General features: G+C 44.2%; 1 protein-coding gene and 1 long non-coding RNA gene across 5 annotated transcripts; one reads left to right on the forward strand and one right to left on the reverse strand.

The window, feature by feature from the left end:
- Positions 1-70,854: 70,854 nt before the first annotated feature.
- On the reverse strand, positions 70,855-96,169 carry HSPH1 (heat shock protein family H (Hsp110) member 1). Of its 3 annotated transcripts, none has more exons than XM_068526550.1 (18): positions 95,776-96,169; positions 93,146-93,203; positions 90,905-91,045; positions 90,042-90,164; positions 87,738-87,837; positions 86,459-86,592; positions 85,768-86,012; positions 84,911-85,139; positions 82,879-82,985; positions 82,502-82,635; positions 80,104-80,312; positions 78,333-78,464; positions 75,764-75,901; positions 74,740-74,865; positions 73,268-73,375; positions 73,047-73,166; positions 72,666-72,827; positions 70,855-71,751 (listed from the first exon to the last, which is right to left on the reverse strand). In XM_068526550.1, the coding sequence occupies exons 1-18, from the start codon at positions 95,880-95,882 to the stop codon at positions 71,545-71,547; spliced, it is 2,580 nt and encodes an 859-aa protein (XP_068382651.1). In that variant the 5' UTR covers positions 95,883-96,169; the 3' UTR covers positions 70,855-71,544. The 3 variants fall into 3 exon arrangements, with proteins under 3 accessions (XP_068382651.1, XP_068382650.1, XP_068382649.1); XM_068526549.1 differs by lacking the exon at positions 95,776-96,169 and adding an exon at positions 91,644-91,722; XM_068526548.1 differs by lacking the exon at positions 78,333-78,464 and having other exon boundaries at positions 95,776-95,986.
- A 313-nt stretch (positions 96,170-96,482) lies between these two features.
- On the forward strand, positions 96,483-118,451 carry LOC137751896 (uncharacterized). 2 transcript variants are annotated; one of them, XR_011070982.1, is made up of 3 exons: positions 96,483-96,657; positions 101,181-107,308; positions 118,369-118,451. It is a non-coding gene; the product is annotated as an uncharacterized lncRNA (long non-coding RNA). The 2 variants fall into 2 exon arrangements; XR_011070983.1 differs by having other exon boundaries at positions 96,483-96,623.
- The last annotated feature ends 4,575 nt before the right edge of the window (positions 118,452-123,026 follow it).

A 123,026-nucleotide genomic window follows, 5' to 3' on the forward strand; every position in this document is an offset into this window, starting at 1 on the left:
GTATACGGAGGTATACATGTTATTAAATTTGTTTGGTTTTCTTCTGCTAATCTGCCTTTTATTGTGGTAGGGAGGGTGGGGTCTCAGCTAAGAACCTAGATGGATCTAGGAAAAATTATTTTTCCTCCCCCTCAGACCCAAGATGGCAACTGTGTACCAGGCATAGGGCGGCCAGGGCCCTTCAGAAGACAAAACCATTGCAATGAATATCTGGTGGAGCTGAATATCTCGAGAGGAGATTGACATGGTTGGTAAATACGAATGCTAAGTACTCAGAAGTCTAAGCAAATGAAAGTCCAGAGTCAAAAGATCATACCCCCAACTGAAAAACCAAGAAGACGCAGTGCAAACATGCTATTTAGAGACATGGAATAGATACCAAATAATCATCTAAAAGAAGGAAACGTGGAGGCCTTCGGGGATAGAAATGAACAAAGGGGTCAAGCTTCTTGCAGAACTGTTTGACTCTTCAAGCAACTGCATATAACTTAGATAAAAATAAAAATAAATTTTAAAAAAAAGGAAAAGAAAAACAAGCAAAACTTCCAAAAAAAAATTCCAGATGATCTTCAACTATTTGAAGATGACTATTAAGTTTTCCCTTCTCCCAGGTAAACTGTTCTAGTTTTCTTAGCTGTCCTTCATCCGACCTCATTTCGAGATATCTTGTCATCCCGGCATCTCTTCTGGACAATGTTCCAAGTGCTCAGAACTGAGTACCACAAGGTATCACACAGCCCACCAATGCTTGACCCACTGGCATATTACAATACCTCCCACTTTAAAGCCATGTATTCCTTATACTTTCCTTATAAATTGATGTTCTGAACCTAAATCCAGGGCTTTCATTCTTACTAAACTTCATTTCATTGATTTTTTTGCATCCTTATCATATTTGGTTAAAATAATTTTAAATACTGATAATACCATCCAGTAGGTTAGCTCTGTCTCTCTCTCAGCTTTGGGTCGTCAATAAATTTAACAGTATTTCTGTGTATTTATCCAAGTCTTAGAGGAGATCATTGAACCAGTCACAGTGAGAACAGAGTCCTGAGTCACTAAACTTTCCCCTGGGTGGGATTCACCTGGCATCACGCACTTCACTTTGAGTAGAGGTATTCATTCATTTGCTCGAAGATGTAATACAAGGACACTTTTGGGAGAGGAATGGAAAAGAAAAGGTACTGGTAATAATTCTAGGAATTATTCCTTCTAAAGAGTCACAGCAAGACAATTCACAGTATCCTTCAGTTGCATCTGGGTGAAAGAGAATGAATTTGTCAGAGTTTTGCCCTATAATCGACAGCCACACACACACATACACACACAAAATTGAGTGAAACAATTTCTCTGTGCATTTGCTAGAAGCTAGAGTCCCATGTAGCATAAGCCTTCCACAGCCATGGAGCCAGGAGGCCGTGCCCTTGTGAGGTATGGAAAGTTACCACACTTCACCACCTCTCAGGGGACCCTGGATGGGGGCAGCAGATTTGAGGTTCCAGTTGCAATGACAGCCCCCTCCAGTCTCTGCTTCTTTGGTGATTCATGCTGGTGCTTGGATAAGTGTTAGATTACTTTTTGACAAGCTGAAAGATGAAGTTCAAGGTGAACAATTGGCTGATGACCCAAATGTACTCAAATTCAACAAGCCAGCACTATGCAGAACTGTTACCTGGATCTAATCAAACCAATTTCAGAGTAGATGAAAAACTGATAGAGGAAAGACTATTTAAATCTCCCCTGTAGACGTCTTCAAAAAAGAACAGCTTTTGTCATAAGTGTCCCAGGAAATCTCTCTGTTTTATGCTTGGCGGAGATTAAAAAAACGGAGATAATATGATTCTTGTCTGAATGAAGAAAATATTGGTGGATAATACAGAAACTATTATCAGAATGAACTATAAATTACAATCAAGTCCTTATTTTAAAGACTTTGTCTCCATCAATTAATTCATGCACAAGAGACTGAATCCATGTTTCCAAGCAGTAATTCCAAGGAGTTTAAAGGTTTTTTCCTAAAGTTTTATCTCTTGAGGTATGAATGCATGTTTCAAGTCAGTTACTTTGATTACTGATTACCATCACCATCTCCTTAATCTAAGTCTGTAAACTTGGCCAGTTTTTCTCTTCTTCCCCATTTTCTGTCATGAAAATTCCTTCTCAGAGATTAAATGTATCCCGAGAAAGGTAACATAGATGATGTATGGTATTATGGAAAGGTTAATGGGAGTGGGTCAGAAAAGTTTTTCTTTGAGGGAAGTTTAAACAAGAGAAGATTAATTGACAGAAAAGGCGAGTTGAAGGATTCTCCAAGTACCACAAAGAAATATGCAGGCTGAGGAGAAGTGCTTGTTATTTGCTTTGTTGTTGGAGAACAGACATTTCATAAAGTAACAATAGCAGACTTTTTAAGCTGCTTCTCGAAAACTGCTTTTGAAAGAGAGAAGTTCCAATAACCAGTGAGATCAGATTCATTGGGGTTTTGTTATGGAAGCCAAGTGAATCTAAACCATAACATAAATCTTAAAAAGACAATACCGCAGGCAAAATGGAGATGGTCTGGTAGTCAGGATTGGTTTCTGAAGCGCCTGTAATCTGAAAACAGACACAAAATGAGTAACAGGTCTTGGGAGTTCTGAAGTTTGGGGATTGAAATCTACTCAGTCTATAACTGTCTGACTCTTTGGCTTAGGTGAGTAGAGGATAAGGAGGCTTGGATGGAAAGTTCGAGAAAACTCAGTAGTAAAGAGCTTCTTCAGGCAAAGATGGATGAAAAGGTGTGTCCAAGACATGGGGTACCCCGACAGAAGTTCATTTGGAGAGAAAGTGAGTCCTCACATAGACTCTCCCTCACCCCTCTACAATGCGTGACAGTCCAGTAAGTGTTATAACCAAACCGAGAGGAATGCTCAGTGATTGCCAATTTCGAGGGTCTCTTATTGTTCTGATAGGGCCACTCTTTGCAAAAGATTCTCAAGAAATAACTTTTGAGTGTTTTGAAATTTACAAACTTAATACTTGAAAAGTAGTCAGAAGTAATGAAAAAATATACTGCCACGCTAGCAATTAAAAAGTGCAGAGAATTTTATTATGACATAACTAATAATTTAAAAACATTACCAGGGGAAAAACAAACAGTATTGGGACTGCTTTGGGAAAACCAATGCACTTCTATAATTGCTGGCAGTATGTACAGAAACATCTTGCCTACAGGCTTCAGTGATACATAGATCACCATTCCAGGTTCATCTACTCTAATATTTTCAAAGTCATCTCAGTGAATGCCTCCCAGCTTTAAATAGTTCCATAATTCTGTGATTTGTTAAACTGTGAGAATATCAATTGTTGAATTTGTGTACAGTTATCCATTAAGAATGCTTCAAAGGGGACTTCCCTGGTGGCACAGTGGTTAAGAATCCGTCTGTCAATGCAGGGGACACGGGTTTGAGCCCTGGTCCAGGAAGATCCCACGTGCCACGGAGCAACGAAGCCAGTGCACCACAACTACTGAGCCTGCGCTCTAGAGCCCATGAGCCACAACTACTGAGCCCACGTGCCACAACTACTGAAGCCCACGTGCCTAGAGCCTGTGCTCCGCAGCAAGAGAAGCCACTGCAATGAGAAGTCCGCCCACCACAATGAAGAGTAGCCCCTGCTTGCCTCAACTAAAGAAAGCCCGTGCGCAGCAACGAAAACCCAATGCAGCCAAAAATAAATAAATTAAAAAATAAAAAAAAGAGAGAATACTAATATGCCTATCTCATAAGGTTATGTTAAGGAGTAAATGAGTTAGTATGTATAAAGTGCTTGGACAGTGCTTGACACATAAGAAGTTGATAAATGTTTGCTATTACAGTAACATAAAAAATGACTAACAGGATAAAGGAGTTTATCTTTCTTTCATTAACAAAAATATCAAGATATAGGTGATTGCTGCATTGGTTTAGCTTATCAATGGTGTCATCAAGAGCCTTCAATCTCCATCATGTCACTTCACCATCTTTAGCAGGCTGGCTTTTTGTCTTTCAGCCCATGGCCTCATGGTCTCATAATGGCTGCTGTAGCTCCAAATATCTCACATCTCAACTGTGTTTAAAATCAGAAAGAACAATGCCATCCAGAGGAGAGGGAAAAGTGAGAAAGAAAAATGAGAGAGATAGAGAAAAAGAGACTATCTCACACTATTTTCACATTTTATGAAGGAGCAAAATATTTTCCCAGAGCTGCTCTGCTGATTTCACCTGATCTCACTGGCCAGAACTGAGTAACATGACACCCCTGAAATCAAGGGCTCTCTGCCTTGGTTTTGTTGGCAGGAAAGAAGAGAGAGAGTGCCTGTAGACAACCACAGGACCTCCACAGTTAATCATTCCTCTGTTATACCAGCTGTTTTGTTCCTGCTTGGCTGTGGGAAGGACAGTCTGTCCCCCAGAGCTTTTGTGTGAATTAATCGATAATTACAGAGCTTTTATAACATGGAGATCACTGATGTCACCTGTAAGTCCTTCCCATCTGTCTTCATGCCTGATGCCTATGAGCAAGGTCTACTTCTTTATGAGACAGACCTTGAAGGCCCAATATCTTCTTCTAAAGGCTGTTCAAACCCCGACTGGAGCACACAAGGGTACCCGTTGGAGTCCTCAGCTGGTCAGCTTTGGTTGAGCCCTGCTCTCTACCGGGCCTCGTGTGGCTCCAAAGGAAGCACCCTGGCCTTCGGGTTGTACACATCTGGATGAGAAAATAAGAACAGCACGGATCAAGCATCAATTCCATGCTCAACTCTCCTGGAGTCCAGAAAAGGGAGCGGTCAAATGGTCTGGCACATAGTGAGGTTCCCACAGAGGATATCCTGAGGTCACAGTGAATGGGAAGAATTTATATGAGCCAAGGAGAGGAGGGGCAATTCCTGACCAGAAGGCTAGCCTACAAAAAGGCTGCTGATTGGGGTAAGCAGGATGTGGGAGGGACATTCATTCTTATCCTTTCGAGATTTTTATGTTTTTCTCCTTAGAACTTGGAAGAAGCTGCCCAAAGTTGAGAACATGCCAAGCATTAACATTAATAATGCTGTCAACTTTCCAAATGTAAAGTATATCCACTGGAAAGTGCACGGAGACTCGGTTACTCAGGTTAAAAAAAAAAAAAAAGTTTAAGTAAATGTAAATTGTAATGTGCCAACCAACCTCTTTCCCCAGGGGTATCACACAAGCAGTCAAATACATAACAGTATATATATTCTTTAATGAGTCCTCACTGGTCCTGAGACAACTTTATTAACCTAGCTGAAAACAAAGAAAAATAAATGTCACATGAGATACCCAGAATGGCACAAAGAATGCTAAATATCTGGTTTCTAAAAGTGAGTGAAAATAATCAATTTGAACTTCCTGGCATGTTTGGGGAGTTTCCATCCCAGGTATCCTTTGGGTCTGAAGATAGTAGATTGTTCTCCTTCCTCTGGTAGGAGTGAGAGCCAACTCAAATGACCCAAGTGTCTTAGGACCCATAATGTGACTGTAGACATGAGAGCTGTTTCCCTGAGATTTCTACTGGCCCTGAGAAGTGAAATTAGTGCTTCCCAAGTGCATAAAAAAGCAAGACATTGTCCTTTATGTTAAGACAGCCCAGTATAACCAAGAAAAATGAAGACATATGTCCACACAAAAACTAGTTCATGAATGTTCATAGCAAGCATTATTCATAATAGTCAAAAGTAGAAACAATCCACATATCCATCAACTGGTAAATAGATAAACAAAATGTGATATATCCATACAATGAAATATTATTTGACAATAAAAGGAGTGAAGTAGCGATACAAGCTATAACATCAATGACACTCAAAAGCATTATGCTAAGTGAAAAAAGCCCATCACAAAAGACTCCAAATTATATGATTCCATTTACATGAAATGTCCAGAATACGCAAGTCCATAGGGACAAAAAACAGATTAATGGTTGCCTAAGGATGAGGAAATCGTGCGAGAATGGGGAGTGGCTGTCAGTGGGTATGGGGTTTCTTTTCGAAGTGATGAAAATGTTTTTAAATTGATAATGGTGATGGTGCACAACTGTGAATTTACTAAAAACCATTAAACTGTACACTTTAAATTGAAAGAAAAAAAAGACAGTCCAGAAACCAAATGAAGAATGAACACGCAGGAGGGAGAGCTGGGGACCTCCAGGACTGATGAGAATCTTCCACTGGGGGAGGATAAACCTCTCTTGTCTCTTTTTAAACGCATCAGGTTTAAACTAGGTAGAGAAGATTTTTAATAAAGAAGACTTATGCAAGACTTATGCAAGAAAGGAAAGGTAGGAAATATTATTGGGTGAATGGAAAAGAATCAAACTTATTTGCTAAGTGAAAAGGAAAATTAAAGGGGATAGAAAAATTGGACTAGGAAAATGGCATTTGTCTAAAAGATGAAGACCAACAAATTCTCAAACACAAAGAGAAGAAAATAGAATACCAGTCCCAGGACTTCCCTGGTGGTGCAGTGGTTAAGAATCCACCTGCCAATGCAGGAAACACGGATTCGATCCCTGGTCCAGGAAGATCCCACATGCCGTGGAGCGACTAAGCCCGTGAGCCACGACTACTGAAGGCCCCATGCCTAAAGCCCGTGATCTGCGACAAGAGAAGCCACCGCAATGAGAAGCCTGCGCACTGCAATGAAGAGTAGCGCCTGCTCGCCGCAACTAGAGAAAGCCCGCACGCAGCAACGAGACCCATCGTGGCCAAAAATAATTAATTAATTAATTAATTAAAAAATTTAAAAACAATACCACTCCCACAGTAGAAAGGAAATGTGAATTAAGAAAGCTAGATACAAAAAGAAAACAGTAATCTGACTGAATAAGCACACGTAAAATTGCCATGTAATACCATGTGTTTCTCGAAGGTGGTTGGAACCAGATTCTTTCCTTCAATTTGTTTGAGGTACAATTTACCTACCATAAAATTCACCCATTTTAAGTGTACAATTAATGAGTTTTGATAAGTTTACTGAGTTGTGCAATTATCACCATAATCTAGTTTAAGAACATTTCCATCACCCCAATAAAATCCCTCTTAACCATATACAGTTATTTCCAATTCCTACTTCCAGCCCCAGGAAACCACTAATCCACTTTCTGTATCTGTAGATGTGCCTTTTTTGGCCATTTTCTGTAAATAAAATCATACGATATATGACCCTTTGTGCTTGGCTTCTTCCACTTAGCAAAGTGGAGCTGTGCTTTTGTAGAGTGTGGACCTTATATCCCACTGAATTGCCGGTCCCCAGACCCTGCTTTCTCGGCCAGCCCATCTTCTCTTGCTTTTTTCAGTCCTCTGTGCCTTGGAAAGTGGAAGGAACAATGCTGAGATCCAGAGCCAGTGCTGACCGAGGGGTGACCACACATGGAGGGGTGGAGGGAGGTGAAAACGAAGCCGGCGCAGGCCGTACGGAAACGGCAGGGGCCCCTGTCCTTCTTTCTCGCCCTGCGCCTCAGAGGGTATGTTCAGGGCCTTCCCGAGAGTTCAGCCTTGTGAGCTGCCTCTGGGGAGCCTGTGCCCATGGAGAAAAGGCAGAGGACAGTTCTGGGCTCAGTGGGTTGCTCTGGCCACGGACTCTCGGTGCCTGTGCCACACCCAGCTCCAGACACCCACCCTCCCTCCTCCGGAGCCTCTGGTCTGTGGTTTCTGCACCCCACGAGGGGTAGGGTTATCTTCGTCTCCGCCTCTAAACTAAGCATAATGCCTGGAAGGTCTAAATGAGCAGGGATCGCCCTTTGTAACCAACATGCTGCTCTTTCAACACTGCTGTGTCTTTATCCCATCTTTACATCCTCTTTTTTGGCCTCGCCGCGGGGCATGTGGGATCTTAGGGGATCTTAATTCCCCGACCAGGGATCGAACCCGCGCTCCCTGCAGTGGAAACACTGGAGTCTTAACCACTGGACCGCCAGGGAAGTCCTCCGTCCTCATATTCTTACTAAGGGCTTCTGCAGGGGGAGAAGGAGGCCTGAGAGGGGAACTCCTCAAATTCCACCCAGTCTCGTTCCTTGCCCCCAAGACCGGCCTTGAACCCCACACAGGGTCCTGACAAAAGCTCTGCTTCCCCAATCCCAGCACATCTGCTTCAGAGCCCGGCGCACCATTTCCAAAGCCAGGGGGAAAGAGGCCATTACCCTTCCCAGTACCACACCCAGCATAGCTTCCAACTGAAGTTTGATTTACAGTGAAGTATATGCTGTTTTCTCTGTGAAACCCCTGTGGCTATGCAGGCAGCATTCTGATTTTCTCAGAAATATCCAAACGAGGTAGTAGAAACTTCGGCACGGTCTATCAGACAGGACGCCCAGGAGTTGCTTATTCTGGTATCAGCCTGGAGTTGGTGTAAAGGGAAGCGAGACCCCGCGCTCCGCACCCACCACGCCGCCCCACACAAGTGTGGTTTTGTAAAGACGCACCTGTCCTGTGAACAGGGGCTCCTTTCTCCCTCTTGAAATGTGTGTCGAGAGAACGCCTTGGATATTGTTACAAACTCTTACTTGACCTGCTGTGTGCTTTTTTTTTTTCTTCATTTCTAGCTGAACTACTACGATTCTATCAAAGCCGTCATTGCAAGCTCCAAGCGTAAGCCCCCTGCTCTAGTCACAGGTGCTGCTCACGCTTCTCTTAAGTTTGCCTTGTTCTCTCTTTGTGTGTCAGGTCCTTGGCTGTCTCCCACCTTTAGAATTTCTGCATTGCAACAGGCATCCCACACTTCGGTAATAATTCCCAGCGCAGCTCAAAATGGGACATCCTCCCACTGCTGAGTTCTATAAACTTCACTTTAGGCTGAGGGGGAGGCGGAGGGAGGGAGGGCAGGCCTATCACAGGCTTCGCACAGGCCGAGAGCTCGATCAATATTTGTTGAGTTGAAATAAGAGCAAAGTCCACTTCAAGCGATCTCAGGCTGTACCATCTGAGCAGCCCTAATGTGCCACATGATATTAAATATACAGTGATATCGACATAAAACAGTGGTCTTGGGGCCTTCGTATAAAGTGGGATTTGGGAATTTTTAAGACTTCAAAAGGCATGCTGGATGTAACAACTGTCAGCGATGGCAGCAGGAAGACCCAGAAACTGAAGACGTTTGGATTTTCTGGAAGCTGGACTTGGATCAAGTGAATTCAGAGAAAGGAGAACCCAGGTCCCAGTTCAGCCCGCCCTTTTACAGCCCCAAACGCACAGCAGTCTGGGCGCGGACTTGACCAAGCAGGTCTTGGGTCTTTGAAGCAGGGCATGTGACAAGTCTGTGCTCTTCACACGCGAGTCATTTTGTCTGGACCAGACAGAAGCTGTACGTCCTGGAACTGGATGAACTCCAAGAGGTCGGTGATTCAGATTAGAACCGGGAACCAATCCCTTTACATTGGATCATTCCCTGGTTACCAGCTCATGGTCTGAAGTAGATGCAACCTCTGACTGACGCTGGGGTATTCTAACTAGAACACCTAGTGCCAGGCACTGTACTAAGTTCCTTCCATGTATTCTTTTATTTAATCTCCATAATTGCCTTATGATTAGATCCCACTACTAACCCCATCTCACAGGTGAGTAAACTAAAGCACAGAGTAAGTAACTTGTCCTCAGGTATGGTTCAGGGCTTTTTTTTTTTTTTTTTCCTGTATTGAAAGAAACCCAAACTCAAATTGACATAAGCAAAAAGGACAATTTTTTTGGATGTCTTATATAACACGAGAAGGACAGGAAAGCATCTTGGTGTCCCCCAAGATGGCAACGAACCCAGCCTCGCACGGCCTTGCCACCAACAGAGTCTGGCTGATACTCCTGGGCCCCAGTCCAACCACCCCTGGGAAGGTTCTCACTGGCCAGTTTGGCCCATCTTTGGGACCATCATGATCCACCTGACCGAGGAAGGGCAGGGGCAAAAAAAAAAAACCTGGCAGTGCCCATTCAAACCACATGATTAGTGTACGGGAAGGGGTGCTTTCCAGAAGTGGGAACAGGAAGAGGGGGATTACTGATTACAAAAAGTGAAGAATGGCTACTGCCCTGGGCCACGCAACTTGGAAATGGAAAGCCAAGAGCTTGAACCCAGGTCTGCCTCCAAAGCCTGTGCTTGTAATCCCTAGACCCACAACGAGGGCATCACTTGGGAGTGTGTCAGAAATGCAGAGTCTCGGCCACCTCTGGAACTACTGAATCTGTCTGCCTCTGAAAAGAGCTGAGGGTGACTTGTGTCCATGTCAAGTCCGAGGGGCATTCTTTAATCACGATAATACTATTTTTTTGCTAATTTTTTCCCTATCTTTTCTATATTAGTCTATTTTTTTAATTAAAAAAGTTTTTTTAATTGAAGTATAGTTGATTTACAAAGTTGTGTTAATTTCTGCTGTACAGCAAAGTGATTCGGTTGTATATACATATACATTCTTTTTTATATTCTTTTCTATGATGGTTTAGGACCTTGCTGTTTATCCATTCTATATATAATAGCTTACATCTGCTAAACCCAATCTCCCACTCCATCCCTCCCCCAACCCCCTCCATCTTGGTAACCACAAGTCTGGTCTCTCTGTCTGAGTCTGTTTCTGTTTTGTAGATAGTTTCATTTGTATCATATTTTAGATTTCACGTATGAGTGATATCATATGGTATTTGTCTTTCTCTTTCTGACTTACTTCACTTAGTATGATAATCTCTAGTTGCATCCATGTTGCTGCAAATGGCATTATTTCATTCTTTTTTACAACTGAGTAGTATTCCATTGTGTGTATGTGTGTGTATATATATATATATATATATATATATATATATATATATATATATATATATATATATATATATATATATATATATATATATATATATACCAGACTTTCTTTATCCAATCATTCATCAGTGGACATTTAGGTTGTTTCCATGTCTTGGTTATTTTAATAGTGCTGTTATGAACATAGGGGTGCCTGTATCTTTTCAAATTATAGTTTTGTCCAGATAGGTGCCCAGGAGTGGGATTGCTGGATCATATTTTCCACAGTGGCTGCACCAACTTACATTCCCACCAACATCGTAGGAGGGTGCCCTCTTCTCCACACCCTCTCCAGCATTTGTTATAGACTTATTAATAGTCTATTTTTATCATTGTTTTGTAATAACTTGCCACTTGAAGATCTTCTTCTTAATTCTTCACACTTACTTTATTAAACTTCATCCTTATTTTGTGAAGCTCTTGAGAGCCTGTTGAAAAGCCCCATCCAATAACTCAACATCACCACTATCATATTTAATTTTCAAGTTGATACTGGTGACGATTCCTTACATGTGTTTGGCATGTACTAATTTATAAAGCATTTTCACATTTTTCAGTGGTTCTGAGTCGTGGCTGCCCTTAGAGATCTTCCGGGGAACTTTATAAAATCTGATCACTACCTGGGTCTTGCCCTCAGAGATTCTGACTTAATTGGTCTGGGATAAAGCCTGGGCATTAGGGCTTTTAAAAGCTCTCCCAGGGATTGTAGTATGTGGCCAAGATTAAAAGTACTGTTCAAGGGGTGTGGCCCAGGTATTTGTATTTTTTAGACATTTCCCAGTGACTTTAATTTGCCGCCACGGTCGAGAACCACTCACATATATTTATTATTTGATCTTCATGGTAGCAGGTGAGGTATGCATGTGTGCACTCCCATTTTACAGGTGCGGGAGTGTTAAGTCTAGAGAAGTTTGCCCATCAGGTCACTTAGCTGGAAGAAGTGGAATTGGGACTGGACTCCAGTTTTTCTGACCCAACGCCTGTATTCTACCTGCCATCCCCTAGACTTGGGTTGGTAAAGCACTATCCCACAGGCCCTGGGGCTTGTTTGGGGCCAGCCTCATTTCAAAAGGAGATTCTGACCCTTGAGCAGAAAAAACCTCTGAACCATCATCATTCACCCTAGGGTGGTGAGAAAGTTGTAGCGGTAGAGTCTGCCTTGATCTTCTTTGTGATCTCTGGGTGGGGTCCCTGCACATCTGGGTGGCAGCAGTAGCAGCAGAAGCCTGAGAAAAGAACAAGTGAGGAGGCCAGACACAGACATGCATGTCCACTACCCAGCCCGGCCCAGCAGACAGGAGGTGTGGAAGGCTGGGAAGACAGGGCTTGTGTGTTCATCACCCAGAGGGGAGTTATGACTTGGGTCTCTTCCTACACGAGATCGTCTCCAGGTATTTCATTTGCTGGGATGATCTTTACCTTTTTCTCTTGGCCCTCCTAACTGCCCTCACCTTTTCTCACTCTTCCTCCCAGCTCCATCCCCAGCCCCACTCTTGGATTTTAAGGGCCTGATTTCACCCAACAGCGCATTTGTAATGAATAAGATATTTAACATCATCTTCAGCAACTCAGACATCAGCCACCCACGCCGTGACAGCCATTTCTTTTATGAAGCCTTTCAGCTGAGCTGCGCCCGAGCATTTCTGAGCTTTGGGAAAGCTGAAATCTTAGGGGTTTTTTTTCCTCCTTTCCTTTAGAATCTTGTTCCATTGGCCACTGAACATCATGGAAAATCAGTAATGAGTTGTGTTCAAGGTCTCAGCCACCTGTGAAACACCACCTTGCTTCTTTCTTGACAGGACTCTGACAGAGGCCCCGTCCACCTCTGATTCATAGCTTTGGAACTCACATTTATCTTTCAAGGAAAGCTTCCTTTATCAATTTCTGATTCGCTGACATTTAAATCACCAAAATGTTAGAAAGAGATGTGCTGTGAGTATGAAGTTTCTTGGGAATTTTCATTAGACTATCCTGGAACTAGGGAACTGTGGTTTTCTAGAACGGTAATGGATAGGAATCCTAAGAAACTGAAAGTCAGCATTCAGAGACTGAAGACGCTCAGAATTCAGTGTTCGTTGTGACAGAACAAAAATCAATGAATCCGGAAGGAGGGTGTCTGGGTTCTAGCCCTGGCTCTGCCACTCTCAGAGCGGTGACCTCAGGCCTCAGTTTCCTCTCCAGTTCAACACGGAAGTTGGACACAAGGGTCTGTCCGGCTCAGATTCACAGATCGTCATTCTGCTGTAAGGCCCCTGTCTACCCCCTCCTCCTTCTCACATCACGGAAAGCACGGGCCACTGTGAAGTTTCTCTAGAGACCTAGACGACACTGCTGTGGAAAGAATCACTCCACCCCAACCCCCGGTCATTGTCACTGCATCCATAGTTTCTCTGTGTTGGGCGCTTATGATGTGCCCGGCGTCGTACCAAGATGAGAATGTGGGGGATCCTTTGGAGCAAAACTCCTGGGAGAGTTGCCTCTACTTGCCCTTTCCTACGCCTGCCCTCCCAGCCTGTCTAAAACACGCTCGAACCCGGTTTTGTCCCTGCCATGCCACCAACATCCCTCTTGTAAGGGCCACCAGCGCCCCTCGTGTGGCTGAAGCCGTGACCGAGCCACATCCCACTTGCTCTCCTAACACGTGAAGCCGCAGGTCACTTGGCTTCCTTCCTGAACTTCTCTCACTCGCCTTGAGGACTCCAGCCACTCTTGGTTTCCCTTTCATCCTGCTCGTTGCCGCTTCTCTGAGTCCCTCACTTGCTCCTCTGCATGACGTAATGTCCATGACGTAATGTTGGAGCCCCCAGAGCTCAGTCCTTGGTCCTCTTCTCTTCCTCATCTGCATCACTCGCTTGATGATGTCGTCAATTCCCAAATGCACCTCTCCAGTCTGGCCCCCTCCCTGAACTTCGGTCTGGTATTTCCAGCTGCCTCGGATCTATCTCTAAAGGACTTCTCCAACTTGGGTATCTCACAGACATCAGAATGAAACCCAGACCTGAATCCAGATCTTCTCCCTCACACCGTCTTGCCCGTCTCAGTTGGCTCTAAGTCCATCCTTCCAGTGGCTCTGCCCACAATCTAGCAGTCGCCCTAGACTCCTCTTTCTCGCAACCTATTCTGACCTGTTGGCCCTGCCTTCGTAATACGCCCGGAATCTGGCCTCTTCTCCCCAGCCCCACTGCTACCATCGAGTGAGAACCACTATCTTCCCTTCCCTGGATCACTGCAAGAGCCTTGCTGCTCTCCCTGCTTCCATCCTGCCCCTATAGTCTATTCTCCACGCATCAACCAGAGATATGCTGTAAAACGAAAAGTCAGATCTGTCCAAATCCTCCAGGGCCCTTTGTGTCAGCCCGACCCTTATGTCTCTGACTTGCCCCTACCTCCTTCCTTCCTTCTCTCCGTGCCAGTCACACAATTTCCTTGAATATATTTAGGATTTTTTCACTGCTTCGTCCCTGTTCCTGGAAGGTTCTCCCTGCAAATGTCTGCATCGCTCACTCCCTCAGCTCCTTGAAGTCTTTGTTCAAATGTCATTTCTCAGCGAGGCTTCCTTGTCCACTTTACTATATATTGGAACAGTCCAGCCCCTGCCTTGGCAATCCCTATTTTTCTTACCTTGTTCTGCCCTTGTTTAAATCCATGCATCTAATCACCTTCTAATATAATACCTAATTCATCTATTCTGTTTGTTGTTTGTGATCTGTCTTTCCTCATCAGAAGGCAAGCCCCTCGAGAGCAGGGGTTTTGTCTGTTTTGTTCACTGTTTTGTCCCACACACTTAGAATAGCACATGGCACATAAATAGGTGCTCGATAAACATTTATTGAATGGGTTCCTTTATGAAGTCAGAATTCATAACAAATCCATGTCTCTCCCAAAGCAGTGCTCTGAAGCATTTCACACCAGGAGAGCTGAGATTCTGTAATGACAAGCTCTCCAAGCGTTTCCTCCTGTGCCCTTCTCCTACTGTTTCCCCATCTGCCCCCCCGACACATCCCCACAGCGTCCTACACCTGTGTCATGCTCAGTCGGGTATGTATGTGTTCCCTCACACGCCACCCCACACACTCATACACTCCACCATATGCTACAGCCCCAGCACCCCCAGCCCTGAGTGGTCACTAGAGACCATAACCCTGTCAGGAGAAAAGGTAGATGGCTCACCCCATCCCACAACCCCCTGTAAATTAGTTCTAGTCTCCACTTCTGGTCGGTCCCCTTCCACAGCCCCTTAGGGACCCCCCTTTACATACTCCTGGACTTCAAAACTCAGCTTCAGATCAGCCAGCTATTCCCAAACGGGATCATCTCCAGCAAGAGGGAAAAACCATAACAGAAGAGACCAAGAATGGCACAGAGGCTCTGTGGCATAGGAAGTGCTTTCAAGTGCACTTGTTTACTTGCAGTGATGGAAGGCAGGACTTCCTTGCTTATTTTGGTTATTCATGAACATGAAAGGGGACATGTCTTGGTCAAGGTCATAGACCAGGCTGGGCCTCGAATGGCCTCTCTCCTGCAAACCTGAGCAGGGTCCCATTTTGTGACAGCAGATCTGTGGGCTCCTGCCACACTGAGGAAATGGATGGAGTGGAGGGAATGAAATATAGGGAGAGGTAAGCAGGAGAGGCCCCAAGGTCATCTCAGAACAGGAAGAGTAAAGGTCTGAGCTTTGGGGGGACACCCTCACCTCAGTGCTGACCCCCTGGGGTGCTCTGAGCCCGTGACTGTGGATGCGGCCTCTGGCTCAGCCCTGAAGCTGCAGTGGCTTGTCAGAATTCACCCTCCACCAGGACCCCAGAACCTGAAGACTTAGCTGCTAGTTAGTGTTCTGGGATCTGAACCCGCCTTGAATCTGCTCTAGGTTTCCATGGTGATTGCTTAAACTTTTCATCATCCAGTCTTTCAGACCTTGGGGGAGAGCAATGCGCTCTGGTTTCCATGACAACCACTTAAACATGTATCTCTGTCTGGCTCCGTTGGTAAAGAACTGCCAGAGATCATGCAAATGAACTGGCTGCTCTCCCTTCGCTTAAAAAAATAAAAATAAAGTGACACACCTGCTTAGACGTTTCAGGTCTCTGCTCATAACAAGAGGGGTGAAAGTGTCAAACTGGTGTTTGTGAAGGGTTTGCTGCATTGCTTTGACATTTCAAGTGCCCACCCAGATACACAGGCTCATGTTGCCATCTGAAGTAATTATCTACACTCAGCACTTGCCCTCCTCTCCCCTCTGCCTGGCAGATGAAAGAGCTGCAAGTCCAAGGCTGTTTACCTTCCCGCTGCACGCTAAAGGGGGAAGGAAGGACAGGGCCAGAGCCACTACCCGACCCAGCCCTTGGCCCCTGTGGGGAGGAGCCACGGAGAGCAGGGTCCTACCCTCAACTTGCTGTCCGTAAGCCGGCCAGGGGTGGCTCCGAACTCGGGCTACAGCCCCAAGTAACGTGGAAGCCACGCACCCAAGTCGTTCGGAAATGACTCTGCTTCCCTGTCGGAATTCATGGAAGGGAGAACAGCCACGTGACTCTGCAGAAAAGCTCACAAGGGGGAAAGATGGGGGCTCGTTCCCCCACCCCAGACACCTGCCCAATCCTCCCAACACGCCCTAAACCAGAGGCCCTGAGAGGCAGGCACGGGCCCAGAAGCCACAGACAGGTGTAAAGCATGTTCTGAAGCTGGGTACCACCATGTACAATTCTGGCGGTTTCCAGTGAAAGCTAGAGATTTCCCACTTCTCCGGGGAAATCGGCAGGCCTACCTCAGTCCTACCTCCCGTGGGTCCGCTGGGTGGCAGTAGCTCCACCCTCGGGAGGTGAAGCCTCCACCCGCTTTGACTGAACTTTTCCAAGTACCACATTCTTCTCCCTGAGTCCCGGAAAAGAGTTGAGCTTATAATTTGTGATAACAGGCACAAGACACAGACCAAACCAATTATCCTTCGGCCAATTGCTGAAGTCACAAACGACGGAAGAGGATTCTTATTTGGGGGTAGAGGGACGGAGAGGGGGTGAAGACAAATGTTCTTCACCTTCTTCCTCCAAGGTCCTTTAGGCACCTTCAAGGCTGCGGTCGGAGGGGGAAGGCCAGACGGGTGGACAGGAGATGCGCTGGTAAGGGTGTGATCATCTTCGGGTGAGACTGTTACCAGCTCGGGTCCTTGGACTCTTTAATCAATAGATATTTATAAGAGGCCCAATGAGGAATTCAGGCAAGGCTTAATTGGGACTGCAGGAAGGGAGCGAGAACAAGTAACAGGTGCCCTTGCTCGCTTCCCGAAGCGGGGGAGATGGTTCCTGAAATAGGGGTTGGGTAGGGGGTTGGGTAATCCACCCCAGGGGATCAGTGAGTCAGGCCCACAGTGGTGGCTTAGGTGGTCTGCCCACCCCCTTGGCGGTGCTGTGTGCAGGGGGCATGCGCAGTACCCTGCTCTGCTCTCCCCACCTCAGAAATGGCAGTTGATGGCCTTTTTGTATCTTACTGTTCACAATTGCCCCAGCTGGGCACCCATGTAGTTATTTTTAGTCCCTTATAGTTACTTTGTATTTTTTTTCTGGAGGAGACTTTTATCTAAGTGCAAGCACTCCAGTAAAGGGTCCCAGGTCCCAGCCTGTCTCAAGACCAACGTCTAAAACCTACAGGAAGGCCCTCGATCGTTTCTGTGTGATGCTTCTGTATGATGCTACTATTTAGACTCCACCGTTCAGTACATTCATAAGCCCAAAAGTCATTGGACTAAAAATATCTGTCAAAATAATTGTAGGATGAAATTGGCTGGTTGGCTGATGAAAACCGTAGGCCCTGATTTAGGGGTCAGACGGTGCTCCTTGGCCCTACTGTTTTCTTTACATCAAGTTTCTAACCTCTCCAGGTGTAGGTTTTCTTACCTATAAGGTAGCGGTAAAAGTGCTTGCCCCTCTGAGTTTCTGTGAGGTTCAAACAAGATTGTGTGTGGAGAGGCTCTGGCCCAGCGCCTGGCACGCGGTATAGATCTGGGAAAACCTTGCTTTTCCTACAACATCATTTTCATTCTTCAGACTATCTATAGTTTAACACCTGGGGTTGAAAAAGAAGAAAACACTAGTCATCACTGAAAGTGAGCCCGAGACCTTTAAAAATTAGTAACTTGTCAGAAAATTGACTGATCATGTTAAGAAACTGTGTTTTGTTTTTCTGTGAATATTTTTAGAGTGCACTATGGGAACAACAAACTGCCAAGCAAAAGATGAAAGAGATAAAGGATGTTAGAAAAGATGTCAAAGCAAGAAAAGGCCAAGCGTTCCTCGGTTTGCCCCAAAGGCGAGCAGAATGTGATCAAACGGTTTTTCCGCATCTATAAAGGAGTCAAGGCATTTTCATCTGTAAAGGAAAGAACTTGCTGCTGACAGGTGGAATGGATCGAATAATTAGAGTCTAGGATCCTTATCTGCCTGGGTAAGTCTTCCTCCAACCAAAGGTGCCCTTGACCTAGTAAGTACAGGAGAGCAGGACTGGGGATCACTAATTCCCCTTTAGAATAACTTAAGAACCCCTGTCCAAAATTAATCTCCCAGACACACAGAGCCTGGAAAACTTCTGCTTGTGGCTGTTAGAGAGTCATTCTTTGGGGTTAATAAGGAACTCACTTAGAACGCAAATACTTTGCAAGGACAAAGAGATTGTGTGGAGCCATCATTCACTCATGATCAGACGGATTTTCTTTGATCAGACTGCTATCTCCCCTACAATGAACGATGATCAGTTGTAGAGAGCGATTAGGGATTGTTATGTATAATCAATGTCCTTTCTGTGCACCTCACTCAGATGGCCCTAAGCTTACACTCACTTCTCCACTGGAGTTGTTTAACCCCATCTGAATCAAGGACTCTACCACCCCTGAGGTGTAGCAGAACTGACCTAAGAAAACAGGGATTGTTCTGGAAAGCCTGGAACTGAGGTAGCAGGGTAGCAAACTGTTGCCATCACCCCCTCGATGTGTAATCATCATCCTCCTTAGAATTGGGCCCCTACCTCTCACGTGTGCCCCTCCAGAGCAAGTCTCAGTAACGCTTTCTTGGAAATAACAGTAACTGTCATTTTATTGAGCACCTACTTTGTACCGGGCATTATGCGCCATATCCATTCTCTCTAATCCTCACATCAACTCCATTTACCAAGGAAGAACCTGAAGCTCAGAGGAGTTAAGTAACTTTTTGGAAGTAGTGGCAGACAGGTTTCAAACGCAACCTGGCTTCTAAAAGCCTGTGTCATTTCTGTTGATAAGTGTTGGAGAAGGAAGGAGAGGGGGAAATGGAGAGTTGATAGTGGGGTTTGGGATAAGAACCAGTCATCTAGGGAAAGCCAAGTTTCCTTGCTGAGCCTCTGTACAGGCATCACTTAGGAACTGCAAGGTGACCCTTGTCCCTCTCAGCCTTGGGGCAGTGCTGCGTGGCAGTGAGCACGTGGGATCTGGTCCCGCCTCTGTCCCTTTCTAGCTGAGTGATCCTGAGCAAGGGCTGCAGCTTCCATGCCCTCCTCTATAAAGGCAATAACAAGAATACCCACTCCTGGAGTAATAGTAAAGATAGCAAATGAGAGCTTCTATGTAGAGCACTCAGCACAATGTCGGATGCCTAATAAGAAAGAAAGAAACATGATTTTTCTACTCACTTCTATTACCTTAGACTCCCATGTGTCTGGAGACTGAGAACAATTTGCTTAGTTTCCAGGGACTTGGTTATAAAAAGACATTGTTCTCTCCCCCTCGACCTCAGCCCTGCTTCCCTTCTCCCTACCTCCTCACCCGCCCACTACACACCCAGCCCTGAGCCCCTCGGGGCACTGTGATCTCTCAGAGCTCCTTAAAATAAACTCTTATTAAAAAGACATTCACACCAGATCTGAATACTGCACAAAGCAACAACCTGCGTGGAATCTGTCAACCCCACGCTGCGCTCTTCTGTGTTTATTCCTTTTATAGTGATATTGTCAGCCATGGGAGAAACCAAGCTCAGGGCTTCATCTCACATGGAGTTGTGCTGCTAGAACTGGGTCCTGTCTGCTTCAGACCTTTTATCACACAAGATATGTACTTGTGTCGTTTCAGAGGGAGACATAACCCTCCTCAGGCTGAATAGAGCTGCCAAATCCGGGACAAGTTTAGTCTTGCATTTTTATTTAGAAATCGCAGATAGAACTGCTTGGTGTTCATCTGTTCTTTTTCCATTCTAGAAAACCAACAGGTATGCTGAAAAGCCACACGGCTCCAGTGATCTGCATCCATGTGTCTGCTGAGGATAACAAAATATTTTCCATGCCCACTGACAACACTATTAAGGTCTTTGCCCTCTTATGTTTTGATGCATTATCCAATGTGGTTTCAGACAGAGAAGGTGTTCCCTTCATGTTTTCATTCCCCTCTCTGTAGCCTTTGGGGCCTCTGGATTAGCAGATACTCAAGTGTTATTTACTTTTGTGGATTTGCTTTGGAAAAGGAGAATAGGTAGGCAGTGGAAGGGCAGCCTCTTAGAGAACTTTCTATACCTGGTGTTTTGTTGGGAGGAGTTAACATTATTGCATTGAGGCCCCTGCTTGTGTTCTGTCCAAATACTCCCTTTGTCTTTGGAGAGTGCGGGTTGGGGGATGGTGAAGGGGATCTGGGGACAGAATGGGGACATAGGGAGGCACAGTCCGTTGCCACTAGAGGTTATCACCTTATCTTGTAACACACTAGGGCGAGTGGGCCCTTTCTGAAACGTTGTCTACAAAGCTTAGAATTTAAACCTTTCTGACCCTGGCAGAGGTAGCGACATTACCACCTTCATTTTGTTTGCCTTCACACCTCTTTTTCTAGCGAGGGTCCTGTCTACCTCTAAAACTCAGTCACTCTGTTATCTTTGGAATACACTATTTTTTATACAAAAAAACCTCACTGATTTATTTCATCCATCATCTCATATGCCTTTCCAGTGAATATGACACGTTTTCATGACTCATCCACCTTCTTTTCTGGACTGTCACAGGGCCAGAGGGTGGGGATTTAGAGCAGCATGAGTCAAAGGAATGCTGGAACCTTGGGAAAGAGATCAGATTCACTGCTTTGTACAGATGCATAAACCAGCTCACTGACCCCTCACATAATAAAGTATTGATAGATGTTAAGGGCTGAATCGTGTCCCCTCAAAATTCCTATGTTGAGGTCTTAACCCCCAGTACCTTAGAACGTGACTGTATTTAGAGATAGCGCCTATAAAGAAGTACTGAAGGTTAAATGAGGTCATACTGGTGGGCCCTAATCCAATATGACCGGTGTTCTTACAAGAAGAGGAAGTCAGGATGCTTAGACGGAGAGGCAACCATGCAAGGACTCAGCAAGAAGGTGGTTATCTGCAGGCCAAGGAGAGAGGCCTCCGAAGGAACCAAACTTATCCACACCTTGATTTTGGACTTGCTTCACACTACATCTTGCTTCACACTATATAAAAAGGTTAACTCAAAATGGGTCATAGACCTAAATGTAAAAAGAGCTACATCTATAAAACTCTTAGAAGAAAACATAGGAGTAAATCTTCATGACTTTGGACTAGGCAATGATTTCTTAGATATGATATCAAAAGCACAGGAGACTAAAGGGGAAAAAAAAACGAGTTGGACTTTCTCAAAAATAAAAACTTGTGCTCAAAGGACACTATTAAGAAAGTGATTAGACAACTTACAGAATGGGATAAAATATTTTCAAATCATATTTCTGATGAGGGACTTGCATTTAGCATACAAAACTCAGCAATAAAAGCACAAATAGCTTGATTTTAAAATGGGCAAAGGACTTGGACAGAAGTTTCTTCAAAGAAAATATTCAAATGGCCAATAAACACAGACCAAGATGCTCAGCATCATTTGTCCCTATGAAAATGCAAACTAAAACCACAGTGAGATACCACTTCACACCCAACAGAGTGGCTAAAATCAAAAGAGAGACGATAGCGTGTATTGGCAAGGATGTAGAGAAATTGGAGCCCTCATGCGTCGCTGGTGGGAATTTAAAATGATGCAGCCACTTTGGAAAATATCTGGCAGTTCCTCAAATGTTAACCAGAGTTAACATACGACCTAGCAATTCCACACCTAGGTTTACACCCAAGAGAATTGAAAACATCTGTTCGTACAAACACTTGCATATGAATATTCATAGGAGCATTATTCATGATAGCCAAAAAGTAGAAATAAACCAAATGTCCATGAACTGAGGAATGGATGAATGAAATCGGGTACATCCATACAATGAAATATTATTCAGCAAGAAAAAGAAGTGAAGCACTATCACATGCTACAACACGGAAAAACTTGAGAAGCTTCAAGTGTTAAGTGAAAGCCAGTCACAAAAGGCCATGTATTGTATGATTCCATTTATATAAAGTGTCCAGAATAGGCAAATCCATAGAGACAGAAATGAGTTTAGTACTTGCCAGGGGATGGGGTGAGGTGGGTATAGGGAGTGGCTGCTAATGGGCATGGGGTTTCTTTTTGGAGGAATGAAAACTTCTTGAAATTAGATAGTGGTAAAGGTTGCACAACTCTGCGAATATGCTAAAAGCCACTGAACTGTACGCTTAAAAATAAAAATTCTGTAGTATGTGGGTTAAATAGCAATAAAGCTGTTATTTTTTTTTTTTAAAGGAGAGAGGGGAGAGAGAGGGAGACGGGAGTCAAGGATGGCACCAAGAGTTTAGGCCTGAGCCAAACACCACAGTGAGGAAGATGGTGGGTGAGAGGAGCATAAGGTCAGAGGCCCAGTTGTGGATGTGCTGGAGAGAGTCATCCTGAGTTGAAGGGAGATGTCAGGGCTGGAGATATAAATGCGGGAATAATCAGCATTTAGATGGAATTTTAAACCATGTAGTGGATGAGATCATAAAGGGAGCAAAAGTGGGCAAAGGAGAGAAAAGCCCCCAAGACAGAGCACAGGGACCCTGTGATGCTCTGGGATTTTACTGTCTGTAGGGTCCAACATGGCTTCTGGGTAGTGAACTTAGAGTCTATCTCATGGCAATGAAGAGGATATTTTATACAAAACTAGGTGTTGAGATCACAGTCAGGGATACAACAGGACCCAAACTCAATTCTCAGTTCTCCAAGAACATTTGATTAAAATGGTAAGATTTATGGACTTTAGTTTCTGACTTATTTTGAAAATCAGATTTATGCAAAGACATCCGCCAAGGCCACAAAGTTGGAGATTTCACTTTTTTTTTTTTGAAATTTGCCACCATCAGATAATCATAATTCTGTATGTGAGGACATGTTTTCTATCCTATTTTCTTTTCCTAGTGCCTCTCCATTTTCTCCCAATCTAAACTCATGATTACAAGATTAGCATCTTGCCTGTGATGATTCAGGCATATTGAATCACTTCCCAAAGTGTGTTTAAAATATATTGAAATCCTATCTTGGAAATAGGGTGTGTAATTTATTTCAGAATGTATTATTTCTATCAAATAAAAACTAATCAACTAGGAACCAAACAGCTAAATTTCCAGCATGCCTGATCAAATAGTCTTCGTTCTTTGATTGATTTTTTTAGCCCAAATATTTCATGTCTCTAAATCATGGGGACACACGAAACGTTTCAGGAGTCTGCTGGTTTCTGGCATTCTCTAAAGAAGAGTAAAGTGACAGATTGAGATTTCCATTTTCACTTGTTATTTTCTGTGAATTTAATATTGCACACCACAAAGAGAGCTGTTTTGTGTCAACAGGAATTAGGATGGAAAGAAAGTTATTTCTTGGAAGGAAGATAGCATGGTGTATTAGTTAAGGTAAGGCTTGCCACTGTAACAAATAAACTCCATATTTTCTACAGGTTGAAACAACAGAAGTTTCTTTCTGTCTACTGTAACAATCCTGTGCCAGTGTTCCTGGTGGGGGGCACTTACTCTCCCTGCAAGAACAGGGCTGTCTCCATATGGGGGTCCCACCTTACTTAGGTTCTCAGATTCCTCTTAATCCAGGTGCAATGGGTATGAGAATAGAGAAGACATATCTGCCTCTTAAAAAATCCCAGCCATAAATGATACATCACTTTCTCTCACATTCTATTGCCGAGTTCATGACTCTGGGTGAAAAGGAAGCTGGGAAATGCCTTAGTCCAGTAGCCGCTTCCCAGTAACTTTACACTGTGGGCAGGGAAGCACAGATTTGGAGGAGGTGGGGCAGAATGCCTTGGAGACAGACAGATTTGAGTTTAAATTCTGAAAATACCACAAACTGGACGAACTCGGGTGAAGTACTCAATCCTTCTGAACTAAGTTACTTAATTCTTTGAGACATTGGTTTACTCTTCTGCAATATGGGAGAAAGGGTCGTCTTGTAGATTAGTTGTGTTCATAAAAGATAATTTATGAACTGTGCTCACCGCAGAGTAGTTTTACCTGGTAAGATTCTTTTTTTTTAAAATTTATTTTTGGCTGTGTTGGGTCTTCGTTGCTGTGCATGGTCTTTCTCTAGTTACGGCGAGCCGGGGCTACTCTTCGTTGTGGTGCACAGGCTTCTCATTGTGGTGGCTTCTCTTGTTGTGGAGCACAGGCTCTAGGTGCACGGGCTTCAGCAGTTGTGGCACGTGGGCTCAGTAGTTGTGGTGCACGGGCTTAGCTGCTCCTCGGCATATGGGATCTTCCCGGACCAGGGATCCAACCCGTGTCCCCTGCATTGGCAGGCGTCTTCTTAACCACTGCGCCACCAAGGAAGTCCCTTACCTGGTAAGATTCTTTTGAGTCAAAGGGACAAAAATCTAACTGAAACAGTTTAAGCTGAAAAGGGAGAATTTGAAGGACTCAGTGCACTATTGCTGGTTTAAAGACAGAGGAGGCAACAGGATGAGGGATGTAGGTGTGTAAGAAGCTGAGAGAGAGAGGCCAACAACCAGCAAACAGGAACACATCCCTCCAAACACAAGCAAGAGGGCTCAAGACGGCAGCACAGGAATATCCTGAACTTATATCCTCCCACAGGCACAAACCTACAACTGCAAATGGAATAATTCTCTCAGAAAGAGATCTGAAAACCGGATGGACAGAGCCTCGCGAGAAAAGGTAAAAAGACAGCATTCAGACCCGTGGGAGAGACAGAGATACGGGCTCACCAGGGAAAACCACGCCCCACCTGCACCACTGGGAGGGACCCCAAAGAGGTGGAGCTTTTCCCTGAGGAGTGAGGGATTCGAGCTCCACATCAGGCACCCCAGCCCCCAGATCCTGCATAGGAGAGACAAGCCCCCAAATCAGCCGGCTTTGAAAACCAATGGAGAATAAACCCAGGGAAACTATAGAACTGCAGGCAACAAAAACCCCGCTCTTAAGAGGCTCATGCACGGCCTCACCCAACCTGAAAACCAGCACAGAAACACCAGGTTGAAAAGTGTATGTTTCATAGGCGAAGGGCACCCATTTACTAATCTTCAAGTGTCTACTGAAGAAGCAGGAGTCATTTGGGATGCTTCCTGGGGATAGAGTCACTGGCAGGAGACATTTACGCGACCTCAGGCTTCCTTGCTAACGCCAGTGCTGGTGGGCACCATTTTGGAATTCTCCATGTGACCCGGTAGCGCCAATGGGCACGTCCCACTGACAGCCCCGCCCGCCCTGCATCCTGGCAGCCTCTCACAGCCAGCTGAATGATACCAGCCCGCCAGCACTCCAAGGCAGCCACAGCCCCACGACAACAGGAGGGCACACATAGCCCACGTAGGGGACAGCCCTTAAGCACCCGGCTCTAGTGGCCAGGCAGGATTGCACTTCTGAGCCCCACAGGACAGCTCCTAAATAAGACCATGCCTTCAGGACTGGGAGAGATAGCTAATTCTTAATACGTATATATATACCTAATACACAGAGAATTAGGCAAAATGAGGAGACAAAGAAATATGTTCCAATTGAAAGAATGAGACAAAACCTCAGAAAAGATGTTCAGCATGACTAATGATTAGAGAAAGGCAAATCAAAACCACAATGAGATATCACTTCACACCTGTTGAAATGGCTATTATCCAAAGGACAAGAAATAACACATGCTGGAGAAGATGTGGAGAAAAGGGAACCCTTGCACACTGTTGGTGGGACTGTAAATTGGTGCAGCCACTATGGAGAATGGTATAGAGACCCCTCACAAAAACTAAGAATAGAACTACCATATGACACAGCTATTCCACTTCTGGGTATTTATCCAGAAATCATGAAAAAACTAACTCAAAGAGATATATGCACCCCTATGTTCATTGCAGCATTATTTACAATAGCCAAGACATGGAAACAACATAAGTGTCCATTGATGAATGGATAAAGAAGATGCGACACACACCGACACACACACACACACACACACACAAAATGGAATACTACTCTGCCATAAAAAATAACAAAATCCTGCCATTTTTGATAACATGGATGGATGAAGAGGGCATTATGCTAAGTGAAATAAGTCAGGTGGAGAAAGACGAATACCATATGATTTCACTCATATGTGGAATCTAAAAAAAACGAAACAAAACAAACAAAATAAAACAAAAGCAAACTCATAGACACAGAGAACAGGTTAGTGGTTACCAGAGGGGAAGGAGGTTGGGAGGTGGGTGAAATGCACGAAGGGTCAACTGTGTGGTGATGGATGGCAATTAGGCTTGGGCTGGTGATCACTCTGTAGTGTACACAGATGTCAGATTGTAATACTATATACCTGAAACTTATATAACGAAAAGGGGGGAGAAATTATTGGTTATTGAAACCAGATCCTAGGACAGACGGACTCATGGGCAGCTGAGCTCACAGGTGGCAGTGTGGTTCCCATGCTGTATGCCTGCACTTTGCATGTCTGCTCCTTGGTTCACATTGGTCTCATCAACGCCTACTGCTGAATGGCTTTCTCCTTCCAAACGGCCAGGACCCGTCCAAGCCCACAGCCTGAACTCACGTCCCAACTCTACTCTTACTAGCAGCTCCAGCCAGAAAAACCTAAAGGAAGGACGCAGACTGACCAGGCTCAGATCCTTTGTCCAGTGCTTACAGCCAGAGAAGCCGTTCTCTCAACAGAAGACAGGAGGGTGCTGGAGAGACACTAGCTACATCTGGGGTGCTTAATTTATTGTAGCTGTTTTTATTTGGGGGACATCACTATGAAGAGCCTCTCCCTACCTTTTCCTTTCGCTGACCTTGTCAGGGTCCCTCTATAACACCCCAGCTGAGATCACTCTTCCCAGGCTCCAGAATTCCCTCTGTCCTCCCCTCATCAAAACCCTCTTTCTCTCAGTAATCTTAGCTCGTGAACCGAGAAGAAATTAACATGTAAATGGACTCCCATTGTGGTACACCTGACTGATAAGAAGGATGTGTGTTACCTTTCTACCCAGAAAGAAGAGAATCTTCAAACAAATCAATTCTCCAGACTGGGGCCAGGGGGTGGGGATGCCCCTTGAACAAGCAGCCTTCAGGGTCACTCTTTCCATGGGATTATTTTACCTTGATCACTACTCTCACCCCCATGCTGACCTCCTAGGATACATTGTTCCCCCTTCTATGCCATGATCTAAAATCGCAGATTAAAAGGTAGGCTGGAACTCTCAAAATGAGTGTGTTAACTCCTGGGGAGAACTAAAGGAAAATCAACAGTATAAATACAAGAATTAAGAGTCTGACTTAAGGGGTAAAGTCTTCACATCTCACAATAGCTGATTTGCTTCCTAGAGTCTCAAAGGAAGAAGGAAGAAGCCTCATCCAAGCACACCCCACCCAGTTCAATCTTTAAATTTTCCTGTGTGCTCTGGAGGCAGATGGGCCAGAGGTTGACTCCTAGGTTAGTTACTTACTAGCTCTGTAAACTTGGCTGAGTCACTTAACCTCACTGTAATTCGGTGGATAATGCCTCCCTCCCAAAGTTGATCTAAGAGCCCATGGGTTTGCTAGGGCTGCTGTAACAAAGTATCACAGAATGTGTGGCTTAAAAAACAGAAATGTGTCTCTCCCAGTTCTGGAGGCTGGAAGTCTGAAATCAAGGTATCGGCAGGGTTGGTTCCTTCTGAGTGCTGTGAGGGAAAATCTGTTCCATGCCTCTCACCTAACATCTGGTGATTTGCTACAACCTTTGGCCTTCCTTGGCTTGTAGAAGGATCACCCTAATCTCTGCCTTCATCTACCCATGCTGTTCTCCCTGTGTGTCTGTCTCCAAATTTCCCTTTCTTGTAAGGAAACCGGTTATATTAGATTAGGGGCCACCTATATAAGTCATCTTAACTAATTACATTTGCAGTAACCTTATTTCCAAATAAGGCCACATTCTAAAGTACTGGGGGTTATTCAACATACACATTTTGAGAGGACAAAATTCAACCCATAACAAAGAGTAAAATATACAGCCTTTAACACAACGCCGGGCACATGTTCACTCACTAACCGAGGCTGCCTTTGTGAAGATCATGATCTTCCCAGTTTTACACTTGACCCATCCCCTTCTCCCCGGGGATGCAGCCATCCCTTGCAGCTCTCATCAGATCACAGTATCTTAAGATCCCACAAGAACCATGGCATGGCTTGTGTGCCAATTAAAATAAATGATTAACAATAATATTACTATTCTAACCATATTTATACCATTTTCTAGCACTCTATCTTTTATTAAATTTTCAGATTCCTTAAAACAATTCTATAAGGTAAGTACTATTATTTTTCTTCCCATTTTACAGACGAAGAAACTGAGGGAAAGCGAATGTAGTCATTCGCCCAAGGCCACACAAGCCATTAGGCAGTAGAGCTGGGATTCCAACCCAGGCAGGGGGCTTATGCTCTCAACCAATAGCCGCCCCGAGGTTTGTAGCCCGTGTCCTCCAGTGGCGGGCTTTGAGGACCTGTAGTAAGAAATGGGAGCATAGCTGGGGGACAGCAGTAGCTCGGAGCCCCAGGTCAGACCCATGCTGTGAGCCCCTGCTGTGGAAGCTGGGTCCATGGGAAGAGAAGCCATCTCCTCCTGGGGGAGTGAAGCAGAGTTCTGGGGTGTCTTGGCCGCAGAGTCCCTGGCGCTCGGGAAGCTTTGGCCTGGCAGCGGGGCTCAGGAACTTGGTGCCCACTTCGTGCTTCCTTTACAAACAACAGAGGAGAAGAAACCCCTTTTACAACCTTTCATTTGGATGAGGCGGGAGCGGGGCAGTGTTTAAACCTCCCTCAAGCCCAACCAGACCCCCCAACAAGGGGACGGCTTTGGAAACCCAGCAAAGCAGGCTGTTCAAGAGCTCCCATCTCTTCTCCTCACTTCCTCCTCAGATCTGGGATCTGGAGACCAAGAGCTGCTTGCTTACCGCCTCCTCCAAAGCCAGCGGTACTCGGGGCCAGCCCGGGGCCTGCCTCTATCTCCCCGGCCCCAGAGCCCTGTGTGTGGCCACGGACACCGTCGCCCTCCTGCACCTGAGGCTGAGGTAGGCCCCGAGCGCTCAGCTCTCCAGAAGGTCCTGCAGAGCCCAGGGCAGCTGTAGTCGACCTTCTACTTAATGATCCACAGCTAAGGTCTCTGTGTGAGCCCTGGGCTGTACACCCCACATCCTGTCTCACAGTGTCTATTTGGCGAGCTCTCTTTAACATTCCCACTAATTGTTCTGACACCGCCTCCCTATATTATCCAAAAGTCTGGAGTCTACCCCTCGAGCCCCCTTCCACCCGCCAGCCCTCCCCCGGTAGGAAACTGTCCTAGAAGCCCCGGGGTCTGCTTATTCAGTCCGGAGGCGTCAGCCTACTTGCAGTCCCACGGCTGCAGGGGTGCTCGCCTCCAAGACCCCATCCCCCAAGCAGGGCAGCCGCCCAGGGACACCCAGGGGCGCTGCCAGGCCATCACTACGGCCAGGCCCGGAGGCAGGCTCTTCACTCAAGATGCCAAAGCAGCCAGCTGAAAGACGGGAACGTCAGTCAATCAAACTGCTCTCTGTTCTACATGATATCACTGTGCAGAAAAAACAGCCTGTTGGATTGACTTTCTTTCTTTCTTTTCTTTTTTTTTTTTTTTGGACCCAAGTGTCTGAAATTCCACCTCATGGCAAAAGCAGCCTCATTTCTAGTGCCAGCGCTTAGGTGCCAGATACTGTCTGCCAGTCCCCGCTCTGTCACTCGGGAGCTTGTGGTCTTGACCAAGTGAGCCGACCCTTCTCGGCCTCCTGCTGTTTCCTCATCTGTGAAGTGGGCAGACTGTGGTCCCCTAAGTTCTAATCACCCTCACGCCAAGTCCCCTTCTTCCTTGAAGAGGATTCGCCCACACCAAGAATCTTCTGGCACTAAGGCTGAGGTTTCAGAGCCCCCAGATGTCTATTAGTGGCCCAGGCTTATGGCTGACCGTTGCAGGGCACTACAGAGAGCGAAGACTGGCCACCAACATTCGGTTAGTCAGTGTCTACTACATGCCAGCCTCCTCCGGACATTTTACATCCTTTCTCACACTTCCTCCTCACAAAATTTCTATAAAGGATTCCATCATACAGATGAGGAAATGAGTTCGAAGGGTTTGGGTGGCTTCACTCCAAGGGCTGTCGGTTCCGTGTGCTGACCTCCCAGACATGGCTCAGGGGGCAAAGTCCAAGGGCACAGGTGGGTCCTTTGCACCTGGGTACCCGTAGGAGGCATGCTGCAGGGCCCCCCGGGAACTGGCCTGGCCTTGCCCCTGCTGTGAGGGAGAAGCACTGCCATTCATTCAGAATGGGATGATATGGTTTGTGTTGGTTTGGGGGAAGATGGACATTAATAGGGAAGAAGGTCCACTCGGCAATCTCACGAAATCACACTCCTCCTACCCCAACAAGGAGATGTGGTATCAGTTTTCACGGTTAGTGGCTACTCTTCATTGCACGCCCATTATGTTATGTGAGGTTCTGTGCTCAGGACATTACATCAGCCCTCCCTATCCATGGGTTCTGCATCAACACATTCAACCAACCATGGATGGAAAAAAAATTTTTTTTAATTCCAGAAGTTTCCAAAAAGCTGAAGTTGAATTTGCCACATACCGGCAACTGTATACATAGCATTTAAATTGTATTGGATATTATAAGTAATCTGGAGATGTATATGAAAGGATGTGCATAGGTTATATGCAAATACTATGCCATTTTATATAAGGGACTTGAGCATCTGTGGATTTTGGTATTCTAGGGGGTCCTCAAACCAATCCCCTATAGATATGTAGGTACCGCTGTATATATGTTTTCTCATCTAATCCTCAAAACAGTGCTTTAAAGTAGATACCATTATCCCCATTTAACAGATAAGAAATTTACAGTTTTGAGCAGCTAAGTGACTTGCCCAAGTTCACAGACCCATCATTTGAACTCAAGACTATCCTCTTAACCATTCTTTAATAAAGCAATCGATGCCTCATCCTGGGTATGCGTGTCACATACTCAGTTCCGGTTTTCATTCTCTCTCTCCCCCCCCCGCCTCTCTCTCTCTCTCTCTCTCTCTGTTTTTCACGAGCAAGATCTCCCCTCGAGCCTCACCCGGTGGTTTCCCACAAGGAGCCCGTGGTGTGCTGCCAGTACAACCCCCCTTTCAGTGGGGATGATCGGGGACATCACAGCCCAGACACGTCCTCTTCATGTGCCCGCTCACTTGAGCTGCACTCCCAGTGACACTCGACTGTCTTTGCATCTGTTCTTGTCTAGCTTCTGCTCCAGAGATTAGTGGTTAAATACCAAAAGAAGTAGATCAAAAATTTTTTGTGATGACTCAGTCTCAATTCATCTCAAAGAAGGCGGGTTCCTGCATAGTTTGGGTTCAAACTTGTAAAGAAGCATTTATCCTCCAAATTTATCACAGTCACCTCCGAGTCCAAGGAAGCCAACATCTTCACCTTCTCAACATCCTGCACATTCCTGCCCCTGGCTCTGTGCAACCTTTTCTCATCTCCACCCCAGAATTTCCTGCTTCCTCCTCTTTTCCTACGCACACCTGAGCAATCCTTCAAGGTCCAACTCAAGTCCTATCTCTGCCAGGAAACACTTGCCTTCACTGCCCTGACTCATGCAGGCACCTCCCTCTTCCTGATCACCCACAGTTAGTGCCTCCCATGGCTGCTGGGGTGTGTTCTCTCCTGCCCTGCTCTGTTTCACCTGTGTGAGCCTCGCCTCTAAACAATTTCTGCAGGCACTTGAGAGCAGGGATCAGAACATCTATGTTTCCCTCTTCTTTCCTTCTTGATCTCTCAAAACCGTTCTTATTCTTTAAGGCACAACTCAGATACCAGCTCCTCTAAGAAACCATCCTAGATCCCCTCCCACACCCAGGCAGAATGAATGGCTCCGTTAGCATCTTGGCTCCTAATTCCATGGTAACACAGTCTGTCTCCCTCAATAGCATTATTTTGATATGCACGTCTCCCCCAGTGGTGGGTGGTAGGTAGGTGTTGAACTGAGATATAAACACCCTCACAGCTATTACTGTATTAGGCACATGCTGGTAATAAACTCTCCAATACTTACTGAATTAAATTATTGATTTGAGTGTTCACTCACCTTGCAAATCTGTCGCTGTGTGAAATCTTTGGATCATTGTCATGCCCACCGTCACAATTCATGACATCTAAACCACATTACACTTGATATTTGTGGAGGAGAGAATATAGCCCAAGATCTTGATGAAGCCTGAATTTATGAATACCACTATACCACACTGTGTTCATTCAGTTGTATAAGCAGAGTGCTAGGGACCACCAACTTTGCCTCTGAAAATCCTCGTAAACTGTACGATGAAAATTAATAAATGCTCAATTAAATGTTTACAGCACATCACTTATGAGCTGCAACTTAACACACACATAGTTATATGTAATACCAAAGTTTATAAGAATAACAATTTTTTATCAACTGAGCTTAAAACTATATTCTTTAAATTATTTTAAAATTTACTAGCAAAATTCTATTATATTTAATTGGGGACATGGTTGCATTTTAAATATTTAAATGGATGGGATCTCCAAAAGGCACAACAACATGGGGCAGTGAAATTCCTTTTTTTTTTTTTTTTAATATTTATTTATTTATTTGGCTACGCCGGGTCTTAGTTGCGGCATGCAGGATCTAGTTCCCTGACCAGGGATAGAACCCAGGCCTCCTGCTTTGGGAGCGCGGAGTCTTAACCACTGGACCACCAGGGAAGTCCCTGGGACAGTGAAATTCTTAAAGGAGCCCTGCTATGGCATGAAATTCCCTCCACAAAATGCAAGTGATGTAGGTATACCTGAAAAGTATACATAGCACCTTTAGACTTTTCTTGATTCTGTAAATAGAACCCTAAAGTCATTTTCAGAGAGGTTTCCCTTGCTCACTTCAGTCTTCAATCTTCACTTCCGTTACCAGCAGTAGCAGGTGGCTTTCTTGGGGAAAAAAAAAAAAAAAAAAAAAAAAAAAGCTGTGTTTAATCACACAGCAGCAAGGCAGGTCCTCCCTTGGGTGTTGATCCTGCCCAGCTCATGCTGTCTGCTCATTTGTCCACGCCATCAGGTACTTAAATCAATTCTGGATCTCAACCATATCACAAATCACTGCATGTTGTGGAACTTTGGGATATTTGCAAAGATTGAAACCACTAAAGTAAAGTAAAGATTAAAACCACTAAAGTAACACTAAGGGTTTATTGAAATAGTCAGAAGAACAGATGAGTGCCCCTGAGCTGTACACACCCCTGGGAACCCTGGCCTTACAGAAGGACAGAGGAAAGGAAGCAGAGTGTACCCTACTGATCTCAGCAACTTGCAATCAACAACAGTGCTGTCTGGTTTTTGGCTTGGAGACCCAGAATTTTCTCTAATGTCAATGGGGCAGCCTGTTTTACAAAGTGGCAGGCTAGAAGGACCGTTCAATAGTCCTGAGAAAGAGTGCTATCCTCAAGTGTTTCTCCTCTGACACTGTCACTGCCTCTGGGTGCAGGATCCAGAAAGCCTGCCCCAGAGGAGGTCCTTCCTGGGGGGGCGGGGGCACTTACCCCAACCAGTCATGACAGATGCTACTCATCTCCCTTTAAAGATGATTCTCATTCAAAAGCTGCTCAAAGGTTGGAGCTAAAAGAAAGTAACTACAAGACTGGAACGAGTTGGACTGAGTGATGTCTTAAAGCTGAGAGTTGAAATATCCTCCCCAGAAAATGGGTCATCTATCCATTCAGCTTTGCTTTGATGGTCAATAAACTTTGCTGCTCAAAATTCAATCCACACCTATCTTCTCTGAGTCTAGGTGGCCAGGAGATTTTCATCCAATATTTCTAAATTTTCTAATCTTCTCAGAGAGTGCTGTAGACTGAATTGTGTTCCCCCCAAATTCATGTGTTGAGGTCCTAACGCCCAGTACCTCAGAATGTGTCTGTATTTGGAGATGGAGCCTTTAAAGAGGTCATCAACTTGAAATGAAGCTGTTAGGGTGGGCCCTAATCCAGTCTGACTGGTCTTCTTATAACCAGAGGAAATGTAGACACATAAAGAGAGGCTGGGTTGCACAGGCACAGAGGAAAGAGCTTGTGAGGACACGGTGAGAAGGAGGCCATCCACAAGCCAAGGAGAGACGCCTCAGAAGAGACCAAACCCTGCTGGCAACTTGATCGTGGACTTCCAGTCTCCAGAACTGTGAGAAAATAAATGTCTGTTGTTTGAGCTCCCCAGTCTATGGTATTTTCTTATGGCAGCCCTAGCTAATGAGTACACTCAGGTAACCAACTTGTATTGAAAGTACGGAAACTTTTGGGGTAAACTTTCATCTTTCATATCTATGACACTAGACCTCTAAATGCAAATTCTCTTTAATATGATAGCCAGTGTCTCCAGGCTACTTTTTCCAACTTCCTGATACAGGTGGTGAAAGTATGGGACTTTGAAACAGGAATACTGTTGTCTGATTTTATTGAGGCTCATGGCAATGCTGGAATCCGTTGTCTGACCTTTGGCTCCAGTGGAAGAGGGTATGTGCCTTCTCCAGAATCTTTTTTTTTTTTAATTTTATTTATTTATTTATTTATTTTTGGCTGCATTGTGTCTTCGTTGCTGTGCGCGGGCTTTCTCTAGTTGTGGTGAGCGAGGGCTTCTCATTGTGGTGGCCTCTCTTGTTGCGGAGCATGGGCTCTAGGTGCGCGGGCTTCAGTAGTTGTGGTGCGCAGGCTCAGTAGTTGTGGCACATGGGCTTAGTTGCTCCGCGGCATGTGGGATCTTCCCCGATCAGGCCTCGAACCCGTGTCCCCTGCATTGGCAGCGGATTCTTAACCACTGTGCCACCATGGAAGTCCCTCCAGAATCTTTTACCGTTAGGCAGGGTGACCCCTGACATGCAGTCCTGACGGGGGTCTCTGTTTCCTAGGCTAGTTACTGGGGGCAGAGATGGCTGTCTGAAAATATGGAGCTACAACAACGGACATTGTCTTCACACCTTGAAACATGGTGAGTCACCTCCTACCAAGGGTCCCCATAAAATAATGATGCAAGATTAGGCATTTGTAGTAAATGTAGAAGAAATCAAATGAGATAAAATCTAAGATGCATGTAAAAATCCTACATCCTTTTTCTCTGGCATCTCATTGCCAGTGACTCTAAACTTCTATGTAGGAAGGACATACATTATATACATGTTTGCTCTCCCATCTATAGCCCATGCATTTGTTCCCTCACTGCCTGGTATAGGCCTCATTTCTTAAAAGAGTTTAGCTTTTTAAAACATTTTAAAAATCACATAAGTCAAACATCACAAAGTCTAGATGAACTAAAAGCTACTCTCTTTTGTGTGTCATTGTGATTTTTTTCAAGGCTGCTTATTCCATTTGTTCATGTGCTGTGTTTGCTCTTGGTAAAATTTCCGCAGTTCTGGCCTGTGAAACTAGGGGGAAGATCAGAGGCAAACTTTCTTCAACTCTCAGTACAAATGAAGTCCAAGTAAATAAGATAAAAATTACTCAGAGTAGGGACTTCCCTGGTGGTCCAGTGGTTAAGACTTCGTGCTTCCACTGCAGGGGGCACGGGTTGGATCCCTGGTCTGGTAACTAAGATCCCGCATGCCTCATGGCTCTGCCAAAATAAAAAAAAAGTACGCAGAGTAATGAGTGTGTGATTCCTAGTTCTGCCTTTGACCTCATGCATTCATCTGCTCATTCACTCAGCCAGTAAGTGCCAGGCACGTGCAGGGTCCTGTCAGGAAGAAGGTGAGCCTCTTCCCATAGCTGAGCGAGGGCTGAATCAGCCTTTTAGGGCAGTGAGAGTGGCATCAGCTGTGTTTTGATGGCTTGAAAGACACCTAACTGTGGTCTGAAAACTAAAAAGTAAGTGCTGAAGTTTCCCCAGTCATCAGCTGGGTTAAGTCAGTGTATGTAAACTGACTCAAGAACTAATAAAGAAAAATGCTTACTCTAAGTTGATAATATTATCTTTCTAGATGAAAAGCAAAGTGAAGTCTGTGATTATACCTACTTGGAGGTAAGCCAAAATAAGTGAGCTCTATTCAGCTTGAATAGAAGAGGGTCATCTTGGATATTTAGTGGGACATATATTTTGATACAAACTTTGTCCTGGGCTTCCCTGGTGGCTCAGTGGTTGAGAATCTGCCTGCCAATGCAGGGGACACGGGTTCAAGCCCTGGTCTGGGAAGATCCCACAAGCCGCGGAGCGACCAGGCCCGTGAGCCACAATTACTGAGCCTGCACGTCTGGAGCCTGTGCTCCGCAACAAAAGAGGCCGCAATAGTGAGAGGCCCGCGCACCGTGATGAAGAGTGGCCCCCGCTCGCCACAACTAGAGAAAGCCCTCGCACAGAAACGAAGACCCAACACAGCCATAAATAAATAAATTAATTAAATTAAAAAAAACTTTGTCCTGGAGGAGAACACCAAGATAGTAAAGGGAATTTTCTGGAAGCAAATGTGTCAAAGAATTCCCCAAACTGCGGTTGCTCCCTGATGGTAATTTAGGCAACTAGGCTCTACCAGAATATTGGAAACAATTCTCTGCACATTTTGATAACGGTTTAGAGGTAGAGATAGGAAACAGTGTATCTCTCCACCAAATGCTTTATTAAGGAATAAATCACAAGCTAGGGTAGTTAAATTCAGCAGCCATAAGTCAAAGAATAAAAATCCAATAAATTCTCTCCTGAACATTAAAATGTTAAAAACAATCCTTGATCAATTTCTGTTTGTGCCCTTGCCTTCGCGGTTCAGCCATGCTCTCAGGATCAAATAATCCTCCGGAAGGCAAGCTGCTCGTGGAGCAGACCATGAAGACAAACCAGGGTATCCTGCTTCTGTTCCCTAATCCTTTAAGAACCAGTTAAAAAACTGACCCTAGTTTATCAAATCACATTTTATCTTGCTCTTCATAAAAAACAGAAGCGGTGATTTTCTTGCTCTCTTCATTTATCACACGGACACAGCAAAATGAGGCCACAGTACTGATTCTGTGCAAAAATTAAACAGATGATAAGCTTAAGTATCAAAATATAATAGTCTGTTATTGTTCTAGGTGTATCATAGCTGTTGGATGGGATAGAAGAATAAATGTGTACTTTGTAAGTGAAATGTACAAAATTACGATATTTCAAAACCCTCCTTCAGACTGATGTGCTTCTCCCCACCCCCATGCCCTGTTGATTCTTTTCTCTCTAAAAACAGATTTTGGAGAAATTCTTTATACCTCTATCTGGTATAAGCTAAGCAGTGATACGGACAAGAGAGTTTCCTCCTCCCCTCTCTCCCCCTTTCCCCCCCATCTTTCTTTCCTCCCCTCCCTTTAAAAAACCTTTTTAGTTTTTCTGTTTCAGTTTTTAAAATTCTTTTCTATGGGAAGAAGTGTAATGACTCTGTACCCAGTTCCAGCATGTGGAGGTTTTTCCCACACCAACAAGCAATTCTCCGACACCAGCTGGTACCCTACAACCCCACTCAATTCTGACTCTATCTACCTGGAGAGAGCATCAGAATCCACAGGGTCAGGGTTCAGTCCTACAAGACACAAGACTCCTGCCCAGCCCCCCGCAGACACCATGTGCAAGTCCTGTCCAACTGGCTATAGATCAGAGTTTCCAACAACGCCCTCCTTGGGTTATATTAATTTTCTAGAGCATCTCACAACACTTAGAGAAATATTTCACTTACTGGATTATCAGTTTATTATAAAAGGATATAACTCGGGAATAGCCAGATGGAAGAGATGCAGAGGGCAAGGTATGGGAAAAGGGCGAAGCGCTTGCATGGTCTCATCACTCAGGAAATTGCAAGGGTTTAGGTACTCTGAGCCAGAATGTGGACAAAGACCAAATAGATATTTCTTATAAATCACAATCTCACAAAGTACAGGGTATGAAAGCTATTAGGGGCAGAGAGGGCCTCTTTGGGGATCTGCAGGCTGGCCATGTTCCCTCCTCCCCAGCATGCAGGGGCTTCCAGCTGGGTCTTAAATATTCTCACCCCTAATTGAAGATTAACCAGATTGTCAACTGTCCAGCCCTTTAATTTTTTTTCCTTCTTCTTCCCACCTTGTCTTTATGCCGTAGTCCCTCTCTAAATGGGAAGAGGAGATGAAATGCCATCCATAAGCATCTCTGTGGGAAAAAAAATCTTTTTTTATGGCTTAGAGATGGGAAAAGGGATTAAGAGACAAGGGAAGATGAAAATGCTGACTAAAACTACGTTTTAAATCTACCTGTGGCATTTTATGTCCCCTGCTGGCTCTGCTGGATGGTCCTGGATCTCCAAAGTCTTTAAACATTGTAAGTTCTTTATTCATTTGAAAGTATGCTGTATGTCAGAGCCTAAGCCTAGCATCCTCGGATGATTTGAGACATGACTGCCTGAGAGGTCTTGGCGTTGAATTTGTCCTTTGGTATTACAGGTTCCTGGGCTGATGGCTTTTGTTTTAGCTCATGCATCAGCTATGGGTCTTATTACAGAGGCGAAACTATGCAGACCATCCGAGAAGAGCTTGTCAGTTGGCATATGATTTGCTGAAATGCAATCACCCAAACGTCAGGAGTGGATTGCTCTTTATTCCCACTGGCACTAGGGGAATTTGCTTTGACATTTCAAAGATCTACATCACTGATGGGGTGAAGGGTAGGGCTGTAAAATGTGCCAACGTCTCTCTCTGAAATTGTGAGTGTGTTGGCAGCTCATTTTACTGCTTGGACAACATCTCCTGTTTGGCTTTGGATACAGGACACACCACGTGACTTTCATCACTTCCGGAAGCCATAGCCACATTGGCAGGATGACTTGGTGAGCCCTGGTCCACTGTCCGACTCTCCACCCAAACAGTGACACTTGGTGGGGATGTGCTTCACTCCTGGGGCTCACCCCTGGTCTTCCGGGCCTGCCTAGGGTGGTCACAGCACCTCAAGAGCCTCTGCTGTGGTGGGATTCATGATTGGGGTCCAGGTGGAGCCAGGAGCGCTGAGCTCCAGGCAGCTGCTCCTGCTCCAGGAAGAGTGATGGCCTCTGTTCAGGTTGGGGCAGGAGGCCCAGGAGCAAATCCACACAGCTCTCCTTGACTTCGGCCTGGAGTCCTGGAGTGCAGGAATGGCAGCCCAGGATGTGATGCGTGTGACTTTCCTCAAAGAAGCGTCCACTTCCTGCTTCTGCTTGGCATGCAAACCCGTACGCATTCACTCTGCCATCCTTGGGTGGCCAGGGAACCTAAGAGATGACATTCCTGCTGCCCTGTGGCTTGTTAGGGGCCCATAACCAGGGGACTTCTTAGGATTCTTATTAGCCCCCAACTTTCTACAGCTTCCCAGGGTTGAATGATCTCCCTCAAAACTGTCTGGATGTCACGCCATTAAGACAAGCAGTAAGAAAGGAAGGTCATTGTGCACAACCATTCTCCACCACCCAACCGTACCTTACGCCTCTGTAAATATTCCAAAAGCCACAAGTCACTAGAATACAAACTCAATGAAGACAGACCTTGCCTGTTTTCTCCATTGTATTCCCAGGATGTAGCTCAGGGCCTGGTTTATAGTAGCTGCTCAACTAATATGCTGCCATTCAACCAGCATGTGTCAAATGTGGGCCTAGCCTGTGCTGTTCACTGAACATGCAGTGACGAGCCAAGTGGTCATCACATGATCCCTGCCTTCATGGAGTTTGCAGATGAGTGATCGTTGAGTGAAAGAACAGAGTTTGCAGAAAATGTCCCCAGGAAAGCCATGGCCATTGCAAGGGCAGATGTCATGCAAGAGTCAGTGAAGTGTTAGTTCATTCAAATGTTTTTTCATTCACTTATCAATTCTTTCAACCTCCTATTTATCAAGCACTGACATAGTGCCATCCTTAGTGGGTAGGCACAGAAAATACAAACATGAATAAAATGTGATTCCCGGCCCAGAATCTCACAGACTGGCAAGGAGATAAACTAAGGAAGTAATCATCATACGATGTGACAGATGATATAATAATGTATTCATTAATGTAATAATGTTTTAATAATAATATAAAGTGCTGGAGAAACCCAGAGGTGCGAACTACTAACTTTTGCTCTAACATTGTACAGGATATTAAAAGATTACTAGGATTTTTCTGGGAGGCCAAGGTAGGGAAAGGCCGTCTAGATGAGGGGAAAGGAGGAGAGCGTGAACCAAGTCTGGAAGCCTGAGAAGCATGTTGTTTGGAAAGACTATGAATATTTTGAGGGGCTGGAGCACCAGGTAGGAGGGAAATGAGGTTGGAAGCTAAATCAGAGCCTGAAAGCCGTGCCAAGGCATGTAAACTTCATTCCGCAGGCAGCGGGACCGGGGAAGGAGAAGCCCAGACACAAGCGCTCACAAATTTTAGAAGGAGGCAAGATTTGGAGACAGAAGATTGTGGGGAGGAGAGGGCCACTGATCTGCTCTTTTCCAACTGTCCTACCCACCGCCTTCCCAGCTGCTTTCAAGCATAAGGGTCTTCTTAGGTGATCACGGATATGTCCACAAGGGCCTCTCTGTGGGAAGTCCCTGAGGGCAAGGGAGAAAGAAGATCTTTACAACCCTGGGAGAAGCCAATTCTTTTCACAAGGAAACTGTACCCCGGTGAAAAAGTGGAAAGGATAATGGCCAGGGACTCTTTGAACTCTGCAGCACTGGTCTCAAAACCAAAAACATTTTCATTTCGTTTCTTATCTTTCTTAAGGATCCATATACCTAAATCCTCCTTTCAAGGAGAATAGGCAATTCCAATTCCTAACAGCACTTCTAAGCCACAGTGTGGAGCAGATGGGAGCCCTGGAGGAATTGAGTTGAGGGACTCCGCACCCCGGAATTTAGACCTGGGGCTCTTGGGAGGCCAGACCCCCTTGGCCAGTGCTTGGGTTCCATTGTCACATTCCCATCAAGATTTCAGCCCCAAAGAGGGCTCCTTGTGAATAACCTCCTTGCCAGCATTATGGGGAGGTAAGGAAGCTGCTAGGAGTAACACCTCCCTGGGGAAGGTGACAAAACTGACCCAAGGAGATGCAGCACCTCTCTGGCTGACCTGCAAGCAGACTCCTACCTGGAGGGATGCCCCTGCCCCCCTGGGCTGGGCCAGGCCAGCAGGTTCCGCAAGAGTCCTTAATGGGGGCAGCCACAGGAGGGGCCCCTCTGTCTCCTCTGTCTCAGGCATCCAATGAAGGGAAGTGAGCTGTGGGTGACTGGGGACTGGATTTCTTACTCTGTCCCTCTCTGTCTCTCTCTCTCTCTTTCCCAGAAGCACGGGCAAAAGGAGGACATCCTCTGTGTGGCTCAATGCCCGCCTCTTCTCCTTGCCACCTCCAGCTACGACGGGGAGATTATCATTTGGAATGTCATCTCAGGGCACGTGCACTGCAAGCTGAATACCCCCAGCCCCTCTGATGGTGCAGAAGATAGAGAACGTAGGGGCAGGGCGGCCTCCACAGCCACTCTGCCCAGGCCCGCAGGCTCCGACTCCTGGCATGTTGTCTAAAGGAACCTTAGCTCTGGACTGCTTCCCGGTTATAAGGGATTGGCCTAGTTTCAGGCTTAACTTGTCAGATGGAGATTCCCAGAGCTGGGGGGGAGCTTGAGAGTTCAACTAGCTCAGTCCACATCGCCGGGCACCCGTCCATCAAAGCCCATCTCACATTCACCTGAAACTAACACAACATTGTAAATCAACTATACTCCAATACACTATGGAGAACAATATGGAGGTTCCTTAAAAAACTAAAAATAGAACTACCATATGACCCAGCAATCCCACTACTGGGCATATACCCTGAGAAAACCATAATTCAAAAAGAGTATGTACCACAATGTTCATTGCAACACTATTTACGATAGCCAGGACGTGGAAGCAACCTAAGTGTCCATCGACAGATGAATGGATAAAGAAGATGTGGCACATATATACAATGGAATATTACTCAGCCATAAAAAGAAACAAAACTGAGTTATTTGTAGTGAGGTGGATGGACCTAGAGTCTGTCATACAGAGTGAGGTAAGTCAGAAAGAGAAAAACAAATACCGTATGTTAACACATATATATGGAATCTAAAAAATAAAAAAAAGGTTCTGAAGAACCTAGGGACAGGACAGGAATAAAGACACAGATATAGAGAATGGACTTGAGGATACAGGGAGGGGAAAGGGTAAGCTGGGACGAAGTGAGAGAGTGGCATGGACATATATACACTACCAAATGGAAAATAGATAGCTAGTGGGAAGCAGCTGCATAGCACAGGGAGATCAGCTCGGTGCTTTGTGACCACCTAGAGGGGTGGGATAGGGAGGGCGGGAGGGAGGCTCCAGAGGGAGGGGACATGGGGACATATGTACACATATAGCTGATTCACTCTGTTGTACAGCAGAAACTAACACAACATGGCAAAAGCAATTATACTCCAATAAAGATATAAAAAAAAAAACCATACTCCAATAAAAATTTTAAAAATAAAAACAAAGAAATAAAATGCTGGGCAAAAAAAAAAAAAAAAAGCCCATCTCACAGGCCAGCCCACCACCTCCAGGACCACTTTTCTCACCCACTGCCCCCCAGAAGACTCTCTCCCCTGCTGAGCCCCTTGGGCTTTGTTGGTACAGCTCTTCCAGCACTGATTTTACTCCTCTACCTTCAAGACTATCCTCCTCGTGCTTCTTTCACCCAGCTAGCAAGCTGGCTCCCCCGCCTGGCGCAGACATCATCTCCTGATGGTCACTCATCTGTGTGGCCTCAGGCTTTATGCCACCCTCACCATCAGCCCCCTCTGGTGGCCTCAGGCTCCCAGGTCCTCACATTGCCCATGGCCACCCCACCTCCAGTGAGGCCTGTCCTTATTAGCTTGTATGCTGTATTGCGAAACTTTACCCCACCGTCCCACTGCACTCTTCCCAATTCTTCTGCCCTGGTTCCAGTTCTTCATGGCCCTCTCCCTCCGCTGGTGTGACCATGGGTCCATTCATCCCCTTATTCATTCAAAGAATATTAACGAGCTCCTGCTGTGTGCCAGGCCCAGTGCTAGGTCTTGGGGCTGGTAATCACATCCCTCTCCCTGCAAGTCCTGAGCCATGTGGAAAATACACAGGAGAGGATCCACTTATCTGTCAGTTTCATTGCTGGTGGTGCTGCATTGGAAAACCGGCGGGGACCCACAGCCAGATGGGCTTCCTACCGCTGCTTTCCCCATGTGCAGAGTCAAGCCTCATCCTTCCCAAGCGGCTATCAGCAGACACTCATCTGCCGACAGCCAGAGGATCCACTCCTCATACCCATGGGGCCCCAACAGGGGAGACACAGAGCGCTGGGCATTTTTGCATAAAACCGAGGAGTTCCTGCCTCTCCTGAAGCCCAACAGCCAGCCCTTAGAGAGCCATGAGCCCCAGATGACAATCCCTGCTTTAGGCATTTGATGACTTAGTAGCCAAGGAAAAGCTCCCATGACTCATTGGATCAGAAAATATCTTTGAGCCGCTCCCAAGGGCATAACCCCATGGGAGATGCATAGAGAAGGCTAGAGAGAGACGTGAGGCCTGGTGCTGCCCCCAAGGGGCTCAGGGTCTAAATCCAGAGACAAGATGTTCCTGCCCAACAGGTAAAATAAGGATAAAGCAGTGCAGTCAGCCTCGCTGTGCTTGAAAGACGTTCTGGAGGGCAGTGGTTAGAAGCTGAAACCTCTGGACACCACGAGATTAAAAAGAAATTCTTACCTGTAGATTTATTATCCAGTCTATTCCTATCCCCTTTACTGCATATAAAAAAGACTCTTCTGTGAAGCTCTTTCTGAATGTGCCTAAGAGCTTTAAAAAATCTTTGGGGAAAAAGTGGTGGCATTTCCTTCTAAAGGTTTATTTTCATTGCATTAAAGTGAAAATTAAGTCACTGGCCAAGAATGCAATGTTGACCTTTCAGCCAGCAGTTCTAATTTAAAACCCTGTTTGCCGCAGCATTTATTGCTTAAAGTTATGTGACCGTTGGGTTTTGAAAAACTCCTCTTTACTCCAAAAATGCAAAGCCAGCCCTAGTTCCCAATTATGCACATTTCAACATTGCAAAAGTTGCACAGATTAGGTGGAGAGATGTGAAAGTTCCCCTAGCCTTCCGGGAAGAGCAGTACTGGATCATCTGGAAGGTCAAAACAAAACACGGTGGTCTTTTTCACAAGGGATTTGGCTAGGAGGCTGCCATCTTATTTGGAAAACCATGTGGACAGTACTTCTGAAGTCATTCTCAGTAGAGAGGAGCTAAGAGAGAAAGGCAATTGTGTGAGCAAAGCTGAATGAGCTGAAAACATATTCCTTCTGCCAACTTTTCAACACTTTAGCTTCATTCTTCCTTATACATATTGAGAATTATTATGTCTTCCCCCATATCAAAAAGAAAGAATTTGAGAGAGAAAGAGAGAGACCAAGAGATTTCAACCAGGCTAAAATCTAGGAAATTAGTCAGCTCACTGGGAGGCTTTTTCTTTTCTTCTTCTTCTTTTCATAAAAATTTTTTATTTATTTATTTATTTTTACTTTTAAATTTTTTTGGCTGTGTTGGGTCTTCGTTGCTGTGCGTGGGCTTTCTCTAGTTGCGGCGAGCGGGGGCTACTCTTCGTTGTGGTGCGCGGGCTTCTCATGGCGGTGGCTTCTCTTGTTGCGGAGCACGGGCTCTAGGTGCACGGGCTTCAGTAGTTGTGGCTCGTGGGCTCTAGAGCGCAGGCTCAGTAGTTGTGGCGCACGGGCTTAGTTGCTCCGCGGCACGTGGGATCTTCCCGGACCAGGGCTCGAACCCATGTTCTCTGTATTGGCCACTTAACCACACACACGAGAAAAAAGACAGAGGTGGCCCCTGTGTTGATGATGCTTCAAGTTCAGCAGGAGGAGTGGAAGGTGGGGAAGTAGGGAGATGGGTTTAGAAGTTATTCCAACACTTTGATGTGTTGTAAAGATCAGAGCTTGACGTCTTTCTCTCCCTGGACCTCCCCTGGCCCTGTGCTGCCCAGGGCCCAATTCATCTCTCGAGATTCCAGATCCAAAGCCGCTTCCCCTGAGAAGCCTACTCTGACCCCTCCCTCCTCCACACACAATAACCCCACCCTCTTCCATGCGCCGATAAAATCTTGCTCATTTCTCGGGGTAGTTCTTTTTGGTTTGGTTCAGCTCTCTGCTTCCCCAGATTTCCACAGCATTCAGCATGATACCTAGTCCCTACTAGGGATGTAACAGACTTGGGGGAAAAAAAGGGGGGGGGGAGGAAGGAATGAATTCTTCATGGTTTTGAGCAAAGCTTTTAACTGTACTAAGTCTCCATTGCCTCATCTGACCCTGGGACAAATAATCCAGTACCATGTGATTTCACATGGTTTTACATCTTGGTAAATGTAAAAAGTGACATAAAGGTTAATTAGTATTATTCCAATCCAGGAATTCCAGGGAGTGGGAACCTCTTGGGAAGTGCCCATCGAGTTCCAGGCAAAGCCCCTGACTGCCCTACCAGCTCTCTCAGCCCCTCCCTCCAGCCCAAACCAAGTTCCCAATCCCTGTCTCTCTGCAAAAGTCCTGGGGTCCTGGGGCAGCCCTGGGGTGCCCTGGGCCACAGGGGCCATTAGCCTTCACATCAGACCTTACCCCCCATCCAGGCTGGGCTGGCTCTGAACCAGGAAGGCCGCCTGCGCTCCTGTGTGCCCCTCGCCTGCTCCAGCCCAGGTCCAGGGGCAGCTGTGCGACACCGGGCCCAGGGGCGGCCACAGGAGAGGATGAGAGGAGAGCCAGGAGCTGCATGGGGAGGGCACCCGAAACTCTCTCCTCGTCTCCAGGCCCGGACAGAAGCGTTTCCTGCCTCACCTTCCTGAAGATTCGAGGGAAGCCAACTTGGAATCAGCCGCCACTGCCCTAATGGCCAACGGGCCCCGAGGTGAGAACGGAGCCCACAGGGGCCGTGCAGCGCTTCTCCAAGACGCGGCCACTGCAGGCCCGGGTCCCAGGAGGCAGGGTCCCCAGGCATGCAGGACCCCCCGGAGCTCCCCGGCTGACTAGCCCCGCCTACTCGCCTGCCAGCTGGGCGAGGACTCCCTCCCAGCCAAGTATCCCTGCCCCGCCGCCTCCCCAGAGGCCCCTGATGGTTCCTGGAAGGGCATGGGGCTCACAGGATGGCATTAGTGGGGTTAGATACATATCAAGCATAGCCTGTGAGGGACAGACCGTCCCAGCCCCTACAGGCGGCTGACAGAAGAGCCGAGAATTATGTTAACGGGGGTCAGCCGTGGAAGCCAGGCCGCTGAGACCTAGAAGACGGCTTCTGGGCCCACCTCCGCCACTAACTAGCTCGCTGACGTCACACAGATGACAGGACCTCCCGGCTTCGGTGAAACGTAACGGGTGGGCCAGCGTCCTGCTGCAAAGCGCTAGGGTTTTGTTTTAAATCGCAGTGTAAAAGCAGCCACCTGTGTAGTTCTGGTTGCAAGAGCAGGCTGGGGCCGTGAGCACGGAGCCCGGGGCGCTCGGTTGTCTGTATTCTCCTCGCTAGAGAGGGGACCCCCTCCTCTGTCTGCTCGCACGCCCAAGGGGGCCCACCTCCTCCCACAGCCCAACCCGGCCCAGCCCTGAAGCTTCAGGCCTGTCGCCACCGGGTGCCCTCGGACGCTTCTGTCCACCCTCCACCCTGGGCGTTCCTCGCTTCTGCTTTCCCTGGTGGGAGCACAGGGTCGCCCCCCCTGGGAGAAGAGGAGGATCCCACAGTCTGGAGATTTAGGGAGCTCCCGAGAGGAAGAAGTATGCATGGGGCCCCTACTTCACAGGCTTGCTGTGAACACCCACATGCCAACCAGTCAAGAATTGCGACTGACAGGCCAAAAGGAAGTCCCAGAGAATTCCTTTGACTAGGCAAATTCCACAGTGGGTTTAAAGGAAGTGCTTACACACATACACGCGCACACACACACACACACACACACTCACACACACACACATTAAGTATCACCATAGCACAAACTTCCATACCTTCCCTCCACAGCCCAAGGAAGCCTCCTCAGTCAGGAAGCCTGCCCAGAATAGTGGAGAAGGGAGAAGCTATTGAGCCATTTAATCCAAAACCCACCAAGAGAACCCCCTTCCCCAATATACACCAATTGATGGTTCTAACTGGTCAGATTAAGCCAAGGGACACAGCAGCAGCCCTGGAGTTCTGAGGTCGCAGGGCCTCTGAGCAGAGGCTCCCACACTCAGCCCCAGGGAGCTCAGGAACCACAAAACGCAAACGCCCAGGGACCCTTCCTCCTGCTCCCCTCCTTCCAGGTTCTGTCACCTTCTGGAGGCTATTCGGCAGGGCCGAATAGTGCAAACTTCACTCCTGGAAGTTGGGCTGTGGATTGGAAATAAGTTCCATGCTTCAGGTTTGAGGTTTGGTTTTGTTTTGTTTTTTCACACTAGCCTATGTGACACAGCAGCTGGGCTGGGCTCTAAGCCCTTAGCTTTATTGTCTGTATTTCTACCTCGCTGGAAGTTTAATATAGGCACGGTGACTAGTTCTGTCTCCCATTTATAGTTCTACTATAAATAGAACTATAAACGGAAGACAACATTTCACTTGCCATTGTCTGACACATAAGCTTTACCTGTGATGGGCCGTGTGTGTGTGTGTGTGTGATGGACCCTGTGTGTGTATGTAACGGGCCCTCTGTGATGTGTGTAATGATCCCTGTGCGTGTGTCTTTCAGTCCAGAGACAAAGCCTGGGTCAGCAGCATGGCGGTGACAACAGGGGATGCCTGTGCCTACGTGTCTGACCAGGACGGCTTTGTACACGTCCACGACATCGAGGAGTATGATCTGCAGGGACCGGAGCCGCAGCCTTCCAAGAGTAGGTAATGAGCTCTCCACGTGAGACGCTATGATGAGCACAGCTTCAGTTTTAGTTAAATATTCTGGTTGATAAAATTAAATGGTACCAGTGAGGAAGGGGTCTCTTAAAACCCTTTAAGAACAGATCAGAGAAGAATATTTTCATGAAAGTATTCAGTGTTGGCAAGGCAACAGGAAAATGGCACGCATACACTCTTGGATGGAGGGTAAATTGGTGTATACTATCTGAAGGGCAAGTTGCCCATGTGCATTAAAGCTTTGAACCAGCAACTCTACTTCTAAGGATTTGGCCTAAAGAAAGAATAGGAAACGTGCACAAAGATTTAGTTATAAGGTTGTGAATCAACATATTGTTTATGAGAGAGAGGAAAATAATAGAGAAACCTAGATGTCCCACATAAGGGGAATTGATTAAATATATGATGGTATAATACACTGGAATATCATTTAGTCATTAAATATGGAAGCTGTATATGAAAATGTATTCACAGGGAAAATATTCATGATAAAATTGTTAAATGAAAAAAAATCAGATCACAAAACAATATTGCAATACGATTCTACCCTGGTTAAAATGAAGAAGTATATGGAAGATTGAAAGTCTGGAAAGATATACATCAAGGATTTAACAAATGTTATCTCTTTATACATGAGGTTATAGATATGTTTTATTTTCTTCTTTTTAGAAATCTGTCTTTTCTAATTTTTCTGGAAATATAGTGCTTTGGTAATAACAAAAATATGTTTAAAATGTTAAAACCCTTTCATACAATTATAGAAGTGTTCATGTTTAGAAAAAATCTAACAGCGTGAAAGAATGTAAAATGAAAAGCAGTAGTTGTTTCTCTGACCTCCTCTACCACCCTAACCTGCCTTTTCTGCATCCTAGCAACACTGTTAATGAATTTCAACTTCCTTCCAGAAAGTTTCTATGCATGAATATATGCATATACAGGAACACATACACGCACACCTATAATACATCATTTTCAGGACTTGTTTTTTTCTTTGTATCTCTTGGCCAGCTTTCCATATAAGCATATTTAGGTCTATTTAGCATATTTAACATTTAACATATTTAAATGGCTATGTAATATTTCATTACATTTCTGTGAAGCCAATTTAGAAGTAAATATTCACATACATCCCCCCGCCCTTTTTTTTTCTTTTTTGGCCACACCGCACAGCTTGTGGGGTCTTAGTTCCCCAAACCAGGGATGGAACCTGGGCCCTCGGCAGTGAAAGCACGGAGTCCTAACCACTGGGCCGCCAGGGAATTCCCTCACATACCTCCCTTTATTCACTTTTTCCTGTTCCACCACAGAAGAAGTTTAAATGCTAAAGTATGAGAAATGGGAATTTAGAAGTAAGAGTGATCAGCCTTACGTTGGTCTTTACACCAAGTACTGGGAACGTAGCTTTCACCAAGCTGTTTTAAAAATCATATTTGATTACTTACGTACTCCTGCATGCTTACCAAACGCTAAGTGCCAAAGGAAACCATAGGGTAAGGACCTTGCACAGGCCCCATTTCATATGTCTTTGGAGCCGGCATGGGGTCTTGCACATAGTAGGTGCTTGACAAACATGTATCAAATTAATGTAGCAAGACCAATGACTTGCTACACCAGTACCTCTCTCCCTGCTGGACGCTCATCCAGATCCGACCCCATCCTGTAGGGACTGTTATACGGCATCTAGCATGAGGGTGGTACCTCTCCCACCATACTCAGGTGTGCTCTTTCCTCTGATTTAGATGTGATGTTCTGGCGGGTCCATATCAGCATGGTGACATTGTGAGTACCATCCGTTTTAGAGCTCAAGAACGTGTAAAAGAGTTCAACTACTTCTCACAGCTTGGATCAAATGGATTCTCTCAGAAGCCCTCCGAATTAGCCAAAGGAGGAGAGCAGTGCTATAATTCTGCTCTTGATGAGAACAGGATGTGTACGCTACTGACACAGAGTAAAGGAAGAGACTGAAGTCTTCATTTTTCTTGTAAATGGATGATTGTTCTCCTTGAATTGATCTGGTATTTTAGGGTAAGTTTCAAAGCTTAGTAAGTTTTAGGTTTTTTTCACTGGAGTTAAAAGGAGTCAGTGCTGGAGCGGGACCTGAACCCTGGCCGGAAGTTTCTTTCCAACCTCTTGATCTTCCCCGCATCGTCCATAAGATGTTTCCAGTATATCTTGTCTGATGTCTTGGGTCTGGAGTTGGGGAACGTGGAGGGGGAGTGGCATGGTAGGAGACAGGGAGAAGATGCTGCCAAGGGTAATTCAGGAGATTAACCCGGCTTCCTTCTATATTCCCACTTTAATTAATGGAGTATTGACATATTGAGCCAATGTCCCTTTCATGCTGGAGCAGCCCTGGGGCATCTCTCCTCTCCTTTATCTCATTAGTATGGAGCTGATAGAAGAAGAAAAGGTTCTGCTGTCATCCTCCCTGGACCATACCGTGCACCTGTGGAGCACAGACGGGGAGTACTTCGGTAAGGACCGCCCTACCTGGCCAGCTGCTCAGTCCCGGTTCAGGGCCTCAGGTGGAGCCTCCATCGGGTCGTGGATTCTCCGAGGTCAAGTGTATTAGTCACCTCAGGCTGACATAACAAAATACCTACCATAGACTGGGCAGCTTAAGCCACAGAACTGTATTTCTCACTTGTGTTCTCACGTGTGTGTGTTTCTCACGTGTTCTTGCAGAGGGACTCCTTTTATGGACACCAATTGTTGAGTCCTTATATGGCCCAGGGAGTGGGGGGCGGGGTGGAGAAAAAGAGAGAGAGAGAGAGGAAATGCAAATACTCTTGGTGTCCCTCCTTCTAAGAACACTGACCTTATTGGATCAAGGTCCTTCTCTTATGACCTCATTTAACCTTAATTACTTCCATAAAAGCCTGATCTCCAAATACAGTCACACTAGGGTTTAGGGTTTCCACATAAGAATTTGGGGGAGGGGGACAAAATCCAGTGTATACCTTAAAGTCAGTTTACTTTCACAGAAACTATCAAAATCAGAGACATTTAAATTTAGAGAACTCGGCGAGGCTGGAGGCTGTGGATTTGGTACCGAAGCATGTGATCACGTTTTGCTAGGAAAGATTCAGGACTGGGGGAGCTGTGTAATGGGAAAGGCCTGGCCTGAGTGAGCTGGGGTGATGAAATGAACCCGATTTACTGCTCAGAGAGACTCTGTACCTGTTTCAGCAGGTTCTCGTCTCCCTAGCTGATATTTCTTGAAGAAGGTGCCAGAATGATTTTGGATTTATCCTGCAGGTTCTTAGTACATGCTGAGTTGCTTGCGCCCCGATGTGATACATTTTGTAGGAGGCGTTCTGGCTTGAGTCTCCAGGGCCAATGGCTGTGGAATCGTTTCTTATGAAACTACAGGAGCAGAACTGGATTTGATTACGTGGACCTAGCAAGGGTTAAGGAGACCTAGCCAAGCTTCACTCTGATGAGAAGACAGGTTACCTCCCATCCTATGCTTACTATCTATTAATTTATCTCTGTTCTTCCAGGGACCTTTGGGCAGGGTAGCCCCTGGGATATTTTCACTCCTGTCTCCTGGAGATACCCTGGAGTGCCCTGGGAAGTTCTGACAGATCCCCAGAGCCTGCCTGCTCACCCAGCGCTGGAAGGAGTTGCTCCTGTCACACACACAGGAGAAGAGGAGGAAGACAAAGTGGTGAAGGGCAAGGCCAGTGCTAAGGCTGGTCCTGGCACATCCAGTTCCCCTGGGCTTACTTTGTAGCTTCCAGGCAGATCAGCACGGGTTATAAAATGCACCCTGAAAGGATCAAGGCATGACCCAGAGAACCAAGTCAACACAGGAATAAAAATATGTCCCAAGATCGTGCTACTGACCAGGGTCAGGGGGCTTCCTGGTCCCTCGGGGGTGGGGGTGGGGGGAGTGGGAGCTGATCTCCCTGCATCACTTGACTTTGCCCTCCTTTTCACCAGCAAAAAGGCTGTTGTCTGTGGCCTTGGAACACAGAGAGACTTGGCATCATGCTTGACCCACTGTCACATCAGAGAGACAGACATGAAAATCCAGCCCGCGGCACACGCTCACCGTTAGGGAATACATTTTAACGCTGGGCTTCCTGGCGAGTGAAAGGAAGGAAGGGTCAGTTTAGTGCCTGAGTCTGTGAAAGTCAATGTCGGGACAAGGGCTGTTGAAAGGGCCCTGGTAGAGGCAGTCTTGATTTAGAGCTCAGTGAAGTAGAAGGATTTCCAAGAAAGGCTTGCCCTTTAATAAATTGAAAAGAAGGTCATTTCATGAGCTATTGCTCACTGGTTATGTTACAACTCAAAGCAGGACACCTGCTTTGCCAGCAAAATCATGTGTCTTAGATTTTGCCTTGGCAGCCCCTTGGAATACTGACCACACAGTGTATCCTCACCACTGACATCCTCGTGGAGACCCAGACATGCTCAGAATGGGGAATAAAGGGACCAGGCAAGCATCGGGCAAGACAACCTCCTGTCTTGTCAGGGCTCTCTCACATTTCCCCATCTTGTTCTCACAAGGGTTTCCAAGGTTGTAACACGTGCTTTGGTAGCTCCCAGGAGGCTCAGGTGCCTCCACTTGGCGCCATCGGCCTATTTAGAAATATAATCGTTTTTGGTGTGCATTCAATAGAGAGAAAATAAATGAGTTCATTAATTTTGATAGGCCCGTAATTTGGAAAACAAAAGCACAGGGGGAGGTGGGAAGACAGGAAGGAAGGAGCAAATGGGGAAAATGTGCTGATCTGCTCAAAAGCCCAGGTCCAATGCTAGGCTCCACACGAGATCCGGAGAAAAATCAGACTGCGATTCAGATGCAGGAAGGAGGGAGCAGAGGGAGGGCGGGATGGAGGGAGGGGGGAGGGGAGGGGAGGGGAGCGGGGGAGGGGAGGAAGGATACTCACTTCGACACAATCCAAACACCTAACTCATGTGATGTTCGCTCCCCACAGGTAAAAGAGGGTGATGCAACAGACTTCATGAGTGACCTTGATCTTGTGTAGGGAAACCATTAGGTGCTTCCATGTTTGTAATTCTGTCCAACTTGACTCCAAATACCCCAGGAAGCAGTCTGTCAATTCTTTCCAAGAAAAATACACACACACATAAAGAAACTGAGGAGCCCTTATATAGTGTATCTGGACCGGACTTCCCTGGTGGTCCAGTAGTTAGGACTCTGCGCTTCCAGTGCAGGGAGCATGGGTTTGATCCCTGGTCAGGGCACTAAAATCCCACATGCCGCGAGGCGCAGCCAAACAAAAAACAAACAAACAAACAGACAAACAAAACCTACAACACAATGTGTTTGCAGCACTGTTTACGAGTTAGGGTTAACTGAGGTCTACTCTGAAGTTCACCTTCATTAGCTGTGTGACCTCCAGCAATGGCTTCCACCAATTTATAAAATGAGGGGTGGGGCTGGCTGATCTTTCAGTTTCATTTCAGCCCTAAAAATGTTATCTTTCTCTGCACATCAGTTTCGCACAACTGAACGTGTTGATTGGATTCTGGATGTCAGGAGTGATTCTTCCAGGATGCCAGCCTATCAAACACAACCACAGCTAACATAAGCTGACTGAATGCAGAAAGCCATTCACCTGGAAAACATCACAGATGAGTTGGTAGTTTGAGAGTTGAGTGAAAGCTCAGGGGAAAATGTTCCTGTTATCTAACGGATTCAGCCAGCCTGGGTTTTGTTCTAACACAGAAAATCCATATAACTGACAAGTTATCCTTGCTCCCTGTCACCAGTGTGATCCTGGGTTCCTCTTCCCATACCTGTTCCTTCTCCTTCCAGCCTGAAGAGACCTCTAACCCTCTCTCCAGAAGACGCCATCCTTGAAGTGAAAGAAGACACACGTGGATGGGACGCATTTTGCAGTGACAGGTCAGCGTAAAAGAAACGCCCAGGTTGAGGCGAGGGCCCTCCTGAAATAAAAGGCAGACTTTCCTGGCTGAGGTATCCCAGGCCACCCTGTCATCAGCATGAGTCCCTTGTCCCTAAGCCCCACAGCCTGTGAGTATGGCGAGGTCACAGCTCAGATCTCACCAGTTTAATGTCCTGCCTGCTTGGCTCGGGATACCCTAAGGAGCCCCCGTTTTGTCTGGCCATCCCATGTGGTCAAGGGCTACCTCTCAGGTCCTTTCCCTTGAGCTCCGTGGCTGTCATTACTGCCCACCAAGCTGTTTGAGGCAGGACCACCTCGCCGTTCCTCCCACAGGAGTCCAGTGCAGCCCCTGTGACCTCCTGAGGGGCTGGGCTGGGGGCCAGGGCCTGGGGCTCCCAAAGCTGGGAGTGTCCGGGGTACCGCCGTCTCCCTGCACTGTGGCTTGGGTTCTACAGAGAAGTAGGGCAAGTGAATACTGCCTCTCGCTCCAGTTCTGTGAGGAGTTTTGTTCCCCAGACCCCGACACCAGACTTCCTGAGTCCCAGTCACCAAGACAACTATAGACACGGCCCCTTCAGTGTCCCCTGCCCCTCCTCTCATCGTGGGACTTAGATCTACGTCGTGGGGCTGCATGAGCAATGATGTTCCCCCCACCCCAAGTTCCCCAGTTTCTCAGTGCAGCAGCTCCATCGCCATGAGCCCAGGCCAGTTGTGCACACTTCTGCCCCATCTCAGCTCTGGCTTCTGTCTTCACGGTGCCTGGAGGTACAGACGGCTGCTGAGGCCTCCTGCTTCCACCTGCACTCCAGGCAGCGCGGATAAACAGGGGCGTGCAGAACAGGCGTCCAGGACAAAGGGGGTGCACCTTCCAGCCAGACCATCTCCCTTTACAGACTTTTCCAGGAGGTCCTGCACACTTCTGCTCACATCTTGGTGGCCAGAACTTAGCCACACGGCCACACCTCCCTGTAAGAGAGGCTGGGAGTTCTGTAACTAAGGAGGAAGGTAGGAATGGATTGGGGGTAGACAACTAGCAATCTCTGTTCTGGGAGGTCGGATAGTGAAATGCTTCAGATGCCATCAAAGTCAGAGGGTATCACACATAGAAACACCATGCATCATGCATTTCATGCAAGAAAGAGGCAGAGAGCCACAAACAAAGTTTGGTTTGGGAGAACACTAGGCTTATTAGAACATGTCATGGGCTTTGGTTATGGTCAGAGGTCTGTCTTTGAAAACAGTGTGGGGGACTTCCCTGGCGGTCCAGAGGTTAAGACCCCGTGCTTCCACAGCATGGGGCGTGGGTTCGATCCCTGGTCGGGGAACTAAGATCCTGCATGCCGCGTGGTGCGGCCAAAATAAAAAGAAAGCAGTGTGACCTCAGGCGAGTCATGTAAACTCCCTGTCTGTACACCTGGAGATCTCCCAGGTGGGTCTGCAATCTCATGAGATGGTGAATGTGTCAGTGTGTTAGAGTCTGAGACTGGGAATGGAGGGGGCTCCTCTGTTCACCCTGGCTGGTGTCGGGGTCTGGGGTTTGAGGGTTTGACATCATCGGCATCTTCCTGGTTGGCGGCAGCAGAATGAGTGCCATCCTCTATACACTTTCCCAGGACCTGCTGTGGTCTTAGTTGCCTCTCTTTAGTTGCCTCAGAGTGTGAGTCTGCCCAGGCTGCTGTGACAGAATACCATAGACTAGATGGCTCAAGCAACAGACATTTATTTCTCACAGTCCTGGAGGCTGGAAGTCCGAGATCAAGGTCTCCACCAATTCAGTTCCAAGCACAGGTGGGCCTTCATCCTGGCTTGCAGGCCGGCACTTTCTCTCTGTGTCCTCATGGGTAGAGAGAGAGCAAACTCTATCCACTCCTCTTCCTATAAAGCCACTAATCCTATCCGAAGGGCCCCACCCTCATGACCTCACCAACCCTAATTACCTTCCAAAGGCCCCATCTCTAAAGACCATCACACTGGGGGGTAGGGCTTCAACATATGAATTTGGCTGGGGGGGGGGGGGTCAGGGTGCAGGGGACACAATTTGATCCAAAGCACTGAAACTGCTATGGGATGTAAGGTGGGAAAAGGCTTCCCAACAACATAAACACACAGCTCCCACACAGCAGGAGGCGGCCACAGCAGATGCTCGTACTCTCTTGCTTTCATCCGCTCCAAGTAGAGGCAGCACAGGAAGTCATCTCTGAACTCAGAGGTGGTTCTGATTCTTATTCACTTTTTGGTGAGTGGCTAAATGAGTGGAACGGAAAGTAGAAGATGTGAGCAGTGAACGAGACCAGAATGGGGCTGCTTAGAGGGTCCCAAACAGGAGGTTGAACAGCAGAATCCCCTTCATCCAGCTGGATCAACACCAGTGATTGTTGGGTTAATTTAAAAGTGTACATTTGAAGGCAAGGAACCATTAAAAAATTGTATGTACACCCTATAAACATTTTAGTTCAATTCTCAAGAGTAGAATTCATCCCCAATCTTTTGATGTCAGGCCAAGGCTTTTTCTTCAAGTCAGAATCAAGTTCAGCACAGTCTGCCATAAATGCATTATTCATCATATTTAGTTTCTGCTTTTTTAAAGTAGAACAAGAACTTAAAGATATTTGCAAAGCAATGAGAGAGTACTATACTTTTAGTTTTTTAATAATTTCCCCCAAGCTTTAACTGTTGTCTCATGTATCCTCAATTCAACATGACCCTTAATCTAGTCTTTTCCAAGTACTCATCTTAGTTTTCACAAAGTTCTTTCACACTAATTTTATCAATTTTCATTTTGTTTAAATACATTTATAATCACAATAAAATGTACAACTGGCACACACAAGTTTGGGAACAAATACAGCTGATTCTTGTTAAGTATACGACTCAACCCCTCAGCCACTGGGAGCAGAAGTGCCATCTACCAGACATGAACGTCTAGAACATTCTGTGGGCATTTGGCAGGGTGTTTACAGACAGTCAGTCAATCCATCAGTTCAGTTAAGAGAGTGTCTACCACATGTGATTCTTTGAGCAACACGGATTCCCTGGAAATCAGATCGGTGCTTTCCCTGGCAGCTTGGCTGTAGCACCGAGGACGGGGAGGGAGAAAGTGCGAAGGGGGAAGGAGAGGCTCTTGGCATTAGTCTACCCAGGTTAGTGTTACCTCACCTGCATCACCTCAGTGGGGCCCATCCTCCTGCAATAGCACAGGCCTCATTCAACGTCAACCACTGTCGAGGGTCTTCCACCGAGGGCCACTGCTGACATTGACGTAGGGAATTGCTACATTACTTTGTTCTATTCTCACAGCTTCCTGGGGACGCACTCCTTGTTCTCTCCACATACAGATGCGGAAAGTGAGGCTTAGGAGGATTTGTGATTTGCCCAAAGTCAAGCCACGGGTCAGTGGTAAGGCAGGAACATGGTCCCACCCTCTGTCCATTCCCCAACAGTGAAAGGACCGGGCCTTGGAGAAGGGCTTTTGTTTGAGCATCGGAAGGAAAGGAGTAGAAGCTATTGGCAATGGGCAGATTATTGTGGAATCAGGAATCCTCCCTAGAATGCAGGCCTGAGTGATGGCGCCGGTGTTACTTGCTGAGACACACAATGGCTGAGGTTCCTTAAGTGGAAAGGGGTGGAGAGGTGGCCAGGGGTAGGCACTTCTCAGGCTGTGCAGGGTGAAGTGAGGCCGGGACAGGGAGACTGGGAAACCACCTCCAGAGACATGGCGCCAGGAGGCCAGAGGATGGCGGGGTCAGTGCATGCAGCACAGGGGCTGGGCTCCCCAAGAGACAGCGGGTGCTGACCTGATGACGTGGAGTTGCAGGAGAGGCCAGAGGGTAAGCAATCGGATGGAGAGCCACGCCTTAGAGACAAACCCCATGCTCCAGCAAAGGTTAAGATTCCTCGTACCCCTGATAGATCAAGTACGTGCAGATTTGGGCTCAAGGTTTGTGCTGGAAATTGTCAGCAAAAGTTTGTTCAACATTTACGCTGCAGTATTTGTTGAGTCCTCTCTGCTGGGCATGGGGCTGTGATGCAACACTGGGGTACAGCTGGGAATGAGGAGGGGTCTGTACCCCAAGGAGCTATGCTCAGTGGGGGCAGAGGGGTCTCTGGGCTCCGTCCCTTCTCTGCCTGGCTCTCCCCTGAAGGAGGGCGCCAAGCACGGTGGAAGCACCAGCAGCGGGGGTCGACGCGGGGCTTCCTGGAGGACAGGAATTCATACTCAGACCTGGAAGATGGACAGGACACAGCCACTTCAAAGGGAACGTTAAGAGGAGGAACAGCTGCTACAACATAGATGAGCCATGAGGACGTTATGCTCAGTGAAATAAGCTAATTGTAAAAGGACAAATGCTGTGATTCCACTTACATGAGGTTCCTAGAGTCGTCAAATTCATAGAAAGTAGAACGGTGGTTGCCAGAGGCTGGGGGAGAGGGGAAGGAGGAGTTCTTTTTTTATGGGGTACAGAGTTTCAGTTCTGCAAGATGACAAGACTTCCAGGGATGGACAGTGGTGGTGGTTGCACGACGATGTGAATGGACTTGATGCCACAGAGCCGTACACTTAAAGTGGCTAAGATGGTAAATTTTATGCTATGTGTGTTTTACCACAATTAAAAATAGAAGAGAGCAAGAGAGGGAATTCCCTGGCGGTCCGGTGGTTGGGACTCCGCGCTTTCACTGCCAAGGGCACGGGTTCAGTCCCTGGTCGGGGAACTAAGATCCCGCAAGCTGCACGGCGCAGCACAAAAAATAATAATAATAAAGAGAGACAGAAAGAGGGAAATAAAGGAGGGGCATGAGGCAAGGCCCCAGGCAAGGCAGAAAAGGGAGGCTCTGGGAAATGTTGAGTTTGGTTAGCACAGAGCTGGGGGGAGGTGACAGTGGCAACGACTTGGCCATGAAAGGAAGGCGTTTGAGGGATGGAAGTAGCTGGCTTTCCAAGGTGCTCAGAAATGAACAGGGGGACAGAGGTGGTGATAGAGGGTCAAGTAGAAAGGATGAGCGTATACATGTCTCTGCTAGTGGACCACGTGCTGTGATGACAGGGCGCCATCCGGGGCTTACATGTAGACAGGAGGTAGCAGAGAGCCTCCAGGTGCCCGAGGAATCCACACTCACCTGGTCCTTTTCTTCCAGGCCGCCCTTGGAGCAGAGCAAGCCTGCCCGGGGGGCACCTGCGCTGGGGGTGCCCAGCATCACCAGATCCTCTGGTGCCACAAGGTTGCCCGCGTGTCAGCTCTCAGGGAGAAGCCGCATTTGTCCATCCTCGGCGCAGGTTGGTTTCATTTAGATTTTCTTACACAAGAAAAAGAAGAACGTGAAGCTGTGCGAAAGGAATACTGATCACACAGCAGTTTCCTTGCTTGAGTTCTGAAGAAACCAGGCTGCTATTTTCTTTTCTTGGCAAATTCTTCTTCCCCGGTTAATCAAAAAGTCTGACTGAGATTAAGCTTTGCCCCACAGGGGCAAGAAAAGAACGAAACAAGAAATGATTTCAGCCAACGTGGGCTTCTTCCCAAAGCAGTTAGAGCTTGGATTTAAGAAAACAAATCGGATTTGAGGTTTTTCTTCCTCGGAAGCCATTATTCCATTGAGTGAAGATTGCACAGGGCCGATGGCTCCTAAAGCAACTCCACAGAAGCCCAAGTATCACAGCAGCGGCTGCCCACGGCTGGGCCTAGGACAGCAGGAGAGAGAAGGGAGGTATTGGTAAAAAAATAGCGGACAGTTTTGAAAGTTTGTTTTGTGCCAGGAAAGCTTTGGTTAAGCTCTTAGATGGATCACCTCACTTACCCCTAAAAGCATCCCTAGGGATGGATGCTATTATGGTCCCATTTCGCCAACAAGGACGCTGAGGCTCTAGGAAGCTAAGTGGCTTGCCGATGGTTCACAGTTAAGTAAGGGCGTGAGGAAATCAGAGCCCACACTCCTAACTACCAACAGCAGTGACTCTCAGAAAAGAGGGAATAAAACCAGAAGGCCAGTGGGCCTCTCCCTTCCAAGCATGGCCCTAGAGCAGTCATTGAAAAGCTGTAGGCCATCTCAGAGGTCCCAACAATAGCAGAAAAAGAATAACAATGCCGCTGCTGGTTACAGAGCACCTACTATGCTAACCTCCTCATGGACATCATCTAACCCTCAAAGCAGCCTAGAGAGGGTACATCCCTACTTTACAGATGAGAAAACCGGTTCTCAGAGAAATTAAGTATTTTGCCCAAAGTCATACAGCAAAGGGGAAAAAAAACCCTCAAAATTCGAACCTTACTTTGGCCCCAAACACTGGGTTATTAATCTCTGCCTCTGACTCAGAGCCACCATTTTACAAAGACCTTGCGGTAAAGAGAGCCCATGCTGCAAAGCTAGGAAGTCTCCTGACATCCCCAGTCCAGCACTTTCTAAGACCAGCTCACCCCTTCTCGAGTCAGCCCATGACCAGTATCCTTCCCAGAGGGGCGAGAGGGCGCTGTCCTGGCCATGCCCCTCCCACGGGGCTGGGGGTCTGCAGGACCAAGGAGAAAGCGTCCCCCCAAAGGCTGCACCCCCTTCTAGACCACGCTGCAGGTCCCAGGACCTGGAGATCCTGTGCCCAGGTGGCCACGGGTCCAGGTTCAGAGCCCGTGCAGCTTCCCTGGGATCTGTTCATCCACAGGGGGGACCACACGGTCCCAGCCCCTCCAGGTGGCTGAGGGGTGGTGTTTGCTGGGCGCAGACAGATATGGGACATGCTGGCTGGGGGAGCATGCATAAGCACGTTGAGGACCTTGGGGTGCAGGGAGAAGGAGGGCAAGCCAGGGGCTGGGAGCCAGGGGCTGGGAGCCAGGCGCTGGCAGCCAGGCACTGGCTCTCCCCACATTGCCACATTCACCACCGATCTACGAGGACGCCAAGAATTCTACATCCAAACTGGCCTTCCGGGGCCTCGTGGAGTGGCCAAGGTAGGAAGACAAACACTCACCATGTGTTAAATATTGTATTTCACAGTTTGTTAACTTGATACTTAACTTTTAAAAACTGGGCCTCCATTTGCACTCTTGCCCTGGACCCCCCAAATATTAGGGGTGAGCCTGCCCTGACTTCCTTTTCACTTCTCAGACTCCTCTAGCTCCACACGTCGAGGCCGCAGGGGCCTCACTCCCTCTTCACAGACCATCCTTGCCAAGACGGCTGGATCCTCACCAGGCGCTTTTCAGGAGCCCTGCCCTCACCTCCACCATGACTGACGTTCCACACGTGTCTGAACTGCCAGCAGCTCCGTGGGAGAGGCTGCTCTGCTACCGAGTTAAATTGTCTGATTTCCCCCCAGGATTTCTCTGACCCAGCCAGCCGGAAACCCAGACCTGGGCACCTCCAGCTCGTGCTTGCGCAGAATGCTCGCATCAGTGAGGACTTACCCAAGAGGAAATCAAAGTTAAACAAGCTTAGGCAAAAAAAGTTTATTGGCTCCTAGAACTGTGGGGAAAACTATGACCGGGAACCTAAAAACCCCATCAGGAATGTCCTTCCAGCTCTTGACCCTGACTGCTGCCTGTTCTCTCTCTGCAGACCAGTTCCCTCTATGTTGCAGGAAGCATGGCCACAACAGTCTGCAGGTTTAATCTTCAGCTGTAGCTCCAGAGAGAGATGGACTTCGAGTTCTCTTGGGTTCCAAGTCCCAAATCCCTAGCAAAGGGACTTGCTGACAGATCTTGGGTCAGCACTTACCTCGGCCCAACTAACTGAAGTCTGGGGCTGGGTCCTTTGAAAATGGCTGTTCTCCTAGAGCCACAGAGATGCAAAGGTCCTGTGGTCACTGTCACTGGGAGAAGAGGAGGACGCTAGGTACACAGACAATCCTCTGCCTGTCCCGTAAGGTCTATGGTCGATTCTCATTGCCTCAAACTATCAGACTGTGCCTGTCTGTCTGCCTGCCTTCGCCTTCCCCCACCCCTCCTTCCCTCCCCACTTCTCCTTCCTTCCTTCCTGACCTGGGTTTGATTCCGGAGTTTTCTCCTTCCCACTGAATCCAGGCTCCAGTGGCAGAGAGGGAACCCGGTCCCAGCTCTGCCGCCAACTTGCTGACGGGCCAGAGCATTTTATTGCTTTATTCCCTGGGCCTTTATTTCCTCAGCTGTTAATAAGGGAGTGGGGAGCACTTTGCTCCACAAACAGGCGTCCCCACCTCTGTTTCTAGACCTCTGAGCAGTCAGCCTAACTTGTCCAGACCTCTTTTTCCACCCTGCTTTCTATAAACCTTTCAACAGTGGATTTCTCTCTATTTAAATTAAGTATTCATTTTTAATCCTTGATTTTGGGACCAAACATTTAGAGTTTAATCCTCGGGGTCCCAGCCTGCCTACTTGGTACTGTTTTAAACCGGGAGCTCTGCATTAGCATTGTGTTGCTGAGGGCAGTGTCCTCTCTATTAACTAATCCCTTGAGGAAATGATGCCATTATCGGATTAGCCTCGGCTTGGCTAAGCCTCAGAACACGAAGAATGATGTCATTTGTGTGCATCTTTATCACCATCAGCAGTGTTGAGAACAAAACCCATCTTATAAATCAAGCCAAGCAGGGTTCCAGATACTTCCAGGTGCCACCTTCCAATTGGTCTGGCCTGGTTAGAAGAAAGCGGGGCAAAGTCATGAAACAAAGGAGTGAAACATCGGACTTTTCTCCGACCTGGCTCCTGAGCCGTCTCTTCCCTCCTCCTACCCAGATCTGACTGACAGGGTCCGTGAGCCTGACGACCCTGGTGCGAGTGACCTGCCGTCACTAATGAAGTCTAGTCAGGACCCCGGTCTCTAAGCAGTGGATTAGAGGATGAGGCTCTCTTCTCTCCTCTTGCCTGGACAACCCAAAGGAGCACGGCTTGGCTAAGCCTCAGAACACAAGTTGTTTGTTTTTTTAGGATGCTTTGGTAGAAAATAGGGGCCCATCAAGGAGGGACTGTGGTCTTTTCTCCACCCCAGGTGCTCAGGGGGGAGGCTGGCTACAGCTCCTGGAAGCTTGGTCAGGTCCCTCTGAGATTCAGGGTGGAGCCAGGATCATTCTTCTAGACCCTGGAGGCCACTCTGTGCTTCCTGAATCCTGACTACTCGGGGTCCCTCCCTGAGGCCATCCTCTACCCTCCATCCCTCACACCAGCCCCTGCCCTTGCTGAGCTCAGGTGAAACCTGGGTCCCCCCTCTCCTCGGTTTCAAGATCCCCAAGAGAATATTTTGTAGTTTATCTGCTAGTCTGAAATAATTTGGGTGGTTTGACATGTCACACCTTCCGTGACCTCCCATCCTGAAACGCACCTACCAGCCTCCCCTCTTCCTTCTACCTCCTGCTCGTGGGGACTCTCACGAAGAATGATGTCATTTGTGTGCATCTTTATCACCATCAGAGGTAATACTAAAGGCTTAACGTTTCAACTTACTCGTTTAAGTTTCCTAGACCAAAACAAAGCAAGCATATTTTATCTGGGAGATTTCTCTCTGGTGAAGCACAGACAGGAAAAAATTGCAAGGAAGATGTAGGCAATACTTTTTTCATTCACTGTGGAGCGCTGTATGGGCTGAATCACAGTCAGCCACGGACAGCAAGTTCTAATCCCCAGAAGCTGTGAATGTGACCCTATTGGGAAGTGGGTCTTTGCAGATGTGATTAAGTTCAGCATCATGACATAAGGAGATAACCATGGATTTTTTTGGGTGGGTCCTAAATGCCATCGCAATGGTCTTTATGAGATGCAAAAGGAGATGACAGGGGCACATAAGGGAAAGTGTGAGGGAGAAACAGAGGAAGATGTGACCATAAGCCCAGGAATGCCTGGAGCTACCAGAAGCTGGAAGAGGCAAGGGAGGATTCGCCCTGAGAGCCCTCAGAGGGAGCCCGGCCCTGCCAACAACTTGATTTCAGACTTTTGGCCTCCAGATCTATAAGAGAATAAATTTCTGTTGTTTTAAGCCATCCAGTTTATGTTTACTAGTTACACCAGCCTCAGGAAATGAATACAGACACTATGGTTTCTAGAATGGGGCATGGTTTTCCTTCTCAAGAATGTGGGATCTGGGACTTCCCTGGTGGTCCAGTGGGTAAGACTCCAGTCTCCTAATGCAGGGGGCCTGGGTTGGGGCCCGGGTTTGATCCCTGGTCAGGGAACTACAACCCACATGCCACAACTAAAGATCCCATGTGCCACAACTAAAACCGGGGCAGCCTAAATAAATAATAAATAAATAAATCAATGTTTTTAATTAAAAAGAAAAGGAAGTGGGATCTGGCCAGCACCTGTCCATTAATTATTTCATTTATTCGTTTAGTTAACATTTCATCTATGTATCAGACTCTACACTAAGCTCTGGGGACACAGATGGGATTAAGAAACTGTTACTGTCCTCAAGGAGTGCACAGTCTAGTGGGAGAAAGAAATATAAAGAGATCACTATAAATGCTTTAAATACAACAGGAGAGACATAAAGGGAGCTCCCCAGGGGGAGTTAATGGATGTTGTCAGGAAATTTGGCCAAGATTCCTGGGGAGGCCTGGGCAGGGAAGATATAGGGCAGGGCCATGGAGGTGGGGCGGGCGGGTGTGTGTGTGTGTGTGTGTGTGTGTGTGTGTGTACTCTTCTGGGAGCTGCAGCCCCCTGTTCTGAGAAATGCCCCTCCCTCCACTCCACCCATGGCTTGAATGGAAGTGGCCAAGCTCTTACAGAGCTCACTCCTGGGCATATTTTTATCCCCAGGAGGGCACCCATCACAAGTTTTCTCTGGACTCTTTGACACAGGGAGATGTGTGTCAGCACATCTGCTGGGGGCTTCCCACCCTGCCCAGGAAGGAAGACTTCAGCAAGGATGGTGGGGAAGGGCATGGGGCTTTGTGTCCTGTGTCCTGCAAACTCTTTAATCACATGCCACCAACTGAGAGGCCTGGTTAGTGCTGTGAAGACGATGGTCCCGCCTGAGGACCCAGGGCTGCTGGGCAGAGGAATTCCAGCCAGACAACCACTCCTGGTGAGCGTGACCAGAACTCATGAGCTGTGTGTGGAAAGTGTGTAGACCAATTATGTGCAGGACACACACTTACGTTCCATTAAAACATAGCAACTGTAAAGTAGAGATCTCCTAATCTAGTTTTTTTTAAATAATCAAAAACTTTTTCATTTTATATTGGAGTATAGTTGATTAAACAATGTTATGTTAGTTTCAGGTGTACAGCAAGTGATTCAGTTATACATATGCATGTATCTATTCTTTTTCAAATTATTTTCCCATGTAGGTTATTACAGAAAATTGAGCAGAGTTTCCTGTGCTATACAGTAAGTCCTTGTTGGTCTAGATTTTATTTTTGTGGCTGTTAAGCATTGGGACTGCTTATGCCTGGATGTGTATTGCGTACTAATGGAAGAAAGTTTATGACCCTATCACTAGATCACCCCAGTAGCTTTCATAAAGATGTAATTTAATAAGTACATTCTACAAAATTTATATAAACCTTTTGGTTGACGAGCCACATTTAAGGCTGCTTTTTTTGTATATAAGTGGATACAAGTACTGTCTAACAAAAATTACTTGACTGATAAGGAGCCATCTTCCAATTCCTCTAAAAAAGCTATCCCTTAGGCAAAACGCTTATGTATAGTATTGCTGTAAAATGCCCAAAATTCTCAAACAAAACTTATACCATTTAAAAAGTGTTGGGCAGATTATGACAACCAAATGAAGCATATAATCCTTGATTGTATCTTGAATCCGAAAAATAGCTGCAAAGGACATTTTGGGGACATTGGACCTGATAATACTATCGTGCCCACAGGAGGGCTCTTGGATGTGATGACGGACTTGCCGCTGGGAAGCGGAGGTCCCTGTGCTGAGAAGCGTCGTGGTGAAGATGTAGGGGTGTTGCAGCGACTGGTCCTGTGTTCATTGCACTATGCTTTCAGCTTTTCTAAACTAAAAGGTGGGGCATTAAAAAAAAAAAGAATGCTACTCTGGGATTGTTGTCGTTTGAAGGGAGAAGGGTATTATTAAAACGACTCTTGCAGAGAGGCTTTCTACGTTAGTAAACAAGACAATTCACCAATTCTGACAATCACCACATCTTTGGAACTGGGAAGATAGTGTTCTCTGCTTATGGACTGTCAAGTCGAGATTCTCCAGAGATGTTTCTGGCCCCATCTGGCTTTCAGAACATTCCCCGGCCTGGAAGTGGTTAGCAAAGAGGTAGCCCTGGGCAATAAAAGCAGATGCTGAGTTTCCACTAAACCCATAGTGGCTGGTTCATTCACCGAGCTGGAAGAAAGGCATGATCTGACTGCCTGTGTCTATTTAAAAAGCCACATTTTCCACAGAAAACATGAAAGGGAAGAAATTTTTTAAAAAACTCAGTGTGTTTGTGTGTGTGTAGTGGTGGGAGGTGAGGAGTAAACAGGATACGCTGACGGCAGAGAAGAAAACTAGCGAGAAGGAGACAGACGATGGAGCCCTTCAGTCATCGTTAACGGTGCCCTTCACTGGGTGTCTGCTCTGCGCCAGCATCACCAAACACTCCTCGGGTACATAGTCCTTTAATCCCCACAACTACTTTGTGGAGGGACAAACCCATCTTAACGGAGGAAACTGGCCAGGGAAGGTCAATGCCAAGGCCATGCCGATCGTAAAACGTGGAGCCAGAATGTAAACCCACGTATGTTTGACGGAAAAGTCACGCAAGCACTTACTTTACTATCAGTAAAGCCCCCAACTCAGCTGGAGCCAGGACTCAGTACAGAGGGGGCTGTTCCCCGATTCTCTGTACTTTACTTATTTTTAATAATAAAAGACAAAAGCACATTTGTAGGAAAACTCTGGGATGGAGCATGTGTTTGTGCAGAGGTTGTTGAGGTGAGGGGTGGTGAACATCTATAGCCAGTGAGAAAAGGCTAAGTACAGAAAAATGTAAATGGGTGAGCATGCATCAGTATCTACAGAATACAGCATCGTTGCTCAGAAAGTGAAACTGCAAGTTCTTAAGGCTGAGATAAGAAAGTTATCACGTAGGACAGTTCACATATAGTCAAGTCCAGTGGTTCTTCAGTTTATACATTACACTCACCTGGGAAGCTATCCTGATGCCCAGGTCCCATCAGGACCTGGGTGGGGGGGTATTTTTTTAAAAGCCCCTGAGAAATGCTAAAAGGCAGCCAGTGTTGTGAATCATTGTTTCTAATCCAGCACTCAAAGAAAAGCCAAGCTTGTTTCTTGTTTTTTAAATGAACAATTGCAACTGTCTAACAAAAGCATCAAGGAATAATACCTCACCTGCTTCTGATGCACTGCTATTTTGTTTTACTCTCTTTCTGTTTTTAAAGAAAAATAGTGGTCTTGACCAGGTTTGAAAACACTGGATTAAGAATCTGTATTTGGTAAAGAAAAGCTTTGGTGTTTCGTATAAGGATGGGGTTAGAAAACTGGATACAGCCTGGTGAAAACACCGCAGATCCTACCATGATTGAACTTTATGGATCATTTCAGAGAACAGATTTTGAGTCCTCCCATTAACAGTTTTCAGTGAGGATGAAAGTGTATTTTGACAGCGATCAACTTCTACGCCTGGGTAAGTGCATGCTGTGGTCACTTTACTACCACGGGGAGAACACGGGCTTTGGAGTCAGATCGAAGTTCTGATTAACCTTTTAACTTGGTCAGATGGTCTTTCGCCTCATTTTGCCATCTATAAAACAGTGAGAGGATTATTGTGAACCTAAGAGCGCAGAGCACAGCCAAGCTCACTAGAAGGCATTCAGTTAAGCGCCGGTTTACTTCTTTCTCTTTGAAGTTCAAAGTCACTTTTCCTACAGCAGAAGTCTTCAAGGGGCAGGGGTCATTTCTGGTTGTCACAACAAGGCCTTCCAGTGGGTAGAGGTCAGGGATGCTGGTAAACATTCTTCAGTGTACAGCGTGGCCCACCACAATTACCCAGCCCATACAAACTACTACGTATAAAATAAATAAGCCACAAGGATACCTTGTACAGCACAGGGAATACAGCCAAAATGTTATAACTTTAAATGGAGTGTAATCTATAAAATTTTTGAATCACTATGTTGTACACCTGAAACTAATATAATATTGTAAATCAACTATCCTTTAATTAAAAAATTCAAGTAGGGAATTCCCTGGTGGTCCAGTGGTTGGGACTCTGCACTTCCACTGCAGGGGGCACAGGTTTGATCCCTGGTTGGGGAACTAAGATTGGCATGCTGCACAGACCAAAAAAAAAAAAAAATTCAAGTAAAAAATCCATGATGAACAAAATACCCAATTTTTACATAGAAACAATCTGTGTTAAATTAAAAAAAAAAAAATTATCCAGCCCAAAATGTCAATAGAACTAAGGTTGAGAAACCCTGCCTTAGAGGAATCCACAACATCAGAGACAGACTCGGTCAGTTATGTTCTATAGATTTGGATAAGGAAATGGAGATTAGAAAAGTTAGGTGATCTGCCTAAAAACCACAGTGCTGGGGCGGAGTGGCGGGGTGCACAGCTTGGACCCTTGGATAAGAAACCAGATCTTTTCCTACCCCAAAATGTGCTCTTTCCACTAGTACTGCCACCGGTCCTTAAGCAGAACAATTCTGGGAAAGCAAAACCACTAGTTACTAGAAAAGCTAAATTTATACTAAAGTTTTCAGTTATGCTATACACGCTTATATTGTTTAAAAACTAAAATATATATATATATATATATATATGCAAATAGACTCAAAAATAACTAATATTGACTGGTTGTCTTTTAGGAAGTACCCAGAGCTAGCAAAGTTAGACCACTACCACAGAACCATCGCACATCTGCCGCAGACAAGTAGCAACAGCATAGGGAAACTTCCTCATCATCCTGCCCACCAGGAGAGCTTAACCAAACCAAACCTACTCAATACTTTGAGAAACGGAATCTTTCTCCAAATATTAAGACTCAGTCTCCCCCATAAAAGTATGACACAACTGTTTTGTGCTATAATTACATATAGTGAGACATTCCTCCACAGCAAATACCACAGGCAAGACAGAAGTCGGATATACATAAATTGACAAGTGGTAACAGGGGAAAATACCTTGAAAGCTGCTGATAAAAGTGAGTGCTCATTGATCACATTAACTGAATGTGAAATTTATTTTTTGGCCTTTCAGAAAGTAATTCTCCATAGGCTATTTTGGAGACAGGCATATTACACTTCTTTCTGATGAGGAATCAAGGACAAATAGAAATCAAGTCAACTTTGGGGATTTTACCCAAGAAATTAAGTTAATTGTTGCTCAGGCTTTACCAGTGTTTATGATGAACTAGACTCAAGGTTTAATTTTCAAAGTTCAATTACTAAAATGACTAGACACTTTTCGAAATATTGTCATAACGTGACAATCTAAGGGAAAATTAAATACAAAATTCAGTCTTTTGTGAAACTGCATTTATCCAAACTGGTCCATGTCCTGAGGATTGTAGGTGATTACTAGGTATGATATTAAAATGTACTATAAAATAGTCAACATGACAATATGTTCTCCCATATCCAAAATGCAATTCTGAGGGCTGCAAACTATAGTCAGTTGAGCCATTTTTTGAAATTCTGCTTCACCTTCACAGAAAAGTGATGCTATAGAAAATTTCTAACCCTGAATAGGAAACAAACTGATTTAGGCCAGATTGATACTTCCCCCATTATCATCAGGTGCTATTTTGGGGTAGAAGAAAAAAAAATGTTTTCCCATTCATACTTTTAAAAATCTTTGGGTTTTATGAGCTTCCTGATTGTACACAGAACACTGTCTTCTCTCTATGGGTAAACGTATACCCACTGAATAGACATTAGTGTGCATTAAGAGAACATAAGAAAAACCATAAAAACCCAGAGACGGATTACACTTAAATGTAAGGCTTCCAGATGGCAAAAGGTCAAAGATATTACAAAGTGGGAAAATGTTGACCACCTGGCAAACGGTTAAGATCCTTATAAGAACGTTTTACACAAAAACCAATATTCAAACATTACAAATGAGAATGAATAAAATACTCAATTCATGAAACACTAATAGGCAAATTTAAAGTGTTGAAGAACGCACCACACAAATGAAGACACGTTACTTAAGGCAGAATGGCTGTCTGGACTGTGGGCTTTACACTCTGAGTAACTTGAGCGCCCAGGTTTGTTCCCAACTCTGATAAATTCCTGTGCGATCTTGTAAATTACTTAACCTCGTGGGTGGTTTTGAGAATCAAACTATGTGAAGTACCTGGTACAGAGTAGCTCAACAGTAGTTATTATAATAGACTGGCAACAGGTAAAAGATGAACACCCCCCATTGGTGAGGGAGGTAACTGCTGCAGATTGGTGGGTAGTAATGGTTACGCATTATCCACCCTAAGTATCCAGGCTTCTCCCCAACACTGCTTCAGTTTTGTCCTGAGACAAGATTCATTGCAGCATTATTTAGAATATGAGAGACACCTAAAGCCCACCAACACTGGGACTGGCTAAAGTATTTTTATGTATTAATATGTATGTCTTTACAATGAGCCTCGGTACAGCAGTGAAGTTATAAAACCTTATCATATTTACTGATTTCCCTGATACACAGAGCTTTAAAAAACAGCCTACACTGCACTAACACACACCCGCGTGCTGACACACACACCACCTTCAGGAGAGAAAGGCTGGAAGAGTTGTTTTTTCTGGGTGGTAGATAACTTACATTTAACTTTGTAGTTTTAAAAAATTGTAATGTAATCAACATATGCTACTCTTCTATCAGGAGAAAGTCATTCTCATTTAGAACAGTGATAGCATACATAAGAAACAGCAAAGAAGGAAAGTTGGATTTTCACAGTTTACACCACGCTGCTCCAATCCCATTTTTAAATTAGTGACAAAACTGTTTAGAAATGACACCATAAGATGAACTTTATTTTAAAGCTCATAAGAGGCTTCACAATATCAGTTACAAACAGAATCAACGTTTCTTCCATGTTACACCTTCACATGACAATGCACTGTATAAGGAGAGATACATTTTAAAGGTTTTGTTCTGCATGCTGCTAACACATTTCACTAGCTTTTGCTTTTAGTCACTGGATTTTTAATAATATCAAAGCAAAAAGTGAGATTCTATTGGACAGAATTAATTTTAGAAAGCCCTTATGAAATCAGACTTAGTCTTGTTTATAAACATCCACACCCACACGCGTGCTGAAACGGAGAGCAAAATGCACGAAAACTACCTTGGCAGGAACAAATGCTTTAAGAGTTTAATCACAGCCCTCTTGAATACACTTTATTTTCTCCAAAGACAAAAGTCAATTTCATCCTCAGTGATGCAAATGGTAATACTGCACAGAAGCTTAGTATGAATTCACAATTCCACAGGAATCTGAAGTTACCAAGGCAATTTTCCCTTTTAGGATCATAAAGACTACAGACTTAAGCTTTTTCTTTTTTCCATATAATACACAAAATTTCTAAACATCCTTAAAAAAGAAAATATAAATAGTCTCAGTATGTCATATAGAATCACATACTATGGCAAAAATATTTTATTAATTGAAGGACTAAGTCAGTTTAACGTCATCTAGTCCAAGTCCATATTAATGGAACTCTTCTCGTTAGGGTAACATTCTCCATTCTGATGTGGAGGTTCAGCACTGAAATTGTTTTTGCCTTCTAGGTCCTCTTCCTTTTTATCAGGACTCGGGCCATTTGGAGTTCTTTCCAGTTTGGGTGATTCAATTTTTGGTTTGGGTTGTGTTACAACAGGTTCACAAGTGTTATTCAACTCCTAAGAAAGGAAAACAAAACTAATAATCAGACTAACTCTAGTTCATTTTCAATTACTTTCCTACATACCCGAACCAGTATTTTTCTACCAACTCCAATTATACACATCTCAAAGAACGCCATTTGCTCAACACATTTGCCCAAAACTATAGCTTGAAGCCTGATCAAAAGAGACGTGAATATTCTTCTATGGTATGTCAGGGACTAACTAACTACTCACATATTATTAACCCATTTAATCTCACAGCAATTATTAAAAGGTAGGAATTATCATTCCCACCTGTGGAGGAGAGGTTAAGTAACTTAACCTCAGGAACAGAAAAAGCAGTGAGCAAAGAGCTGGAATTCAAGCTTATAGCCCATGACCTCAAAGGCTCATGTTAACCTTCGCTGTGTTTGAATATTCTTCCAGGCAGAAAGCAGTTCCTTGGTTTTCTTCCCAACTTCCTTCAAGCCTCACGCACTCAGCAAGGCCTTCCCTGATAAATACTGACCTGGGTCCCTCTCCACCGCCCCAAGTTTCCTAATCCCTTTTGACTGCTTTCCGCTCGGCACTTAACACAATCTGCTATCCTTCCATGCTTGTTTACTGTCAAGTCCTCCTCACACCTGCAGGTGACTTCCACAGGGGCGGTGACTTTCTTTGGACACTGACAGTTTAACTCCTAGAACAGTAACTGGCACACGGTAGGGGCTCAACAAATGTATTTGTTGAACTAAATGAACAAATGAAGAAATAGAAATTTAACAGAAACTTGCAAGGTATTCCACATTTTGTAATATCAATAACAAACTCAGAAATCTGGTCTTGGGATGAGGTAAAAAGATTTAAGCAAAAATGGCTATGTTCAAAGTTCAAAGGATTGCAGAATCCCTAAGAAAACACAGCAGTACACACTAGACAATGACACTCACCTTTATTTTTGCTCTAATTTCCTGAGCACGTACGACGGGATCCTGATCGAGACTCTTTTTAGCCTGAGCATTCATGATATTATTCATCCACTCCATCACTTCATTAACAGACTTCTCAACCTTTTTCATTTCAGACTCATCAATGTGGTTATATTTCTCATCCTAAATGGAAAAACTTGGTCATTCTGTAGAATTAAGTGTATTTAACAGTAACATCTAACTTGACCCAATTTTCCATGAAGTTCACATGTACCTCTGGTCTCACACACCAAAACCCAGTTTCTCATTTAGGAACGAACATTTGTTCACAATGAAGGTTCCTCAACTTAAATACGAGCTTGTAAGTCTAGGGTAGCTTCCTCGCTCTTTACAGAGACTTACATTATTCCTAAAGTCAGCTGCTATCTTGGCATAGTGCTGCAGCCTCTGTCCTAGTTCTTCAAACATTTTTGGCCGTTCTTCAGCTTCTTGAAATCGGACTTTAATTGGAGTGCCAATTTTCTAAAACCGAATGTAATAAATCAGTATTTGTCATAATTATATTTTAAAAGTCTATAATCGAAAACACAAGTACTGCTTTCTAGGGGGAGAGGAGGGCCTACCATTAATTCCTCCAACTTGTCGACATACGCCTGCTTAGCCTGGTCCTCTCCCTCTTCATAGAGCCAGTTCTCAGTCTCTGTGAGCAGCCTCAAAAAATTCTGATGATCCTATATACCGAACACAAGAATCAGTACTAGGGGCAATCTTACTTTAAAATAGTCGAAATAGTCGTCCTCAGAAGTGTTAAACATCAAGTAGCTCATTTCATTTCTAGGAAGGCACTGATTAGCTGGATTCTCTTCACTGAAAAATATCAGGGAGCAACAACCACTCCACTATTAGCGCCATACAGTATTTTACAAGAGGGACTGACAGTTATTCTTAGGCTATTCTCTCTTTCACACAGGGATATTTGAAAATTTGTGGTAAAATGCTCTTATTGACTTATAATATTGTATTTCAGTAGTCCGATTTTGGACAATTTGTACAGTGAAATGTGGTTATAGAATCATAGGGACTTCCCTGGTGGTCCAGCGGTTAAGACTCCACGCCTCCACTGCAGGGGGCGTGGGTTCCATCCCTGGTCAGGGAACTAAGACCCCACGTGCCTCGCAGCACAGCCAAAAAGTAAAAAAAAAAAAAAAAAAAAAAAGAATCATCTTCCTACTCTCCAAAACAATTAGGTCTCAATTAGTAACTTTCTACTCACTTCCACAACTACCAAATACTGAAAGGAAAACTAAACAAGTTGACAATTCGATCACTGAACACACAAAAAAGCCATTCCTAACAAACTCACATAAAGTATGCAGTTATACTCTAGCTTTAGGAGGTCTAGCTGGTTTGGGTCATCTCTACTTCAGAATCCCAACCATAAGAAATCCAGCTTCAGAGCTGAGAAAGAAATATATTACAAAGTAGCCTCAGGATCTTAGGACTAAAATAGACTCCCGAGTTTAAATTCTCTTAAGTTCAGAATTAATTCCGAAACCACTCTAGATTTCTAACTAGCCAATTTCTCTCCAAGGCCCATCATTCACAAATGAGCTTCAGGGATTTGCTTAGAGCCATACTGCTTCTGGGAGCTGACAAAAGCCTAAGGGGAATACTGGTGCCTGATAAACTTTGGAATGACTGGATGAACAAGCCTTATGGGATAAAGCAATGACAGAGAGCAACCAAGGCACCAGAGTCATAAAAAAAAAGTCTGAGGCCTTTGAAAGCAAGGATTTTCTCTCATTTATGTTTCTAGGCCACAGTAACTGTGATGTCACAGACTACGAATAAAAGTGCCGACGGGTTCTTTCTTTGATGGTAAAAACTAAACTCATTGGGATAAACTAGAATAAAATAGCACATCACTAGTGAGCCTCTCCCTCCATGACTTTGTTTACACAAATTCTATTTCAAGCTGTTTTGTTTTCAAAAAGCTCAAGTTACATAATCTAGTAGAGGTTTAAATGTCAAATTTGATATTAAACACTTCATAATGAGATTATCTGAATAAAAACAGACAGAGCCCTAAACATACCTGCTCACATATAAATTTCTCGTACGGCCCACACAGCTTGTCCCTGAACTCGTACACATACTCCTCGACTGCATTTTTAGCATCATTTCTCTCCTTTTCCAACTTATCCTGCATTATCATCTTACCCTGTCAGGAAACAGAAAAGGTTAATTCCAGTCTTCTGCTACCTGTAACTATATTTTAACTATTTAGATTCTGGAGTTAACAAAATCAAGGATTATATCAACAACAACAACAAAAAAATCAGTCTTAACAGTTCTAATTTATACCTTATAAAATTCTTCCAACAATTCCTACAAAGTTCTTCATTTTCTAAATACACAGAATGAGGTTTTTTTAAAACATTATATAATAAATTACATAGCTTTCACATTTCAGATTTAATACTAAGGAAAAAACCAATCTATTGCTTTTATACAATTTTGTTTTCTTTTATGTAGTTACTTGGTTGTCTCCTACTGGGATTAATACTGACCAATGTATAACAGCCACACAATTCTGCCACCACATTTTAAAATCAAGGATAAATAAATGTACTTAGAGTCTATTTATTTACCAAATATAATATAAACGGAATAGAATTTATTATTAAATTTCTAAATACAATGTTCCCATTCAGTAAAGGAAAAATGAATCTCAATTATTTCATATATGTAGACTACAAAGAAGCATAATGTATTTTAATAGAAATATTTAGTGTGGCCTGAGATACCAATTGTATTGCTCTCTGGGCTAGAAGATATTAGCACCCGATTTCTTCATAAGAACTTGGGCAATCAATTTTATACCAAGCAGAATGATCTATGGTATAGATTTCTGTAACAAGGTTACAAACATATAAACAAAACTTGCTAAAAAAAATTTAACTGAAAAAACCATTAGTTTTGGCTTCATCCTATCCCTAAAAATTATATAAACTTATGAGATATGAGAAAGAATTATAGCCATTTATCTATTAGAAATACGCGTAAAAGGGCCAAACTAAACACATTCCAAAATAAAAATATGTAAATGAAGTACTTACCTCTGTTTCAATATACATGTTAAGAAGGTCTTTCCCTAACTGCCACACCAAGTTGGCTTCAACTGGCAGCTCAACATTCACCACCTTTATTTTGGGTTTTTTAGCTTCTGGAGGCTGGTCAACTTTCTTTTCATTAGCCTTGGGAAGAGGGGTAAAAAAAAAAAAAAAAAAAAAAAGGAGAAATTCTTAAATAGTCCTTGAATAACAAAAATCTCCCTATCATGCTTACTGAGGACTCAGGAAAAATTAAAATCCCTAAAACCATAAAGTTGGAAGAATGTATAAGAGATCATCCAATTTTCCACCCATGCATTTTAAATCAGGGCTGCAATTACACTTAAACATGCCACACTTCCCTTCAAGAATTCACCAGGGTATTTTTCATTTCATATTAAATTTAAATTTAATCTCTCCTGCTAAAGCTTTTCTTCATCAGTCCTTGCTTTCTAATCCCTTTAAGCAATGTTTGCGACTCCAAAAAGGCAAAAATATTATTATTAAATTACCACATCTTTAAATTATAGTCTACAATCTAATGGTAACACCAGATGGACTTTGACCAACTGCTAAGCATGTTAGGACCAACTCTATTCCTGTAATATATATATTTGAGGCCCTATATCCCAGCATTAAATGTGCTTTAATTACAATTATCACTACACACTGATGAGTGCCTTTTAAAATTTCCTGAATTTGGAAATTACATACACACACGTATATGTCTATATATATATCCTTATTTCTACTATCTGCCTTTGAGTCATACCACTTCTCATTAGCAACTCTGCAAGGTCAAAAGATTTTAAAAAGTCTTAAAATGGAAGCAAATGGAATGATGTAGCAAATGCTAAGTTTATTGTAAGTTTTTCCAAAATACGTAAATACAGGGCTAAAGAAGTATCTCCTATGGCCTTTAATTTTCCAAGCCTTTCATAGTATTTTCATTTCTGCAGGTTCCTATAAGCACAGATGACAAAGAACACAATTTAGGAAACTCAGCTGTAGGACAGATTAGAAGATAACCGAGGGTTATGTAACATGTACCCTGATTGGCTGAGATGGTAAAACAGGGACAAGCCCACGAGGCACAAGCACTGGCACTGGGGAATTTCGGGGAGTTATGAAGGATGTTAAAATTCTAGGCTCTTTATATAAGAAACTGGGACTTGAAAGAGGTTCAATGGCTTGGCTAAAATTATAAAGACAGAGATGGGACTAGACCGCATGTTTCCCAGACTTCTGCTTCAGCGTTCCTTAGAAATCACACGTCTGTGAAGTGCTGTGAGCTGCATCCCTAGCAATGATCTGGTCAGTCAGCCTGCAATGTCCATGTCTTCTTCTTCCCTCTAGTGCACGAGAACCCCCCAATATCTTGTGCATGCTCTGGGGGCATGAAACACAGAAAGAAAAATGATACCTACACCTGGCAAAACACAGGAGTGCAACAGATATTTGGGAATCAAATGGATGACAGTCACATGTATGCAGGTTAAGTCAGGATAAGACTATCTAGCCGAACAAAATTAAACCAACTACTGACAAAACCAACGTATCACAAAACGGCACTTGACGTGGCATGGACGAGGAATCCTCCAAGGGGGTCTGTGGTAATGTTCCAAAGGGTTTGACACTAGTGGTCCCACTGACAACTAAGAACGTAAGACGCTACCCAGTGTCACGTTCTAGACAGGTACTGAGACCACTGGCCTGAGTCAGTTAACGCTCGACACTAAGTGGTGAAGGGGGGGGATGCTGAAATTAAGGAGCCATCACTGCAAAGAGAGCAACGCTGCTACACCGTCAACACAGACCTCTTCAACAGGAGAAAAAGAAGGAGGCTTCCAGAAACCACAATCAGGGCCTGCAGCTCCTAGCAGGGCCCCCAAAGGATCAGTCAGGGCATGGGAGATTAAAAACCAGAACCTTTCACCAAGTGCAACGTGCATTTGGGCCCCAAGGGACAATTCCGTAATTCGTGTGAGGGTAAAGGATTCTGTCCTCAGAGTGAGAGAAAACCAAACTACTAATGAAAGTTAACAATTTACATCCAACCTGCACAAAGAATGAAGTTCTGCAAAGTGCCGATCTGGGATAACAATGGAAACTTATGACCAGATCATCATAATTAATTTATATAAATTTGACAGGTAATTTGAGAGGAGAAAAAAAGTTTACTAGACTACTATAGCCCGCGTATTTATCATTGGATGAATTCAAGTGGAAACTAATCACACAGCACCAGGATGCATCTGTTTCAGGTGCCCGCAATTGCAGACACCTCTAGCACTAGAGAAGACAGCAAGAGGTATGCATTCGCCTCCTGTTGCTCGGAGTGGCAGTTGTTGAAGAGAAGCTTTCAGGTCTAAAAAGCAGGATACTCAATTCCCTCAGTTGAGCTGGAGTACCTCTAACTGGTTTTAGTTGGAAAATATAGAAAATTATCAGAAAAAAAACCCTACATGGAATACGATAACTGGGTGCTTGCTCTTGAAACTGCGGATTGAACGATATCGTTAATGATCACACGTTGCAACACTGTCTCGTGGAATGAACTGGAAGAGTCACTCACTTTGTCAGCATCTGGGGTTTTGTTTTCTTCTGAGGGAAGTTCAGGTGAAGGGGGAGACTGTGAGGTTTGACGACCATCAGTTTGTACCTGGGGCTGTGTTCCAGCTTCACTGTTGTCTTGCTGGATATTTTTCTGAAATGAAAGCCCAGGCACAAAGGATGTAGAAAGCAGGTGTACTTGTATAAATTCAAAAGGTTATAGGGCACCAAAGACAGTACACTCAATTTCTGACATCTTAATAGGTGGGGGGAAAAGATACTGATAAAAGCATACAAACACAAAGTATTTGAAAACTTCTTAGATACTGTAAACCTGTAAGAAATTCTTTGAATGATAACAGTTAATGGAGTTAAACAACACAAGTAGTAAGCGTTCTGACTGATGTGATGACAATCAAGAACTCTCCTTCAAGAAGCTTGCATCTAGCCTTGTACAGATATTAACTCTCAAAAGCACAGGAAGTAGATTTACTCTAGGCCTCTCTCCCAGAAACAAGCTCCCAAAACCTAATTTCACAGCGGCCATCACACATCTCGACACATCTCCATTTCAGTGAACTGAACAATTACATAAAACAGCCAACGATCAGTTATCCGGGGGTTCATCACCTCAGTTTAGAGAGACGCAAGACCCTCTCTGTCCCCACTTTCTTTTCGTGATCCAACTATTTACACCTCAAAAACTCCCAGCATAAAGAACAAATGCTACATGTTAATAGACACCTCAATCCCCAGTAAATCAGTGCTTGCTACGATCTTTTCCCATCTCTGGGAGAAGCCTGAAACATTCGAAGTTAACTACTTGCTGCCCACCTGGAAGTCTCTCATATTTTTCTTTCAGAGCTTCAAGATCCTAAGGCAGATACTGAAGTATCCAGAAGCAAGGCACCCCTGGTGTATATATATCCAAAAGGTACTAAGAGATTGGATACAACAGGCATTAGAATAATGGTGTCTGCAGCCTAATGAGAAGGTATGTGGCCCCGGTCATTTAATTCATTACACTGAAGCTCTTCTGGATGAGGACAAAACGAAGGCTCAAATGCTAACGTTCCTTAAATGTTCTGGGAACGATCTTTGTTACAACACCTTTTCCACACCTGAGCTGAAGCACGGGTAACTGCCGGCACCTCGTCACTCAACCTGTTGCTGATCGTTACCCGGAAGTGAACTATAATAGCTCGTCTAGTTGCAAGTTTCCTAGAATTCTTCTGGAGACCACGTGAAACCAGCACCCATGCTAACGCAGTCTACATTAACATCGTGTACAGTAACAACGTCTGTACTCCAGGCGGGCGCCTCACCTCCGCCCGCCCGAACGCAGCAAACTGTGTAAATAAAAGTAGGTTCTAAAACGCCAAAGCCAAATTTTGCCATATGATCAAAAAATAAAACCAAAAAACCCAAAACACCACAGCATTAATATTTGCTACGTATTTCACTAAATAGTTCTTGTATTTAGTCTTTTTTTTCTTAATCATCAGTCGGCATTTGATTTCTCAAATGGCCTGTCTTTAAAAAAACAATTCAAAGAAACTTTACCCACTCTGAATCATCACGTGCCAGTTCAAATAAAGCTACACAGAAACTTAGTCCCAGTTCGCCAAACTCCATGCTGTATGTTACTGTCACCTAGCAACTGCTTGTCATCATGAACCAAAATTTTAATCACAATTAAGAAAAATATATTTTAAGCCTTCCCTACCCGTCTCTTAGGGCTTAGAATTAAGTCAACTGTATATTCAAACTCAAAGGCTTACCCACATACTTACCTCGGCGTCTGGGTTTTCTGATGGCCTCTGATTCTGACACTCCATGTCTGCTTCGATAGAAGACACTTCGTTCTCCTCGGCTGGGATTTTCTCCACCATAGATGCTGTAGATATGGTGAAAATGCCATGCGTATTGACTCGCACTTTGACTTTCACTCTAGATTTTTCTCCATCCTTCTGTGCCGAAACATTCTGAACTATGAAGCGGCCTAGAACAAAAAGAAATTGACAATTTCAGAACTGAATCTAAATCTGTCAAGCAAAGGCTAAGAAATATTGCTATTCCAAAATCTCCCCGTTTTCTCTACCAACTGAGTTACATTTAAGCCCTTTAATGTATACTATGAACATAACCTCTTAAAATAGACTCATAAGTACACAGTCTACTTATCATACTTGGGATTAGTCTTAATATGTCAAAAAACCTTCAAAGGCAAGGGCACTCTTGTGACTTTCTGTTGAACACTCTGACACAGACACTGTGTGAAGGCTGATGACAAGCTGTCCCCGCTGTCTCCTACCCTATTTCTCCAGGTGAGCACAACCTCGACATGGAAATCTCAAGTGTAAGGCAGATGATATCAAGCGCTTCCTGCATTTTTTTTAATTAATTAATTTATTTATTTATTTTTGGCTGTGTTGGGTCTTCGTTTCTGTGCGAGGGCTTTCTCTAGGTGCGGCAAGCGGGGGCCACTCTTCATCGCGGTGCGCGGGCCTCTCACTATCGCGGCCCCTCCCGTTGCGGAGCACAGGCTTCAGACGCGCATGCTCAGTAGTTGTGGCTCACGGGCCCAGCCGCTCCGCGGCATGTGGGATCCTCCCAGGCCAGGGCTCGAACCCGTGTCCCCTGCATTGGCAGGCAGATTCTCAACCACTGCGCCACCAGGGAAGCCCCGCTTCCTGCATTTTGATCCTGTAGGGCCTTTCCCGGGAATACTGTTTTTTTCTGACTGAATGATCTAAACATTCTCCTATGTTTCAAATAGGAGAGGTGAGCTAAAACCTGTATCAAAGCCTGAAACTATCATGCATTATAGAGCAGTTCCAGAGCATTCCTGAGTAGGAGTTCAGAGTGCTGACTCTGACCCAGACTCTCTGGGCTTGAATCCTGGCCGTGTGACCTGCTGTAAGTTACTTTATCTGTGCGTTTGTGGTTTGAGTTGACAAGTGTTTTACACTGAGCACTTAAAACTATGGAACCAAGGGCTAAGTGTTAGTTATCACCTCCACCAATAGTACTGTTATTACAGAAACCGGTAAACAAAATTAAGTAGTTTGAACCTGTTATGTGCAGAGCACTATATGGGATTTAATAGCCTTGTAGTTAAAGTGCTGTCTACACAAACACACAGAAAGTTAGATTTATTTAGTAGGTCGGTGAAATATGTTGGAATAGACCTTCATTAATTATAAAATCACTAGGTTCAGGAAATAATTGCCATAAGATCCAGTTAAAGAAACAGCATTTACTAAAGGGTATCCAAGAAGGCTCACAGGAGAGAGATGTAAGATGGCTCTTTAAGTCTGTGCAAGCTTCTCAGTTTTGGGGATAAAATGAAAAAAGCTGATGCCATGCTAAAGAGCTTAGATTTTATCCTCTGCACGATGGGGACCAGAATCCAGCCTGTCAAAATTTTAGTCTATATTCAATGATTTTCTTAAATTATCTATAAATAAATTCACAAAAGCTGTTTTAAAAAATAAAAACTCCCCTGTGTCAGAACATTTTAATGTTAAGTAGTAAGAAAGAAAACACAGCTGGCCAGGTTAGACTCCTTCAAACAATTTCATCATGAAATGGTGTGGGGAAAAGGTGAGCCCTGAAGCGATCTAGCAATATTGGCAAATTTTACCAGTAGCCTGGGAAAGAGACACGGCCATTGAAGAAGATGCCTGTAACTCTCCCAGATTTTCAGAGTTAACTATGGGTCAAAATAGATGGATAACGTCAAACCTCCCCAGGAAAAATGTAGCAATAAAGATGTATTTTTTTTAAAAAGATTACAGTACAAAGGTACATTTGAGAAGTAGCTTCAATGGTTTCCAAGCCAGGTTTTAAGCAATATTCTGCAAGTAACATTTCACCCGGAGAAAAGGTTAATATTAAAAGTAGGTGATAATCCTTTAAGTATAGACTGTATCAGAAAAGGAGAAATACTCAAGTGCTCCTATATATATACACTTGGAAGCAACAGCAGCACCGGCAAGTCATTGCATCTCTATAGGCCAGTTCATTCACCAATAAAACAAAGAGATTTCCCCATCACCATTATTCCAAAATGAAAATGTCTTCACATGGCATCGTTCCACTCAGCATTGCTAAGAACAGAAAAAATGTTTAAGTTTGCACACTGACTAAGTCAAGTCTTCAAAAGAGTAATTACAACGAATTGCTTACCTATCTTTGCTTCTGGATATGGAACTCCTTGAGGATCAGAATAGAAAGCTTCCAGCTCAAAAGGCCCACTTCTCAAGAAGGTGAGAACTTTGGAGAAAGGCGCAGCATGGTTTCTACTGAACACTTCATGGACGCTAAGGGGAAACAAAGGCATTCAGCTCAAGTGTTCAAGCTCACTGTGCAACACAAACAGCATAAACACGTTCTAAGAGCGGTATCAATCCCATCTCACCATTTATAACTCAAAATGAGAGAAATATTTTGGTAAGTCTGGTTGTTGAAAGATCCCAGTTCAGCAAACGCTCTACCATGAAACTCATTTGTTAATTTTCTTTATATTAAAATAAAGTATCTGAAAGTTATTTTCTCCTACATACCCTTCGGCATCTTCTGAATCGTGACTCCAGACCAGAGATATTGGAAAAGGAACTGCATCAGTGACGGAAAATTCTCTAACTTTAAATGCTGGGGAAAGGATTGCACACTTTAAAAAAAAAAAAAAAAAAGGAAAAAGTTATCATGAGCACATGAAAAATTTCACTCAGCTTTTAATATAAAAATCAATTCAAGCCCACCTGCCACAACTAAGGAGCTGGCGAGGCACAACTAAGGAGCCCGCCTGCTGCAACTAACACCTGGCGCAACCAAATAAATAGATAAATATTAAAAAAGAAAAAAATCAATTCAAACAGAACGGGTAGGTTTAAATTCAAATTCGAAATTGCTTACAGTGTATGTGTCTTAAGCGTAAGTGATTTATCATCTAAATACTATGGCAATCACTAGATATAAAGATAAACAGTACAATGAATCTTAGGCTAGCAACTGTTAATTAGTAACAAGTTTCACAGGGGCTGAGGAAAAAACACTGGTCTTTCCAGAAATGCCCTGCTGATAGCAATTTTAATTACAAGCTGTATCACTCTTGAATGTGTACATACATCCAAACAGCTCTGTCCACATTGCCTTTCAAATGTCTAAGACTGAAAAAGGGTAAAACCAAAATGTTCCTATTTTCAAGTAATTTTAGGAATGAAGGAAGCGATGGTCAATTCAAATTTAGGGTAGACAACACCCAACAGACCAACCGGTGGATTTAGACTTGTCACATAAGAATGACTAAATAGATGACTAAACTAAAAGTCAATAAATCTCTGACTCTGTCAAGAGCACAGGATTCTTCAAAAGAGAAGCCAAAATAAGCTCTACTTCTAAAGAAACTGTAAACTTCCAAAGTTCTGGGGAATTAGAGTTAGTGAAGGAGGCACACTCCATTGTCAAGGAAGAAGCAAAAACAAAAACCCCACAAAACATGAAGAATCTTGATGATGCAATGGATTACAGGCAATAGTCAGCATCTGTATGTTCTTTTTTAAAAGTTTTACACAGTAGTCAGTCTAAATACTTTTCTGTAAAGAATCTACTGCTTTATATATATATATATATATTTTTTTAATTATTAATTAATTAATTAATTTTTGGCTGTGTTGGGTCTTCGTTTCTGTGCCAGGGCTTTCTCTAGTTGCGGCAAGCGGGGGCCACTCTTCATCACGGTGCGTGGGCCTCTCACTATCGCGGCCTCTCTTGTTGCGGAGCACAGGCTCCCAAAGTGCAGGCTCAGCAATTGCGGCTCACGGGCCCAGCTGCTCCGCGGCATGTGGGATCTTCCCAGACCAGGGCTCGAACCCGTGTCCCCTGTATTGGCAGGTGGATTCTCAACCACTGCACCACCAGGGAAGCCCTACTGCTTTATATTTTTTTTAAAAACTGTGCTAACTAGATCAAATTTAAACAAATTAACTTAAAACTTTAGTTAAAACTACTCAGATTTGACTATAATATCCTTAAGTATAAACCAATACTAATTTTTTTTTATCAGTAACTTCTAGATTTTGTGCTTTTACTTTGCCAAACTTCATGCCTCTGAGCTGCCTCCTTATTTGATAAGCTACCATCAGTTTGGAGGCGGAACAGCTATTTCATCAAACCACCTGTTAGCTAATACCCTTAACCCTACAAACTTTCCCCAAATCAATTCCTTACTGCACCAGACTGCTGCTCCCCTTCCCTCCTCGGTGCTCTGTAACAACCGTCACCACCACACAGCTACTTCGCGCTCTACAGCTGTGTGTTCTACGATCCCCTCAGAATCATGCCTGTTCCTAATCCCCAGTTTAAGAAACACTAGCTCTGTAGTTCTTTTAATCTTAAACTTCCTAAATCTTCCAATACTTGACACAGATCCTGCGTCTCCACGGCCGCACCGATTTATGGAAACGTAAGTAAGCCCCATGTGGTGTGTAACCGGCCACTGGGCTCTGCTTTCTCTGCGACCTCACCTCGATGAAGTAAAGCAGAAACAGTTCAAGGAAGGAGCCCCCAGGGGGAGAAGGGCTGAGAAGGCAGTACCTGTAGTGCACACCCTCTGGCCACTGCTTCATCTGCGTTGAGCGTCGTGCTCGTATCTTTTCCAAAGAATTTGGCAATTTTTTCTTTCACGGCTGGGATTCGTGTAGCGCCTCCAACTACCTCCACAGCGCTCACGTCTTCTACTTTGAGCTGAGTTTGTTCCAGCAATGAATAAAGGGGAACTTCTATCTTTTGCAGGAGCTCAGCACAGAGTTCTTCAAACTGTGCCCTTGGCAATTAAGAGGAAAACTTTAGAAATCTTTAGAAAACTTATCTTAAGGCCAATATCCTGTCCTATTTTTTAAAAAAATAAGTCTTATCAACCCAACATTTTTTTTTTCCCTCAGACACCCTGAATTCCACATGGGCCAAGTTCAACCATACTGTAATTTGTAACTTTGCTTTTTCAAAAAATATACAAAACAGATGCAGAAAGGGCATGAGGAGAAAATCAATTCGACAGGTATTACTAGAAGAAATCATTTCTATATTAAGATTTCCATTTTATTCCTTAATGTTTTAGGTGATCCCGTTTTCATTACTTTGAATATTTCCATTCTCTTCAAAATATTTCTGCAAAATATTCTGTGAAACCATTATTGAATTACTGGCCCAGAAATACTAAAAAGTGAACAATACCCAAAAGACTTCACTACGAGGGCACTGAGCACAGATCTTCCTAAAAACCCTCTTTGCAGAAGCAACCCTAGTTCTAATGACGTTGACAGTCTTTCCAGCAGGTACGGTACAATCCTGAAATGTGGGCCAAGACTCACAACACCACGGCTAGAACTGACACGCGGACTACAGTTTCAGCAAGAAATTCCTTCTTTAATCTGTCAGAATTCAAGACACACCTGTTCATCTTTCCCGAAACATCTATGTCATTCATAAAGCACTCGATATTCAGTGGTAGGTCCGTGCTGTTAGAGCTCATTAGCTTTTTCAATTTTTCACACTCCTGATACAGACGAAGCAGTGCTCGAATTTTGGATTTTGCATCCAACTTGTACTTAGCTTTAAGTTCTGCACAAAAATGTTCCACTAACTTTGCATCAAAGTTTTTTCCTCCTAAGAAAGGATCAAAAGCTGTTCCCAGTACCTAATTTAGTTAAAACAACAAATAATCTGGTTATTTCAATCATATTTGTAACTAGAATCTTAAATATCGCTATTCAAACCACCAAAGACTCCTAGGCTCAAAATTTCTATTTAAACTACAACATGAAATCCAAGTCAGTCAGGAGACATGTAACTACAAAATCCAAACGAAATGTCAAGTCTCTAAGATATCTTTAATTTTAATGATTACATAGAAGATAACCTTAAAAAGCTTTTCTTTCCTAAGCAAGAACAATTACAGAGTACGCTAAAATGATTACATCATCTTTACGGAGGATCAACCTTAGGAACAACTCTTAGTTAATATCTTTACCTAAAACTCTTCATTACCTAGAAGAGCACAATCCAGAAGCTCAGTAGCCTAAAGTAATGACAATTGTCACACATTTAATATTTGGGTCACTTAGTTCCGATTTATGACTTTACCTTCAATTTTCCCTTGTTAAAGGCACAGGCAGACACTTGAAAAGCTGAATGTCCCATATCAACAAAAACCACTACTCGAGGTTTCTCATCCAGGCCTGGGAGATCCTGCTTATAAATTCCATAATTCAAAGCAACTAAAAAAAAATTAGTATGTTTCAATTCTTTGGTTCACATTTTCTTAGGAATTTCATTGTTACCAATATAATCACACATGCAGGAAACCTGACTGTACTTCCATTAATTAAAGGTGAACATATTTCTTTTATACCTGACTTCATACTTTGTCCCTTTCTGATTTTAGAACAATGTTCTATCACTTTTAAATATATGGAGAGATGTGACAGAGAAGACATACGTAATGCAAAAACAATGGCATGTAAACCACATGTAACCACACACAAACAATATCAGACTCATTACACAATACTTACATTTTAACCACAACCTGCTAGGAGACTGCTTATCCAAAAAAATTAAGAATTTAATATATAACTACAGCAACTGCAGTTCCTACCAATTAGATTCAAGGCAAATAACTGATCTATCTTAAGTAGTCTGTGTTAGCTTTTTCTGAATTTTGAAACCACTGTATTTCTAAATATGTATACTTAAGAACACACCTTTGTCAATACTTTAAGAGTTCTTAAAACATCTATTAAAAACATACTAAACACAGTCTTATTTGCTTTGCCTGAATACACGACATTGTAACTGACTTTGAGTCCATCTGTAATCACAAGAAACTGATACAAGGTCTAAGAGGAGATTAAGTGAGTGCTTTGCTCCCCACTATGTCCATTCCTACCAAGGTGCCTGGCAAATGGTACAGCTTAAATCAATATCTGATATAAGATGAATGATCAACTCCTAACTACATACAATCGGGAAGCATATGAGGGAAAAAAAATTTAAGCTAAATCAATAGTCAAGGTAGTTGTAAAAGCCAAAATCATGAGGTTTTGGGAAAACTTGTTTCTTAACTATAAAAACAATATAAGGAAATAAAAAACTAAATCCAATACAACTAATTTAAAGGATTAAAAAATTTATATACAAGAATTTCCTAATGAAAACAGATTCATATATTTGACAAAGTCCCAACTTCTCATTAAAACAAGCATCTGAAAGGCTAGAATTTTTGCTTTCAAACCTAACACATGTTTTTTAATAGGCTGTGTTTCTACACCTACATGAAAGTGTTTGATAACAGGACCTGGTGTGTCTTAACTTTAGTTTCGAAAGTATATTAACTTCTGCACAAGAACAGTTTTTTTCTTACCAGCTGTCATGTCATTCATGAGTTTCAAGCAGTTTAAGCCAACAATTTGTGCAGCATCTAAGACAGATCGCCTCTCAGCATCTGTGAAGAAAGAAGGGACCTACAAACAAGAAGGGAAAGAATTTTAACTTACCCAGAACACACAAAAAAAACATACAAGTCCCTCACAACCATCTGTAATCAATTCACAACAGTCCAGCTACGTAAGTGCCTAGCCAAGTCACAAAACAGAAAAAGAATGGCAAGTTCTTTAACTTTCAGAAACAGTAACTACTTTTGAAAAGACTGCCCTAAAATTATAAGTATCAAATTTATTATAACCAAATTTTAACCTGAAATAAAAACTAATCAGGAGTATTCATAAGACATATTAACAGTTACTTAAATCTAATAGAAAGCTTTAAATTTAAGGGGATGAAATACTATTTCCCAACGAGTCTTAAATTTTTACAGACATTTGGAAATTATTCTGCTATGTCAACATTAAATGTAATTAAACTATAAACCCTACAGGAACTTAATGATAATACAGCTAATTCTAGCCTCTGCCCTTTAGGTTTGCTGTTCGTTGGTTTTAAGCATTAATCGTTGGGATACCTTCTAATTCAGTAAACCTGTTAAGATTACAAAAACGAAACTTTTTGTCAAAGCCTGTTGATTTTTCTAACACGAAGAAGAACAAAAACAGCTCAAGGGATAAAGTTTCTTACAGTGTTGTCTTCTAGCTAGATGAATTCTTTTGATTGCTTTCTAGGACAGCACTTTAACTAGCACATTCTTCCAGAAGAGCATCTAACAATACATTCATATAATCACTTAACTGGAAAGTACCTAAGAGAAAACTTGGTACAGTGGCTTTTGCATTTTCTCCCCAAGTTACCTATAAATGCTTCAGGAAGAGTGACAAGAACAAAGGTGGGTCTCTGCTCACCTTTCAAATCAGAACGCTTTCAGTTTTCCATATTAGGTTATTTAAAGGGGGGTGGGAGAGGAAGGAAGGACCACTGACTTATAACTTAGTTCTTTAATTTTACCAGAGGTTAATAGCATTTCTCCAAGCAATACCCAAACATTTCTTTAGTAGAACACCTTCTGTCTTGCAAGAGAAATTTCAGCCTTTCTGCCTCTCTTCTTGCATATCCCAGGATGCACTGCCATAAAGGCTTCTGCCATAAAAGCCTTCTTTCACTAGGTCTGGACAGGCCACCCTGCCAAATAAAGATGACTTTTCCCCATAGCACAAATTCTCCACAGAGACAATAATAACGTTGTAGAGGGTGAAAATTGGTACATAAGGGCAAAAAAATATTTAGCTAGTTACAATGGCTTGTGGCTGTCTAAAGGGCCACAGTACAGAAACAGATATACACTACATCTGTACTACTAAACTTTCATGTGGGAGAGGTGATTAGGTACAAAATGTATGTAAAGGATCCTTGGGGCAGGGGAAGTGACACCCTGTCCTATACAGTCAGTATCGCCTGGCTGCAATCTCCAGCTCGAGGTAACAGCTGTTCTGAGACATGGGCTAGGTAGAAAAGAGAGATAGTGGGAGAGATTAGAGTAGCTCTCTTAATTAACTTTAACTACTCAGAAGAGAAAAAAAGAGAATTAAGCCTTCAAAGGAAGAAGGAAGGCCTCTCTTTTCCTTGTTTCTCTAACCTCAATAACTAACACCTAATCTTATTTTAATGTATACACTTTCCCCCAGATCAAACCTTTACCTATAAATCAATTAACATCATATTTCCTAATCCCTTACATAAACGAGGGAGTGTTAATAAACCTTAATTTATGTAAAAAAAAAAAAAATGACCTTTGTCCATTGCAAATACTCCTTAGTAACCTAATTATCAACTGTCCATTGAAAGTAGTGGGCTTGCCAATGCTAAAAAAGAAACCTAGGTTTTGTCACTACTGGTAGGTTACATTTTAAAACTACCTATCACCGAGAACCAACTCACTGGTTCTCATGTGTGGATAAAATTCTGAAAAGCTCTCGTTTAAGTATACAATTGTCTCTCAATACATCAACTAACTTTAGAATATCCTCCAATTCAACCAATCAGTCTGTATTTTCAAAAAGCCTGACAGGAGATTTTGACATGTACCACCACTCAAAAACCTTTGCAACTTCTGGCTAAAATTACCACTCAAACCTACCATGCAATGCTGCTGAACACCATGGTATAGAGTGCAGCAGGATCCTGATCTCTAGGAGTAGGACAGCTTTCACACATTCAATACTAAAAAGTAACATGAAAAAGGCAAATTAAACACATTGCCTTGCTGAACTCTACTTACTGAAATGACACAATCTGTTACTGGCTTCTTGAGGTTGTTTTCAGCCGTTTCCTTTAACTTCGTCAACAGCATGGCTGTTATCTGTTCCACACTAAACAGATGCTCTTCATCCATGTACATTACCTGTATTGAGGAAAGAAATGCTTTAAACACTGTAGTCCTAAAAGTTACATGCCAATAATATTAACTTACAAACATTATCACTCATTCTCTTCCAGAAAACCTTTACTGTTGTAACTGTTTAGAAAAGAAGAAGGAAAGGAAAGGTAAAAGGAAGAGAAAAAGGGAAAGGAAAGCAAAGCAAAGAAAAAAAGGAAGAAAGATCTTTCCCCAGAGATGAAGAGAAAAAAAGCTGGGGCAGATTTTTCCCCTATCCAAAGTACTAGTCAAAGTATTATAGAAGATAGTAAATTTCCACTCTAACTGAAGAGATGAATCACTGGGATAAATATTATTTTGCACAGATCATAAGACAAGAATGCCTCTGTAGTTTAAAAAAAGATTTCTGGTTGTATTACACTATAGCTCTCCAAACAACTGCAAATGAGCTGTACTGGAACAGACTTTTGTTTGATATGACAACACAATTTAGATTTCTTTAAACACCACGAATTCTAAATTTTATAATTGTCAAGATGTTATGAAAAACACAAATTAAGTTACAGCAGTATATACCATTTGAATAATTTTCAAGGATGATTTAAACATAAACCTACAGTTTAAGAGAGACTAGATAAAAAATAAAAGACCACCTTCTCCAAATAAGGAAACTGAGTTACATATTTATTATGAATTAAGTACTTTTCTCTGTAGATGAATTAAAGTTTCCTAGTAAGGAATCTAAGGTTGCTCGATTATATTACCTTTATTCCAACTCCACCATTTTTCATTGGAACCAGATCATAACTTAAGTTTTCTTTCTCCTTTTGAATGAAGGGGTCATTGAATGCTCGGCCATGAAACCTCTTGAAATTAAACACTGTATTGTTTGCATGAGTGATTTGCTGCAAAAAGAAAAAACAACTGAGATTTAACTTTTTTTCTAATTTCAACACCTATTAGTACTTACAGCAATTAAAAAGAAAGTCACCTGTACAACTCAAATCATAGGGATATAAGTAACCTTCCCCAGAGCCCTGACTTTCTCCATCAATGAATGGACTTTATTCTTTCTCCTTCTCCTATAGAAATGCCAGGAGGGACGCAGTGAGAGGGATACACACAGGCTTCAAAGTCTGCAAGATAAACTCAGATAATGAAACTATCCCTGGAGCTCTGAACAAACCCCAAGAACTGTATGTATCACTTTATTTCATTCCTTTTCTCCCACTACAGTTGTTTTATACCTAATGAATAAATGAAAAAGGATATCTAGAAGCACTATAGTCTGGTCACGTTTTTTTTAAAAAGGAGTTAATTGTTACAGTAGTCTATTTGTTGAGTCGCTAAGCGGCCAGGATAAGTACTTTGTGCCACAAAATATATTGATTGCTACTTTTCCTATCAATAGCGTGGAATGTTAATTATCTATACCAAAAAGCAGAAAATGCAAGGATAATTCAAAAAGTTTCTACATGAGGTAATGCTTTCAACTGCACGTACATATTTTTGATGATTAGGCTCTGGATATACAAGTCCCACTTCATAGCATATTTCACTCAAAGATGTCAGCAGTGGGAACCTTATTTAAAACACAAAAATAATTAAAGGATGAAAAACAAAGACTTCTAAAGTTATTAGTTTGAAATACCAAAACAGTTTACTGTTTACTTCTTTCTCTGACCTACTTCTTTTAAAGAGAAAAATATATCTTGGCAACACTAGTTTTCAAATAATATGGAATATGGAATATTTCAAACAATGTTTAAGTACTAAAATTCCTTGCGATTCTAAAACCGAGATGACGTATGTCTAGTAATCTACAGGCTAGATCTAAGCCTCAATAGATTTTCCTCACATAACCACAAAAGTGCAGTGGGATCTCAGGTCCGGGACATCAGTCTTCTGAATGGCCACATCTGGGGAGGCTGTTACTTCACTAGCGTCCCTCCCCTTTGAGTAGGTTACTTTGAGTGGGCACGCCCATTTCTCCTCCCTGCTTGGTTTTTCTGCTCTTTTGTTCCTCTCTTCCAACTAGCCATAATATAGTACTCCAAGGTTTAGAGTTTTCTTTTTTAGCAATACTATTTTCTGTATTAAGAGAATTTTTTCAACTTTTTATTAAACTAAATAAATCAACATGTAACATCGTGTAAGTTGAAGGTGTACAGTGTATGTTACTTTGATACGTTTACATATTGTAACAGGCCTGCTTTCAGTCCCTTTCTTAAAAGCCTCTCACAAAAGGGATTTTTGTATTTCATATTTATTTTTTTTCTCCCCAATCCCCAAAGTTCAAGTTATAATGTGAGTCCTAAAGGGAGCCACATAGGTAAATTTTCAAGTCCCATTAATACATAAAATTAATTCCAATAACTTATTTAGCCTAATTTATCTAAAATATTGTCATTTCAACATGTACTTGATGTAAAAAATTGATGAGATTGTTTACCTTTTTATTTCATTTTAAGCCTTCAAAATCACATATATTTTATACTTCACATTTTAATTCAGATTAGGCACATTTCAAGTGCTCAAGAGCCACATGTAGTAGCTACTCTACAGGACAGCACAGGCCTAGACAAGTTCTCCTCGTACTACCTTAATTATTAAGTAACCTGAAAATGCTTTTAAACACATAGCTTCTTAGAAGTTCCTTCTAAAAAGGAATCTTTAACTCTTAAATGAGTATCATGAGAAACTTCACATGAAAGAACTTCATGTGTCTCGTTTTTAAGTTTTAAAAATTAGATACATTAGAAGGTAGGAAAGTTATTAAAAATTAAGGTTGGAAATTAGAAAGTTAAAGATCTTATTCAATAAAACAAAAGGAAGAGAACAGAAAAAAAAATAAGTATCTACGGGCTCTTAAGGAATATCTGCATTACAATTCTAAAACTCAAAAATAGATAGGCTTAGGTATTTCATATTTTTGTATGTCTCTGAGATTCTACTTTTAAAACTTCTCTCTTAAAAAATGATCAGAATCCTCTTCAAGAACATACCTGATTTTTGGCTGCAACTCCAATTGTTCTGTTTTTTGATCCAAATGATATGACTGATCTAGAAGAAATTTAAAAAAACATAAATGTGGACGTTTTTAACTGACAAGAGGAAAATTCTAACATAAATTTCCTACCCAAAAAAAGGAAAAAAAAATATCCTACCCATTCTTGGGGAAGGGGGCACAGTACAGCACAATTTTGGACTCCAAAGCTTTGGTCAGCTACTCTAAGAGGGCCTGCTTAACTGCTCCTCTGAGAATCCAATCCAGGGGGCAGCCGCACCCCACCCTGGCCCCCACTCCCGTCTGCTCAAGGCTCAGAGGACGTTTTCCAGTGCTGCAAGCACCAGCCTAATTCTCCAGGCCCCAATTACTAGCAAGCTGACATTAACTCTGAAAATGCTTTGACTAGTTAGAGTATGACTAACATGGTCCTAGCCACGATTAACAAAAGAGGGTGTGACTACTTCGCAGTTACCAACTGCATACAAATCTAAACGTCACTATCATACCTATTGCTGTCCTGCTATACCATCTGACTCTTTATGATCAAAGGTTTTTAAATAAACGGAAACAAGTGGGCCTAAGTTATGCTTCTGGAGTTTAAAAGCACAAAAGAGGGTCCTATACAGAAGACTCTACTTGAGGAAGCCAAGTAAAAATGATGCCAAGCAAGTACCACAACAGAACCAAGTATAAATGCTGAGCAAAAGGACTGAATAATCAGTTACATGTTAAGTCAGCTCTGAAGAGATGAAGTGACTTGTAACTGTTAAAGAGCCTTCTGAGCAATGGAAATAGAATGGTAGCACAGAGCAGAGAGAAGCACAATAAAGTCTTGTCAGAAGGATGGAAGTGAATTAGGTTTTAGATTACAGGGCAGGTAGGAATAATGGGGTGATATGAGCAAAATGGGAATACACTGAAGGCATTAAATATCAAGCTGAATCAAATTTAAACTTGCTGTAACAGAGACATCTTAGACCTAGATTATCTGAGCAGGTGCTAACTAGCATCTTAACAGCCAGAGAACTGTTGGAGCAAAGGCTAGAAAACAGAGTATCACTCCGAGCTCAGAGTAAACACACAGTTGCGGAACGAATTTACTCGTTTTCCAAGAAGAGAATCAAATTAATTACACTAAACAGAAATTAATAGTAGCCAATGCAGTTGAGTCAAACATCTATTATATAAAAAATATTAAGGGAAACTCCAGTACTGCCCTTGGTTTACATTTTTGAGACACACCTGTCATCTTTAGTTTCACAGTGGTCACTATAGCCACATACATAATTTTTCTGTACTCTCCCTTCAACAACTCTTCTTCCTTTTACTGGACCAAAGAGAACAAAGATGTAAACTGCACCTAAGCATGAAAACCTGAGATACTATCTTCTTCCTTACCATACTCCAATCAGAGCCCTTTGCACAGCTAAACTAAAAGACTAGCTTTATATAGAGGTTGACGCACGAGATGCTCAGTGAATAGCAGTCTTCCCAATGCTACCGATACTGTCAATGTTTGGTTATTTTCTCACTTTCGTTCACTTTCATAAATGTTCATCTGCACTCAAATAGTGATATAAGCCCAGTCATTTCACCTTTGGGCTCGATGTTTCATTCCATGATTTTTATCTTGGGATTAAGGCACTTAAAAATAAATACCTACACCATTTTCCCTGAGAAGTAAGCAGTTGTTTTTATCAATGTACATGCAGGCATGTTTGCATACAATATATTCAGAAATTGACTCACCTCCAAAAAAGTTGCTTTTTAAAATGTTACCCTTTGCCCACCCCATGCTGCTGTAGAATATACCATTTAATTCAGTGACAACATCCATCCTCTAGAGGAGTTCTACCAAAGTGTGCAATTTTTCTTTTCTCTCCTCATTTAAGCCGTTCAAAATTAAAGAAATTAGAACACGACTTAGGATTCCTCTTTAATGGCTTTCATAAAACGAGCAAAAAGGCCGTTTACATCTTTCACCAATGATCCAAGAGTGAGCAAGAAAAGGTAGATTCATCATCAAAGGAGTGATTCTGTGGTCGCTAACAACAATCCTCCCGCTCCCCGCACAAGAAGCAGCATACGCGCTCTGGAAGCTTCCAGCTCATTTCGAGATTCACAATGCGGAAGAAAAAGCTCGGCAGCCCCAGCTCCGCGGTGCGCAAAGACATGCTCGGAGGGAGGGGGACGAGCTGGGGGCGGCTCAGCCAGCTCAGAGAAGCCGGGTGGGGAAACGGGGGCGGCCGCGCAAGGAGCTGGCTGAAGCTTCTTGCCAAGAAAAGGGAGAGAAGTCTCGGGCTTGGCCGCAGACCGGCCCCCAGGATGGAGCCCGCCAGAGGGGACGACCCCGGGGGACTCGACTCCCGGGCTTCTCTTGGCCCCTCGAATCCCGGAGACCCCCTCTATCCGATTCGTGGCAGCAAGCCCCCTCCCCTACCCGGCGGCCGGGCCGCCGGCATCCCGACCCCACGGAGGGGCGCACCGCTCCCCACATCTCCCTTCCTTCACCCCGGCGCTCCGCGGCCAGCCGCAAGCCTGGGGTCCCCGGGATCCGCAGCCCCCGCCGGCTTGCTGCCCTCGCCCCAGAACCTCCCCTCAGCGCCCCCGCAGGCTCCCACTTACGGGGTGCACCGGTCGCTGAACTCGTTGGCGATGGTCTCGATGCCCCCGGCCCGGGCCACCGCTATGTAGCAGCTCTGCGAGCCCACGTCCAGCCCCACCACCGACATGGCCGGCTCTCGGTCCGCCTCCGCTTCGGGTCGGTCTGAGTCTGGGTCTGTGTCCTCCGGCCGCCTCTTCCTGCCCCGGCCGCGCGCGGCTCCCGCGGGGTCCGGTCCTGTCACGCGGACGGACACACGGACGGTCTGCCGGTCTGGCGCCGCCGGATTCCCGGGGACAGTGGAGGCTCGCAGAGGAGTAACCACGGGAGAAAGCTGCGCTCGATCTCCGCAGGTCGTTCCGCAGTTCGGGCTGCCTGCCTGGATCTTCAGCCGCTCGCTCACCGGCGCGCCGCCGAACTACCGACCCGAAAGAAAAGGTCCCAGCGTCTCAGCCTTATGTATCGTACTGATCGGAACTTTCCAGAATCTGCGGCATTTACTCACCGGCGCCTCCACCGGCCCCTCCACGTGCCACTTCCGCTTCCTTCTTCTCGAGCCTTCTCGAAAGATTCCACCCAATGGGTGGCTGGTCCCTCTGGGGACGGCCGCCGTTGCCATGGCAGCAGGACAGCCCTTCCGACGCTATTGGCTCAAGCTGGCCAAGCTGACACGCCTACGCTCCGCCCGCCCTAGCCTGAGGCTCTTTGCTGTCTTAATAAAACGGGCAACGAAGAATGACTCGAAAAATCGTAATCTTCGTTATTTACTAGTGGGCGATGGTATCTGACCCTTAGACTCGAAGGAAAAGCTGGGCGGGCGGAGACACACCCCCCTCCTGCAGAGACCCCGAGACCCCCGGACTCCAGAGAGGTCGGCCCGCTGTCAGGAGAGCGTGTCGGGAACGGTAGTTCGACTGGGAGACCGTGTCGCCTTGCATGCTGGGATGTGTAGTCCCGGTCGCAGTGCGGGCTGGGAGCCGGCTTTGTCTTGGGGGACTCGCGGGAGAGGGGGAGCTTCCCTTTATCGCTTTTCGCTCGTTTTCCAGCCACAGCGTTATTTTGTTTGCCTGCTTGTTCGGTATTCGCTTCTATTATTGTCTAGATTACCCCACGGCTGGTGAATTATGAATTAGAAAAAGGAGTTTACGTTTCAACTTCTAGTAACAAGCGTAAGGGTTTGTGTTAAATATTCTTGTATTCATCAGCGGCAGGATATTCTTTTGTGGAATAAAATGTCAGGGTTCTGTGGGTTTTGGTTTTTTTAAGCGAATTTTAGGTGTGGCGTAATTTGGAAAGCTCTCTGTGGTATCACTTCCTGTTTATTTTTGATACAGCTGACTTGAACGGACCTTGTTCTGCCCCGCCACTCCCGAGTCATAAATTATAAGTTTTGCTTCTTGCTTGATCAGAGTCAGTTTTTGTTTCTTTCCCTGAAAAGCGATATCCCTATTAACTTATTTTCAGTAATGAGATGAGCATAAAAAGAAAAAAAAAAGGGGGGGGGAACTCTGCTGGTATTGTCAGGTCTTTTCTACCCTTCAGTGTCCTTTTAAGTTTGCTCCTTGCTGACGCTCCCTCAGGGACGTAGGAATACATATGAAATCCGTAGGAATTTCGACCTGAAGTTAGAAAAATTAAGAGTATGGCAGTCCTTAGGAGGTTAAATCAGAGACAAGGCTAAAAGGCCAGGTTTATGTTGCATACAAAATCAATTGTATGTTTGACCCGGCAGTTAGACAAAAGGTACTTAATCCTTATGTGCTTCAGTTAACTCACCTTTAAGGTGGAGAGAATTTAATAAAATAGTCTCTAAAGGTGACTGTATTCATAAATTTGAAAATATAGTTAGCTATAATTATTTTTGGTTTGCTTTACAAAAACTTCTTGACTCCCCCGCCCTCATTTTTTTTTTTTTTTTTTTTTTGGCATATGAAAACCTTATATTAAAATCCATGAAATCATAGCATTTTCGAACAGAAATAGAACTTAGAGATTTTTTTGCTGCTTCCCACATTTTTATAGGAAGCTTGTGCAGAAAGGAGAAAGAAACAGTTCTAGGTCTTTGGAGCCAGACAGATTTGGATCAGATTCAAATCCTGGGGCAATACTGATATGCTTTATAGTACAGCTTGTGAGAGCCCCTGGAGTTCGACTTCATGGGCTTGAATCTTGGCTATGTATACTTCTTATTAATTGGCCAGCTCTGTGACCTTGAGATAATTACCAAGCCTTCCTGTGTGCCACCTCACAGAATATGTGTAATGACTGAAGGGCTATGTAAAGCACTAAACATGCGTCATTATTATCTGATATCCGTTTAATATTCTTTGAATTCTTCCTGGGGCTTCAGTTTCAACATGGGTAAAATGGACATATACCTATCTTGTTGGGAGTTTGGAAGGATTAGATACAAATAAAACATCTAGTTTGGTAATAGATATTCAGTAAGTTGTAGTCATAGTAGTAGTAATACTAGTCAAGAAAAGCCAGTACCAGAACTTTTAGCTCAACTTGTACTGTTGTGGATGCCGATTTTGTGTAGCCCCCTTTTATATTTAATCAGTCCACTTTAACTATTTATTTACTGGAACAGGTGAATGAGTACGGGCAATATGAACTACCACATTTATTATCTAATAATGCATTTATGATGTTCTTAGAATCCTTGTCATTTTTATTATTTTATTACATTTTATTTGTTTTGATTTATTATGTTTTTAATATATACACAATTTCTCATACTATTTCTACCACAGTGTCAGAAATTGTAGAATAAAACCAGATAAAAGTCATCCCAACCAATTGCTATCTTGTTGTAGATCCAGAAGTAAACAGGGAATTAAGGTGACTTTATCCTAAGTCTGCTAGCAGCTACCATTGCAGTTATTGGGGTTTTTCCCCATATTTGTCTTAGAGAACAAAGAGGGTTCTCAAACCTGGAAGCAGAGACAGCTCCCGAAGAACAACAACAAAAAGACAAAATATGCAAATGTAAAAGAAAAAAGCTCAAATAAAAATGCCTCTTAGAGAATGTGCAGTAGATGTGAAGAGCTGTGACAGGCGCTTCCTTGGAAGGAAGGAAGTGATGGGCAAAGAGTGGCTATATAGATAGACTAATATACATGAAAGTGCTTATTACCGTCAACTTCTGGTGTGAGTCAGTGTTCTTGTGGTCTCCTCTGTATTCAGCATGGTGCCGGGTGCTGGAGGTTACAGAAGGAGTTCAAACTTGTTCTAAATCAGGGTGCCTTTTGTACAGCTTGTCTGTAATGCCAGTACGTCTGAATGCCCAGATATCTGAAATCTTGTCCATTGCAGCCTCTTTCAGTGTTTTCTTTCTAAAGTTTTTTTTTTCCTTCTCATATATTAACTTGAAATTTATTCTTTAAGAATTAATTGGTACTGGGACTTCCCTGGTGGTCCAGTGGGTAAGACTCTGAGCTCCCAATGCAGGGGCTCCGGGTTCGATCCCTGGTCAGGGAACTAGATCCGGCATGCATGCCGCAACTAAGAAGTCCGCATGCCTCAACTAAGACCCGGCGCAGCCAAAATCAATCAATAAATATTTTTAAAAAAAATTTAATTGGTACCCATGAAATCTATTTTGTCTTGTTTTTAAGTTATATGAGAAAGAATGATCACCTAAAAATAGTAATACATGGAAAAATCCTGAAGGAAACAAAGACTATATGTTTTTTTTCTTCTAACCTACAAAGGATCATAATATTTTACAACAACTGTGGTTAACAAAAACTCAGATTATAGGATTAATGTTCATATCTGCCCCTCCAAGCTCACTGAGAACTACTTTCCCCCTGGAGCACCATGGCCTTTTATCCTACCTCAAGGCTTCTGTGCTTGTCTGGCCTGTCTAGAAAGCTCTTCCTCAGGCTCTTGGCTAGGGCAGCTCCTTCTCATCCTTCAAGGCTCAGTGTAAATCTCGTCTCCCACAGAGGAAGATTCTGAATGCCAGCCAATAAGCACATCACCCTTCCCGAAGGAATACCCAGTGTTTGTTTAGTTGTTAAGGTGAACCTGGCGCCAAGGGTGGGCACTGATTGGCTTGAGCCAATCAGCACATTCATTTCCCTTGACCACAGTCATTGGTTCAGGGGTGGGCCCGTGACCTACTCAGCCCAACCAGGGGACTCTGTGTACCATCACGTAGAAAGCAGGGACGGGAGCCTTACCTCTCTACCCCTCTCCATCTCCATGCCCTCCACCTCCTCCTGTTTCCTCCAGGCAAGTTCTTGTGAGGTTATGACTATTACAACGCCCTCACTACAGACCTGAAAAGGAAGCTGGCATACAGAGTTGGATAGAAGTTGGAGCCAGTGGCATAAGCCAACCCTGAAACCCACCCTACCTCTGGATTTAAATTGTGTGAACCATACGTTTCCTTACTGCTTAGGCCAGCTTGAGTTGGGAGTTTGTTAGTTGCTGACAAAAACATCCTAATTTCCTCTGCAAGGTAGGTCTTCCTTGGCTCTATTATCCGAAGCATCTCCTGGTTACCCAGTTACCCTGTATTGTTAATCTGTTTATTTCTTTTCCAATATATACCACAAACTGCAGTTATTTATTTATGTACGCATTAACTTATTTTTTCTCTTTCAGTTGTATGGTTCAGGAAGGCAGTGACCTTATAAACTTATTAGGAAAAAGGGACATGTATCAGCTTTCCTCTAATACAGGGTTTTTCAACTGTTGACATATTAGGGCAGGTAGTTCTTGGTTGTGTGGGGACTGTCCTGTGCATTGTAGGATGTTTAGCAGCAGCCCAGGCCTCTACCCACTAGATACCAGTAGCAGCACCCCTCGCCCCCAAAGTTGTCCCCGATTGAGAACCATAGCTGTAAGATTTTATTTAAGCTTCACTGGAACAAAAAAGGTATAGTCTTAGGACATGTTTTTGAGAGAAAAAGTATGTTTGATTTCTGAACCACAGAGACTAAGATGGGAAGAACGGTGGCCTCATTATGAATGAGTCAGGCAACGCCAGCCTGTATTTGGTCCAATAGGTGCAGAGGGGTAGGATGCCTCCCGTTTAGCTACAGGACATGCTTGTTGTGAAAATGTGCCCTACCCGTTCCAAGGAGTTCATTTTGACTGTGGTTGAGAAGTATTTTTGTGATTATAAACTATTTCCCTCAGACAAGTATGCATAACTCACCACTTTTCTGTGGCTTAGTTTCCTTGCTTGTGAAATAGTAATTTGAATGCCTGCACAGTTACTGAAAATTCTTAAATAATTCTTACATTTATGGTTACCTTAACCATTCTGTTTTAGTAGAAAAAAGAAAGAAATTTAGTGTTTGGATAACCAGGATCATTGCTGCCTTACATACCATTCTGATTTTTCACCCTGAAAACTAAATTCACATGCTATAAATAGATCCCTCTTTTCCTCTTCTCTTTGTTTCTTCAGCACATGGGAGAAAAAGCAAAGGGACAAAGAGGATCCTGTGTCTTCTCTATTCTGAACTATAATGGGGGTAAGTTCAAAGTTCTTACACTTAAAGATGAGTCATTTCAGTACAGACTATTTGGATTTGCCCTGTTGAAAGGAAGCATCTTCCTTTCAGAGAGGAAATAACCACCAAAGTGCTGGTTTTTTTTTTTTTTTTTTTTTGAACCAGATAGACTCTGAGACCAGGATGTGTCTGAGCTCCAGAGATGTTAGCATTTATGATGGATGCCGTTGGTGGGTGGCACATCAGGTTCTTGGAACCGAGGGTGTATTCAGTTCCTCCAACAAATTAATAATCCGCTCGGGAGGGTGGGAGTGGTAGAATGAATAACATTTTCAGGCTGTGTTTTTATTGGACAAGTGGGAGTTCTTACATCATTTGTGCCAAGTGAAATGAAATCCCTTCTTCGACACTTGGGGAGAGCTGGCTACCTGATTGCAAAGTGAAATCTTGGCAAGGATGGATAGAATCACAAAGAGTCAGTTGTCTCGTGGTGAACAACTAGAATAATGTGGGAAAGAGAGAGACGTGAGACCTGAGAGTCATGCAAATTCAAGTTACTTTAATTCCCCAACACAAAGGAGAAACAGCAAAAAGGGTATTTCTTGCCAATTCTGAAAGACAAGGCACTCCAAAATAATTGCACATGACTTCCAACTGCTTTCTACATCAGCAAGCATAAGGCTTAAGGTATGTTCGAAGGAATGAGTAAAGCATTGAAGAAGATGTATCCCTCTAACCTCCTAGAGAGGGGAAAACACAGTTACTGTTGGGAAGCTGATATTGCCGACTAACGACCCTGAAACCAGATATTTAAATTCTGAAATGTTCAGTCTTTTTCCTGAGGAAGTTTGTAAACTGTTATTTTTCTTTCTTTCTTTCTTTCTTTTTTTTTTTTCTTTTTTTTTTTTTTTTTTTTTGGTCATGCTGCATGGCTTGAGGGATTTCAGTTCCCTGACCAGGGATTGAACCCCTGCCCTCAGCAGTGAAAGCACTGAGTCCTAACCACTGGACCGCCAGGGAACTCCCTGTAAATTGTTTTTTTTCATTTTAAAGAAAGTACACTCCACAAATATGTTATTGCACTTTAGTTTATGCTTGCAAAGCCTCTCTTCTGAGGAGTTCACAATTTATCAACCCTTTTCATTTTTTGACTATATAAATTCTTCCCCTTCACCAACTGAAGAATGTCACTCGCCATCCAGCTCTACAAGGATTAAGTCATTAGCCGCTGCTGTCACTGACCTTCAACACACCTTGAAAGGAGTTGACAGAGGTCAGGATGAGGCAGTCTGTGCTCTGGGAGAGCTGGCGGAACAGGCCTTTAGAAAGATATTTTCAGGAGAAAAGTTTATGAACCCAATTTCTTACATCTTCCCATACTTAGAAAACACTAAAAGCATTAAGATTTTTGTGCCTTGTGGCCAGCAGTAACCTTGTACCAAGATGTGTGCTTGATTGCACCTGTCCCTTCTCCAAAATCACAGGAGCAGGACCCCAGGGTCCTCCCCACCTCCCCCCATGTCCTCCGCCTGCCTTTTGTCTGTGGAAAATCTTTAGCCAAAGAGTAAGTTTAATCAGAGAAGTGAGAAAGTGCAGAAACAAAGGGAAACAGTCCAACAAGACTAAATAATAATTGTTTAGTCATTAAGCATAGTCTAGGACCTTAATTCCTCTTCAAGGGCTATAGATCTAAGCCCTATCCTGTGAGCTGTCTTATAGATACTGAAACCCCCAGGTGGAAGAAGTTAACTACCTGATGACCAGGCTGTAGCCATGACAGAAGCTGCCACAATTCTGAGGACTGGCCTCAAAGAAATGGGAACAAACTGACCCTGGAACTAAAGACTAACTGCATTTAAAACAATCGAGATGACGCTGGTCAGACCACTGCATGACTGACTTCAAGATGCCTGTCAGAGCTGGCTGTTACTGTGCTGTTTCTCCAGGTAGCCCCCTCCCTCCATGTATACAGCTCTTGCCCCCTGATTGTCTGTGAGGGGAATTGGCCTTTGGAGAGGAGTCTGCCCTCCCTCCCTCCCTCCCCACCCCAGTTCCGGTTGCTGACCTCCAAAATAAAGCAAACTTCCCTTTCCACCAACCTTGCCTAGTTACTGGCTTTTGAGCAGCAATCAGCCAGAACCCCACTTTCAGTAACATGCTGACCTCCTCCCTTACCTCTTGGGAGCCGTTCCTCAGAGCTCTCTGAAAGACTGTCTCCCCGGCTATTGTCCTCAGTAAGTCCCCAGATGAAACTGAAACTCACAGCTATCAGGTTGTGCATTTTTATTTCAGTTGACACCTTTGTGTCTGAAGGGAGGGAACAGGGTCAGCCCAAGACAAAAAGTCAGGAAAGTCTGTCTTTAGCTCCTGACACCTGCCTCTCTATACCTGTCTCCAGCCTCCTCATTTACTATTAGTTGCGTCTCCTAACTGTCCCGGAATGTAGATGCCTGATCACCCACTGCCAAGGTTCTTAAGCCCTGCACGCATGTTCTGTTCCTGTCCAGTTTCTTCTTGGCCTTCCAAGGGCTGAGGGGCCTAACGAGCAAAAGGCATCCCCAGTCCTGTCTTACATCATCAACTGTAAAAAAGTGCCCTTCTCTCCTGGAACAAACCACAGCAGACCATTTTCCCCTCTGTCCCTGCACTGGCCTTGCTTGGTCTTCCAACGGTGAGGACACGTCCTAAGGAGGAGCAGAACCGATCTAGGCTCATTACCACTGGGGCAGCGATGAAACAAAAGGACTTTTTTGTTTCCTGAGAGTACGGAAGCCCCACTTTCACTACTGTGACCTATGACATGTCCTTGAGGATGGCATTTGTCCTTGAACAGAATCAGAACTCTTCCCTGGGCAGAGTAAAGTGTGTCTGTTTGCAAGGGAATGACGGGGTGCTTGGCAGGAAGGGGGGAGGGGGGACCCCAGTACTGAACCCTTCCGGGAACGGTTCCAAGTACCTCGTTGACTTTTTTCAGTAGCAGTGGGGCTCCAGGAAATTAATCATGCGTGATACCATAAAACCAATACGGCCAGACCTTTGTGCTTTTAAACATGTCCTTACAGATTACATAATGAAAATGCCTGTTAGCCTTCAGCTTGACGTGATTTTTCCTAATTAGTCAACTCTGCACGCTTGGCTTCACCTACAATGGATGAGCACCTTCGGCGTGCAAGGCCTTCGCTTTGACTGGAGACGTGGTGAGGACCGGCCTGAGGCCCTGCCCTCAGGAAGCTGAAGGGGAAGCAGCTCTTAGGACAAGGTTCGGGGCCGGCTGGCCGGGCTGTGGATTCGGTGTTGCAGTGAGAGTTTCAAGACGGCACACTAGGCTCTGTGTCTGGAGTCAGATGGATCTGGGTGTAAGTCCTGGCCCACAACCTCTCGTGGGCATGTTTCTTAACCTCTGTGAAATCGTACCTGTAATGTGGATAGGAAACCTACCACGTTGTGGCTTTGCGGAGACCAATTAAATAATACGACGTAAGCAAGGTGCCTGCCATAAGAACGGAGCACGATGAACAGCAGCTGCGGTTGTTATTGCCTGATGACTTGACCTCCTGCTCACCAAAGACACCTCCACACTTCCTTCCCCTCATAATCCTCTCCCAGCACGACAACACGCAACGGCTTACCCTTCCTCGTCTTTCGCAGGGTGCCGCTTCTGTGGCATCGCTGCTCAGACGATCGACAGTCACAGATTTCAAAAAGTTCGGTAGATCTGTGTTAATATCTTTGCGGATCATTCAAAATCAGAGAATCAAATTTTAGCACGGAGATTTAAATGCCTTCTTTCTGCTGTGAGAGAGTCTTGAGAAGATTCTGAATGCCATAGATTTTAACTTTGTCAGTGTCCTGGAAAGATTAACTTTATTTTTTTTTAAACCTTTATTTCTATTACATGGTTCTTAAAGCCCTTTCCCCAGTGTTATTTTTTTTTAAATGGCCATAGGAACATACATATATATATTTTTTAAGTATTTATTTATTTATTTATGGCTGTGTTGGGTCTTCGTTTCTGTGCGAGGGCTTTCTCTAGTTGCGGCAAGCGGGGGCCACTCTTCATCACGGTGCGCGGGCCTCTCACTATCGCAGCCTCTCTTGTTGTGGAGCACAGGCTCCAGACATGCAGGCTCAGTAATTGTGGCTCACGGGCCCAGCTGCTCCGCGGCACGTGGGATCTTCCCAGACCAGGGCTCGAACCCGTGTCCCCTGCATTGGCAGGCAGATTCTCAACCACTGCACCACCAGGGAAGCCCCTCCCCAGTGTTATTTTATAACACATTACATTTCTGCTTAGCAGATCGCTCTAGTGACACTGGCACATTTTCTAAAGGAATGTTACAATACCACGCACTGAAAGGGCTAGTCAGCCGCCCTTGTTCAGCGTGGGAAGTTTCCCCAAGTCTAGCCATTCATCCATTCATCCGACAAATATTTGTGGAATTCCTTCCATAAAGAGCCATTATGTAAGAGTGTTACAGTTGATTCAAAGATTCATTATCAACAAAAAATGTTTGCCTACCTGCTGGGGTGAGGGATGCAGGGAGATATAAGTGAAAGGCCACAGGGAGGTATAGGTGAAACCAAGGACTTAGGGACCAGAGAGAGCTATGCCCAAACCTCACTCTCTAACTGTGTGACTCTAGGAAGCAGCTTAAGCTCTCTGAGCCTCAACATCTTCATTTTCAGAATGCGGATCCACCATCATTCATTCAACAAACATGTCCACTGTGTGCTAGGTACGTCCCCTTGTTAAATTCATTTACTTATGATCTCCTGTTAAATACCACCGTGCTCTAAGACATCTAGCCAGTAGATCCTCAACAAATGCTATTTTATGTTCTCCTGTCCTTCTAACTTATATATTCATTTACTAAACTTTGGGGACTTCCCTGGTGGTCCAGGGGCTAAGACTCCGGGCTCCCAATGCAGGGGCCCTGGGTTCAATCCCTGGTCAGGGAACTAGATCCCACATGCATGCCGCAACTAAGAGTTCTCATGCTGCAACTAAAAAATTCCTGCGTGCCGCAACCAAGACCAAGCACAGCCAAATAAATAAATATTTTAAAAAGTAAATGAATAAATAAGTAAATTTTGAACCAAGCCCAGTGCTAGGAAGCAAAAAGAGATAAAGACCACACCCCAAGCTTCCCAATCTAGTTGGGGACACAACCCCTAAACAGATAATTATCCAGGAATCATTGTAATGACAGCGCTGTGCATGGAACATCATTGGAACATTACTGTTGGAACAATAATTGGAAAAGAAGTGAGACCCTAGCCCAGCCTGGGGCAAGGGTGTGGGAGGGGCAATAAGTTGTTGACCCCTGAGCTGAGGTGGGCAGCTGGAGGAAGGGTCCCCCATCTCAGGTCCAAATGTGCAAATGCACAGGAGGTGCTGATAGCTGTGACGACAAGCAGGTTTCTGAAATAAGAAAGGGACAACAATGATGTAAAAACGTAAGCACATCAGAGTGAACACATAACTGTGTGTTTCCAGACTGCCTCTGAGTATGAAACTGTAAGCGTTCCAAGTCATAGCACTGGCTCTCCAGGAAATTGATCTGCGCAAGTAAAACCCATATGCCCAAATCTTTGTGTTTTTGTTTTTAATTTTTTAATTAATTAATTAATTTTCTGGCCGCACCGCGTGACATGTGGGATCTTAGTTCCCCGGCCGGGACGGAACCCGCGCCCCCTGCAGTGGAAGCATGGACTGCCAGGGAAGTCCCTTTGTGTTTCTAATATGTCCTCACAAATTACATAATGGAAATACCTATCCGCTTGACTTTTTTTTTTTTTTTCCCCAATTTGCACTTTCCTCATTTGGAGTAATTTGGATGAACCCAGTTCACCTGACTGGGGCTTTTAAAAAAGCGTGATGGAGTCACGTGGTTGGTGAAACCTTCTAATAATATCAAGATGGTGCTTCGTGTCCTGACTGGAGGAGGGTGACCCGCTGCCCTCCTGGCTCGAGCCACTCACTATACCCCTGACCCAAACCCAACGGCCACCCGGAACAGGACCAGTGAGGGGATTCAGTGGGCTTACAGCAGACACAGCGTGACCACAGCCAGGAGAGCAGGTGAGCCATGGGAAAAAATCTCTGTTGAAACATTTGTGGGTTAAGAGCAAACACGAATGTATCTGAGACCAGAGGAGTCGAAGTGTAAATAAATTGTAGAAATGAGGATGCTTATGCAGAGAGTAGGAATCCTAGAAACGTGAATTTATTCTCTTTGCCACCCAGGGGAGCCAGAGATTCATGAAAATCTTACACAAAGCTGCCTAAGTTAAGAGCCAGGGACGAGAAATGTAGTATTTCAGTTTGGGCTTTTGCAACTTCAGGCAACAAGCAGACAACCAACCAACAAAAAAGAACAAAAAAGGAGAATGTATTGATTCACGTAGCTTGAAAGTTTTGAGGTGCATCTGATTTGGGCTCAGCCATATCCAGGGGCCCAGGTGGGCTCATCATGACTTGCCGCAACTTTCTTTATCCACCTCTCATGTGAGCTTTGCCCCCGCGATGCATTCCTTCCATCGTGGGCCTTGCTCAGGTGGGGGCAAAGCCAGGCCCAGCTCCAGCTTGACGTAGTACTTACCCCTGGGAGGAGGAGAGGGGGTGAGCGTCAGACACGTTTTCCAGAGAACCTCCCAGGTCTCGCTGAGCCGGGTGCTTTGTATTTCATCCTCGTTTTACAAATAAGACTCAGTTGGATTAAGTGATTCCCCGAACTGTGAAGCGATTAAGTGGTAGAGCTGGGTGTTAAACACGGAAGCCTGTGCTTGCTCAGTAGGGGCGGGGGAGTGATGGGGACGGTCCTGGAGGCTTTGGCTGGCAGGGTGGAGGGCGAGAGGGGTGGACATGGGTGCAGGTGGGTGTGAGGAAACAGAACGTGCTTTTAGGTCATTCTTCCCTTTCTTCAAGCACAGCCTAAGTCATAACATCCCCAACAGGTGAGTCCCAAAGACTGGGACAGAATTTTCACTCCATCAGGGGCGCAGGGCAGTCTGCGGGGATGGAGTGGGGAGGCTTCAGGAGGGTTGGCGGGGACAGTACTCCTGTGGGAGCCCGCACGGGGCGGAGCCCAGCCCTCCCCTGGGGAAGGGGCACGAAGGGTCCACCGGCTGCTCTCAGGCGGTGAGGCTGGCCCAGGAGGTCCTCTTACCCTCTGCAGCCCCGCAGCCTCGAGGCTCCCATTTCCCTGTTAGTTGGGACCGAGCTGCTGAATCTGGTCTGTGTGGAGGGGGGCACTGCCTTGAGTCCAGAGGAGTGGGAACAGCCCACAGAGATGACACCCGAGGCCAGTGGGGGCAGAGTAGGGGGCCGACCGGAAGGACGGGAATTAACTGTGCGTAGAGTGACTGAATTGCGATCTAGAGGTCTCTAGAAAACAAGGGTTTCTCAGCAAGCAAAGCTGACGTTCCAGCTTCTCCTTGAATGGTCGAGAATGTTCAGGAGAACTCTAGGTAATGGGAAATGAGGTAATGTCCAGAGCACAGATGACCTGGAGACAGATGAAAGCCGAAGCCCGAGGAAGCCAGGCCTCGCTCTCGAAAATTTAATCCATCTGTGACTTGACTCTAGTTATTGTAAGAGCACAGCCCAAGCCTTACAGTAACTGGTTTTATGCGCTTTGGATTTCTTTGCTTTCTTTGATTTTACCTAAGAATTTTAAAATATTATATTTTGTTTTAGTTGGGAGGAAGGAAGGAAGGGAGGGAGGGAGGAAGGAAGGAAGAAAGAAACAAAGAAAGAAAGAGAAAACAATCACACACACACACACAGACTTTCGTGAGCTGTGTTAGGGTTGATGATATTTGGATGGTGCCCAGGTCCCGTCTCACCATAGTCACCTCCTTAGTTTCTGTAGAGACAAGATCAGGCAAAGGGAACCCCATTGCTGTGACGCTTTTGCTTCAAACCCCAGTGTAGAAATCTATTGGTAGTGAAGGAGATCCTTTTGCTTCGGCTACCAGCAGACCTGAGGGGCAGCCTGGGCTTTCCCCCCCCACCGGATCCACACATATTTACTGCTCTGATAACCATTCAACAAACATTCATGGAGTGTCTACTACATGCCAGACACTGTTCTAGGCACTTAGTCTTTAGCAGTAAAGAACACACAGAAATCCTTACCCTCATGTAGCTTACATTCTAAGATAGGGAGACTGACAGAAAAATGACAGCTGTGGTAAGCACCATGAAGAAAACTAAAGCAGAGTAAGGAGGGAATGGGTAGTACAGGGTAATTTGTGTGTGTGTGTGTGTGTGTGTGTGTGTGTGTGTGTGTGTGTGCGTGTGTGCGCGCGCGCACATGCACGCACATGTGTATGCAATCCTACTTTAAATAGGATGGTAACAACTGAGCAGAGACCTGAAGGAAAGAGGGAGTGACATACAAATATCTGGGGAAGGGGTTCTGAGCAAAGGGAACAACACATGCAAAGGCCCTGGGGTAGAAGCCTGGTTGGCAGGTTCAGTGAGTAGCAAGGAGGCCAGTGTGCCCTGAATGGAGTGGCAGAGGCAAGAGTGGCAGGCAAGGGGGTCGGAGAGGTATTTGGGATCATCTATGACCATCTGAGGCCTCATAGGCCAAAATAAGATCTTTTATTTGCCCCTGAATGACATGTGAAGCCATTGGAGAGTTTGAGTAGAGAAGTGACATGAGACTCATGGCTCTCAAAGGATCACTCGAGGCACTGCACGGGGTCCAGAGCAACGTTGTTCAATAGAAATATAACATGAGCCACAAACGCAAGTCATATACGTAATTAAAAGTTTTTTTCTAGTAGCCACCTTAACAAGTAAAAAGAAACAGGTGGAAATATTTTAATATATTGAATCTAATATACCTAATTTATTAAGAGCACAACCTGTGATCAATATAAAACGATTGAGCTTGTTAATACATTTTTTATATACTAAATCTTCAAAACCTGTTGTATATTTCACTCTTACAGCATCTCTTACTTTAGAAGAGTCACATCTCAAGTGCTTAATAGCCCTTCCTGGCTTGTGGTTATCCTGGGTAGCACAGGTCTACACTGCAGGGGGCGAGGGTGGAAACAGGGTCACCAGGTCGGATGTTCTTGAGATGGTGCAGGTGAGAGAGAATGGTGAGGAAAGATGAGGCTGGGGGCAAAAGCACCCCGGGGAGGAGCGATCCAGAGAAATAATAGCTGCTCCCTAAGGCAGAGGGTAGAACTCGCTGAAGCTCCCACCCCTGCTCGCTGTAGGGAGAAGGAGGAACCGTGCTGGGAACAACTCCAGGCCTCACACAGGGCCTCACATTGCAGGAGGGGACTCCAAAAGTAGACTTTCGGCTCTGGCTGAGCACTGTAATCCCATTCTCGTGACACTCCAGCACCAGGAAAGCCCCACCATCTCTAGATCCCCAGGTTATTATGGAGACTTGACCGTCTTATCAGCACTCTTCCACAGTGTGCCCTGGGGTGGGGAGTGGGCGGAAACTCTATCTTCCCTTTGAGGCCTGAATTTCCTGATTTGTGTTCTTGGCTTGTTAATCTCAAATGCATTCGATAGTCAGGTTGGGTCAACCATCTTTCTTTCTTTTTTTTCTGTTCGGAATGTGTATTTATTTATTTATTTTTCTTTACTTTTTCTTTTTTTAAAAAAAATAATTTTTATTGGAGTATAGTTGATTTACAATGTTCTGTTAGTTTCAGGTGTACAGCAAAGCGAATCAGTTATACATATACATATATCCGCTCTGTTTTAGATCCTTTTCCCATATAGGCCATTACAGAGTATGGAGTAGAGGTCCCCGTGTTATATAGTAGGTCCTTATTAGTTATCTATTTTATGTATAGTAGTGTGTATGTGTCAGTCCCAGTCTCCCAATTATTCCCGCCCTCCCCTTACCTCCCGGTAACAAGTTTGTTTTCTACATCTGTAACTCTGTCTCTGTTTTGTAGATAAGTTAATTTGTACCCTTTTTTAAGATTCCAAATATAAACAATATCATATAATATTTGTCTTTCTCTAACTTATTTTACTCAGTATGACAGTCTCTAGATCCATCCATGTTGCTGCAAATGGCATTATTTTGTTCTTTTTTATGGCTAACATTCCATTGTATATATGTACCACATCTTCTTTATCCATTCCTCGGTTGATGGACATTTAGGTTGCTTCCATGCCTTGGTTATTGTAAATAGTGCTGCAACGAACGTTGGGGTGCATGTATCTTTCCAAATTATGTTTTTTTCCAGATATATGCCCAGGAGTGGGAGTGCTGGATCACATGGTAGCTAACCATATTTCTAGTGCTCTCCAGAGAGAAGGTTAGGGGACAATCCTGGGTGCCCCTTCTAGCACCAAATTATGACTTTCATGGGTCTTCAGTGCTTTTGTCTTCATGAGCCCTTTTTTCCATAAAAAATAAAAACTATATTTTACTAACCCAGTGGTAAAAAGATGAATCTATTAATATTATATATTAAAACATTTTCTTTGACCTAAAGTTATTTTTTTCTTCTGATTTTAAAAGAACATAAAACATTGTCCTGGGCCGCTAGAAGAACTGTGGGCCCCAGACACCGTGCGTCTGTGCCCAGCGGGGGAGTTGACCCTGGGCCCTTCACAGAATTATCCTCCCCCTTCCCTCCCACAGGAATCGATAGGGCGTTTGAGTCCCCCAAGACCTTTATGATGTGACCTCTAAGCTGGCTCAAGGCAAGGCATTCGTTGCTCTACCCGGGGTCACACTCAACGACAGGCTGAGAGCTCATCAGTAATTGATTTCCATACCCCACTGGGTTTCCCTCAGTTTTACACAGTGAGCACCAGGTGTGAACCCAGCCTAGATAACTCAGGGCTAGTATCCAAAACAACTCAAATTTTGCATCCACATATAACACTTTAACCCTTTCATTTTTTTTTTCCACAGAGAAATTAAAGTTGAAGGGACAAATAAAAGATGTATTTTCTTTTTTCTTTTTCCCCTATTCTTCAAAATCTGGCCAGAGCAGTCACAGGTGCTTGGTGGATTCTGGATTCTTTTTTTTTTTTTTTTAATACATTTATTTATTTATTTATTTATTTTTGGCTGTGTTGGGTCTTCGTTTCTGTGCGAGGGCTTCCTCTAGTTGCGGCGAGCGGGGGCCACTCTTCATCGCGGTGCGCGGGCCTCTCACTGTCGCGGCCTCTCTTGTTGCGGAGCACAGGCTCCAGACGCGCAGGCTCAGTAGTTGTGGCTCGCGGGCCTAGTTGCTCCGCGGCATGTGGGATCTTCCTGGACCGAGGCTGGAACCCGTGTCCCCTGCATTGGCAGGCGGATTCTTAACCACCGCGCCACGAGAGAAGGTCCTGAAGTGATTCTTTATTCAATTGCTCAGCCTTGGCACCTTCGACTGATGTAACCTCTTCAGTACCTCCCATGGGTGTCACTGGGGGGTGGTCACCTGTAGTTTGGTTCTCCTCCTTCCAGGTACCTTGTGGGATAATACTTTCCCTTTCAATTTGGACATGGCCACGTGACCTATTTTGGTCAACAGAATGGGAGCAGGAGTGTCGTGTGTTACCTCTTGGTGAAAGGCTTTAAGACAGTGTGTGTACGTGAGCACGTTCTCTTTCCCTGCCCTGGGTCCACCATGTGGCAGAGATGGGGTGAAGACGTGTGTCTCTGAGTGAGGACACCAGAGGGCAGAACGCCCTGATATGGATGTGTGTTGTGCACAAAAATAGGCCTATATTTGTTTTTTGTGGGTGTTTTTTTTATTTGACAGTGAAGCAAATCTGAGGCTAGAACACTTCCATAGCTGTATTTCTCCATTTCCAGGTCTCTCTTGTGTCTCACTTTTCTAAAGTTCTCTGAGATCAGTATAAAACGTAAGAATGTAACATCCTGGTTACACGCTGTAGTATGGTTCAACCATGTTCAGTGTTCTGCTTGTGGTAACGTTTCCTAGAAATGTTGACACATCCCCTCCCTCACGTGTGGCTTCGCAACTTACTTTGCCCAAAGAGATGTGAACAAAAATGATGTGTGGTTTGTTGTATTTTTTCCCCTTTTGGTATAACTGCCAAGGTCCCAGGCATAGGCTGCTCTGTCATCTTGGGTCCTAGAATCAGAATGATGTGGAGTAGAACTTCAGCTGACCCTTGATAGACACTTAGTATGAGAGAGAAATAAATCTTTATTATGTAAGCCTCTGAGAGTTTGGGGGTCATTTGTTACTTCAGTATAGCACAGCCTAACCTGACAGATACATAACCTCAAACCCATGAAATTTCAAAATCACCAGTAAATCATAGAACTGAATATTACCATTATTGGAGAAGAGGAATTTTCAGACCTTCTCATTTTCAGCCTCCCTCCCCATAGTGGATGGAATACTTTAACCCATATTTATCCTTACTCTCAAGCACCGTAGTGCTTCTGCAGAAGGAGAACTTGATGATCTGAATGATTAGAATTCAAGACATTCCCTGGCCTGGGTTTTGCTAGTGAGCTGTGTTGTTGGTCTTAAAAGTCTAGACTGACAAGACCTACTCCTTTTTTTTATGTTCTGCCTCCTCAGGGCCCTGCTTGTCATTTCTCACCATTTGATTGCCTGGGCAAGTGGATTTGCTCTGCTCTACCGACCCGGGCACCTTAGACTTGGAAGGGAAGGATTGGAAGCAAAAGGCTTCTCTTAGCCTCCTGGCCTCAACCATATTCAGCCATATGCACCCAGCCTAACTCCAGCTCAGCAGTAGAGTTTGTCGTTCTAGCAGTTCTTCGGCTACTGTTCCTTGGGTGTAGGACACTTAGGAATAAATCCCAAGGGGGAAGGATGAAGGAGTGGTCTATTACCCTAAATGCCACCTCAACCCCTAAGCAGCTCCTTTAATAACATATACAATCTACTGTTAATTTCCTTATCTGTAGGGTTTCCCAAACAAAAGCAGCATTCCTGATAGCTCACCCATATTATTGTTTCCAAATACCCCTTAACAGAAACGTAATGCTGTCTTGAGGGAGAAATAAACAGAGAACAAAATAAAGAGTACGTGCTCAGTTAAGACTCTTTATGGACCTATTTCAAGTTAGCTTTTCCTAAAAAAGAAAATATTAAAGGGGATGTTTTGGAGGTTTATTTGCAGGATGCTGGGAAATGATGCTCTAGAACTTCATGCAGAATCAACACTCCCCAGGCCCCTCCCCTCCAGGCAGGTGCACTCAGGCTCTCCTCAGAGAACTCACACAATTATTAACACGTTAATACATTGTTGCCTGATTAGCTTGGCCATCAGCACTATAATTTAAACAACTAGAATGAACATCATGAAGGACCACAACATAATAGTAGTTTTTAAAGATTCTATTTTTTAACAAGCGTTCACTCTCAGATAATTCTCATAAGAAAAAGCACTAAGGGACTTCTCCGGCGGTCCAGTGGGTAAGACTCCGCCCTTCCAATGTAGGCAGCCTGGGTTCAGTCCCTGGCGGGGAACTTGATCCTGCATACCACAGCTAAGAAGTCCAAATGCCACAACTAAGAGATCCCGCATGCTGCAACGACGATCCCGAGTGCCGCAACTAAGACCCGGTGCAGCCAAAATAAATAAATAAATAAATATGAAAGAAAAAAAAAAAGAAGAAAAGTTTGAGCCTTGAATGCCCAAACTGAGTAGAACTTTCAGAAATGGGAATTGTGACTATTTAAAGTATATTCCTAGTTTTGTTTTTTTTTTTTCCTCCGACTCAAAACTTGTGTGAATAGCTGGGCTTTTGGCTTGTTTGGGGAGAATTTCACATTTGCAAATTAATGACCCAGTCCTAGCTGAGATGGTAATGTCCAGATACTTCATTTCCAAACAAACTCAGATCTAGAATTTTTAATAGCCCAGGCCTGGGATTGGATTGTGTTCATTTGTGCCCTAAGGCGTACATCCGAGACTGACAGGAGAAAACCCAACTGAGCACGCGTGTTGGGACAGTTTGAATGAAGGAGAGCAATTTGCTTGAGTTTTAAACTGCATTTTTTTCCCATAAGTCATTTAATGCACTAACTTCTAAAATCAGCCATTACTGAGAAATTATGGGAACCTTGAAGTATTTATAAAAAATGATTTCTAATGTTATATAAGTTAATTCAACAGATAATTATAAGCACCTACTTTGTGTCAGGCACTGTGTAGATACACAGGCAAATTAGACAGGGTATTGAAACAGAATTATAATAGGTTGTGAGAGATGATATGAATATGATAGAATTATGCCCAAAGGGTGTGGTCCCAGGGATGGGGGTGGAGAGGGACAGGAAAGAAATATTAGAACTTGTCTGCATATTTTTGATCTCACACTTTAAATTTTTCTATTTTTGTATTTTTTAGATAGACATTATTGGTCCAGTGACACACATATAATTTATAAACAGACATAGGTAGCTGTGGTGTATAATTGGTCGTTTAGAGAACACTGCTAAATGAGACCAGAAACAGGAATTGATTGAGGTGTGATCTGAGGTGTGGAGGACTCAGAATAACTTCCCCTAATAAGCAATACTTGATCTGAATTCCCCGGGAAGCCTGTGATTTTGCCAGGCAGAAAAGTGGAGGGAGCATGTTAGTCAGAAGAAGAATATCGCAGTGTCTTTCACATGTGTGAAAGAATATGACACTTTAACCACATGTGGGGAGGCTGGAGGGAGCCCTGCATCCATGTTGGGATCGGCAAGGGGAGGGAGAGGCGGACCAGGTGGTGGAAAGGTCGAGACCAGGGTGTGAAGGACTTTGTTTGCCAAGCTCTTGGCCCTGTGTTTTACCCCGTGTGAAGGACTGGAGGGGAGGAAAGAGAAGGATGGCTGATCAGACCTTCCCACTGCCCCACTGGACCAATCTGTGGGATCCTCTTCCTAGTTGTGTTGCTGAGTGGGTCTACCTCTGCAGGAGGAAGAAGGAATGAGAATCAAAAAACTCTCCTGCTTCACCGAACCTCTAAAATGTAGCCCCGAGCAGGAGAGGGCCTCAGATTTTTAACTCTTGGACCATAATGGTCCTCCAGCAGTCCATAGCCAAATCCATACTGTTGGTGAGCACAGAGGTGGTCTCAGACATGGGGTTAGATAAGCATCGTCTTTGTACTGACTGTCTTTTCCACTCCTGATAACATGTTATTCCTATTACTAGATACCTGTCTGAAATCACAAATAACCAAATTGTGACACCAAATGCCCTCTTGAACAGTCTGCAGTACTTAATATTGTTGGCAACATTTTTGTACTAGTTCTGGGTCTTAGTTGCAAGTAGCAGAAATCGCTCAGGCTGATTTAAGGAGAAAAGGAACAGAAAGGTACTGGGTAGCTCAAATAATCTGGGGGGATTGGGGAGTGGACATGGCAGAGGGGCAGGGAACCAGGCCTGAAGGCCAGGAAACCAAGAATAAGTCCCTGAATCCTGCTGGAGATTGATCCATGGACTCTGCCGCTGGCCCTGGGCATTGCTGCTTACACTGTTGGCGGCACCAACACTGGATGACCTGTTGCTGCTGCCACCTTTCACTGCAGTGTCCGCTGCAGCATCCCTAGCCACTTGTTCAGAGGCTGGGACGTGAGTGTCTGATCGGCAGGGTCAAGGTTATGCCCCCACTTCCTCCCTAGCTGCAAGGGAGGCTGGGAAAGTGATTAGGCTTTGCTCAGTAAGGTGAGGAATTCCCTCAACGTAGCAAAGGGCTGAGATGCTGGAGAGTCAAAAGGACTTCCCTGGCGGTCCAGTGGTTAGGACTCCACGCTCTCACTGCTGAGGGCCCGGATTCAACCCTTGGTCAGGGAACTAAGATCCCATAAGCTGCGAGGTGCAGCCAAAACAAAAAAGGAAAGCTCCACATTCACTTTCTACCTCCTTCTGAAATGCCTGGTCTGGCTCCCCCCAACCTGTCTGAGTGCTTTTGTCACTCGCTTCTCTTCCTTCCCTTGACCCTTAAATGAGGACAGCCTCTGGGATATCATGACAACGTATTTGGTCTTTTCTTTGGCTTCTGGCACAGAGCTCCTAAAACCCTTGGAACTTCCTAAGTGATAAGGGTGATAGGAGTTTCTTTCGTTCTAATGAAGTGACTCTCGGTGGGCCCCTAGATACTTCAGGGTGGGGCTGGTTGCCAGAAAGACCAAGCCTTGATTAGAAGCTTGGAGCTTTCAGCTCCCCTCACCCCCGTCACTCCCAACCTCCAGGGAAGAGAGAGATTGAGGCTAGAGGCTGGAGATTGAGTTAATCACCAATGACCAATTCTTTAATCAATCATGCCTATGTAATGAAACCTCCATAAAAACCCGTAAATGATGGCATTCGGAGTGCTTTCAGGTTGGCCAGTACTTCCATATGCCTGGAGGGTGGTGCACCCCAGTTCACTGGGGGCAGAAGCTCCTGTGCATGGGACCCTTTTGGATGTTGCCCAAAGTACCTCTCCATCTGGTTGTTCATATACATCTTTTGTAATAAACTGATAAACCTAAGGTGACTTCCTCAGTTCTGTGAGCTGTTCTAGGAAATCACTGAACCTGAAGAGAAGGTGGTGGGAACCCCACATTTTTAGCCCCTCGGTCAGAAGTATGGGTGATGCGGGCTTGCAACTGGCATCTGAAATGGGGCAGTCTGTGGGACTGAGGCTTTTAACTTGTGGGATCTGACAGTAAGTCCAGGTAGATAGTGTCAGAATTGAATCGCTGGACACCCAGCTGGTGTCAGAGAGTTGGAGATGGGGTGTTGGAAAAGTATTTGGTGTCAAGAGGAAAAAACCTAACAGCCCTCAGGATGGTGCCCCTAACTTGGTGTTCTGCCATTTCCCACTCTCTTTGCTCTTAATGACTCCTGTGAAATTTTTTTCCAATTCTTTTGTGGGTCACTTCGAATCTGTACTTCAGTCACTGACCCTTTTCTTGGTTTCATTCTTCGTGTCTATCTGCCTACTGAATGTTTCTATTTAACTGGCCCACCTTCACCTCGAATGCAATTTGTCTAATACAGAAAACAGAAACACTTAACATGCCCTTTTCCCTCACTTCTCTGACCATGGTACTTGGCCACTCAGATTCCAAATTCAGAATCACGCTTGATTCCTTCTGGTTAAACCTCAGTCTTTTCGATTTATCCTTCACGATGACTCCTACATTCCCTTTCTTTTCCTAATTCTGCAGCCACGGCTCTAGTTCAGCTCCTGTCGACTTATGCCTGGACCATCACAACAGTCTTCAAACCACCTCACTGTCATCTGTCTACACTCTGGTGCATCCAGATTCTCCCTCCAGAGACTTCTTTGGTGAGTCAGTCTCTCAGCAACACAAAGCGTCACTACTGACTATCAAAGAAAGCACAGCTTTGTAAGCTTGCCACTCAAGGCCTCAACCATCTTGCCTCAACTTCCTTCCACTGTGCTAGCTTCATATATTCTGTGATTTAACCTCAAACATTTAAGCAGGCTGAGGGATGCTACCTTGAAGGGATCATAGAAAGAATATGTTGATTCCAAACATTGAGAGGTCCTTTAAATTCTGTGCCTGCCATGTTCTCTTCTCTTCCAACACCACTGCCCCACTTTAATTTCTCCCTATTCTCAACCAACCCCTGGGTGCTTCAGTGAGTCACGGCAGCTTCCCTGAGCAGAGGCATAAATGGATCTCAAGATTTGGAGTCTCTTTTCTTCTCCTTCCCTTCTGTCCCTCCCAAAGTAGATGTCAGTGTACAAAGCAGGGAAACACCAAACCAGGACTTACCCCCTCTTGAAAGCCAAAGAACCTGACAGTTTAAGCCAGAGATTCCAACATCCACTTGACTTAAAGCTAGTAAAATGCTATTTCTGAAAATTGTGTTTCAATTGTGGGAGACATTATCATGCCACAGCTATTTTATTGTTATTGAAGTCAAGGAATTATAAAGGAAGTATATTTTTAGAAGAAAAGAGACATAAATCACATTTTGGTTCTAGCATTTTCAATTAAATGATGTCCGTATCGCTAAGCCTAACATTTCTCTCGTGGATTAATGAGATGTCCTCAGGGCCCTGTGGCCTCCTTCCCTGGGCCTGGTCAGGTGCCCCCTCCCCTCCCAGGGACTTGTGTCCTCACCAGGGCCAGTGCTCACTCCTGGGCTTGCTACTGTCCCCTGCAGACAGCTTTCCTGTCTTCTCACCCTGAAATTATCTGTGTGCTAGAAGACACTTCCTGATGTGATGAACTGTGGTCACACTGTCTATGCGCCTTCCTGCAAGTATTTCTCTTACTTCACTGACTTTATGTCTTTACATCATTTTCCCCCTTTTTCCATTTCTACCAGTTTGGGTCCTTCCCCCATTTCATGACCTCTATTCAAATTCCACCTTCTCCCTGAAACCATCCTTGATTATCCAAGCCAGAGTTTTCTTTCTCCCAAGAACACTCATAACTGCTCAATTCGTCTAGATTTCTCCTCTAACGGCCTTGTGTGCGATTATTTGTGTGGTTACCTGGTACATAGTGAGGAGCCGTACACAGGTAAGGTGACATACTTGTTGTCTCGTCTTTTCTTTCCAGATATTTTGTGAGTTTCTGAAGGGGAGAGGCTAAGTTCTAAAAACTGAACCCTTAGATTCCACCTATAAGTGATGTCATATGATATTTGTCTTTCTCTGTCTGACTCACTTCATGTAGTATGATAATCTCTAGGTCCATCTATGTTGCTGCAAAGGGTATTATTTCATCCTTTTTTATGGCTGAATAATATATTTTATATATATATATATATATATATATATATATATATATATATATATATATATATCTCACCAAAAAAAAGGGATACATAGAGTTCCCTGGTGGCCTAGTGGTTAGGATGCTGGGCTTTCACTGCCGTGGCCCAGGTTTGACTCCCTGGTTGGGGGAACTGAGATCCTGCAAGTTGTGCAGTGCAGCCAAAAAAAAAAAAAAAGAAAAGAGATACAAATGAACTTACTTAAAAACAGAAATAGACCCACAGACATAGAAAACAAACTATACATAAAATAGATAACCAACGAGGACCTACTGTATAGCACAGGGAACTATACTCAATATTTCAATATTCTGTAATAGCCTATAAGGGAAAAGAACCTGAAAAAGAATATATATATTCAAATATATATATATACACACACACACACATATGAATCATTGTGCTGAACATCTGAAACTAACACGGCATTGTAAATCAACTATTCTCCAATAAAATTTAAAAAATAAAATGAAAAGAAAGCCTTGAACCTTGTTGGTGCCCCCTCACACCACCTGGCGTCGCATCCTCAGAGCAGATGCTGGGATGTTACAGGACGGAGGTGGAGAGCAAGGATAGGTGGTGTGTAGCACCGGGCTCAGCAGTACCGAGCTCTCCTCTCCTCTGGCTAGGAGGACTACACCCTCCCCAGCCTGCAGTGAAACCTGCGCAGGGGTGACTGTCGCAGAAGCATTTGTCTGCTGGCACGCGTGCTCCCACTGCAATGATGGCCGTGAAAGGGAACTCGAGCTGACATGGCAGCTAGCCTGGAGGTCACCCATGGTGCAGAACAGCTGGCCTGGAGGTGCATCCAGGCCAGCAGCAGACCTGGCAGGATCAAGAAAGCCTTGGTAGCTTTAAGCCACTGAAATTTTCAAGTTGTTTGTTACCATAGCATAACGTTGCCCATCTGACTGATATTTGTTATTTTAAATCCTTAGTGATTAGGAGTATAAATAGGTAATTGAGAGGCAAAGTGGGATTCTTGGAAATTTGGCACCTTAAATGCAACAAATCTAAACCAAAACAGGGAGCAATTCAGGGTAAGAAGGAGCATTTTGGAGCCAGACTGACCAGGGATTGAGTCCTGGCTCCTACAGTTTACAAGTTATATGTCCTGAACTGGCAGTTTGCAAGCTTTTTGGTCTTAGGACCCCTTTGTACTCTTAAAAATTATTGAGGACCCCAAAGAACTTTCGTTTATGTGGGTCATGTCTCAATATTTGTTGTACAATATTAGATATAAGACCAAAGATTTTTAACAGTGATTTATCAATTCATTAAAAATAACTATACTTAACCTATCACATGTTAATATATTTTTTTGAGAAATAACTATATATTCCCCCCAAATTAGAAGACTGTCATTAATTTACATTCTTGTAAATTCTTTTTTATAATTTTTTTTAAAATCTGTTTATTTTATTTATTTATTTTTGGCTGCGTTGGGTCTTCATTGCTGCAGGCAGGCTTTCTCTAGTTGTGGCGAGCAGGGGCTACTCTTTGTTGTGGCACGCGGGCTTCTCATTGCCATGTCTTCTCTTGTTGCGGAGCACAGGCTCTAGGATCAGGCTTCAGTAGTTGTGGCCTGCGGGCTCAGTAGTTGTGGCTTGCAGGCTCTAGAGCGCATGCTCAGTAGTTGTGGCGCATGGGCTTAGTTCCTCCACGGCATGTGGGATCTTCTCGGACCAGGGCTCGAACCCGTGTCCCCTGCATTGGCAGGCGGATTCTTAACCACTGCACCACCAGGGAAGCCCCCATTCTTGTAAATTCTTTAATATCTTGTTTAATAGAAGATGGATTCTTATATTTGTTTCTTCATTTTATCTGTTGGGATATATTGTTTTGGATGAAGTAAATGAAGAAAATTCAGCTTCACTGATACACAATTGGAAAATGGAAGGGTTTTCAATAATCCTTCCATAAAATTGTGGGCATTCTTTGATATTTCACCAAAATTCGAGACAATCAGGAGTTTATTAAAGGTTAGTTATAACATGAAACTGAAGCCCTATCAGTGAACTTCTGTATGAGGTTACATTAAAACCCATTGGTCTGTCTTTTACTTTGAACGGAACTTTTTAAAAGCCCATTCATGAGTTTGTAACATCTTACATAAGTTGTTTGGAAAATATTGTTTCCAAGAAGTTGCAGGACTTCCAAACGTTGACACATGTTGTTATACAGTATCAAAAAATCACATTTATTAACACCGTCATTGACACTGAAAAGTCTTCACGGACAGGGAGGCTATGAAGCTCATGGGAGCAGAAACAAGTTGTCCAAAAGTCAAGTCTCACGTCAAAGCTTGAATCTTATAGTTGTCACAAGTAACATCAGTTGTTTTCCTCGAAGTGGCAGGCTCACTTTGTTTAGTTTTGAGAACATGTTTGCCCAGTCCCTAAGGCTGAATAACCATAGTTTACCTGTCAGTCTATCAACTAAAAACCATGTTCTGTGAAAAAAGCAACTAGTTTAGCTTGCAACTTGAGCAATCACACAGGTGCTTTTCCTTGAGACAACATCCTAGTTTGACATACAGCAGGAGTACTTTAATGTTACGCCTCAGTTTGCCCCACAAAATGTTAAAAAGATGTGTGCTCAAGGGCGTAGTTTAATAAAATTATTAATTTATTCCGCTTTAGCAAGGATCCTCTTAAGTGAACTCGGCTTTTTTTGTTGTTGTTGCCACTGCCTTGATTAGCGCTAAGGCAATAATACTTTTTCCCATGAATGCTTTTGCACCACTGGTGGGAATTCAACACAGAAAAAAACCCCAAGTAATGTTGTAATATTTAGTACTGTTATAAAAAGTTTTGACTTGTGAACCTGGGTACCTGAAGGAGTCTTAGGGACCCCTGAGAGGATCACGGACCACACGTGAGAATTGCTGTCCTCATGTAAGCCACCTGACCTCTCTAAAATAGGAATAAAGCTGTTTTGAGAACTAAGTAAAATATTATTGAAGAAGAAATAATGCATGGAGAGCACTTAGTATCGTGCCTGGTATATAATAAGTGTTTGTTAAATGTTTGCTACTACTATTAGTCTATTGATACTGTGAGGGTATAGC

This window comes from Eschrichtius robustus, chromosome 18 (assembly GCF_028021215.1).
Source record: "Eschrichtius robustus isolate mEscRob2 chromosome 18, mEscRob2.pri, whole genome shotgun sequence".
Classification (NCBI taxonomy): Eukaryota; Metazoa; Chordata; class Mammalia; order Artiodactyla; family Eschrichtiidae; genus Eschrichtius; species Eschrichtius robustus.

Excerpts from the sequence above, each read along its gene's own strand:
- HSPH1 (XM_068526550.1), bottom strand. The coding sequence starts at position 95,882 with ATGTCGGTGGTGGGGCTGGACGTGGGCTCGCAGAGCTGCTACATAGCG. Across the intron at positions 78,465-80,103 it reads CAGAAAACCCAGACGCCGAG|AAAAATATCCAGCAAGACAA; the intron begins GTAAGTATGTGG and ends CTTTCATTTCAG. Across the intron at positions 71,752-72,665 it reads AAATTAGAGCAAAAATAAAG|GAGTTGAATAACACTTGTGA; the intron begins GTGAGTGTCATT and ends TTCCTTTCTTAG.